Source organism: Megascapheus bottae, chromosome 26 (assembly GCF_031878675.1).
Source record: "Megascapheus bottae isolate mThoBot1 chromosome 26, mThoBot2.hap1, whole genome shotgun sequence".
NCBI classification, from domain to species: domain Eukaryota; kingdom Metazoa; phylum Chordata; class Mammalia; order Rodentia; family Geomyidae; genus Megascapheus; species Megascapheus bottae.
This window is the reverse complement of record NC_143534.1, coordinates 1987265-2125305: the sequence shown is the minus strand read 5'-3', so window position 1 is coordinate 2125305 and position 138041 is coordinate 1987265. Positions and strand designations below refer to the sequence as shown.

At 49.3% G+C, this 138041-nt stretch overlaps 5 protein-coding genes and 1 pseudogene across 9 annotated transcripts in view; 2 read left to right on the top strand and 4 right to left on the bottom strand.

Annotated features, from left to right (window-relative positions):
* Positions 1–25930, top strand: part of Heatr1 (HEAT repeat containing 1) — a 36598-nt gene extending 10668 nt beyond the window's left edge. The window contains exons 12-44 of the mRNA XM_090318778.1: positions 411–506; positions 922–1010; positions 1700–1911; positions 2203–2324; positions 3211–3402; positions 5750–5933; positions 6054–6190; positions 7179–7371; positions 8576–8745; positions 9027–9185; positions 9852–10094; positions 10649–10780; positions 12579–12682; positions 12813–12956; positions 13730–13848; positions 13927–14048; positions 14936–15064; positions 15615–15845; positions 16040–16166; positions 16579–16739; positions 18008–18054; positions 18414–18537; positions 20080–20220; positions 20554–20843; positions 20926–21076; positions 21710–21868; positions 21950–22084; positions 22198–22302; positions 22396–22564; positions 23105–23259; positions 23878–24036; positions 24880–24988; positions 25675–25930. Coding sequence (XP_090174904.1) covers positions 411–506; positions 922–1010; positions 1700–1911; positions 2203–2324; positions 3211–3402; positions 5750–5933; positions 6054–6190; positions 7179–7371; positions 8576–8745; positions 9027–9185; positions 9852–10094; positions 10649–10780; positions 12579–12682; positions 12813–12956; positions 13730–13848; positions 13927–14048; positions 14936–15064; positions 15615–15845; positions 16040–16166; positions 16579–16739; positions 18008–18054; positions 18414–18537; positions 20080–20220; positions 20554–20843; positions 20926–21076; positions 21710–21868; positions 21950–22084; positions 22198–22302; positions 22396–22564; positions 23105–23259; positions 23878–24036; positions 24880–24988; positions 25675–25763 — 4899 coding nt within the window. The 3' untranslated portion in view covers positions 25764–25930. The remainder of the gene's footprint in view (positions 1–410; positions 507–921; positions 1011–1699; positions 1912–2202; positions 2325–3210; positions 3403–5749; positions 5934–6053; positions 6191–7178; positions 7372–8575; positions 8746–9026; positions 9186–9851; positions 10095–10648; positions 10781–12578; positions 12683–12812; positions 12957–13729; positions 13849–13926; positions 14049–14935; positions 15065–15614; positions 15846–16039; positions 16167–16578; positions 16740–18007; positions 18055–18413; positions 18538–20079; positions 20221–20553; positions 20844–20925; positions 21077–21709; positions 21869–21949; positions 22085–22197; positions 22303–22395; positions 22565–23104; positions 23260–23877; positions 24037–24879; positions 24989–25674) is intronic.
* LOC150045837 (large ribosomal subunit protein uL15 pseudogene) lies at positions 11103–11768 on the bottom strand (annotated as a pseudogene).
* Positions 25931–27132: 1202 nt separating the features above from the next.
* Lgals8 (galectin 8) lies at positions 27133–40712 on the bottom strand. The gene is made up of 11 exons (XM_090318779.1): positions 40608–40712; positions 35277–35425; positions 33646–33734; positions 32380–32590; positions 31609–31728; positions 31190–31246; positions 29938–29964; positions 29707–29829; positions 29344–29432; positions 28914–29079; positions 27133–28338 (listed from the first exon to the last, which is right to left on the bottom strand). The coding sequence occupies exons 2-11, from the start codon at positions 35319–35321 to the stop codon at positions 28189–28191; spliced, it is 1077 nt and encodes a 358-aa protein (XP_090174905.1). The 5' UTR covers positions 35322–35425; positions 40608–40712; the 3' UTR covers positions 27133–28188.
* A 2812-nt stretch (positions 40713–43524) lies between these two features.
* Edaradd (EDAR associated via death domain) lies at positions 43525–72536 on the bottom strand. Of its 2 annotated transcripts, none has more exons than XM_090318774.1 (6): positions 72195–72536; positions 51885–51943; positions 50559–50598; positions 48131–48192; positions 44698–44743; positions 43525–44404 (listed from the first exon to the last, which is right to left on the bottom strand). In XM_090318774.1, the coding sequence occupies exons 2-6, from the start codon at positions 51936–51938 to the stop codon at positions 44022–44024; spliced, it is 585 nt and encodes a 194-aa protein (XP_090174900.1). In that variant the 5' UTR covers positions 51939–51943; positions 72195–72536; the 3' UTR covers positions 43525–44021. The 2 variants fall into 2 exon arrangements, with proteins under 2 accessions (XP_090174900.1, XP_090174899.1); XM_090318773.1 differs by lacking the exon at positions 72195–72536 and adding an exon at positions 55202–55342.
* Positions 72537–73380: 844 nt separating this feature from the next.
* Positions 73381–107275, top strand: Ero1b (endoplasmic reticulum oxidoreductase 1 beta). Of its 3 annotated transcripts, XM_090318775.1 has the most exons (16): positions 73381–73631; positions 81204–81323; positions 82844–82927; positions 85030–85071; positions 88112–88194; positions 89580–89653; positions 91080–91200; positions 91299–91345; positions 92962–92973; positions 95958–95984; positions 98513–98605; positions 98908–99154; positions 100192–100261; positions 101753–101839; positions 103276–103409; positions 107000–107275. In XM_090318775.1, the coding sequence occupies exons 1-16, from the start codon at positions 73530–73532 to the stop codon at positions 107058–107060; spliced, it is 1404 nt and encodes a 467-aa protein (XP_090174901.1). In that variant the 5' UTR covers positions 73381–73529; the 3' UTR covers positions 107061–107275. The 3 variants fall into 3 exon arrangements, with proteins under 3 accessions (XP_090174901.1, XP_090174902.1, XP_090174903.1); XM_090318776.1 differs by lacking the exon at positions 92962–92973; XM_090318777.1 differs by lacking the exons at positions 92962–92973; positions 95958–95984.
* Positions 107276–113619: 6344 nt separating this feature from the next.
* Positions 113620–128314, bottom strand: Gpr137b (G protein-coupled receptor 137B). 2 transcript variants are annotated; one of them, XM_090318772.1, is made up of 7 exons: positions 127802–128314; positions 122079–122128; positions 119331–119553; positions 118027–118077; positions 116858–116986; positions 115558–115682; positions 113620–115356 (listed from the first exon to the last, which is right to left on the bottom strand). In XM_090318772.1, exons 1-7 carry the CDS (start codon positions 128168–128170, stop codon positions 115251–115253), a joined length of 1053 nt encoding a protein of 350 aa, XP_090174898.1. In that variant the 5' UTR covers positions 128171–128314; the 3' UTR covers positions 113620–115250. The 2 variants fall into 2 exon arrangements, with proteins under 2 accessions (XP_090174898.1, XP_090174897.1); XM_090318771.1 differs by having other exon boundaries at positions 118027–118176; positions 127802–128312.
* Between the last annotated feature and the right edge of the window lie 9727 nt (positions 128315–138041).

Genomic DNA, 138041 nt, shown 5'->3' with positions numbered 1-138041 from the left:
CTACATGAGCCACGCCTAGCTTGCCAGTTGAGTCTGTGTGATACATGTACTGTATTGCGCTAAGCACTGGTACAGTTTTCAGGCCTCTGCCAGCCTGTGAGGAAGAATTTCAGTGTTTGCCTTGCATTGCCTTACATCTGAGCACAGCAAGGCCCAAAAAGATTGAAGGAACTTGCCAGAGGTTGGGTCCAGCCTGTGCACTTGAGTATCTGGGCACTCTCTTTGAGCAAAATGGACAGAAGTTTGTACCAAGTAATTATCAATTTTAGAAGGCCTATTACGGACATCAGGACAGGATCCATGTTTCTTTACCAGTGTTTTGGCAAGCCATTCACAAGACTTGCTACCTTTCTAGCCTGAGTGGCAGGTCTGTAACCACAGCTGAAGCAACTTGTTTTTCTGTTGCTCAGGAAGGCATTGATGAGTCTTTCATTAAAGACGCTGTCCTGGCCCGCCTCCGTGATGACAATGTAGATGTTGTTTTATCAGCTTTAGGTGCTTTCCAGGTAAGTGAATTTGTTGTTCATGGACATGGATATTTCACTTATAAACATCTTCTTATCCTTCTCATAATGCTCTGCTCAAGGCAAGAATATATTCAGAAATTATTTTACTAGAAATTAGTTCCTTGAGAACAATTTAGGGTTAAAAACAAACAAGTGATTCGAGTATACAATTTGGTATGTAAGGAAGTTCTTTAAAAAAATAAAAAATAGCATTGCTTTTAAGAGATTTTCATTGGTAAAAATATCCTGGACTTCAGAGAATTCTGTCATGAGGGGCGCTTTTGAAAAAATGATCTCATAAACTTCATTGGGATTCTTGGGGGAATTCTTTATAATTGCTTTGTCGAATTCATTGAGAAACACCATATGAATATGAAGCAAGTAAATATTTACTCATGACTTATTTTTCCTCTAGATTTTTCAACAGCACTTCAATGCAGAAGAGACTGTGTCACATCTTCTGACTGTCTTTCAAAGGGCAGAACTCTCTAAGAATAGCAGATGGTATGTATGTGCATTCCTCTTCTCATCTCCTCTTACTCTTCTGAGTCAGTGGAGTTCCAGTCAAGTTCATGTTTGATTTCTTTTCTCTTTTAATTAATAATTGAATTTTGTAACTTTTGGGTCATATATGATCCAGTAGGTCAGATATACTGTCGTACTCTTTTGAAAACTATTTAGTTTGAGTTTACATGTGTTCACATGCTAATTTCTATGCTTGGACTTTTAAAATGAAATGCAGACATATGTAATCTCAGATAAAATACTAAATTGGGAGGTATAGTATGGGGAAAGTGTATTTACTTGGGATAACTATTACAGCTAAAAAAATGGAAATATGCCAGACAACAAGTGCAAAGGTACTTGATACCTTCTGTAGTGTTTGAAGAGGTTATTTCAGTTTTGCACTTAACTTTTTTGCAAGGAAAAAGAACAAAGCATCTTAGAGCACAGGGTATCTGTCAGATCGGCTCCATTGCACGAGTTGAGGTACCCCATGTGTTGTGTCTTACACTGCAGTCAACCTAGTGAGCTCTTAGGAAAAGAAAGAAAAGACAGGACCAAGCTGTTGTCCTGGGTGACTGTGATTGGTCTGGATTTTAAGTGGGTTTTCATCTTTATGTTATTCTTCCCAACTCAGATTCAGAGTGTCTCTAATGTGTCTCTCAACCAAATGTGTATGTGTCTTTTAGGTACAGGGTTCTTGAGATAGCAGCAGACATATTGATTAGAAAAGAGATACTGAGCGAGAACCAGGAGCTCGCTGATCAGGTGGCTGTGCGTTTGCTGCCGTTCATCGTCATTACTGACGAGGACCTGGCCTCCGCTGAGATGAAAATTGCTGTGCATTTGTCCAAATCAGGAATTTGCTCTCTGCACCCTTTACTAAAAGGGTGGAAAGAAGGTAAGAAATCAGCACTTGAAAAAAGAAGCACAGGTAAAATTGAGTCATCTTGGCTACTTGAAATTGTGTTTATTATATACCAGATTCCATACCAGCAAGGTTCTTAAGTTTTGCTAAGATAAAAGGTGTACTATGAAAAAGAAGCCGATTCACAAAGTCAGAGACAGATAAAAAGAAAAATTATAAACCTTTGAAGAGAAACAGTAAAATTGTCATCTACCTCACACTTTAGTGGTCACTTTTGTGATTGTTAGTAATACAAGGCTGCTCTCTGTTCAAAATTTTTTACAGCTCTTGAAAACGTGATTAAAATCACAAAGCCAGGAAATCGGATTGGAGTAGCAAATCAGAAGCTGATTTGGTTGTTGGCTTGCAATATAAACTCTGGCGATCGTTCCTTGATGTTGAAAATGGTATGTGTGCTATCCTAGCTGCTCACTCCCTGGCCAGCCTGCCCCCAGGGCTTCACTTCCACCAGTCTTCTGTTTCCTCAGTTGCTTTTTACATACTTAAAATATGGTGTCTTCTTTAACCATGTTTAGTATAGGCTGCAGAATGTCTAAAGCCCTAAATATTTTTTCATTGTGGTTCTTTAGTGAGACTGATGTATTTTATCCTCATATCTTCCTCTTGTATAAAGTATGAACATGGTTTTTGTTGTTGCTAAAGTAGTGAAGTGTAATCTAAAACAAGGAGAAACTTGAGCTGAGATGAATGCCAGTGGCTCATAACTGTAATCCTGTTACTCAAGTGGCTGAGATCTAAATATCACAGTTCAAAGCCAGCCAGGGCAGAAAAGTCCCTGAGACTCTCATCTCCAGTTAACCATCAGAAAACCAGAAGTGAGCCAGGCACCGGTGGCTCATGCCTATAGTCCTAGCAACTCAGGAGGCTGAGACCTGAGGACTGAGATTCAAAGTGAGTCCAGGCATGAAAGCCCGTGAGACTCTTATCCCCAGTTAACCATCAGAAAACCAGAAATGGCGCTGTGGCTCGAGTGGTAGGGTGGTAGCCTTGAGCTGAACAGCCTCAAGGACAGTGCCGAGGCCCAGAGTTCAGGTCTCACAACCAACAACAACAACAAAAAAGAACTTATTTTAATGTATCTTTGAATTATACAAGCATTTCAATTCAGCATCTCAGTTTATGAGATGCATCTTGATCAGTGGCATTCTCTTACTTTCCCAAATAAGCGGTAAACCGTATTAAATATGTTATGTATGTGATTTAAATGCACTAATCTGTTGGCGAGTGCAAAAAGTCAGGAGCCACCAGTGAAGGAGTGTGTTTGTTTTCAAGGTGGAGGAATTGATAAGTGCTGCTGACAGGGAGTCTGTCACGGGGAAGCAGAAAGTGGCCTTCCACGTGATTATGTCTGTGCTGGTCTCCTGCTGCTCGTTTTTCAAAGAAACTCACTTTCCCTTTGCAATAAGAGTCTTTGGCTTGTTGCAGAAGAGGATAAAGAAGTTGGAAAGCATCATTACTGCTGTGGTAAGGAGCGCAGAGTGGAGTGGCCTACAGTACTGCCTGGGCATGAACCCCAGCCCCAGAGCGCCAGCGGAGCTGAGGCACTCAGTCTGCACCCAGTGCGGTGGAATTGTAGAATTTCAAGGCTGCCCGGCTTTCGAGCTGACGGTTGAGCCTTCCCTGTGTATCTTCTTTGGGTCATTCATTGTCCAGGTCATACTTACCTGCCCCTGAAGGCGGGACGTTCACTTCACGCGTTAGTACTTGAACGGAACGTTTTATTATTTATTTAAATTTGATACTATATATCTCTAAAGTAATCATCTATTGGGTAGGGATCGCTCCAGCCCAGCTAGTGTTGTCTGTGCCAGTATTGGGAAGGGATGTGTTTCACTTGTCTATATTGTGCTTAATACTCATTGTGAGTTTAACAAGATTGTTATAATTTAAGTTCTTATAGCAACTATTAGCTAAAATTATGTAAACTTGAGAAGAGTGAGTTTTGGGGGAGCAGATACTGGGTTTGAACTCAGGTGCTTTAACACTTGAGCTATGCCACCAACCCTAGGTGAGTTCTTCATATCAAGTCCTTCTTTCCCTTCCTCCCTTCCTCCCTCCCTTCTTCCCAACTTTTAGCAACATTTTAGTACTACAGGGTTAAAGTAGGGAGAATAGAAAAGAGAAATATTTTCTGTTTACCATGCAGAAAATGGGAGTTAAAGGCCCTCTGTCTTGAAGTAAAATGTTCTTGGTGGTGACAGTACAGATGGGTTTGTGTTCTGTGTAAGCAGAACAGTTATTTTGTATGGCTTTATTTTCATTTCTTTCTGAAGACCTATTTTAGCTGTAGCAACACATTGAGGAAATCAGACCCCTTCCAAATGCCATTCTTATAAATCTACCTTTTGATTATTTTTCTTTGGTGATTTTTACCATGTTCCTTTAGATTAGCAATAAAAATGTGAAGTGAGAGAAGGAAATTCTTTTTAACCAGTTTTCTTGGGGGCTGAAAGTTTGGTCTAGAGGTAAAGTGCTTGCCTAGCATGCATTTCCTCAGTGTCACGTACATAGAAAAGCCAGAAATAGTGCTGAGGCTCAAGTGGTAGAGCGCTAGCCTTGAGAAAGCCCAAGGACAGTGCTCAGGCCCTGAATCAAGCCCCAAGACTGGCCCAAAGGGAAAAAAAAATAAATAGAGGGTTGTTTTGTCAGATGCAGTGGCTCATGCCTATAATCATAGCTACTCAGGAAACACAACCAGCAACAATGAAAAAATGTTCTAATCTCCGTCCAGTTAATTCCTAGAAAATGGGAAGTGAGGCTGAGGACCTGGGATAGGGCATTAGCCTTAAGCTGAAGAGCTCAGGGACAGCGCCCAGACCCAGAGTTCAAACTCCATGACTCACCCTCCCCCCCCAAAAAAAAGTTCTCTTAGCCAGGTACCGGTGGCTCACACCTGTAATCCTAGCCACTCGAGAGGCTGAGATCTGAGGATCCAGGTTCAAAGCCAGCCCAGGCACAAAAGTCCATGAGACTTATCTCTAATTAACCACCAGAAAACCAGACATGGCACTGTGGCTCAAGGGGTAGAGAGGTAGCCTTGAGCTGAAGAGCTCAGGGACAACGAGCCCAGAGGTCAGGTCCCACGTCTGACCAAAAAAGAAAAAAAATTTCTATTTATTTATGTTTTGGAAAATGCCGGTTACTATTTCTACTTATTTTTCTAGGGTTTGAACTAAGGGCCTCCACTTCCTAGTCAGAAGCCTCCTTAGCAGCACAGCTTTTTGCTGGTTATTGTGGAGAGGTAGTCCAGTGAACTTTTTCTTTGTTTTTGTTTTTTTGCCAGTCCTGGGCTTGGGCACAGGGCCTGAGCACTGTCCTTGGGTTTTCTCAAGGCTGGAGCTCTACCACTTGAGCCTCAGCACCACTTCTGGCTTTTTTCTATGTATGTGGTACCGAGGAATCAAACCCAGGTCTTCATGCATGCTAGGCAAGCACTCTACCACTAGGCCACACTGCTGGCCCCAATCTAGTGACCTTTTCCTGCCCAGGCTAGCTTGGACTGATCCTCTGGGTCTCCGGAGCCTCCTGGAGAGATGGGGTTGTAGGCATGAGCCATTGGCACCCGCCTAGTCCTACCTTTTATTTGCCAGAATTCATACAGATGGTTTGTTTTTTGGGACAGTGTTTTCAGGTGACACATACAGAAAATGAATCCATTTTTAACTTTCTCCGTGATTCTAATTGTGAACAGGGCAGCCAGACCCCCTTCATATAAACATCCTTTTCTTGGCTCAGCTTGCTTAGTGCCATGGGGTCCGTCCACAGACCTGGGCTCCTGGGCCCTTTCCGCACCGTGTCCTTACCATTACAGGAAATCCCCCCGGAGTGGCACCTGGAGCTGATGTTAGACAGAGCCTTGCCAGAGGAGCTGTGGGCCCATTATGTGGAGCAGCTCGGCAGCGCGCGCAACATCGCCGTGGAGGACTCGGTTCTGCTCGTCTTTTCCCTGAAAGTGTTCATTTTTGCCGTGAAGGCTCCGCAGTCCTTCCCCAAAGGTAAGGTGCCAGTCGTGACTCTGCCGCTGTGCTCTCTGAACGTGGACCTTGTGACTTGCGTGAGGCGTCACTGTACGGCGCTGATGGTTCCTGCGTGGTTGCTCCTTACGTGTCCCGCAGGTGCCACGTGGTGGAACCCTGAGCAGCTGGACGAGGACGGGCGGCACTACCTGCACCTGCTGGTGGGGCTCTTTGAGCTGATCCTCCAGGGGGCCGAGGCTCTTCATTTCAGAGTGCTGATGAAGCTGTTCATGCAGGTACTCGCCCGCCGTTCCGGGCCTCTAGCCTGTCTTCGGGGTGGAGGCCGTGGTCAGGAGGGCATCTTCACCAGGCACGCTGCCGTTGGCACAGCCGCATTGCTGCTGATGCGTTGCTGGACTTTACAGCCCAGTCTTTTTTGCTTTGGGCTTTTTTTTTTTTAAATACTGTTGGCCAGGACTTGAGTCTCATACCCAGTCATTTTGATTTTATTCTTTTCCTGTAGCCTCTGGCCCTTTCCTTGCAGGCCGACCTAGAAATGCAATCCTCCTGTCTCCACCTCCCAAGTTATTACAGAGGGCCTGGGCTCTGTCCCTGAGCTTTTGCTCAAGGCTAGTATTCTTTGAGCCACAGCTCTGGTTTTTTTTGGTGGTGAATTGGAGATAAGACTTTCTTGGACTTGGTTGCCCCAGCCGGCATCAAACCATGATTCTCAGCCTTCTGAGGAGCTAGGATGACAGATGTGGGCCACCAGCACCCAGCTGAAGCACTTTTTGGTGGTGGTGGTCATAGGGCTTGAACTCTGAACCTGAGTGCTGTCCCTGGGCTCTTCAGCTCAACGCTGTTGCTCTACCACTTGAGCCACAGCGCCACTTCCAGTTTTCTGGTCGTTAATTGGAGATAAGAGTCTCATGGACTTTTGTGCCCGGAGTGGCTTTGAACCGTGATCCTCAGATCTCAGCCTCCTGAGTAGCTAGGATGACAGGCGTGAGCCACCAGTACCTGGCAGCACTTCCTTAATGAAGCCTCTGAATCACTCTCATCTTGGCTTCTCCTTACTTACCGTTCTTGTCTTTTTGCTCAATGTTTGCAAGGGCAGAGTTAGAGTGAGGCTTTTATCAGCCTTTGTGGACATCCTTCCTAATTGTTTAAGTGATGAGACAGGATGTAACCTTGAATTATTTGTTTCATTGTACGTTCATTTAAAAAAGCACCTGGACCCACCATACCCGAATCAACCCTCCATTTCCATTTCTTCTACATTAGGTCCACCTAGGAGACGTCCTCCAGTCATTCAGGTTCTTCTCCCTTTTGTGGACCTACCCCTCTAGCCTCGCTGACCCCCTGCACTACAGTGTGACGTCAGCGCTGCACACACAGGCCCTCTATGTAGGCTCCACCATGCTCTCCGCTCAGACGGCGCAGTGCAGGCAGCAGCTGGCGTCCGCCTCTTCGCCAGGTAGGGTTGTGGAACAGTGGGTACAGAACATGCGTGCATGTGCGCTCCTCACCCGTAGCTGCTCCCTTTGAGCTCCAGCGGCTGGTTTCTAGAGCCAGATCGCACTGCCTTCCTAGGATTATCTTTTTATCAGGCACAAGGCATTTTCTGGTTCATTGCTTCCTAATGAAATTCCTAAAAAAAATGTTAAATTTGTATCATTTAGTGGTATTATCTTTAAATAGTTACACTAAAAGGTTTCAGGTCAACATGAATGTGTTACTGTTTTATACAGTGTGATGCCAGCTTTGCAGTTTGAAGCTGGTGAATCTGGCAGTTAGACAGCCGGGGGCTGAAGAAAGCAGTGGAGAAATGGTCTGGCTAACGCCTCAGACCTCGTAACTGCTTCTCTGTCACAGGAGTGAGAGGTCTTGGGGAAACTGGAAGATACTCTAGATTTTGTTGTTGTTCCCAATTCTGTGAAAGGGTAGGGGATGGGGGATATTCTTTTTTTTTTTTTTCCCCCCAGTCCTGGGCCTTGAGCTCAGGGCCTGAGCACTGGCTTTGGACTTTCTCAAGGCTAGAGCTCTACCACTTGAGCCAGAAACACTTCTGGCTTTTTTTCTATGTACGTGGTATGGAGGAATGGAACCCGGGTCTTCGTGCATGCTAGGCAAGCACTCCACCGGTAGGCTACACTCCGGGCCCGAAGGGGATGGGGATGTTCTTGAACCAGTGTCCACTGATGCACAAAAGGACATGTCCCTGTGAGGATGTGCAGGGATGGGTTTGTCACTGCATTGTGCTGTAGCCACCTGAACTTTACTTACCAGTTTGGAAATGAGCACTTTCCAACCACCCCCCCCCAAAAAAAAGCATACGTTTTAGGTGTATGTTGGGAAACTTGGATGCTGGTTGGAAAACACTTGGAAAATGTGATGGCAGTTGGTGCCAGCAGGGTGTGAACCAGACTCTTAGTGTGTTTGTGAAAGACTATGCCAGGGAATCGATGGCCTGTGTTCTTCTAGAATAGTAAGTCTGTATGTAGTGGAAGTCTTCAGAAGGGAGTTTGAGTTTGAGTATTTTTGTGATGCTAAGGGTCTTTGAGGGTGGGATTTTGCACAAGTCAGGTAAGTGCTCTACCACTGAGCTGCAGCTTCTCCCTGGAAGGAGAGCTTTGCCATGTGCCTTGGGTGCAACTTGAGTTGTATGATTTTGGTTTCAGTGGTGGTGTCTCTACTTGTAAACCTGGGTAGCCCCATAAAAGAAGTGCGGCGGGCTGCCCTTCAATGTCTCCAGGCCCTCAGCAAGCTGGCGGCGCCGTTTCAGCTGCTCATAGACCACCTGGTTCCCAAAGCAGAGGAGATCACCTCAGACCCCGCCTATGTGGTTCAGGTAAACTCCACAGGGCCCGCAGGCCAGGCCGGGGGTCAGGCCAGGGGTCTGACACACGGTTGCTAAACTTAGGAACTTTTGTCTGTAACTACCTTTACTCCATTTTTAATGGTTGCAGTACCATAGCCAACTTCTAGTAAGCTAGCTCTTGGGGCTTGATAGTCTTTCCCAGTTGGAAGTACATAGAAAATAAAGGCAACACATGGTTTAGGAAGACTGTCCTGTGTCTACTACATTTAGCCTTCACAGTTCATGAACCTTTGTTCTTTCTGGTATTTTAGGATATGGCTACTTTATTTGACGAACTACAGAGAGAAAAGAAACAAAAATCTCATCAGAAGTTGTCAGAAACGTTGAAAACCCTGCTTCGCTGTGTATACGAATGCCCATCGTATATCGCAAAAGACTTGTTGAAAGTAATGGGGGATGTCAGCAGTGAGGTGCGTGTGAGTAGGTGGACGGTCGTGTGCCGGCGGGGTTCCTCAAGAACGACCCTTGCTGCGCATGAGTGGGGAGGCCAGCTGCGGAGTCAGTGTGTGCTCTCACACGGACGACTGTCCGCATCATTTAGGGGAGGAAATGTGAGGGGACAAGTGGATGCTGGGAACCAGAAACATGTGTTTTGAGTTTCTTGGATTTTAAAATGAAGGGCGCTATCCCTGTCTCATCATCAGCTTGATTTTTTTAATTGCTTTAAAAACCTACTGAAAGAACTCAGTTTGCGTCCATTTTCCAAGTACATCATGATTTGCACATACGTGAATGATTCCTTCGAAACTGGAACGCAGAGAAAAGCAGTGTTTTAGCAATTGGTAAACTGTTGTCATATTCTATAGTTCTGTCCCTGAGTGTTGAATGCTCAGACTGGCTCTCAGCTCCTGTCTGAAGTGTTCAGAGCTCTGGGCATCCCTGGTGACCTGTTGGAGAAAGAGAAGGAAGGAGCAGGCCTTGTCATGGGCGTTCCAGCCACCCTCCGCCCACGCATCATCACAGGGCCTTTTCCTCCCAGATAAGTCCCTGTCTTCCAACAGGGTAGCTTTGCAGAGTCCACGAAACATCAGCATCGCCTGGTGCCCTTACTAATAAGAACAACCTCTCCATCGTAGGTGGTGCTTTCCCAGCTGCTGCCCCTGGTGGACCGATTGCTAGAGAAGATTGAGAAGGACCCCACAGCTGTCCTGAAAGACGAGGCCACTGTTCTGCATCTCACGCTGGGAAAATACAACGAACACTCGGTTTCACTTCTACATAAGGACCCCAAGAGCTTAGCCACATTTATAAAAGCTGTGCACACAACGAAGGAACTCCATCCCGGAATGCCAACGGTTCAGATCTCAGCCCTCGAAAAGGTTAATGGCTTTCTTCAGGAACACATCTCCTTCAGGCAGTTAAGGATTTGTAATGGAAGTTGTGCGTGCGTGCGTGCGTGCGTGCGTGCGTGCGTGCGTGTGTGTGTGTGTGTGTGTGTGTGCGCGTGTGCGCGCGCCCATACTGGTACTGAAGCTTGAACTCAGGATCTTTTGCTTTTGCTTGGCTTTTTCATTCAGTGCTGACACTACCACTTGAGCTACATCTCTACTTTAGGTGCTTTGTTGGTTAATTGAAGAGTCTCTTGGGTTAGTCTGTCTAGGCTGGCTTCAAACTGCACTCCTCAGAAAATCTCACCCTTCTAAGTAGCTAGAATTACAAGCATGAGCATGGACTAGACATGTTTTAAAGCCACATGATGCATGTTACCCATTGTGCAGGAAAACTGAATACATGAGTCATAAAAAACAATTGCATTCTCATGAGAAAATGAAATAGGGAATGGTTTTATGTTGTGAGAGAAAATACTGTCCTGTCTTTTGAGTCTTTGGAGCTCAAACTCGTTGAATTAATTTGGTTTTCTTCTACTCTTCAGATTACAAAGCCATTCTTTGCAGCTGTATCAGATGAAAAGGTCCAGCAGAAACTTCTGTGCATGTTGTTTGACCTCCTGGTGAACTGTACAAATACCTCCTGTGCTCAGACTGTGAGCAGCGTGTTTAAAGGGGTGAGTTTGTTAGTTTAGTCTCTTCCTAGTTATTGTATTTAACTATCCTGAAGTGCCCTTTAAAGGGTCACCTTTCACCACTAAAGAGACTTAGGGAAAAGCAGACCATAAGTTTAAAACCAAGCTCTTCCCCACATTGGGTGTGATCTGCCAGGGCTATGGGTGTGAAAGGCCCCATAGTAGCTCTGTGTTAGAGAAGGAGGGATCAGGAAATTGCCATTGATTGAAACCTAGCTAACATCATGACACTGCCTGGCTATTTTGGTTTTGGGATTTTTGAAAATACAGCGTGGTGAAATCCTAGTATCAAGATTCAGTAGCTTTCAAATTTTTATCCCATTTGCTCAGCTTTTTGTTCTTCCTCTTTTTTGCTGAAGATTTTAAATTTCAAGCATCAGTTTACTCTAGTATTCCTCGGTACATCAATATGCATTTTTTTTTTTGAAAGAAAGTGAGCATTTAATGAAATCCAGTGTGGCTTCAAGCCACCAAGACACAGGCACCCCCAACACCCTTAATCTTCTCCTCGGCTCTTGTGAAGAATTTGGCTTTCACAAAGACAGGCTGCTTAGGGAGTTTTCCTTTTTTCCCCAGAACTTTGTAGCAGCCCAATCGAACCACATCAATGATAAGAGCAACTCCAGTCTTATTTTTGGCAGCATTTACCCTTGTGTGCTCGCTGACCAATGTCCACAACTTAATCAAGATTAACAGTTGGACAAAAGCTCTGATTCCTCTTTAAGTGGTAATGCCTCATACCAACTTTCCCAAAGTAACCTGGATGATATAAGTTGATCCTGTTTTGATGATACCATCAGCATTACCGTGTCCTCCTGGGTGCTTCCGGTGTTTGCCGATGCAGCTGTGGCCAGGGCTCACGTGGCCCTGAAGTGTCCGGGTCTTCCTCAGTCTGGATGGCATGTCGGCGGCCGAGTCACACATCCCCCTTTTTTAAGGGTCATTTTCTTATGTCTACAATACCATTATTACATCTGAAAAAAAAAATAATTCCTTGGTATTGTGCAATACTTTAGTCCTCAATCATAGTTTATGGCTTTCTTAAAGTGTATTTTGAGTCAACATGCAAATATTTAGTTGTGATGTGTGAAACATTCTAAAGGAAGAGCTCTCCGGATCCCATTCTGAATCTAGAGACTCCAGTGATGTGCACGAGTGCTCACGTCACTCTTTCCCGGTGACCGTGTGTGTCTGATCTGGACCCTGGAGCTGCCAGGGTGGAGGCTTCTCTGAAGTGATGATTATGGCTGGGTGGTGGTGCTGTGTGACCTCAGAAAAGCACCGGCTACCGCTGCAGATCCAGGATGCCCTAGAGAGCAGATGGGCCGTAGCCAGACAATCCCACTGAAAATGAATCCAGAGTAGAAATCACGGTATGTCTAGTGCAGGGCGGTTTGGAGTCCTCTTACAGTTTTTCTGGAGGTCATATAGTAAGATAATAGGATCAAAATGGTAGGCCTGGGGTTAGACACAGACCCCGAAAATCAAGAAATTTTGGTGAAAATTACAGTGGAAGGTAACACCTGGTTAACAGGCTTTGAGTGCAGTGTGGAGATGATTCAGTGCTGACTGAACTAAGATCAGTCCCAAAGGGACTGTCTGAAAAGGAAACTGTTGGCTGAAATCCCTCCCTTCTCCATGTCAGTGGCCAGCCAAGCTGGAGGACATACCTTGTCACTGACATTTATCTTTGGCTGGTTGTGGAGTGGCAACAGAAGACATATATGCCTCTATCATGTCTCTTGTTTATAACATCAGTCTTTCTTTTTTCATATTTCAGATTTCCGTTAACTCTGAACAAATCAGAATAGAGCTAGAGCCACCAGATAAAGCCAAATCCTTGGGCACTGTCCAGCAAACAAGGCGGCAAAAAATGCAACAGAAGTAAGAGCTGTGACTGCTGTGAGCGCGTGCTTGTCTCATGGGGGCCCATTCTTAATGCGTCAGGTACCATACTTTCCTCATAACACTCATCATGTCTGCATCTCAACCTTTTCTCTCCTCTGTTGCCCAGAAAGTCACAAGATGTTGAATCTGTCCAGGAAGTTGGAGGCTCATACTGGCAGAGAGTAACGCTCATCCTCGAACTACTGCAGCACAAGAAGAAGCTCAAAAGCCCCCAGATACTCATACCAACTCTTTTTAACTTGCTATCGAGGTAACGATGCTTGGTTTGGAGCTGTGACATCATAAGAATTTGATGAGTTGTCTGCTTTGTTTTGTCTCTTCTGCACATTTTATTTATAATTGAATGAAAAAGCAAGGTCCTATAGTTGAAAGTTGTAAGAGTAGCTAGGTGAGGGTGGGAGCTTGGCCTGGTGGTAGAGGGCTTACCTAGCTCGCTTGAAGACCCGGGTTCAGTTCCTCGGCACCACAGACATAGAAAAAGCTAGAAGTGGTGCTGTGGCTCACGTGGTAGAGCGCTAACCTTGAAAGCCCAAGGACAGTGCTCAGGCCCTGAGTTTAAGCCCCAGGACTGCCAAAAATAAAAAAGGAAAAGAATAGCTAGGTGACCACTCACCTTAACTTCCAGTATGGTCCCTGGACTGTGTTTCTTATACTGTAAGACACAGTGTGACACCTGTGAAAGGTTTTTTAGAAGTAAATTATTAGATAGCTATGTGGAGAGTATGCCACTGAATTGAGAGGCACACTGTCATGCAAAAGCACAGTAACTTTCCAAGTTGTCCGGTAAGATTCTAAATAGTATAATTGAAAGGACCATGAAGAAGAGAGAGAATTATCCGGATGAGAAAAAACTGGAATTACAGATCTTACATCTTATCTGGAGACCTTACTATGCTTAAGTTAGTGTTTCATTTCTGTTTAGTTACTGGTATTATTTTAGCTACTCCTTGTTGACTGTGAGCTCTGAATGGTGGTGAGTGTCATGACAGTTTTGTCATCCTTTTTCTTCTGTGCACCCTGAAGGTGTTTAGAGCCCAAGTCACCAGAGCAGGGGAACATGGAATACACCAAGCAGTTAATTCTTAGTTGTCTGCTCAACATCTGCCAGAAGCTATCCCCAGATGGTGGCAGGATACCTAAAGGTGCGTGCTGGTTGGTAGCAGAAGCTGTCTGCTCGTGTGTTTGTGTCTGCTGCTAACACTGCCATTCTCACCCTGCAGATGTTGTGGATGCCGAGAAGTTCAACGTGGAGCTGATTGTCCAGTGCATCCGACTTTCAGAGATGCCACAAACCCACCACCATGCCCTGTTACTTCTGGGTACTGCTGCCGGAATATTCCCGGTGAGTGCTCGTGGTGAGAGGTCTTGCTTGCCTACAAGTGTGTTGGCACATTCTGAGAGCTGTTCTTGAGGCTATGGTGTTGGAGTCTCACTCACTGCTAGAGCACTTTCCAGCCCGTGTGAGACCCTGGTTTCATTGCGAAGAAGCCCAGAAGAATCAGCTCATTATCCTCCAGCAGTGCTGGGATTCTCGGTCTGTCTCTTAATAGCTGGAGGAGTGAGAGCTCCGCCATTTCCCCTGCATCGTGTGTGAGCCATGTCCTGGCCGACCCTCATTACTGTCCTTTTTATTACAGTGATCCTAGCAAATGTGAAGTGGCGTCTTATCATTTTGATTCTATAATTCTTCAACTAAAATGTTGTTGAGTATCTTGTCCTATACATAGATGTTTTACGTGTGTTTGTATGCTTTGGCCATTTGTATGTTTTCCTTTTTTTTTTTTTTTTTTGCCAATCTTGGGGCTTGAACTCAGGGCCTAGGCACTGTTCCTGAGCGTGTTTTGCTCAAGGCTAGTCCACCACTTGAGCCACAGCGCCACTTCCAACTTTTCCTGTTTTTGTGGTACTGAGGATATCAAACCAGGGCTTCACACGTGCTAGGCAACATTCCCAAACCATTTGTATATTTTCTTTGCAGATTGTTTAAATGGTCTAGCCCACTTCCATTGATGGATGGATTGATTTTTGCCAGTGCAGGGAATTGAACCCGACATGTACCCCACCACTGAGTGCTAACCAGGCTTCTGGCCTGTTCTGTTTTCTTTCTGGCCTGTTTTTAAACCAAGATATTCTTCATTTTATTCATGTTTTGTAATTAATTGTTGGTATCTGAAACAAAATTATACCAAAAAATGTCCTTTTTTTTTTTTTTTTTTTTTTTTTTTTAAGGATAAAGTTCTACACAACATCATGTCTATTTTTACTTTCATGGGAGCCAATGTGATGCGCTTAGATGATGCTTACAGTTTTCAAGTTATTAGCAAGACAGTGAAGATGGTCATTCCAGCACTTATTCAGGTAAGGCGTCTGAGTTTATTACTCTTTTGTCACTTCTGCAATGTACCCATTAGTGGCACTTCCTGAAGTGTCCTTGTACTTGTGCCTCCTAAACTGGAGAATAGTGAGACTAACAAGGTTTCTTACAAATACTGTTGTTTCTTCCTGCCGTTGGTGGAGGAGGAGAGGCCTGGGGTGGGCAAGGCTGGGTACGTGTCACCAGGCAATTGGATGGGCAGCAGGAATTGAGAAGTGGAGGGCGGGGATTTTTCATGCGAGCATTGACTCGGTCATTTGCTCTCGCTTTCATTGAGCACGGTACCAGAGTAACATGGATTGAATGCCAAAGCAGCAGGAAACACTTGGCCTCTTCTGTGCTCGGCCTGCTTCGGTCCTTCCCAGGACCCCAGGCACATGCGGTATCCACGCCTCCCTCCGGCATCCGTGCACGGGGTTTTGTGCAGATGAGCCCCGGGGTGTGCCTCTCGGTTCACACTCCTGTCCCCTCAGCCACCTGCCTGCACAGAAGGTGCCATCTGCTCACTCGAGGCTTGTTCCCACTCCTTTGCAGTCTGACCACGGAGACTCCACGGAAGTCACGAGGAACGTGGAAGGGATTGCGGTGAAGATCATCAGCGTGTTCGTGGACGCGCTGCCGCACGTGCCTGAGCACCGGCGCCTGCCCATCCTGGTCGAGCTGGTGGACACGCTCGGGGCAGACAAGTTCCTGTGGGTTCTCCTCGCGCTGCTCTTTGAGCAGTACGTCACCAAGACCGTGCTGGTGGCCGCCTGTGGAGAAAAGGTCAGCAGGGCGGGCGGGCTCGGCAGGACGCTCCAGGCAGAGTCTCTCTGAACATACTGGACACCACCGCAGCGTTCACCATGCAAGCACGCACGGACACAGCGCCAACTCGAGGCTGGGGAGGCTGGGGAGCGGGCCTCGGCGGTGCACATCGGAGGGTGCATTTTGCCATCTTCCCCTCTCTCTGCATGCAGGATGCTGTGTTGGAGGCGGATACGGAATTTTGGATCTCAGTATGTTGTGAGTTCGGGGTCCAGCATCAGCTGCAAAGCCTGATGAATGTTCTCCAGTACTTGGTGAAGTTACCAGAGGAAAAGGAAGGTGAGTGCAAATCGGATGCTGGTCACGGTCCTCCGAGGGCATGAAGAAAAGAGGGGTCCCGGTGTGTCTTTATAGGTATGCTAAGGGTTTCCATTTGTGTAAGCGATTGTATTCTTCCCCGCATCCCACACAAAGTAGTTCTCATACGCTGCTTCACGTTCTGCGCCTTGCACTCATGTTGACAGTGGAGTGTCACGGGAGGTGTCCACTCTGGAGGGGTTGTGGGCAGCGAGCTTCCCATTAGAATACTGGTGGATGCATTTACAAGAAAAGAACGCATGTGTGGGAACCGCAGAGTGCTCTAGCTGAGCAAATTTCTGTGCAGCGTTGCATCTCCTCAGCATCGTTGTTGAAGGCTCGTTGTGCTGAGGAGTCGGGTTGGGGGCAAGTGAGATTTTCATCTGTTTTCCAGAGACCCCCCACAAGGCAGGCTCTGTGAAGAAAGAAATCCAAGAAGATGCACTGCAGGTCTTCAACGTAGACACGCACACCAGCAAGCAGCTGCGGCACTTTAAGTTTCTGTCCGTGTCCTTCATGGCTCAGCTCCTGGCTTCCAATAGTTTCCTTAAAAAGGTGAGGTTTTCCCTAAATGTATCTATGATGAAGGGATCTTATTGCTGTTAAAGGATCTGTTGTAAACTGAAAAAATAGCGTGTCAGATGTTTCATGAAAATAGAAATAGTGTGCCATTGATGCTGATAGAACCGAAAGGCCTGTCACCGTGAAAGTCCACGCCTGATGGTAGAGCACTTGATTTTTTGGCAGTAAATACTCAGCACACATCTATAAATCTGGGCACCCCAGGTCACCTATGAGCTGTCTGTAACAGTATTTATCATTCATGGCACTCAGAACTGGAACACCAAGTGTCTATGTGTCACCTGACACCTCAGCTGGCCACACGTGAACATGAGCAGCCCCCCAGTGCACCTCAAGAAGAGGATGCCGTGGGGCCAGGAGTTTGGCCTAGTGGTAGAGTGCTTGCCTAGCATGCATGAAGACCCGGGTTCAATTCCTCGGTACCACATACATGGAAAAAAAAGCCAGAAGTGGTGCTGAGGCTCAAGTGGTAGAGCTCTAGCCTTGAGAAAGCCCAAGGACAGTGCTCAGGCCCTGAGCTCAAGGCCCAAGACTGGCCAAAAAAGACAGAGAGAGAGAAGAGGATGCCGATCCCAATGCCAGTCATACAAAGCCGAGTAGAAGCAGGATGAGCTGACTTTCAGGACTTAAGACTATTGAGGTGGCAGGCGGGCAGCGAGGACAGGCAAGGAGTCGTCGTCCTGTACAGCAGTGTAGAATGCTGACAGCATCAGATAAGGCTGACGTTGAAGGATTGCTATTTCAAGCAGGCCTGGGCAGGAAGCTCATGAGACTTCTCCAGCTAATCACCAAAAAGCCAAAGACGAGCGGGGGCTCAAGTGGTAGAGCACCAGCCTTAAGCAAAAAAAGTGAAGGCGCATGACCCTGAGTTCAAATACCTAAAGCTTATACTAACACGATAAAGAAACGTCCAAGCTATTCAAGGGCACAGAAGACAACTTGGAAAAAAGAGGATCTTACTCAATTCATGTGGACTAACAAAGGAGCATTTCATAAAACTTAAGTGGGTGCAAGTAAGGGTTGTCTGTCCGTATGCTTATATTTTCCCGAATCTTTGTTGTGCTGTAAAGCACTACAAATAGATATGAGGTAGAGCGGCGTTGGGTTTGGGACGACCCTGAAGGGTGGCGGGCCGCTGACTATGAGCCGTGTCAGAGCCATGGGGAGTGGGGTGGAGCGTGCTGGCTTCCCAGGCGACGGTCACCACTCCTCTTGTGCTAATGGAGCCTTCTTACACTTAGGTGGTTGAGAGCGGGGGTCCTCAGATCTTCAAAGGCCTTGAACAGAGGTACGTTTGCTTGTTTCTACTTCTCATTGGAAGTGATAGCACACTTGGGGCAGGAAGAGCTGCAAGGCCAGTGGGTCTTCCCGCTGTCTCGGAGCCATTTGAAATGCAGTGTGCACAGCTTGCCTTTTTCCTTGAGTACCTCAGAGAACATTTTCCAAGCGTAGGGGACCCTCTTATGAGAGTGTAACAGCTGCTAACTTTCAAGCTGGCTTCATGGCATTTCTCCTATCCTTCTGCACAACTCCTGAAACCATCCAGTACCCAGTTACCCCATGGCCTTTCCGTTGGAGGGCGTCATACACGGGATGAGATGGGTACGCTTTAATGGTGTCTGCTGCTGCCCGTGTCTCCGCTCTTAGGTTGTTAGAAACAGTGCTCGGGTACATCAACACCGTAGCCCAGTCTGCAGAAAAGAACGCCGACAAACTCACTGCCAAGTTCTGGCGCGCGCTCCTCAGCAAAGCATACGACATGCTGGATAAGGCGAGTTCCGCTCCCCCCATGATTGCTGAACCTTGTTTTCCCTTAGGTTTTTTGGTTGTGGTTTTGGGGTTTTTGTGGTTGTTTCCTGTGTTGGAGTTTGAACTGAGGTCTGGGTACTGTTCCTGAGCTTTTGTACTCAGGCTAAGGCGAAGACTCTGCCACCTGAGCACAGTTCTTTCTGCCTTTTGGTGGTTACTTGGTAGGAGTCTCACAGACGTTGCTGCCTGGGCTGGCTTTGAACCGTGATCCTTGGATCTCAGCCTCTGGAGTAGCTAGCTGGGATTACAGAGTGAGCCAACCGTGCCCAGCTCTCATTTTGTAATTCTTGTGTTTCGTCACTGGTTTTCAACATCCGCGCAAAATTATTTAGCCTTATGTTTTACCTTAAAAACAGCAATACTGGGCTGGGAGTTTGGCCTAGTGGTAAAGTGCCTGCCTAGCATGCACAAAGATCCGGGTTCAATTCCTTGGTACCCCACATACATAGGAAAAAGCCGGAAGTGGTGCTGAGGCTCAAGTGGTAGAGCTCTAGCCTTGAGAAAACCCAAGGACAGTGCTCAGGCCCTGAGCTCAAGCCCCAGGACTGGCAAAAATAAATAAATAAATAAAAACAGCAATACGGGGCTGGGAGTTTGGCCTAGTGGTAGAGTGCTTGCCTAGCATGCATGAAGACCTGGGTTCAATTCCTTGGTACCACATACTTAGAAAAAGTCAGAAGTGGTGCTGAGGCTCAAGTGGTAGAGCTCTAGCCTTGAGAAAAATCCAAGGACAGTGCTCAGGCCTTGAGCTTAAGCCCAGGACTGGCAAAAAAAAAAAAAAAACAACAACAACAACAATACCTTGTCTTAAGCAAGGCTCTGGTTTTCTTGAAGAGAATCTCTTGGTGATTAGAAATAAAACTTAACTGGGGGGGAACGGAGGGAGATGTTACCAGGGAAATACATGCTTCATGAGTCTGATGGTCGTAATATTAAGTCATGTAATGTATACAGCTCCACTGCGAAGCAGAGTAACATAAGAATGTTACATAAACGAGATTAGGGTCACTGTTTAACTGAGCAGCTCCCCTGTTCTCCGCATCAGAGTTGATGGTGGTTGGGTTTTACTTCAGAGAGGACTACCTGAAGGTTATGTAACAGTTACACAGGAAAGTGCGGATGAGTATCTGGGTACCAGAGACAGGCAGCAAACTGTCGTCCACGCAGGGCTGTCGGGAGGCTGCAGGCTGACTGCGCTGCATAATAATCTATCACAAAAGTAATCGTGTGAGCCAGGCGTTTGGCCTAGTGGTAGAGTGCCTGCCCAGCATGCCCAAAGACCCAGCCAGGTTCCATTCCTCAGCACCACATACATAGAAAAAGCTGGAAGTGGAGCTGTGGCTCAAGTGGTAGAGCTCTAGCCTTGAGAAAGTCCAAGGACAGAGCTCAGGTCCTGGCTTACAGAGTTTAAGCCAGGACTGGCAATAATAATAACAGTAGTAGTAGTAATAATAATAATGTGACCTCTTTTTCTCCTTTTCTTGTTAAATGTGGAACCCTACAGGTCAATGCCTTGCTACCCACAGAGACGTTCATTACTGTGCTTAAAGGGCTGGTAGGCAACCCTCTGCCCTCTGTCCGCCGAAAGGCCCTGGATCTTTTAAACAACAAACTGCAGCACAGTGCATCCTGGCAGAGGAGAACCGTGAGTAAAGATCCTCTTACCTCCTGCTCTTCCTTGACAAGCTGCATTCGACTCCCCAAGTGTCTGCAGGCTCCCAGCGCAGTGGGTTGTTATCTGAATGTAGTAGAGCTGTGTTGTGGAAGTTCCAGGCTGGACTTCGGCCCAGTACAGTCCTTAGCTGTGGCCATCACTTGGGCCGTTCCTGCCGGAACACAGCTGATGGGGGACAGGACGACAGGGAGGCAAACGCCTCTGCGTGTAGCGCCGTGCCTCAGGCCCCTCAGGCTGACTTGTGCCTTGCTTGTCTCACACGGAGCGCGTGGGAAATGGACTGGCGGACTGGGTCCTCTGCAGGTTCACCGCTTCCTCAAGCTGGTTCCAGTCCTTCTGGCCATGGTGCAGCACAGGAAGGAGGCTGAAGAAGAGCAAGCAATCAACAGGCAGACAGCCCTGTACACCCTGAAGCTGTTATGCAAGAACTTCGGTGCAGAGAACCAGGAGCATTTTGTGCCAGTGCTCACGACTGCGGTGGCGCTGATTGCCCCGGAGCAGGAGGAGGAGAAGAACGTGCTGGGAAGCGCGCTGCTGTGCATCGCAGAGGTCGCGTCCACGCTGGAGGCACTGGCCATCCCGCAGCTTCCCAGGTAGGGCCCGGACGCGGGGCGCAGGAGCCGCGCCAGCCACCGTGGCTTTGAAGTCCCTCTAAGGCGGGCTCTTTCTTGCTAGCCTGATGCCGTCGCTGCTGGCAGCCGTGAAGAGCACCAGCCAGCTGGTCCACAGCGAGGTCTGCCTGCTCAGTGCGCTGGCCGCCCTGCACAAGGTGGTGGAGACTCTCCCGCACTTCATCAGCCCCTACCTGGAAGGGATTCTCTGCCAGGTAAGCGTTGGCAACCCCGCCGTGCCACCCGGATGGCAGCAGGTGCCAAGGACTGCCCATCTGGCCCTTGCCTTGGCTTGCGCCTGCTTCCGCTTCCACTTGCAACCGGCGGAGTCGCTTCTCACTGCAGCTCTTCTCTTCAACTGTGCCCAGGGGCAGGCAGGGCCACCTGTTAGTGTGGAAATGGGAGTGTGAAGGATTCCTGCATCCTCAGGCTCCTGTGTGCTGGAATTCTGGCGCTGCAGCTGGGAGGCTGGTCCACGCACCGTGGGCGGGTGGCATCGCTGGCATCTCTGATGCTCTGCTATTTGAGCTGCGCCCCCAGCCCTTTTGTTTATGTTTTGTTTTTTTGAGATAGGGTCTTGCCAGCTTTGCCCCGGCTGGCCTGGAACTCAACACCTTCTTGCCTCCGTGTAGCTGGGATTGCACACGCGTGCCTCCATGCCAGCTTTGCCCAGTTTTATCTATAGCTATTCAGAGATGGCTTTAGAAGGAGTCCTGTGTGTGGCTGGGGTGCCCTCGCTCGGCTGTGTGCTGCAGTGCACTGGGGGTGGCTCCCCCGACCACCAAGCCTTTCCAGGAGTGTGCTGTCCGTGGACCCGTGACCCCTCCTCCCGTCCTTCTGTCCCCTAGGTGATTCACCTGGAGAAAGTCACTCGTGAAATGGGCTCTGCCTCCCAGGCTAGCATTCGTCTCACGTCTCTTAAAAAGACCCTGGCCACCAGACTCGCACCCCGCGTTCTCCTGCCAGCCATTAACAAAACCTACAAGGAGATAAGGAGGACCTGGAAGGTGAGCTCCCGTGCCGCCCGCCTCCGTGGGGCCGCCCGCGAGGGGCGTGCATTGTGAAGCTGTGTCTCCCGTGTGTGGCAGGATCGCATGGGCCCGTTCATGAGCATCTTGCAAGAGCACGTCGGGGTGATGAAGAAGGAAGAGCTCCTGTCCCACCAGTCTCAGCTGACCACCTTCTTCTTGGAGGCGCTGGACTTCCGGGCGCAGCACTCGGAGGTGAGCTGGTCCTCCGGGCTCCCAGGTTGGGGGCCAGGGCAGGACCTGACCACAGGCCCCTGCTCTGCTCTGCCCGCCTCTGCCCTGGCTCACCCGTGTCCCTGCATTTGCAGAATGACCTGCAGGAAGTGGGGGAGGCGGAGGGCCACATCATCGCCTGCCTCGTGGCCATGGTGGTGAAGCTCTCGGAGGCCACGTTCAGACCCCTCTTCTTCAAGGTGAGCCTTCTCCCTCGGTGCCGCCTGCGGGAGGCCGAGGGGGGTTGTGATGATGGCCTGAGAGGGGACACTGAGCCGGGCTTGTGATTTTAGCTGTTCGACTGGGCCAAAACAGAAAACGCCCCGAGGGACAGGCTGCTGACCTTCTTCAACCTGGCTGACCGCGTTGCCGACAAGCTGAAAGGCCTGTTCACTCTGTTTGCAGGGCACTTAGTCAAGCCCTTTGCAGATACCCTGAACCAGGTGAACATCTCCAAAACAGGTAGGAAGGCCCCGCCATCAGCCGTGCCCTCGCCGGCATCTGACAGCCCACGCGGACGCCCGGACAGGACTCTGAAACAGATGCTAAAGTCTCTGCTAAGGAGAATTCTCCGCTTTACTGTCAGACCTGGAGCTGTGTTTTAGCTTGATGGAAAGGAAGCAGGAACCTTCTGACTCCGTAGAAAGAATAAGTGGGAGTTGGACTTACCCTAGGAAGTAACTTCACACGCTTAAGCTAGGGCTGAGGTATAGCGTTGTTCTGTCGAGCATACAAGGCCAGGGGTTCAGTCCCCAGCACTGGAAGAAAAAGGAAGGTGGGTCTGTGCTGTGCTGGTGAGCAGCGCCAGAGGAGGTAACTTGACGTGCTAGACGGAGCATCAGGACCACAGCGGGCCCCGAGGACACCGCTCCCCTGTGATTTTGTGATCTGCTTTCATCTTAGGATTTCTGGATCGTTTCCGAATCTCAGTAGGGTTTCACATTAGCCGTTGCCGTTAGATGGTGACTGGGTTTGGGTGCTTCTCCCTCTTCCCCTGGACAGATGAGGCGTTTTTTGACTCGGAACATGATCCCGAGAAGTGCTGCCTGCTGCTGCAGTTCATCTTGGACTGTCTGCATAAGATCTTCCTCTACGACACCCAGCACTTCCTCAGCAAGGAGCGCGCCGAAGCCTTGATGATGCCTCTGGTGGACCAGGTGAGCCCCGCCCCCGCCCCCGCCGCCAGGCAGGCTTTTCTTCAGAGACAGGTCTGCTTAATGTTAAGGATGCAGGGCTCTTCCCTGACATTTTCTCTTAAAATGGATTTGTCGTAGACCTGACTGGAGCCCACGGTTTACCTTTTGAATTTTTCAAAAAGAAAACGTAAGGTCTTCTGTTCAAATTACCAATTTAAGATGTTAACCTATCGGCCTCGCCACCCATGTCTCAGGGTGTGGCTGCGCCAGAACCTTCTGGAGAATTGACACTGAGTTCTAGTCCTACAAGGGCCTGATTTCTGAGCCTGCTGCCCTGACCGACAGTAGAATACTATTTATGCATTGGGTATGGTTTTGTTGAGCTCTTTCACTCAAGGTGGACACTCTGGCACTCCACCTCTTGAGCCACGGTGTCACTTGTGGTCTTCTGATGGTTAATTGGAGATAAGAGTTTCATGGGCTTTCCTGCCTGGGCTGGCTTTGAACCTCAGTCCTCAGATCTCACCTCTCCGAGTAGCTAGGATTACAGGCATGGGCTACCACTGCCTGGCCTCAATGTTTTCTAACAGAAGGACACAGTTGAGCCTGTTCTCAGAGTCCTTGGGTCACTCTTCACAGCTGGAAAACAGGCTGGGCGGAGAGGAGCAATTCCAGGAGCGGGTGACCACGCACCTGATACCCTGCATTGCACAGTTCTCCGTGGCCATGGCTGACGACTCTCTGTGGAAACCCCTGAACTATCAGATTCTGCTGAAGACTCGAGACTCCTCACCTAAGGTGAGGCCAGCCCACAGCGAGGGGCCCTCAGGAGGGTCCCAGGCCACTAGCAGGGAAGGTCGCCACCTCTGGCGACTGTATGAGAGGTCTGTCCATGGGTCTCACAGAATCTCAAGCCACGGCGTTTCTTCTTTTTCCTTCCTGGTTAATTTATAAACAATAGCACTCCTAAAAGTGACATAGAGATAGAAGTGTTACTTTCTAGATCCCTTGAGCCTTCGGTAACGCATGCACTCATTGCTTGGGTCTGGTGTCCCTTGAATGCCACTGTGCCCTGAGTTGCGGGGAGGGTGCGGGGCTCTTTGTATGCAGTAGGCACAAGGTGCTAAAACAGACCAAAATACTTGAGTTACAGGATTCACTCGAGTTTGTAACATTGGTTAGCAAGTAGAAACTGTGACACTGATCTGATGCTCTCTCAAATCTGAAACCCTGGTGCCTCTCTCATACATAAATTGCAGTTTTTGAGTGGTTGATGGTCTTATGGGGACTTTTCTCCCTGGGCTGGCTTTGAACAGCAATCCTCAGATCTCAGTCTCCTGGATAACTAGGATTACAGATGTGAGCCACCAACACCTGACCTCATTGTTTCATTGTAAAGGAAAATGCCATGAAATAAGCTTCAGGGGTGGATGTGCATTTTGGGAGAAATTTTTTTTTTTAATGTTAAGCCCATCCCAGATGGTCACAAATGGGTGAGCTGCTGTTCTGTGGTGGAATCACAAGGAGAAACAACTGCAGGAAATGACATCTAGCAGGAAAGGAGCTTGTGTGCAGCCACTTTAGGCCCTAGGCAGGAAACTTAGCGCTCGGAGGTAAAAGCACCCTCTCTTATTCCTCCAGGTGAGGTTTGCAGCCTTGCTTACTGTGTTGGCACTGGCAGAAAAGCTGAAGGAGAATTACATTGTCCTGCTACCAGAATCCATTCCTTTCCTGGCAGAATTGATGGAAGGTAATTAATTCCTAGCCTGTTAATAGTGGGTGTGCTTGCGTGCGTGCGCGTGCGGTGAGACTGCAGCTTGGGGCCTCATGCCCAGGCTCACCTGGCAGGCAGGGAGCAGCAGGGCCCTCTCACAGTCGTCGCTGTCTGCGCACCGTGCGCGCTTGGGTTTGGGTGCACACGGGCTATAGCAGTGTGCTGTTGAATGCACGAGGACTCTGTCCCGGCCCGTCTCTCCCCTGGAGTGTGCAACATCACAGGATGCAGTGGGGGCACAGCACACTTGTTGTTGGGCTTCGCATGGGAGTGGCATCCTCGTGCCACCCCTCCTGTGGGTAAATGACAGTCTGTGCTTCTGTTTTGTTTTGTGGCCAGTCCTGGGGCTTGAACTCAAGACCTGGGCACTGCCCTTGAGCTGCTTTTAGCCCGAGGCTAGCCCCACCACTTGAGCCACAGCTCCAATTTGATAGCAGTACTCGTGAGCCCATCGCGACCTGTCAGTGGCTGAAGCGGCCAGGGTGGTGCCATGCTGGAGGGGACTCTGCACACACCCAGCCTTTCCTAAGGGGGATGGCAGCCAGGGACCCTTGTCTCAGTCTGCTGTGCCCCGGCTCCTGGGGTCGTGTCTGTGCAGGCAGTGAAGACGGTGGTGTCCCCGGGCGGGGTGGCTGGCAGCTCACTTCCCTTTTCCTTTCTAGACGAATGTGAAGAAGTGGAGCGCCAGTGTCAGAAGACCATCCAGCAGCTGGAGGCCACGCTGGGGGAGCCCCTGCAGAGCTACTTCTGAGCCCTGCCTTCAAAGCCTGCTCGTTCCTGGGTGCCAGTGCCATGTGACTTTTGGCACTCTCACCTGCAGATACCTCACGACTTCCGGACAGGACGCCCGCCTGGGATGGACTGCCTTTTGTACAGTTGGTAAAGAGTAAAAAAGACTCGCCATCTTTTTATAAGCCAGCCTGCCATTTGTGTGGTCTCTTGAGTGGTGTGAATCCGGCAGGTCCTGGAGGGGTCCTGGGTTGTGCTGGGCCTGTTGGGGGGAAGGGGTGACCTTTTAGGTGGCCCAAAGGGGGAAAGTTCTAAGACCAGTCTCTCATTTTTCTGGGGAAGGACATCCTGAAACCAACCAGCTTCCTGTGAAAGCTGCCCCTGGCCAAGTCATGTGGTGGTTGGGGAAGGTGTGGGGAGGAATCTGTATCATGTTCAGGTTTTTTTGTGGTTGTTGGTTTGGGGTTTTTTGGTTTGGTTTTGTCAGTCCTAAGGCTTGAACTCAGGGCCTGAGCACTGTCCTTGGGCTTTCTCAAGGCTAGAGCTCTACCACTTGGACCACACTTCTGGCTTTTTTTCTGTGTATGTGGGGTACCAAGGAATCGAAACCAGGTCTTTGTGCATGCTAAGCAAGCATTCTACCACTAGGCCAAACTCCAGGCCCTGTCATGTTTAGTCACTGGTGGGGCTTGGCCTCTGTGCCTGGGGGCACTGTCCGTGAGTCTCATGGTCTTTAGTGCCTGGGCTCTGAACCGTGATCCTCAGATCTTAACCTCCTGAGTAGCTAGGAGGGAGCCACCTTGCCCAGCTCATGTTCAACTTTCAAGCTCTCTTACCTTGAGTACTATGCTACAAAGTGAAGGCTGAACTTGAAAGAAACATGGAAAAATTGCCCCTCTAGTGTCAGCATGGAGTTGAAAGTCGTCTGAGCAGAAACTTCCTGTGGAATCCCTCCACATCTTAGTGCTTCCTAGAAACTCCTCCTCTCTAACAATGTCTCAGTGCAGTTCCTCAGTAGGAACTGGAATCTTTGCGTGGGGCCCAATCTTGGGGTCCGGGGACTATCCCTGAGTTACGGACATGAGCCACGGTGCCCAGCTCTTTCCCTTTGTGCTTATTCTTAAACAATTACACTTGCTCCACATGCAGCAGATGAAAGAACCCTCAGCCGGGCAGGGAGCCGTGAGTGCACGTGTGTACTGCCCTGAGGAGGCGCCTTTGCTCTCCAGCATCCCAGTTTGCCCTGATGTTTTTCTGACGAGGCTCTGTGCTCCTACAAACTTCCCATTCTCACCACCCCTGGATCTTGAGGTTGGCACAACATCATAATAAGTCAGCATGCAGAAAGTTAAATGACAGCATTTTTAACAAAGGAATTTTGAAAAGTAGGATTGATTATAGTATTTTTTAATGTATGGGTGCAAATAATATCCAAATCTGTTATGAAAATATTCCTAAACCCCAGCAGAATTTGGTTCAGTAGCTTGATGAATCAAACAACTACTGGTTTATTTAGACTGTTCTGCCCCACATCCAAACCTCTGAAATCTCCTATAACAGGATGTGACCTGTAAAGATTCTATGTAGGAGGTCTGCCAGGTCCCTTCAAATAATAGAAAAATTAGAGAAATGCAACTGTTACACTTGCCGATACAGGCCTAATCGTAATCATGTGAACAGAGCAAGCGCCAGTTTGCATGAGAGCAAGACATTGCCTCCGCCACCCGGCTGCACAAAGCGGCACCTGCCCTAGGCGTCCACCTGTCTGTGGGACTGCAGGGTTCCCCACAGCTTCTACACACTGCGTTCATCTGGCCTGTGCCCCAAACTAGCAGCGACGTATGCACCCCACATTGGCTGCCATAACCACATGGTCTGTTTGGGGTTCCCTTGTTGGGGCGGGAGTTTTTTGCCTTCTTTTGCTATGTTCTGATGTTGCACTATTCATTATTTGGTAAAGCTTATAGAGAGAAGTTACACCGCTAAATGCTAAAGACTGCCAGTGAAAGCTGGTATGGGATCCCTGGCCACAGGATCTGGTGAGGCAGGCAGGGAACGGGTGGTGTGTAGGGTAACGTTTCATCCATCGGCCCTTAACCTCACCTGCCTAAACTGGAAGGATACAGTGAGTGCGCATGCGCCTGCCCAAGGAAAGAGGGCCCAGCTCCACCACTGGTGTCCCAGCACCAGCACAGACGCTGCCAGTTGCAGAGCACTGCCGCAGAGCAGGCGCTTGGCTGCTTGTTGCATGTGGCTTTGACCGGAGCAGAGCCTCGGTCACCCAGTTTGCTTCTGAGCGCCAAGGGAAGCACACTGGCTGGCCGGCATGGGGACAGCAGGGGGCAGCAGGAGGACCTGACACTCCCAGAGCTCAACAACAAACAGGTCGCGACGGAGATGCAGGTGGACAGTGTCACAGAGGCCAAGTGTATTAGGGCTGGCGGCGACTACCAACTCCGCACCTCCAGCAGGTGGACATCGCCATCCACCTCGAGCATGTCGACGCTGCCCAGGTCCTGAAGCCTGTGCCGGAACTCCACGCTGTGCACCCCGTTCACTGCCACCTTGAACTCCTTGGCATCGCAGTACACGATCATCTGCGAGGGAAGGGGACACCGGCTGGGCTCTGCCATTCAGGCCTCTTAGACCCATGTCGCCCTGCTTCCCCTGGGAATAGGAAGGAGGGCAGCTAGCTGGGGGGGGGGGCACATGGGAGTTCCCATAGCATGTCCTTTGGGGACGTCCTGACTGCACCCTGCTCAGCCTACTTCCCAGAGCATCCTTGTGCACCATATAGCCAGCTGAAGCCCCTCCATGGCGCAGGCTTCAGAAGCATGCGGAGACATCACTCCTGACAGGAGCAGCGGCCATGAAGGGTGGGGAGGGAGTCACCCAGCTGGTTCATCCCAGGAGACCACTCTCTAGAAATGGGTGCAGGGCCCACAGTTCAGGCTCAGTCAGTTCTTAGGTCTAACACACTGGCCTTTGAACATGAGCAGGACCAACCCCTGGAAGAGGGCTTCCTGCACTGCACCCCGACCCACTCCAGTCTGAGACCAGCTTCCTGCCAAAGCCTCCAGTACCACGAGGCGACACCCTGCAGCCAAACTCTTCTCCACAGAAATGGAAGGCGGTCCACGGCGCACACCACCCCATTTTCAAACCACCTTACCTCAAAGTACATCCCAGGACTAAATGGGAAGCAGGTGATGTTTCTTTCCTCTTCACCCCAGGCTCCCTGAAGAAAGGAATTCCTGACAAATGCTTTCATGTTCAGGCGCGGGTTCAAGTGGAGAGCGATATCCTTTGATTTTCCTGCCACTAGATCAATATTAAAGCTTCCAAGAGAAGGGAAAGAAATAATTAGTCAAGCAGAAGGGAAATGCAGCGAGTCACTGGTGCTCAGGTGGTGACTACATAGGGAGGGTCTAGCTGAGTGCATTCACGGGGACGCCACGGGCAGAATCAACCCAGCCCCCCTCCTCAAGCTACAACAGCCTACAAGGCCCCTTTCACACAGGGGCCAGACCCAGCTCCACGTCCACGGAAGCCCGTGAGCAGGCCCTCCCCATGGCCGGGCCTCTCCTGGGTAATGGACTCACCCTTTTGCATTTGTATTTACTTCTCCTTTAACGACCACGGTCCGTCCAAAGCCCATGGGGGAGTTGAGCCTCGCTTTGAAGGGCAGGCTCTGTAAAGAAGCCACAGTCAGTGCAGGCAGCCATGAAAGAGACCTCCCCAGAGGACTGTCGCTGCCCTGGGGAGCACTGCGGCTAGGGGCTGTAGTGAGCCCCAGTGCCCCACGTGCCCCACTCCAGCAGGACACACCCGGTGGGCCCGGCTCGGGGACGCGCACACACGGGGGGGGGGGGGGGCTGCTCTGGCTCCTCGAGGGGGCGGGGTCTACACACCACTAATCGCTGAAGGTTTAGTTCTAGTTTTAGTACATTGCTGGCTCTTCAAACCTTTGACAAAGAGTTGGTAGGAAGGATTTTGGTGCAAGTCCCAGGGTGGTTCACGGTCGAGTCTCTGCTCTTGGAGTAGACAGCTGTGGGGACGATTTTGGAAATATCTCCTCTATTACTAGGCTGCAGAGAAACAGTCCATACGGGGGAAGAATGGAGCTACTTCTACGGCTAACCTGCCCACTCTAGACCACTGACAGACCACATGGAATAATTGGCAAAAACACTTACAAACTGTGAAACACCAGACTTTTGTACCTATTAGAAGAGAAAGAAAAAAGCATGTTTAAAAGAGGTGTACTGGGCCAAGAGCTTGGCCTAGTGGTAGAGTGCTTGCCTAGCATGCACGAAGCCCTGGGTTCCATTCTTTGGTACCACAAAAAGCAAGTGGTACTGTGTCTCAAGTGGTAGAGCACTAACTTTGAGAAAGCCCAAGGACAGTGCCCAGGCCCTGCATTCAAGCCCCAGGACTGACCAAAAAAAAAGAAAAAAAAAACAGGAGGTGTGACTCATAGACAAACAGACAAACACCACCATACCTCCAGGTATGGGTTGTAGTGGAATACTGCAAACCTTTCTGCCTGGGTTAGCCTCAAACCACAATGCTCCCATTCTCGACCTCCCAGGTAGCTAGGTCTGAGTCACCAGCACGTGCTTGAAAGATTGCTTCTATCTTGGCCTCCTATTAAAACCATAATTTAAGAGAAAAGCACCCCTGGGCAAGGTGGCTCATGTGGGGCACTAAAGACTTTGAGACTCATCTCCAAGTAACCATGAGAAAACCCGAAGTGGCACTGTGGCTCAAGGGGTAGGGCGGTAGCCTTGAGCTGAAGAGCTTAGGGATGGCACCCAGGCCCAGAGTTCAAGCCCCATGACAGACAAAAAAGAAGAAAAGAAACACCTAAGAACATTTTTTGTCAGTTCTGGGGTTTAAACTCGGAGCCTGGGCACTGTCCCTGAGCTGCTTCTGCTCAAGGCTAGCACTCTGCCACGTGAGCCACAATGCCACTTCTGGCTTTTTTTTATGTATGTGGTGCTAAGGAATCAAACCCAGGGCTTCATGGGAGAGGCAAGCACTCTACCAGTAAGCCACATTCCCAGCCCAGTTTTTTTTTTTTTTTTGCCAGTCCTGGGCTTGAGCTCAGGGCCTGAGCACTGTCTTTGGACTTTCTCAAGGCTTAGCACTCTACCCCTTGAGCCTCAGCACCACTTCCAGCTTTTTTCAATGTATGTGGTACCGAGGAATCGAACCCGGGTCTTCGTGCATGCTAGGCAAACACTTTAACCACTAGGCCAAACTCCCAGCCCCCAGAACATTTTTTAATCATTAAGATATTTTTTAAGTTTTAGCAAGGATTCGTTTTAACGTAACAAGGAAGAGTGCAGCGAAATCCAAAGATCCTACTTCCTATGCAGGAAATGAGAGTAACAGCAGCTATTGCTCACTGACTTTATTCTCTGTACTAGGAGATTTAATACTTACATTTTCTGTATTTATCTCTGATAGTCCCAGAATTGATGCTTGCGTATTTTGTAAATCCTACAGAAAGCAATACAGATTAATGTTCTACATCATAAAACATCTTTTAAAAATAAAATTGTTTAACACACCAAGTGGTCAGTGGTACTGAACATGCAGAACTGCAGGGACCAAGCAGTGGAGAAAGATCTGTGGACAGAGGCCTGAGCAGCTGGCAGCTGCTGAGGTTGCAGACTGCACACAGAAGCAAGTTAGTCGATGCCAAGAAGCCTGAAAGGCCACCTCCATGACACAGCCTGCAGGCTTCATTTCATTAGGAACAGCTGTGCCCACAAAGCCTGGTAAGAGGCAGCAAGAGACAACCAATCGGGCCCTCAGAAACTCAAGTAAAGATGCCAAGGTAGACATGGCAGGGAACTTACCGTGCTGAAGCTGAAGCCAACTGAGTGGACGTTCACTTTGCCACGAATGCCCAGCGTGTCTATGCTCTCTGGGCTGATCCTGTGGGCATAGAGCACAGTGTGGTTCCCATTCACAGCCACCTGGATGGACACAGTTAACAAATGAACTTACTAGGGGGCAGGCGCTGGTGGCTGGTGCCTGTAATCTTAACTACTCAAGAGGCTGACCTCTGAGAATCATGGTTCAAAGCCAGCCCAGGCACGCAAGTCCATGAGACTCTCATCTCCACCAACCATCAACACGCCAGTAGTAGAGGTAGAGCTCAAGTGAGAAAGTGCCAGCCTTGAGCAAAAAGGCCAAGGGAGGGCTGGAGGATGAGTTCAAGTCCCAGTACTGGCACTGCTAAGCGGTCTCCCTCAGGAACGATATACAGGAGGCCGGGGAGGGGGATGGGGGTGTGGAGGGGAGCTGGGGGAGCAGCTGTGTGATGCCAGGCGCCCACGTCAGCAGGGAGTCCCCACTGGGATCTGTGGGGCAGCACAGCTGTAATCCCCTCAGCACCATCTAGTGGGGAACTTAACAAAGCACTGTGGACCTCCTCTGCCCCCTCCCACCACGCTCCCCCTCTCCCGTGATGAACAGGACACCCTATGTTGCCCAGCATGCTACATCCGGCAGGGCAGAGGGGGCTCCTGCCTTGGTGGGACCCAGGGCCAAGCTCGGGCGTGATGCAAGCGAGGTGAGCCCAGCACTGTAAGGCGTACGCGCCAGTGGGGTCCCCTGGGACCCACCTGGAACTTGTCCTTCAGCACCAGGATGACGATCTCGAAGGACTTCTCCCTGGTGAAGGGGCTGTCGTGGGTGACCTCCTCCCACCCCCACTTCTCCTGGGTCAGAGTGTTGCACACGATACAGCCGGATCTTTTGAAGCGAGGGTTGAAGTGAAAGGCCACGTCGGCTCGGGGCTTCACACTGCTGCCGATCTGCAAGTCCACCTGGAATCTGAGGGGAGGAAGGGGCCGTGGGCCACGGCCAGGCAGCAGCTGGACCCGCGTGGCTCCGAGGGCGGCTGCCCTGTCTCCCTTCCCCTCCTCATTGGTGGCTAGGCCTTCTCAGGAGAGGCTCTGCTAATGAGTGGATCAAAGCGCCAGTACAGGACACAGCCAGCACCTGCCCTCGTCCCCCCACATGCACCCCACCCCAGCCATGCACAACTCAGGAATGGAGCGGGAGAGTGCTGAGAAGAGGACAGGCCCCTCAGGACAGTGGGCCTGACCAGGAGCCGAGCCAATGCCAAGTCTTCGGAAGTCACGCCACATCTCCCTCCCGCCACTTGCGTCCAGGCCCAGCCCGGAGCTCGGAAAACCCAGAAAAGCCACCAGACTCATGAAGAGACCAGATGGGAATGTTAGACTGACTTGAAGCCCCCTTGTCCTTTGACAACACGGCTTTTATTTTGTGCCCGTCCTGGGACTTGAACTCAGGTGCAGCCCCTGAGCTTTTGTGCTCCAGGCTAGCATTCACTTCCGGCTTTTGGGTGATTAACTGGATAAAAGAGGCTCAGACTTGGGGCTGGGAGTCTGGCCTAGTGGTTGAGTGCTTGCCTAGCATGCACAAAGACCCGGGTTTGACTCCCCGGTACCACATACACAGAAAAAGCCAGAAGTGGTGCTGAGGCTCAAGTGGTAGAGCTCTAGCCTTGAGGAAACCCAAGGACAGTGCTCAGACCCTGAGCTCAAGCCCCAGGACTGGGGGGGGGAGGGGGGGAAGAGGCTCAGATTTTCCTGCCCGAGCTGACTTTTCAACTGAGATCCTCAGACCTTAAGAGCCACTGTACCAGCTCTACTTAATTCTTTACATCAGAACCACATTTGCTGCCGTAGGATGAAAAACCCCAGTGATGCCAGCGTCTTGGCCCCCTGTCCTCCACCCTGGCAGGGCCGCTGTGTACTCATGGCAGACCTCAGTGCAGCACAGCAGCCTCTCCACCGTGGGGGCTGTCGTTACCCTGCAGTCACTAAGACTGAGTGTCTCTCCACTCCGCAGAAGGACTTCACCTGTCAGCATCGCTGGGAACATGCCCTCGGATCACAATCAAAGACCCAGGCTTCAACTGCTCAGAAATGGTGCCAACATAGGGGATGGTCTAAAAGGAACAAAAGAAAAGTTTGACAAACGTAGGTTGACATAAACAAAATTAATTCTGAAGCAATTACAATGGACCTCAGTGACTGATGAAGACCCTGCTTGTGTGTGCGTGTTGTACTGGGCATGAGCTCGGAGCCTGGCGCTGTCCCTTAGCCTTTTCAATCAAGGCTAGTGCTTTACTACTTGAACCACACCTCCACTTCTGGCTTTCTGTTGGTCAGTTGGGGAAAAGCGTCTTGCAAACTCCCCTGCTGTCAGACTTACGCAGATGTCAACCCCCTGAGTAGTTAGGGTTACAGCTAATGACTGCTTGTTACACGCCTGCTATATGCAGGCGCACTGCTGGCAGCCTCTACTCTAAAGGGGAAAAGGTCAGACGCCAGGGAAGAAATGACGAGAACAATGTAAAACAGGGTGCTGCCTGGCTGTCAAAAAGAGGACTCTCTTCCCACCCGCAACTCCCTCATCAACACAAGGCCTCCCTGAGAGCAGGAGATGCACAACCCTGTCCACCAGAGCCCTCAGCTCACACGTGAAGTCAGAACTGCAAACAAGAAGATGCTACCTCGCAGAAGCCCCATCGCACCCCGTCAGGGCCACAGACAGCCCTATCATCTGACCGTTGTAGATTTGTTCCAACGTATCCTCCCGTGCTACAGGTCACAGGGTCAGCAAGCTCTCCACTGAGGAGTTACTGAAGCCCATGTGGTCTTGGGAACCCAGCACAGGGTGAAAGGGGAAAAGGAGGAAGGGACCCATCACAGCTCCAGGAGGGATAGATGTGAACACATGGTTTACTACACAAACACCTAATTCTATTTAATTTCAGTCACAGTACTAGCTGGCAGTAGGAAGGCCGAGGTTGGAGGATCAGGGTTGGAAGCCAGCCAGCCTGGCTTCAGAAAATCAGAAGTGACGGTATTTACTTCTCATGTCAGCTACTGTCGGAAGTAAAAACTAGGAAGTTGTCATGAGCCCAGCATAGGCCAAGATGGGAAGCAAGGCCCTAGTAAATAAGCAGGACTGAAAAGGGCTGGAGGCATGGATCCGCGGTAGAGACCCTGCCTAGCATACAGTACAAGACCCTGAGTTCAAACTCTAATAGTGAAGGAAAACAGCACTACAAACGGAGCCTATCTTCAGTGCAGTGTGGCACTCCGTAGTTGGAATGTTTAACTACAGAGCAAGAATACCAAAGGAAAGAGGAGGAAAGGGAAAGAGGAGACGGGAAGTTCAGAGAGTAAGAAAGCCATATTCCTCTACGACTGTGTTTTGTGGCCTGAGCCCCTCAGAGGCCTGCCATGCCTTCTGGGGCTTCCGTGGCTGTTTCTGCCGTCGTTCCCATCACCCGGCTGCACCATGATCTCTCTTCTTCCGCCACAGGAGAAGAGCTGGATCTTTCCTTCAGCCAGCATCACAGCAGGGACCCGTGGTTCACTAAAGGCATTCCGTTCTTGCCCTGCTCCCAATGAACCATTTCCCTTCCAATGGATTCTCTTAGTCCTGCCATGTGGAAAGAGAGTTTACAGAACTTGCTCACCGGGTTGTAGATGGTATTTTGTAAGTTCTTTAAGGACAGCATCATTCCGTTCCAACTAATGTTGGTTTTGTTGTCTGGAGTCTTCTGTGTATACAATTTTAACCTCGTCTCACTTAAAGGGGACCCAGAGTGACACTGAGGTACTTGTCCTATGTAAAAGTCAAAGTGGGGGAAAGAAAAACAAGCATGGGTTAGTTTTCTTTATGTGCGTAGCTTGAACTCAGCGCTTTATATTCTTGCTTAGTTTTTTCCTCTGCCCACACAGCTGGCGCTCTACCACTTAAGCCACAGCTCTACTCCTGTTTTTTTCTTTGATTAGCAAGAGTCTCAGACTTTCCTGCCCCAGCTGGCTTCAAACTGTGATCCTCAAATCTCAGCTTCCTGAGCAGCTAGGATTACAGGTGTGTGCTATCAGCATCTGACTACATAATGTTTGAGAGGTTTTTTTTTTTTTCTTTTTTTGTCAGTCCTGGGGCTTGAAGTCTGTGTATTTTTTTTTTTTTTTTGCCAGTCCTGGGCTTGAGCTCAGGGCCTGAGCACTGTCCTTGGACTTTTCTCAAGGCTAGAGCTCTACCACTTGAGCCTCAGCACCACTTCTGGCTTTTTTCTATGTATGTGGTACCGAGGAATCGAACCCAGGTCTTCATGCATGCTAGGCAAGCACTTTAACCACTAGGCCAAACTCCCGGCCCCAAGTCTGTGTATTTTTATATTTAAATTATAAGTTACTTTACTCATAGTTATCAAACAATGCAAGGTTATTACAAAGACCCAGCATCCGTTCTTACCGTATTCATACATATTAGTTTTGAATTATGAAGAAAAGAAATACATCAATAGAAAATTTCTAAAGTAGAATTTATTATTAGTAATAATGAAATGGCTGGATGCCTGTAATGTACAATGGTGGTTCAGGCCTGTAATCCTGGCTACTTGAGAGTCTAAGGTAAGAGGATTGATTACAAGTTCAAGACCAGGCTGGGCAACTTGGTCAAACCATGCCTAAAATTTAAAAAAAAAAAAAAAAAAAAAAAAAAAAGGGGGACTAGCAGGCACAAAGACCTGGATTGGATTCCTCTTGGTACCACATACATAGAAAAAAGCCAAGAGTGGTGCTGAGGCTCAAATGGTAGAGATGTAGCTTTGAGAAAGTCCAAGGACAGTGCTCAGGCCCTGAGCTCAAGCCCAGGACTGACCAAAAAAAAAAAAAAGAGGAATGTAGCTCAGTGGCACACCTAAGCAAACAAAAACTTAAATGAAAATAACATTAAATACAGGTTGAAAAGTCCTATAAAACCATCAAAAGGGCTGGGAGCGTGGCCTAGTGGTAGAGTGTGCCTAGCATGCATGAAGACCTGGGTTCCATTCCTTAGTGCCACATGATTCACTGCTGTGTGGCTCAAGTGACAGAGTCCATGCCTAGCATGCCCAGTGCCCAGGGTTCAAACCTTTGTACTACAGAAAAAAAAAGAAAAAAAATTATGTTTTCATTGGGCTTTTCCTGTTTGTTAAGTAAGAATAACAAGAGTGAGTACTCCCAAACAGGCTTATTCTGAGGGCTCGGTGAGTTAAAACATTTGGCAGTACTCACTGTGTTTATACGTTACTCCTCCAAGTTAACCAGGTGAGAGGAGGGAGGAGCCCGGTCGTGAGGACTGCACTCAGGGCCTGAGCACCTCTAGCTCTCCTCAAGGCAGGTGCCCTGCCACCCGAGCCACAGCACCCCCTCTGGCTCGTGTGTGTGTGTGTGTGTGTGTGTGCGCCACGCTCCGGCCGGGCCCTGCATCCTCTCACGACACGGGCTTGCGTGTTGCTAAGGGATGTGTGTGTGTGTGTGTGGAGTGTCCAGTCTGGGCCTGAGCTCCCGGCCTGGGAGCTGTCCCTCTAGACAGCTCCATTCCAGCTTCTGCGTGGCTTCCTCCTCCTCCTCCCCTCGCAGTCCCAGAGAGCGGCTCTAGGAAACCCTGCTTCCCTCCAGGCAGAGCTGAGCCAGACACGACACCGGGCGGCCTGGGTTCCCTTCCAGAAAATCCTGCCCTGCTGTCGCCACAGACTTTGTCCTCACTCAGGGAGGGAAAACAGGCTGGGAGTGGGGCTCTCGGCAGAGCCTGGGCTGGGCGAGGGGAGGGGGGGCAGGGCGAGCCCGGGAGGGGGAAGGGGGGAGGAGGGCGAACCGGGGAGGGGGGAGGGGGGAGGAGGGCGAGCCCGGGGTGGGGAGCGGGAGGGGGGAGCAGGGCGAGCCCAGGAGGAGGAAGGGGGGGAGGAGGGGGAGGGCGAGTCCGGGGTGGGGAGGGGGCAGGAGGAGGAGGGCGAGCCCGGGGTGGGGAGGGAGCAGGAGGGGGAGGGCGAGCCCGGGGTGGGGAGGGGGCAGGAGGGGGAGGGCGAGCCCGAGGTGGGGACAGGAGAGGGAGGGCGAGCCCGGGGTGGGGGCAGGAGGGGGAGGGCGAGCCGGGGGGGGGCAGGAGGGGGAGGGCGAGCCCGGGGTGGGAGAGGAGGGAGCAGGAGGGGGGAGGGCGAGCCGAGGGGGGGGGCAGGAGGGGGAGGGCGAGCCGGGGGGAAGGGGGTTGGCCCCGGCCCGCAGTGGCCTCGGCAGCGCCCGGCCGCCGCGCCCGCGTCCCCGTCACGAGGTCCGCGGCGGTGTCCCACGCTCCCCGCCGGGCCCTGCGGGGTCCTGGGGAGGCCGAGCCCACGCCGGTGCGGGGCCGCCCGCCCTCCGTCCCTCCCGCCCTCGCAGGTCGGAGCGCCGGCGTCTGGAGAGGCCGAGCGGCCGCGCCCCGCAGCCCCGGGCGCCGTCCCGGGGGCGAGGTGGGCGAGGTGGCCCGCGGCCCCGCCCGTCCCAGGCTCACCGGCGGCCCGGCCCGCACCTGGCCCCGCCGGGCACCGCTGGCGGACGCGGCCCGGCGCCCTCGGCCCTGGGCGGCGACCCCGACTCACCCCGGCCGGCCGAGCCGCAGGCGCCCTCGCAGCCGCCGCCGGTCCGCCGCCCGCCAGGCCACGCCCACTTCCGGCGCGCGTGCGCGGACGCCGCGGGGGGCCGGGGGGCCGGGAGCCGGGGGGCCGGGGTCGGAGCCGGGGGGCGGGGGGCCGGGGGGCGGAGCCGGGGGGCGCCGAGGGGCGGGCGAGGCGGGGGTCCGGGGGAGCCGGGGAGCCGGGGGGCCGGGGTCGGAGCCGGGGGTGGACGGGAGCCGGGGGCTGGGGGGCGGGGGACCGGGGGGCGCAGCCGGGGGTCCGGGGGCCGGGGGGTGGAGCCGGGGAACCGGGAGGGCGGAGCCGGGGGGGCCGAGGGGCGGGGGAGCCGGGGGTCCGGGGGAGCCGGGGAGCCGGGGTTGGAGCCGGAGGGGGGGGGGGACGGGAGCCCGGGGCTGGGGGGCGGGGGGCCGGGGTCGGAGCCTGGGGGCCGGGGGGGCGGGGGTGCGGGGAAGCGGGGTCCGCAGACTGCCGGTGTCCGAGCCCCCAGCCCGGCGCCTGAGCGGCTCCCCCGGCCCAGGAAAGCCGAGCTCCGTGCGCACCCCCACCCCTTCTCCCCTGGCCCTGCCCTTCCCCTCCGCCCTCCTCCTCCCCTGGCCCTGCCCTTCCCCTCCTCCCTCCTCCTCCCCTGGCCCTGTCCTTCCCCTCCTCCCTCCTCCTCCCCTGGCCCTGCCCTTCCCCTCCACCCTCCTCCTCCCCTGGCCCTGCCCTTCCCCTCCACCCTCCTCCTCCCCTGGCCCTGCCTTCCCCTCCGCCCTCCTCCTCCCCTGGCCCTGTCCTTCCCCTCCTCCCTCCTCCTCCCCTGGCCCTGCCCTTCCCCTCCACCCTCCTCCTCCCCTGGCCCTGTCCTTCCCCTCCACCCTCCTCCTCCCCTGGCCCTGCCCTTCCCCTCCTCCCTCCTCCTCCCCTGGCCCTGCCCTTCCCCTCCACCCTCCTCCTCCCCTGGCCCTGTCCTTCCCCTCCACCCTCCTCCTCCCCTGGCCCTGCCCTTCCCCTCCTCCCTCCTCCTCCCCTGGCCCTGCCCTTCCCCTCCGCTCTCCTCTGTTGACGCCCCTCACCCCGTGGTCGTGGAAGGCGCGTGCTGGCGTCGGCTCTCCTGTGCACTCAGTGGTGGTTTTCTCCTTACCACCCATGGCATCAGTTATTGCCGTCGCCCCAGAAGCAGTAAAATGGAAAGCAGAAGGAAGACAGGAGCAGAGGGCTCCTTAGCAAGTTCTGAACTATGAATTCTGCTCAGTCTGCCAGCCCTGACGAACACGGGGGTCGAGGGAGCTGCAGGAACTGACGGATGGCCTGCTGCCCCGCAGGGGGGCGAAGACCAGGGCCTGCAGGGGACCAGGGCCTGCAGGGGCTCCCGCCAGAATCCAAGCCTGAGTCACTCAAGATCCGGTTGAACAGATGAATCTAAGCCTTTGACACGCACTGCTTTAAAAGTATAGTTGTCTTTCTCTGTCCTGTGTGTGAGCTACACACTTCCAGTGTAAGTTGAGAAAAAGGAGCTTGTCTTACACACTCCTAGGTGCCTAGTGTACTGCTTTGTGAAAAATAGATACCTAACTACCATATTGAATATTCGGTTACTGGTGCCATGAAGACAATTGAGTTCTTCACCGGCTGGTGAACTCTCCTGCCCCTGGCTAGCTTTCAACTGCAATCCTCGGATCTCTGGATCTCCGAGTCCCGAGCGGTTGGGGTTACAGGCATGAGCCACCCGGGGGTGCCCTGCGTGTTCTGGCCTTTTAAATATTCATTGAGTGGGCCAGGAGTGTGGCTTAGTGGTAGAGTGCTTGCCTAGCATGCACGAAGACCTGGGCTCTATGCCTCAGTAGCACATAAGCAGAAAAAGTCGGAAATGGTGCTGAGGCTCAAGTGGTAGAGCTCTGGCCTTGAGAAAGCCCAAGGACAGTGCTCAGGCCCTGAGCTCAAGCCCAGGACTGGCTAAATCAACATATAACCATTTACTGGATAGTGGTGCCGATCTAGCACCTAAATTAGTCATTTTGGGGTGCAAATTGGTGTAATAAAACATCAGAGGGCCTTAAACAGTGATATTATGCTGTGAAGCCACAGGTATGGAGCCTACAATGACAAAACTGAAGCCATTTTACCACTAGTTACAAGCACTTCTCACTTCTTGTTTATTCCCATGAGGAAAACCAGGCTCAAATCATGTAGGTCTTAACTCAGGCAATGTTCAGAGACGCTTGACCAAGCCATAATACTCACGCTGCTCCTACAAGAGGCCTGCGTGCCTGACGGAGCCCCAGTCCTCACAGATGCCACCTGCTTACCCACCGGTCCCAGTGGGCTCACCCGAGTCCTCTGGCTTTTTCCTAACCTCTCTAGCACCCAGGAAGCACTCACCTTTTTCCCCCTCCAGCCCCGCTGTGTTCACATTTACCAGGCTCACCTCAGCTTCTGCAGACTCGGGTCCCAAGTCTGGTTTCTTCAGGTATAAGAAACAATGTTCTAGAACTGTCTTTGTCATAAAAGAAAGGAACCTGAATGGTGGGAAAGCTCTTTAGTATGTACATTATCTCAAAGGTGGAGACGCTGTCCTGTGTTTAAAACACTTGTGAACTGCTTCCAAACAGCCCTGTGGTTTGGACTTTTCACTGCTGAGGAATCTGGTGGGCCATGGATTCTCCAGGGGGCACCAAGGTCCTCAGAGTGAGCTCCTGTGTCCCCCCCGCGACCCACCCCGCCACAGCATTTCCATCAGAGGCTGTCCTTGAAAAATGAGCTCCCTAAAAGGCAAGGAAAACGTTGCACTTCAGACTCAACCCTGGGGGTGCAGGGCGCGGCCAGATGCAATGTAGACTGATAGCCTCTTCAAGTCCACACACCAGCCAACCGTCTCCTCTCTCCACCCCCAACTCCCGAATCACCCGGCTCAGCACACAGCCTGCACTCTGATCCAGTCCAGGCAGGCGATTCTGATGATAGCCACTTCCTGCAGACTCTGGGAGGCTCAGCTTTTAGGGTCCCCTGGCATGATAACTGGCACTTAAACATCATAGTATGCAGGGTTCACATATGTAGTTGCTGACTTCTGCGATCAGCAGACACGTTAGCATACATTGTCAAAGCTGCCTCTTTATTAGCTGTGATGGAGTAAAGGCAGGCCAGGCAGGCCAGAGCAGCTTGCTACAGCATGTCTGGGAAGACAGGAGCCTGGGCCCTGCCACAGTGGCACAGGGGCCCCGGAGGGCCACGCTGGCCAGAGGCCAGGGCTGTGCTGGGCCAGGTCCTCTCAAGCTGGCCAGGTGCTGGCTCTCTGGCATCACAGTTGAGGGAATGAAGCTTCTGGAAATTTCCCAGTGGATCTATCACCACACACACACACATGCACACACCTGCAACCTTTTTTTTTTTTTTTTGCCAGTCCCAGGGCTTGAACTCAGGGCTTGGGCATTGTCTTTGAGCTTTCTCAAGGCTGGAACTCTACCACCTGAGTGAGTCACAACACTACTTCTGACTCTTTGTGTATGTGGTACCAAGGAATGGAACCCAGGTCTTAGTGTATGCTAGGCAAGCACTCTACCACTAGGCTAAACTCCTGGTCCCCCGAAACCTTTCTAATCAAATATTTAAGTATTAACTTGGAAAGCAACCTCATCTCCATACTTTCTAGCTTCTGAACAAAGTTGTCTTTGCCAGAAACAGGTAAAACAAGATCTGTTAGATGTTTTCTGTGGAATGCTTTGTAAAGGGACTTTTTGTTTTCATGAATGGAAGTGAAAAATAAAGTCATCTGAAACCTGAACAGAATTTGGCTGCTAGCTACAAAGACGACATCTAACTTGGGGTGGGGATGGGGGAAAGTTATAGTTTACTTTTCTTGTGCCAGTATCGGGGCTTGAACTCAGAGCCTGGGTACTGTCCCTTAGCTTTTCCCCTCATGGCTGATGCTCTTACTATTTAAGCTGAGTAGAGATGAGAATCTCACAGACTTGTCTGCGGGCTGAGAACCTTGATCCTCAGATCTCAGCCTCCCAAATAGTTAAGATTACAGGTGTAAGCCACCAGCGCTCGGTCCTTTCTACAGTTTATTTGAAATTCTAGCACAATGGGAGCTCTAACTATTCAAAACCATATTTTAAAATCCACACATCAGGGTGGGGGGAGGGAAATGGGGACAAAAACATGAGAATGGATATCAACGTGTGTGAAGTAATGAGCCTTCTATCTGGCGAATATAACTGTAACCCTTCTATTAATTACAATAAAAAATAAATGTTTTTAATCAAAAACCTCCACACATCTTACTTTTGTCTCTCATCTCCCATCTGGGTCCCCTGGGTGTGTGTGTGTGTGTGTGTGTGTGTGTGTGTGTGTGTGTGTGTATAAGTTTCAGAGTGTCTTTGTTTCTCCTTTGTATCTTTGAGGATCTTGGCTATTGCAATCAAATAATATGTGTATTATGTAGAAGCTGGCCACAGAGAATTATGTTTGGGAGATGATTTAAAGAGATTATTTCTTGGTCCTAACAGCAGGACCAGCTCACCTCAAGCTGCTAAAAGTTGACTGTGTGGTCAGCTTCATGTGGCTCTCTAGGATGCAATAACTCAAGCACTAATAACTACCAACAGTTATTCAAGCTATTAGTCATAACTTCCTTTCCACTCTTGGCAAAGTATGTGTGTGCAAGCGACAGCAGTTATAAGTTAATAACATTTTAAGCAACTGTTTGAGGTTACCATCTGATTTATACTTGTAGTTCCGTGGAGAATTACTGCTTAGTCTTTCAAAATGTAACACAGATCAAAGCCAACCTACACTTCACCAAAGGCAGAGTCTGAGTGAACTGTAAGCTTGTCGAGACTCCATCTCAACAGAAGAGGTTGGGTATGGTGGCACAAATATGGAGAAGCTGATAACAGGAGGACTGAGGTCTGGGCACAGGCCCAGGGAAAACGAAAACATCCTATCAAAAATAATCAAAGGCTGGAAGTGTGGCAGTAGAGCGTCAGCCTAGCCAACATGATACCTTAAAATAACACACACACACACACACACATACACACAGAGCTTTCAAGGCCATGTCCTCGAGGATGATAGATCCTGGGCTAGAAATTATTCACAGTCAGCTGGAGAGGAGATGGTGCTGTATTGCAGTGGAATTCCCTGCTGTTCCTGAATTTGAAGACAAAGGTTCTAGTTGGGAGGCTGAGATCTGAGGACCACAGTTAGAAGCCAAACCAGGAACAACAGAAAATCCATGAGACTCCTCTCCAATAAGACACGCACATGCACGCACACACACACATACATACAGGGTCACACGTGGCACTGTGATTCCAGTGGTAGAGTGCTAGCCTTGAGCAACACAGATCAGACCCTGAGTTCAAACCCCAGGACTAGCACCAAACGAAGGGCTGGAGGTATGACTCAAGCAGAATCGCCCTTGACTAGCAAACAAGAAGCCTCCAGTTCAAACTCCACCCAGTACATTCACACAAAGGTATGACATCTGCATTCCGTGTGGCTCAGCCAGATCACGCCCAGTTGCTCATTACTGAACAAGACTCATAACAGAAGCAGGAGGGATGGGATGGAGCTGTAACATGTCCTGCGTGGATGTCGGCGGTGGCCGAAACTCCTCCAGAGCATGTCACCCACCCGCCAGAGCCACCCAGGGCCCAGGCCCTGGAGATCCTCAGCAGCGGGGAGCGGGGTTCGTTTTATTTCTCTCACAGCCTGATCCACTCCAGTCTGAACTCCTGGGATCAGCTTCACACCCCCGGCTCATGGGAGAGGCCCGGGCGGCGTGGAGGTCTAGAAGGGTGTGCGGCGGTCTGGGCGGCCCCTCCGGGGCCACTCCTCGTCCACCCACCTGCGCAACACCTTCTCCACGTCGGCCCTGTGGTAGAGCCGGCACAGCTCCATGAGCTGGGCCACCGTCCTCTGGCTGTGGCGGAACAGGAACTCCAAGGTGGGGCTCTGCGGCCTCTGCTCCAGGAAGCAGAGCTCGTCGTAGGACATGCCCCACCTGCTGGCGAAGTTCCTCCAGTTCTTCACCGTGGGGTGACGCGGGTCCAGCTTCATCCTGATCACGTCCAGTACGTCCTGGTCATCCAGCAGGTCGCTTATGGTGGGGGCCCGCAGGGAACAGGAGGGGCAGGAACAGCCTTCCTGGCACAGCGCGTCCTGGCTGACTCCTTCGGGAAGAAAGGGGACGCCAGGTCATCGCTGCTTTCTAGAACACACCACACACCACACACACACACACACACACCACACACACACCACACACACCACACACACCACACACACACACACCACACACACACACACACACACACACACACACACCACACACACCACACACACCACACACACACACACACACACACACACACACACACACACACACACAGAAGTGCATTAGGGATAAACACATTCTCAACTCTGCTTCCAGCGCTAGCCATCCCTGAGGCCCCGATATCTTTACCTGAGAGAGGTACTCCAGTACTGTCCGGGAAGCCATTTTCCTCTCCCTAGAAACAAGAATGAAACCATCATTAAAATCACAGCGACAGGGAGAGAGTGCCAGGGAGGGAAGAGTGCCATATCCATGAGGAAATGTGCTCCTGACTTGATTTAGGTACCTGTACATCACCTTTTTAATAACAATAAAAACAAAAATTCAAACCACAACCACAGGTGAGTGTTCTCTATTGGGTGGGGGCAGGCCTTAAGAATAGGACCAAGGGGAGAATCAGCTGTGTGCATGCCCAGAACGCAGCCTGCCACAGGGCACACCTGGTACGTATTTGTGGACCCCGTTAGTGTCTGGTTTGTGCTGTTTAAAACAGAGGACCAAGCCAGACACTAGTGGCTTCTCCCTGTCATTCTAGCTACTCAGGAGGCTGAGATCTGAGAATCGCAGTTCAAAGCCAACCTGGGCAGAAAATTCCATGAGGCTCTTATCTCCAAGTAACCAGCAAAAAGCCAGAAGTAGAGCTGTGGCTCAAGTGGTAGAGGACCAGCCTTGAGATAGAGAGGAAAAAAAAACCCAAGTGAGAACACAGTGTTGAGTTCAGGCCCAGTGGCTAGCCACACATGAAAGTGCTAACTCCACAGTGATGGTGTGTTCTACACCCTGTTAAGCAGTCGTCCTTGACTCTGTGAAGCCTTTCTCCTTGCTGGAAGCTCACAGCCCCAGGTCTCAGTCGTCTGTAGTAGTGTGTCCTCCATCCAAGCCCACTCTAATCTCCTGTGAACCCTCCCTGAAGACTCAAAGCAATCCTTGCTTTGAGTCCTCTTCCTTGACTCACTGTCTTTATTAGAACAACCAAACCAGCTTGCTGAACTCACTTCAATCCTTCTTATTTGCTTGAACCAGGCGTGTGTGTGTGTGTGTGTGTGTGTGTGTGTGTGTGTGTGTGTGTGTGTGAGCTACAAGCCACAGGTAGCCTATGAAGGACAGGAATGACTTCATGTAGCCCACGTGTAGAAACCCAGAGTCAGGACCTCCATTCATAGCTCACAGCTGGCCTCTGAACATCTGCGTGTTTCTAGCAAGACCAGGCAGGTCTGTGTGTGCTTTTATCAGCGCAGTTCTGCTTGGTGAATCAGAAACTTGGCTCTTCAAAACAGAACAGGAACTGCAGGTCGTATCAAAATGCATGGATGCTAGAAGTTGACAGGTATTGTGGTATTTGTGGTCCCTGCTAAAACATGAGGTTTTTCCCTAAGTAAAAACTGTTTTATAGTTTCACCTCATAGCAGCGGCTCCTCATTCTATAAACTTCACAGCAAGGGTGAGGTGAGGACTCATAAAGCAACCAGTGCTGTTGGATTCTCCCTCAGAGGAAGAAACAATTGAAGGGCTCCTGGCTGTGTGAAGTGGGTCTTGTCAGAGCTTGACAAGACCGCTGTGCGGCCAGAGGGGCAGGCAGGGACCTGTCGGGCTGCTGTCTGACTTCCCACCAGGAGCAGATCTCCCTGTGCACACCGTGGCTTCGGCTCTCTTCCAGCAGAGAGCCCCTTACTCTCTACCAAAGCCACCAGTCTGTTGCATGGGATTCTGCCTCTCAAAGAGCAACCCAACTTTGTTCCAGTAGCATTCGCTCCTATTCTGCCTTCTAGCTTCTAAGGGCCCCTTCAGTGCTTAGTCTGTTTTCTAATGTCTGGATAATTTAGAAAGAAACAAAGCTGGGCTCTGGTGGCTCACACCTACAATCCTACCTATCCAGGAGGCTGAGACCTGAGGATCACAGTTCAAAGTCAACCAGGGCAAACAAATCTGTGAGACTCTTTAAATGCAATTAACAAGCAAAAGGCTGGAACTGGAGGCATGGCTCAAGTGGTAGAATGCCACTCGTGAGCAACCAGAGTGCAAAGCGCGCGCACCCCAGAAAGAAAGGAAGGGAGGGAGAGAGAGGAGGAAAGGAAGGGAAGGAGAGAGAGGAGGGAAGGAAGGAAGGAAGGAAGGAAGGAAGGAAGGAAGGAAGGAAGGAAGGAAGGAAGGAAGGAAGGGAGGGAGGGAGGGAGGAAGGAAGGAAGGAAGGGAGGAAGGTCTGGCTCAGAGCTCTAGAGTCTGGGAAACCCTTGGAGGTCTCATTGCCTCGCTTTGGCCCACCATTACTGAACAGTGACACACAAAGTCTAACTTTCCGGGCCATGAAGAGCAGGAGACACAGTCCCAGCCACTCAGCTCGGGTGCAGTCAGTGCCTGGAGCCACCAGGCACGGCTGGGGGGGGGAGTCTGCAGGAGGGGAGCTGGCTCTGCAAGCATCACCTGCTGTGCTGCAGGGCCAGAATGCTGGAACACGCTCTAGCACAGACTCGTGATTCCAGGGGGCTCCACACCTTCCAGTGCTTTCTTTATGGCATTTTCTGCCCTCTGGTTCTCTGAGAGAGACGGCTGTCCTCAGCCAGGTGCCTGTTGCTCAGGGCTGTCATCCTCTACTCAGGAGGCTGAGATGTAGGATCAGAGTTCACAGCCAGCCTGGGCTAAAATGTCCCTTTACCACTCACGGTGCCACTTTCAGTTTTCAGGGGGTTAATTGGAGAAAAGAGAGATAAGAGTCTCACAGGCTTATTTTCCTAGGCTGGCTTTGAATCAAGATCCTCAGATCTCAGCTTCCTAAGGAGCTAGGATTACAGGTGTGAGCCACCAGCGCATTATCCAGTTCTGTTGGCTCATAATTTTCCCTCCTGTGTATCAATGACATGTGAAAGAGAGCGACTCTCCTGTCCAGCTAACACTCACATTCTGTTCTCAATCATAATTCATATTTATGCTACAGAACGGACTGAAGAGACCAGTAGTTCAAGTGACAAAACAGTGGTAGATATGCTACCTTACCGAGATAATTCAAAGTTATTTTGTTACCTCAACGTTCTGCTATTTGTTCTTTACTATTTGTTTACCTTGAGATAGAGTCTCCCTATACACAGCCTAAGCTGGCCTTGAACTCAAGATCCTTCAGCTGCAACCTCCCAACCTCCCAAATGTCGGGATTACAGGTGCGTGCCCCTTGTCTGACCATTCTTTACTTTTAAAGCACTGTATGAGATCGTTCAAAAAAGCGGGGCTGTGCTTCAAGGGTAGAGCAGTAGTCTTGAGCTGAAGAGCTCGGGGACAGCGCCCAGGCCCAGAGTCCAAGCCCCAGAAGCAATCTGGGCTGGGAATGTGGTAGAGTGCTTGCCTACCAAGCACAAAGCCCTGGAATCCATTCCTCGGTATCACATACACAGAGTGAGCCAGAGTGGCACTGTGACTTAAGTGGTAGTGTACTAGCCTTATGCAAAAGAGGTTCAGGGACAGTGCCCAGCTGAGTTCATGCTCCAGAACTGGCAAAATAACGACAACAACGAGAGGAAGGTGGGTTAGTGAGTACCGAAGGGAGGTGACGAGGCACTGAAACGATCCTTACCTCCTGATCTGGATCGGCAGAACTTGGTGGGCAGTTTGATGTTATTGTGTCACACTCCTCAGCTAGGGAAAAACACACACAACTTGACTGGAAAGGACACCCTCTGCTGTTCACACTAAGATGAAGGCTCTGTATCACAAGCTTGCCTTGACCTCTGGTAAAAACTGGTAGGGCTTAAATTGCCTAATGGCAAGTTCTCTTCTCATTGCCTCTCCTGAGACCAAGTCTGTTCCACCGTCTGCCTTGCAGGGACCAGGCCTGCCTCCCTGTTCCGCAAGTTCCAGGCCTTGATGGCCCGTGGAATAATTAAAGCCAGTCTCCTCCTCATGGGGACCTCAGGCATGCTGCCTGTTTAATCACATAGCCGCTGGCTTTCTGCTCTGTTCCCCAGTAGAGCCCAGCGTGGTCCTGCAAGGTGGAGTGCCCTTGTGCGCCTTCGGGACACACGACACCTCAACTGCGGTTTGTTTCAACTGTCCTTGCCTGGTGTCTTATCATCCTGCAGCGGGAGCTTTTCTCATCCTCAGAGCCAAGGTCATCAAAACCACTGGCATAAGGAACAGGATGGCCCCACCACGGTCAAGGACAGAATTTGTGAACTGCTGTTACTAAGTAACTCCCTGGGGACGGAGGGGCTGCTGGGATCCACTGGCAGCTGTCCCCAGATGGGGGCTGTGCTCTCTTTGTCAGGAGTCTCCCCGCCTCGCTCACCTACAATGATCTTGTGCCAGGGTGAAAGCTGCTCAGATGGGCTAGACTACTCGGTGTGGACTGGCGGTCCATGCAGGCCCAGGCCTGCAGTCAGAGCCGAGCTCTCTACCTGGACGGTGCCCAGGGTCAGGCAAAAGCCCTCAACAAGCCAGGAGTCTGCTGATCCTCCCTGGCCACCTGGGCCAGCTACCGCCATCCTGAGCAGCGCTTGACTGGCGTGTCAGCCTGCGCCTAGGATGGCTGCTGTGAGGTGGGCAGAAGGCACTCGCCTCCCCTTCTGGAAGAATTCCACGGTGGCCTGGACAGAGGCAGTGGCTCCCCCCACCTCTGCTCCCCCAGGTGGGCTGAGACCCAGGAAAGGAAAAGTGTCTGTGGGCCAGCACACCAGACATGCCCGGCTCTTCTGCTCTCCGGAGCCCAAAGGTGACTCTCAAAACCAGTGGCTTGATGTCCTCACCGTGGGAGGTCCCAGACAAAATCACCAACTGAACGTGGACCCCATGTCAAAGTCCCATCCAAGGCCTACCAAACTATCAGCAGTAAAATAAACGGTATTTATAAATCTTTTGAAGCAACAGAGAAAAAGAAAACAACATTGGGATGACCAACTCTTCATGTGTTTTGCCAAGCACCATTTTTCCCCCTCTCAAAATGTGTCTTCCGAGCATGGAAGCCAGTGTTTCCCCACGGCATCGGGAGCTACATGACGGGAACTCTGACATCACGGGAGTCAAGAGCCTGCAGACCTGCGGCAGAACTGCCAGAAAAGAGGTGCCACAGAAGGCACCCCAAAACCTGATGTTTATTCCAGATGAGAATGAAAGCATAATAATGCATCAGATTCAAACTCCAGAACTGCACTCCATTTCCACATCATTAGAAAACACTCCACTTTGGCCTTCGTTTAAAAATGAGCAGCATAAAACTCACGCTGCTTATGTTTTTATGCTTGGTAAAAAACAGCAGAGACACAATCTATAACTGATGACAAGATAATTTGTGTATCAGGTGCTGGTGGCTCACATCTGTAATCCGAGCTACTCAGGAGGCTGAGATTTGAGGAACATAGTTCAGAGCCAGCCAGAAATGGAACTAGGGCTCAAAGTGGTAGAGCACCAGCAAAACAGCTCGGGAACACACACGGGTTCCTCAGTTCAAGCCCCAATAACCTACAAAAATAATAATAAAATTTTGGGGTACAAAACTGGGACTCAAATTCAGTATCTGATTCTTTCCCTCACTGTCTGGCTCTCTACCACCTCAGCCACAGTTTATATTCTTTCTTTATTTTGCCTATGATGTGGCTTGAACTTGGGGCCTAGGTACTGTCCCAGAGCTTCTTTTTGCTCAAGGCTAGCACTCTACCACTTGAGCCACAGCTTGACTTCTGGCTTTTTGGGTGGTTAATTGGAGATAAGAGTCTTACAGACTTTCCTGCCTAGGGTGGCTTCCAATCATGATCTTCAAATCTCAGCTTTTCAGTATCTGGGATTACAGGTGTGAGCCGCCTAGCTCCCAATTATACATTTAACAAAATCATTCGCTAAAATTAAACATTTTAACAAAATTACATTCTGAGACACATTGTATATCATGCCATGAGCTAAGCGCTAGCATGTTTCTGCTTTACACTTTTAAACAGTGAAAAATTACTTTCATTAATGCGTGGTTCAAAACATTAATCAGAAATCCAAGTAGTTATGTTATTTGTACATACCTTTTGGGAGTCCAGTGTCTTGAATGGGGTATTTGTCTGACTGTAGAAACAAACAAAAGAGAAGGGTTAGTTTTAAATGTCAGGCAGAAGATCCAAATGTAATGAAAACTTGGTGCAGGATAAGTCCTAACTTCTGATTAAAGTCTTGGAAGGTTTTCGTGGAGTTAGCAATGGGCCTGACCTATTGGTTGTTTTCATTCTCCTTCTGTAGAAATGAAATCAACGTGTCCAAGAAGCAAATGCTGGAACCTAGCACAGAGAAAGGCTTCTTCTCTGTCCTTGAGCTCTGACCACTCAACCATACCTCCACTCTATTGGACAGGCTCCATCTTCCTGTCTATTTCCTGCAGCCAGCATGGAGGGGCTCTGGTCTGTGTGCATTATGGGTGGCGCCATTTCTTCTCTGTATTTTGGTGAGAGTCAATGGGCATGTGTTCTGGGCATTGTTCACAACTGGGTACATGTACACATGTACACACACACACACACACACACACAGAGTGTGTGTCACGTAGTTTTAATTTGGTGATAGCAGGTTCAGGTATCTAATGTTCTGTAAACTTGTTTCAGATTAAACTGGACAGCCTCGTCTGAACACTTCCATGAGGACTGAGAATGTGCCCACCTTCCCTGTCCTGACCCCCCCACTGCCATCTACTCCCCATGTCTCCTGCTCTGCAGCCTGAACAAAGTGACACTTTCCAAGTTGGCTGTAGGTGTCACGTATGCTTTCCTCTGAAGGAGGAGAGAAGCAAATAAATGTAGAACCAGAGTGCTGTTATGATGTTAGAAAAATTCTAATATGTACAAAACAAGACCAGGATCTAACACTATTTTTTGGCTCAGAGAAATCTAAAATTTATTGCTCCATATGCCATACTTGGATAAGAAGTTTAATGTCAAAAAAATCCCAACTTTGGTGTGTTGGATCCTCCTGCAAATCATATTGAGAAATGTCAAGTCACAGGCATGGGAGTGGAGCTGGCTGCCACTAGCTCACACCTTCAATCCTAGCTACTCAGGAAGCTAAGATCTGAGGATTGAGGTTCAAAGCCACACTGGGTAGGAAAAGTCTGTGAGACGCTTGTCCCCAATTAAGCTCAAAAAGCTGGAAGTGGAGCTGGGTTCAAGGGGAAGAGTGCTAGCCTTGAACACAAAAGCCCATGACAAAAAGCAAGGAAGGAAGGAAGGAAGGAGGGAGGAAGGAGGGAGGGAGGGAAGAGGAAAGGGGGCAGGGAGAGATGGAGGGAGGGTGGGGGGGATGGGGTGGGGGATACGGAGAGCTGAACACCAAGTGTGGCCACAACAGTTCAATCTGGAACCCACCGTGTTGAAAGATAAAGTGCTGGGGTCTGTGTCTTCCACTGGCTCCTTGGCCATCTGATCTGGAAAGAAAAAAGAAGGGAGAGAATTTCTACCAATGGAAAGAACCTTTGCCAGTGGTGCCAAGAATGGTGACTGGGCTGTGTTCTAGTAGAGCACAGAGACACGGGACCATACGTCAGGAAGTGCAGAACAGCTTGAATCCCAGGAACCACCGTCCATTCCCAGAATGGACAATGCAGCTGGGCATCTGCATGGAGACAGCCAGAGTGTCAAGGTGATGGCTCTGAAAGGCAGACTCACCAAGGCCACAGTGCAGAGCAAGGAAGGAGCTCTGGGTGCCCGTGGAGGAGGCGGGGGGGGGGGGGTCCTCACCTGTACGAGTCTGCAGGACTCACCTAGGAGTACCTGTAGGCGTTTACGCTAGGACCCTAGGCAGGCCTGCAAAAATGGCCCTGGAGATGTCCATGCTGTCATTTCAGAGAATTCCAGCTGCGTGCCACCCCCTTGGACCAGAGTAGTGTGGACATATCAAAAGACAGGCAGAAGACAACAGGGCTAGAAGCCACATGTCTGTGGTTTTGGTAATGGAACTTAAGCAGGAAGGGATGGAGGGGTTTTATTATTTTCTGCAGCACAGCATTGAGCTGAGGTGGGCCTCACAAAGGGGTTGTGCTTACAGCTGGGACAGAGGCATGTTCAGGTCTTTTCTTTTTGTTTGCAAAGGTCTTGACTTCACCAGCCTTTGCTGTGCAGCAGGCTGTGAACTTGTCAAGGATATCTCAAACATGCTCACACAGCCCGCCCACTGTGGTATCCACATGTGTCCCTAGCACCTTCAGCAGCTGGCTGAGGCTAAGACAGAGGAACTCAGCTCTCACAGGCCCAAAGTTGTTCTTGCAAGGCAGTTTGGGGGGGGGGGGCACTCCTAGTTATTTGAAACAGATTCCTAAGCAGAAAGTTTCCCCAAATCCTTACCTAGATGTCTTGGGGTTGCTGAAATACAATGATTAGGTACCAAGTAAATTTTTATTTAAAGTTCTAAAAACATACTTTTTACTGGCTTCAGGTGACAGTGGTCTGAACCCCCAGACAAGGAACTGGCATCAAATGGGGGCCACTGAGGAGCTTGAGGCAGAAGGAGACACATCAAGCTCAGGGAGGGCAAGGCCTACTGCTCTGCTAGGGCTGGTGGGGGGCTGTCACACCCCATCTGGCCTTAGGTTCCTTTTCAAAGCTACCTGGTTCCCTCAGCTCACTCCCCATCAGCTGGGAAGAGGCCGAGGAGCCTCTCTGATGCAGTGTTGTTCAGACTGTAGAGTCTGTTCAGGCAGCAGAGTCATTTGGTTGTGGTGATCATATATCCTTAACCTGGAACAGTAGGGCTGAGAGGGATGGGTCCTCGGGGTAGTCTGCTCCTGTCATAGCACATGCGTGGTGACTGTGGGGGTCACACAGTAAGAGCCTGTCCACCTGAGCTCACAGTGGAGGGGCTGCACTGCCAGTCTTGGTGACACCACATGTTTTGGTCTGAGTCTACAGTCCCTGACTCACAGTTACCTCCCCAAGGGACACCAGAGGGACACTAGCTTGCCCTGCCTGACCCCCTTGACATTTCTAACCTGCTTCATCTGACTGTAGGTCAAAAATGTATCTACCAGAAGGGCCTGCCCCATCCTGGCAGGAAGAACTGCGGCGCTGGGGTAGGGAGGCAGGCAGGAAGAGTCCCAGTTGCCAGCCTTGTCCCCTCCGTCTACAGAACTGAGCCAGACTCTCTTTGTCCAATCAATCACACCGCTCCTTCACATGCTCCAATCACATCTCCACATCAAACCTTCGTTGTCCAATCATGCTTTATACGGTTGTCCAGGCTTCAACCCTCGCCCTGCCAGACTGGTGTTTTAGGAGCGTCTGGATATCTGGGGGGGAGAGAACGCTTCCCTCCTGGATACCTTGCCTCATCTCGGCACCTATGAGGACATCCACATCTGCAGCGTCATCGAGTGGGGAGGCTGGGGGCATAGGCCAGCCTGGTGCCATCTCCCTTTCCTTGCCCCATTCCAGAGGAGTCCACCGTTCCTAGAGGACGTTTGCACGGGCAGTTCTCACAGAGGTCCTATCCGAGAAAACCGAGGGAGCTTCTCCCCAGCCTCCTGAGCTGGGAGAGTGGGGCTCTTTGTGCTTCCCAGACAAGAATTCGAGGCAACTCTTTGAACTTGGATTTCAGAGCTCTCCCCCTCCCCCTCCCACACACACCCCGCTGTTTTCATACTGGTTCTTAAAACAGTATGGAGTCCCCAGCCTGGGGCAGGAGGGCGGGACGGGGGACAGAACCGCACATCCCCACGCACCCGGCCGCTTAGGCGGGCCAGGCTGGTCCCGCTGGGCACGCGGGCGAGGCCCCGCCTGGTGCAGGGCGCAGGAGGGCAGGGAAGGCTTGTGACCCGCGGGGACACCGCCCGAGGACAGGCCGTCCACGCACGGGTCCTCCTGCTGGAGCCACCCGAGGGCCCCGCGCCCCTGCTCCCCAGGGGCCTGCGGAGGCCTTGGTTGGGTGGGGTGGTTCTGTGCGGGCCTGGGGGGGGCGGCCGGGGCCGGCCACCGCGGGGGTTCCGCCGGCACTCCTGGCCATTTCTGTCGCCCCCCAGTCTCCTCCAGGCTGTCAGCCCTCCTTCCCTGGAGCCGCGGTTCGGGGACCCCCCCACGGCAGCCCCGGCGGGTGGGCTGCCCCCCTTCAATCCTCTCCCCAGCAGCTTCGGCCGGGCACCCCGGCTCCCCATCCGCAGAGGCTCTGTCTTCAGCGGGTTTGGGGAGGAGGCGCGGGGGAAACCCGGCCTGTTCCTTCTGCAGGCAGCGAGCGTGTCCGCTCCCCGGTGAAGTCCCGGGGACGCCGGTTCCACGCGGCCCTCCGCTGCGCCCGCGGCAGAGCGCACGCGGCCCGGGCGCGCAGGCCAGGGCGGGGACGAGGCCGGGGCCAGCCTCGGGGGCCAGGCCCGGGGCCCGCGGGGCCAAGAAACCCACGGCGGGGCCTCCACGCGGGCCGGGGCACGGAGCCGTCCCGGGAAGGGCGAGGGGGCAGACGGGGGAGCAGGGCCCGGAGGCCACCCCGAGCCCAGCCCGCTCGGGTGCCAGGACTTGTTGTAACCTGGCACCGCGGGGGCCCGGAACAAAAGCGCCTGGCCCGGGCCGCGGCGTGGGCCGGGGACGCCTCCGCCCCTCCCGCCCTGGGCCGGCGCGGGGCCCAGGCACAGCGGCCCTGGCCGGGCGAGCCCCGGGGCCGCGACCGCGCTCCGGGCGAGGGCCGGGCGCTCGCCCCTTACCTGCGCGCAGGGGGTCGACCGGAGAAGCCATGCGGGCGGCCGAGGGCGCCGGGCCGGACTGGACGGCCGCGGGGACGGGAGGAGAGCGGAACCCCACGGGCCCGACGTCCGGCGGCTCACGCGCGGGGCACCAAACCTGGGCGCTCGGTGCGCCCCGCGGCGGCGGCGGCGGCGGAGGCTCCGCTCCTCCCACTCCCCCCCTCCGCTCCCCCATCCGCTCCCCCCCTCCATCCTCCTCCCCTCACTCCCTCCCTTTCCCTCTCCCCGGTCTCCTCGCTCCTCGTAGCCCTCGATTCCTGCCCAGACACTCGGCCGAGCCGTCGGTGGGGCCAAGCCTTCTCCCATGGAGGGCGCAGGGCAGAAGCCACGGGGCAGCCCGGGGCGCAGGGACTGGAGGGCGCCTGTGCTCTCCCCGGTCGCCCCTCGGTCCGGGTCTTGGGCAACGCTGGGGAGGTCGCGGGCCAGGATCAAGAGCGGGGTTCGGGAGGTCTTGGCGGGGTCTGGGGTCCGGGGTTGGGTTGGGGAGGTCTTGGCGGGGTCTGGGGTCCGGGGTTGGGTTGGGGAGGTCTTGGCGGGGTCTGGGGTTGGGTTGGGGAGGTCTTGGTGGGGTCTGAGGTCTGGGGTTGGGTTGGGGAGGTCTTGGTGGAGTCTGGGGTCTGGGGTTGGGTTGAGGAGGTCTTGGTGGGGTCTGGGGTTGGGTTGGGGAGGTCTTGGCAGGGTCTGGGGTCTGAGGTTGGGTTGAGGAGGTCTTGGTGGGGTCTGGGGTCTGGGGTTGGGTTGAGGAGGTCTTGGTGGGGTCTGGGGTCTGGGGTTGGGTTGAGGAGGTCTTGGCGGGGTCTGGGGTCTGAGGTTGAGTTGGGGAGGTCTTGGTGGGGTCTGGGGTCTGGGGTTGGGTTGGGGAGGTCTTGGTGGGGTCTGAGGTCTGGGGTTGGGTTGGGGAGGTCTTGGTGGGGTCTGGGGTCTGGGGTTGGGTTGAGGAGGTCTTGGGGGGGTCTGGGGTTGGGTTGGGGAGGTCTTGGTGGGGTCTGAGGTCTGGGGTTGGGTTGGGGAGGTCTTGGTGGGGTCTGAGGTCTGGGGTTGGGTTGGGGAGGCTTGGTGGGGTCTGGGGTCTGGGGTTGGGTTGAGGAGGTCTTGGTGGGGTCTGGGGTTGGGTTGGGGAAGTCTTGGTGGGGTCTGGGGTCTGGGGTTGGGTTGAGGAGGTCTTGGCGGGGTCTGGGGTCTGAGGTTGGGTTGGGGAGGTCTTGGTGGGGTCTGGGGTCTGGGGTTGGGTTGAGGAGGTCTTGGTGGGGTCTGGGGTTGGGTTGGGGAGGTCTTGGCGGGGTCTGGGGTTGGGTTGGGGAGCTCTTGGTGGGGTCTGGGGTCTGGGGTTGGGTTGAGGAGGTCTTGGCGGGGTCTGGGGTCTGAGGTTGGGTTGGGGAGGTCTTGGTGGGGTCTGGGGTCTGGGGTTGGGTTGAGGAGGTCTTGGCGCGGTCTGGGGTTGGGTTGGGGAGGTCTTGGCGGGGTCTGGGGTCTGAGGTTGGGTTGGGGAGGTCTTGGCGGGGTCTGGGGTCTGGGGTTGGGTTGAGGAGGTCTTGGCGGGGTCTGGGGTTGGGTTGGGGAGGTCTTGGCGGGGTCTGGGGTCTGAGGTTGGGTTGGGGAGGTCTTGGTGGAGTCTGGGGTCTGGGGTTGGGGAGGTCTTGGTGCGGTCTGGAGTCTGAGGTTGGGTTGGGGAGGTCTTGGCGGGGTCTGGGGTTGGGTTGGGGAGGTCTTGGCGGGGTCTGGGGTCTGGGGTTGGGTTGAGGAGGTCTTGGTGGGGTCTGGAGTCTGAGGTTGAGGAGGTCTTGGCGGGGTCTGGGGTTGGGTTGGGGAGATCTTGGTGGGGTCTGGGGTCTGGGGTTGGGTTGAGGAGGTCTTGGCGGGGTCTGGGGTCTGAGGTTGGGTTGGGAGGTCTTGGTGGGGTCTGGGGTCTGGGGTTGGGTTGGGGAGGTCTTGGTGGGGTCTGAAGTCTGGGGTTGGGTTGGGGAGGTCTTGGTGGGGTCTGAGGTCTGGGGTTGGGTTGGGGAGGTCTTGGTGGGGTCTGGGGTCTGGGGTTGGGTTGAGGAGGTCTTGGTGGGGTCTGGGGTTGGGTTGGGGAGGTCTTGGCGGGGTCTGGGGTCTGGGGTTGGGTTGGGGAGGTCTTGGCGGGGTCTGGGGTCTGGGGTTGGGTTGGGGAGGTCTTGGTGGGGTCTGGGGTCTGGGGTTGGGTTGGGGAGGTCTTGGTGGGGTCTGGGGTCTGGGGTTGGGTTGAGGAGGTCTTGGCGGGGTCTGGGGTTGGGTTGGGGAGGTCTTGGTGGGGTCTGAGGTCTGGGGTTGGGTTGGGGAGGTCTTGGTGGGGTCTGAGGTCTGGGGTTGGGTTGGGGAGGTCTTAGTGGGGTCTGGGGTCTGGGGTTGGGTTGAGGAGGTCTTGGTGGGGTCTGGGGTTGGGTTGGGGAGGTCTTGGTGGGGTCTGGGGTCTGGGGTTGGGTTGGGGAGGTCTTGGCGGGGTCTGGGGGTCTGAGGTTGGGTTGGGGAGGTCTTGGTGGGGTCTGGGGGTCTGAGGTTGGGTTGGGGAGGTCTTGGTGGGGTCTGGGGTCTGGGGTTGGGTTGAGGAGGTCTTGGCGGGGTCTGGGGTTGGGTTGGGGAGGTCTTGGAGGGGTCTGGGGTTGGGTTGGGGAGGTCTTGGTGGGGTCTGGGGTCTGGGGTTGGGTTGAGGAGGTCTTGGCGGGGTCTGGGGTCTGAGGTTGGGTTGGGGAGGTCTTGGTGGGGTCTGGGGTCTGGGGTTGGGTTGAGGAGGTCTTGGCGGGGTCTGGGGTTGGGTTGGGGAGGTCTTGGTGGGGTCTGGGGTTGGGTTGGGGAGGTCTTGGCGGGGTCTGGGGTCTGGGGTTGGGTTGAGGAGGTCTTGGCGGGGTCTGGGGTTGGGTTGGGGAGGTCTTGGAGGGGTCTGGGGTTGGGTTGGGGAGGTCTTGGCGGGGTCTGGGGTCTGGGGTTGGGTTGAGGAGGTCTTGGCGGGGTCTGGGGTTGGGTTGGGGAGGTCTTGGTGGGGTCTGGGGTTGGGTTGGGGAGGTCTTGGCGGGGTCTGGGGTCTGAGGTTGGGTTGGGGAGGTCTTGGTGGAGTCTGGGGTCTGGGGTTGGGGAGGTCTTGGTGGGGTCTAGAGTCTGAGGTTGGGTTGGGGAGGTCTTGGCGGGGTCTGGGGTTGGGTTGAGGAGGTCTTGGCGGGGTCTGGGGTTGGGTTGAGGAGGTTTGGCGGGGTCTGGGGTCTGAGGTTGGGTTGGGGAGGTCTTGGTGGAGTCTGGGGTCTGGGGTTGGGGAGGTCTTGGTGGGGTCTAGAGTCTGAGGTTGGGTTGGGGAGGTCTTGGCGGGGTCTGGGGTTGGGTTGGGGAGGTCTTGGCGGGGTCTGGGGTCTGGGGTTGGGTTGAGGAGGTCTTGGCGGGGTCTGGGGTTGGGTTGAGGAGGTCTTGGCGGGGTCTGGGGTTGGGTTGGGGAGGTCTGGTGGGGTCTGGGGTCTGGGGTTGGGTTGGGGAGGTCTTGGCGGGGTCTGGGGTCTGGGGTTGGGTTGGGGAGGTCTTGGCGGGGTCTGGGGTCTGGGGTTGGGTTGAGGAGGTCTTGGCGCGGTCTGGGGTTGGGTTGGGGAGGTCTTGGCGGGGTCTGGGGTCTGGGGTTGGGTTGAGGAGGTCTTGGCGGGGTCTGGGGTTGGGTTGAGGAGGTCTTGGCGGGGTCTGGGGTTGGGTTGGGGAGGTCTTGGTGGGGTCTGGGGTCTGGGGTTGGGTTGGGGAGGTCTTGGCGGGGTCTGGGGTCTGGGGTTGGGTTGGGGAGGTCTTGGCGGGGTCTGGGGTCTGGGGTTGGGTTGAGGAGGTCTTGGCGGGGTCTGGGGTTGGGTTGGGGAGGTCTTGGCGGGGTCTGGGGTTGGGTTGAGGAGGTCTTGGCGGGGTCTGGGGTTGGGTTGAGGAGGTTTGGCGGGGTCTGGGGTCTGAGGTTGGGTTGGGGAGGTCTTGGTGGAGTCTGGGGTCTGGGGTTGGGGAGGTCTTGGTGGGGTCTAGAGTCTGAGGTTGGGTTGGGGAGGTCTTGGCGGGGTCTGGGGTTGGGTTGGGGAGGTCTTGGCGGGGTCTGGGGTCTGGGGTTGGGTTGAGGAGGTCTTGGCGGGGTCTGGGGTTGGGTTGAGGAGGTCTTGGCGGGGTCTGGGGTTGGGTTGGGGAGGTCTGGTGGGGTCTGGGGTCTGGGGTTGGGTTGGGGAGGTCTTGGCGGGGTCTGGGGTCTGGGGTTGGGTTGGGGAGGTCTTGGCGGGGTCTGGGGTCTGGGGTTGGGTTGAGGAGGTCTTGGCGGGGTCTGGGGTTGGGTTGAGGAGGTCTTGGCGGGGTCTGGGGTTGGGTTGGGGAGGTCTTGGTGGGGTCTGGGGTCTGGGGTTGGGTTGGGGAGGTCTTGGCGGGGTCTGGGGTCTGGGGTTGGGTTGGGGAGGTCTTGGCGGGGTCTGGGGTCTGGGGTTGGGTTGAGGAGGTCTTGGCGGGGTCTGGGGTTGGGTTGGGGAGGTCTTGGCGGGGTCTGGGGTTGGGTTGAGGAGGTCTTGGCGGGGTCTGGGGTTGGGTTGAGGAGGTTTGGCGGGGTCTGGGGTCTGGGGTGAGGTTGTGGAGGTCCCGGACGGGGGTCTCGGGTCATCGAGGTCTCCGCCGCCCCCACCGTCTCCTGGAGGAGAAGGGGCCCGCCCTGCCTCTCTGGGTGAAATCGCCCGGGTTCTTTCGGAACCCACGGGTCCTTTAACAACCTGCGGTTTAATCTACAGGGAGTTTTATGACCGGAGAGGGTGGTCGTCGAGACGGTGGTGTCTCAGCTTCGGAATCATTCGTCTATGTTGGGGCTACAGGCCATTTAAGTTCCCAAGTAGGAATTATTCCAACGGAAATGGAAGGAGGGATTGGCTCCCTTCCCTCCTGCCGCTTCACAGAAGCAATTCCGATGAGCAGATTTGGAGTGATTAGAGAATTTTCTCTAAGATAAACGTACACCTTTAAACATGGAATTTCTTTCTGTCACAATATTTTTGGCTCCTTTAACATGCGAATAGACTGAGGCTCCTACTAACGGTTTTTACCAGTAATTTATATATATATATATATGTGTGTATATATATATGAAGTGTTTTATTGCATGCTCAGTCTACAAAGAAGCTCGAATCTGGGAGGGAATATTCAGATCTACACCCCCCACCCCTCCACCCCTCGTCAGTCGGGAGCAGAGAAATCACGGGAAGTGTGTGTGTGAGACTCATGAGAAATGGGTATTTTAGGGCTCCGCTGCACAGGCCTGTACAGTGTGGGTCTCCTCATCTGCCACACGTATCTTCTGAGGGAGTATGAGGTCCTGCTCAGAGGATTTTGAGTTTATGGCATCCTAAGGTCATTGCCTCAATGTCGAGAACCAAGCTAACTCTTGTATACATGTCCAGAGGTGGTTTCAGACCACCTCTGAGTGGATTCTGGAGGCTGTTCCTGAAAAAATGGCCCCAGAACTTTGTCACTGAAGAAATTTATGTCTGTGTCCTGACCTTAAGCAATTTAGTAACAGCTACCCATCAGATACACCTCTCTATTTAGATACACTCAACGAGTATCATGTTGCATGGTTGCATGGTTGTTTCCTGAAACAATTCCATGAAATATTTCTGTCATTTTACAGCTGGGGAAACTGAGGTTCAGATAGATTGATTGGCCAAAAGGTCATACCTCCAAATAGAGTATGGGACTCAAACCCTGGTGTTTCTGACTTCCTGTGTTCTAGGCTTTAATGTGTGTGTGTCATTTGTACCTAATCCAAGGTTTGTTTCCTGCACTGGCGATGCAAAAGCCATTTGGCATTTGAGAAGTGCATGTGATTAGGCAGAATGACACTTAGTATGGGAATCCAGAAGCCATCATCGCCATCCAGCAAAGTAATCATGTTTGCAGTTCTGTGTGCAAGCATGGTCACATGTCCATGTATGTATGCATTCTCTTTCTGCCTCACAGCAGAAGGTGTGCAGTTGGTACTTGATGAGATCCCACTCAATTCCTGGTGTCTGTGACTGACCTGATAAGGGACAAGGGACCATTATGGGAAGACCACTCTTGGCCACAGCATGAGACTCTCCTGTCTGAAAGAGGCTTTCTTCATGTAGTAGTTCCCTCAGGCTGCTGTAACAAAGCACCAGGGACTGGATATCTTGAGCAACAGAAATGCCCTGCCCCAGCCAGGAATGTGGCCTAGTGCTAGAGTGCTTGCCTAGCATGCCCAAAGATCTAGGTTTGATTCCCCGATACCACATACACAGAAAAAGCCAGAAGTGGTGCTGTGTGTGGCTCAAGTGGTAGAGTGCTAGCCTTGAGAAAGCCCAAGGACAGTGCCCAGGCCCTGAGTTCAATCCCTAGGACTGGCCAAAGACAAAACAAACCAAAACATGATGTGTCTGAAAAGGTTAGCCTTTGCCAGGTACCAGTGGCTCAGACCTGTAATCACCCCCTAATCTCTGGAGGCTAAGATCTGAAGCTCATTCATGAGAGCCAGCCCAGGCAGGCAGATCGCCCAAACTCTTATTTCTGATTAACCAGCACCCCCCTAAAATAAGCATAGATGTGGCTCAAGTGGTAGAGCACTAGCTTAAGTAAACAATCCAAGAAAGAGTGAGAGGCCTTGAGTTCAAATCCCAGTATTGGGGGTAAGAAAGATAAGCTCTGAAGTCCAGGCTGGATGTAAGTGCTGGAGACCAGAGAGAAAGCACCTGAACAACTTTGAGTTTGAGACTGGAGCCACATTTCCAGGGGCAGGGGTGGAATGGGATTCAGTGAAATCATCATCTTTGGAGACAAGGGGAGAAGACAGAACAACTTTTTCCAGCCATGGACTTGACTGTCTTTCTCATGCTAAGAGTGGACTCAGTCACCTCCAGCCTGCACATTCAGTCAGTTACACAAAAGAGCTTTTCACAAATGGTCACTCATTCTTATGTAGTATCTTACAGGCATGCCTGTCATCTTAACTTTTTCCCAGATTGATACTTCTTAGATATCTAGTAAAGAAAGCTCAAGTTTTATAGCTCTATAAATATATCAGGAAAGCAACAGGCTCGTTCTAGTTATTTTCCATCTTGCGAACTTGCCAAAGGCAGGAGAAAGTAAACATAAGAAATCTTATCACAAACAAAAATTGCAATTTGTGCCTAAATCAAGATATAATTCAGAACATAAGTCTTCTACCTCCTTGGAAAGTCTTTAACCCAGTGTGAGATATCTTTATTATGCCACACAAATAAAAGTAGTTTCCAGACCCTAGATGCCTTATTAATCAAAATTTAGCACCCCCCCCACAAGTACAAATAAACTCTCTCTTGCCTCTGAGTCCCATTCTCGTGATACTCTTAGAGAATTACATGATGCCTAAAGTGGGAACTCACAAAACTTTAGTAGCCACAGTGCTCTGTTGCCTGGTGCCATTTTCTTCGATAGCCACACACTTAACCATTATAGTAGCAAATAACCACAGGTAATGGAGCCTATTAAATAGTCATTAAAGCAGGAATTTCCCTTTGCTCTGGTGAAAGCCCCTGGGCTGATAGGTTACACACTCCATTGGCTGCATATATTTGAAGCCTGGCAGGATTTTTTTTTGGGGGGGAGGGAGGAGGGAGGGCAGTCCTGGGGCTTGAACTCAGGGCTTAGGTGCTATTCCTGAGCTTCTTTTTGTTTAAGGCTAGCACTCCACCGCTGAGCCACAGCCTTACTTCTGATGTTTCTGGTAGTTACTTGGAAATCAGAGTCTCACAGAGTTTCTTGCCTGGGCTGGATTCAAACTATAATCCTCAGATCTCAGCCTCAGGCCTAGTGGACTTGGTGACAGCTAGATGGCACACCTGGCCTACAGGCTTTGAATCCTTTTTCTGAGTTTACTTTGGTCACCTCACCTCTCATGTGGTTGCTTTCTTTAAGGAAGCTCCCAATTTACAGGCTATCCTCAGAGGACATAATTATAATAATTTTAAGGCATTAATTGGTTTTCTTTTTTTTTTTTGCAATTAGGTAACTATTTTTTCCATGAAATAAAATGAGTGTTCTAATGAGCCAAACAGAGAAGGTTGACTAGATAGACAGAGAAGGACCTAAGAAAATAAAAACAAAAAGCAAAACCCTTCTTCCTTGGAGGCCGTTTGAGGATCATGGTTTTATAAATTCTGTGCTTCATAAATTTTGAGCTAGAGAAAAAGTATCAGCCTCAAGGGATTTGAGCTGGGTTTTTTTGTTTGTTTGTTGCCAGTCTTGGGGCTTAGAACCTGGGTACTGTTCTTGAGCTTCTTTTGCTTGAGCCACAGGGCCACTTCTGGCCTTTTCTGTTTCTGTGGTGCTGAAGAATCAAACCCAGGGCCTCATGTACGCTAGGCAAGCACTCTACCACTACACCACCATCCCAGCCCTTAGATTTGAGTTTTACATATGTTAAATCTTGTCAGGAGCCAGACACCAGTGGCTCATGGCTGTAATCTTAGATACTCAGGAGACTGAGATCTGGAGATCATGATTTGAAGCTAGCCCAGGCAGGAAAAGTCTGTGAGACTCTTATATAATCACACACACACACACACACACACACACACACACACACACACAGGTTGGAAGTGGAGCTGTGGCTCAAGTAGTGGAGCACTAACCTTGAGCAAAAGAAGCGCAGGGACAGTGCCCAGGCCTGACTTCAAGCCCCAGGACCATACACACACACAGCACCAGAACTTGGCAGAGGAGAAATGTCCTCTGACTTGGAGATAAGCCATCAGTGCACTTTGAACCCAGTATAGGCTGGTTCTCTTGTGGACAGCTCACTGAAGCAGAATTGTCACATGGGAAAGTGAGCCAAAGGCTGAATGTCATGGGAACCCAGCACCTGGGGCCCAGCTGTGCAGGGAGCCTAAGAGGTGGGTCCCAGCTGGGTATTGTAGTTACAAGGTAGCAAAGCCTGCTTCAGACCAGGTGCTGTATAATTTGAGCCATGCCACTAGTCCTTCTTCTCTTGGTTATTTTTGAGAGTGTCTCCATTTTTTCCTGAGCTGGTGAACATGGTTAAGTCTTTCATTTGTGCTTCCCGCCACTAGCTTTTTCTGTTGAAAACCCTTTGCCCAAGCTGGTCTCAAACCATGAGCCTCTCCATCTCAGAATCCTGTAGCTAGGATTACAGACATGGGTCACCATACCTGGTGTGTGTGTGTGTGAATCCCCAACCTGATCCCACAGTGAGATCACCAACATGCTCACTGGCAGAGAATAAGCAAGCCTCTTCCTTCGGCTGCTCTCGGGATTCCCGTGTTGTCTTTGGTCTTTGACATCTGGTTGGTTAGTGTCTTTGTGAAGTCCTCTTTGGATTTGCCATTCTTGGCATTTACTAGATTTCTGTGATTTGTGTATTCATGCCTTTAATCAAAGTTGGAAAGTTTTCAGCCATTGGTGTTACAAATAAACTATATTTCTTACAAACTTCTTTCCTTTTCTTCTTAGATTTCTATACCAACTATATTGGTCTGCTTCATGGTATGCTATAATTATTCTCTGTTCACTTTTTCTTTTTGTTCCTTAGACTTGATAAGTTAACATGGCCCATCTTCATTCAGTTTTATATATGTTGATTAAACCCTCTACTATTCAAATTATTTACTGTTACAAAATTTTTGTTTGGCTATTCAAAAATAACTTAAAAATAATTCCCATATCTGTTGACATTCTCACTTTATTCCTAGGTAGGTTTCCTTTCATCTTTGTTTTTCTTTAGCTGCTGGAGCACATTTACAACAATTGGACTAAAGGTTTATTTTTTGCCAATGCTGGGTCTTGAACTCAAGGCCTAGGCACTGTCCTTGAGCTTCTCAAGGCTAGAGCTCTACCACTTGAGCCTCAGCAGCACTTCCAGATTTTTCTATGTATGTGGTTCCAAGGAATCGAACCTGGGTCTTCATGCATGCTAGGCAAGCACTCTACCATTAGGCCACACTCCCGGCCCTGGATTAAAGTTTCAATCAAGTAATCTCAATGCTTATGCTTCTTAGAAGTGATTTTTTGGTTATCTTGGTACTTAAAATAGGCTGTGTGCTTTGTGAGTATGTATATATGCACATGCAGCGGGGTGTGTGTGTGTGTGTGTGTGTGTGTGTGTGTGTGTGTGTACATGTCCATGCATGCCAATGTTAGGTATTGAATTTAGGGCCTGGGCTCTGTCCCTAAGCTTTTTTGCTCTAGGTTGGTGTTCTCTCATTTGAGCACTTGCTCAAAGAATCCATCTACTGCATTTGTCTGTCTGAGATGACTTTAAATTGTGTGCCTCAGATCTCAGCCTCCTGAGTATTAGAATTACAGGTGCGAACCATGAACATCCAGCACCTTAGATTTATTTTTTGTTGTTGTTGTTTAACCAGTCCCAAGGTTTGAACTCAGGGCCTGGGCACTGTCCCTGAGCTCTTACTCAAGGCTAGCCATCTACCACTTGAGCCACACGACCACTTCCAACTTTTTCTCTGATTTAATTGGAGATAAAAGTGTCATAGACTTTTTTGCCTAGGCTGGCTTCGATCCTCAGATTTCAGCCTCCTGAACAGCTAGGATTATAGGCATGAGCCACTGCTACCCTGCTACTTTGGAGTTTTTAATGACCAAAACATTTCATGTTTTTCTATGTTGTACACTCAAGAAATATTTTTGAGAAGGAAAGGATCTCTTTCACTTTGGTAACTTTTTATTATAATTTTTCAAAAGAAAAAGACATGTTCTCAAAAGAGATCAGAAGGGCTGGGGATGTGGCCTAGTGGTAGAGTGCTTGCTTACCATGCATGAAGCCCTGGGTTTGATTCCTCAGTACCACATACACAGAAAAATATAGAAGATGGTGCAGCGGCTCAAGTGGTAGAGAACCAGCCTTGAGCAAAAGAAGCTCAGGGAAAGTGCCCAGGCCCTGAGTTCAGGCCTCAGGACTGACCAAATAAAAAAGAAAGAGAGAGAGATCAGAAAACTTACTGGAGAGAATGATGGAAGTACTGATGTTGTCCAAGGACTGACATTGTTCTTAACCTAATTTATAGAACTATAACTCCTCTATACGTTACCTTTGTAATAACAACTAAAAATTAATTAAAATATGTTACTTTCCCCCTCCCCCAAAAGAAGATTGGAAAAGTTGATTTCAAGCACAAACTCGGTCATTTAAGTCACTGACAGATATTTAATCTTTGTAATCCAGAATATCTGCATATCAAGAATCTGCTAGTTCTTTTATACAGCTCATCTTGCTCTTAGATACCAATTATTTTCACAGTGTTTTCCATCTAATACCTTTATGCCAAAATAGAACTGTTCATCAACTCTTTCTGTGTTCATTACTATAGCAAGTCAACCGAGACGCAGTCCCGGGGAAGGGGCAATACATTTAATGATAGTCAGTGCAAATGCAAATTCTCAGTGGGGGTGAATAACAAACAACCCTGAAACCTTTGTCATAGAATAAGAAAGAATTCCCGTCTAACATAGTGCTTCAGAGAGAAGCTTGAGCTGGGCCAACATACAGGATCAGGGTTAAGATTTACTCTCCGGGTGTCACTGGCTGGATGGAGACGAGGGTCCCTCAGCCTTCCAGTTGCCATGCTGAATCACAGGGGCTTGGAATCCACATGGGAAAAGCATTTTTAAGATGCCTCACAAGAAAGGGGCATGCCTTACCGAGGACTTACTCTAGTAAAACAGAACAGAGTAGGGTACGTATAAGAGAGAGAAAAGCACTTCTGCTGGAGGTGCATGGTGGGACTCAAACTCAAAAATAGTGGGCCTTTTGTGGCTCTGTGTGCTGTGAGCTGGAGGACTGCGCATCACCAAGTGACAGTGCAGCAAGCTCTCATGCTTAGTCCATAGTGCTGGGTGATTTCTCGTTCTAAAACCTGGAGATGTGCTCCAGGCCTCTCCAACGTAGGGTACCAGGTGAGTTTCCCAACGAGTCTTGTCTTTTCCTCTTTGTCTCTATCTATCAAGGAGCCTGGCAGCTGGAGTCTTGTAGACACAAATGAGATCCCATGTCAACCAATTTAAAGCTGGGCAGTATTACACGCCTGTCTTCTTAGGTACACTGCAGAGATCAATAGAAGGATCGTGATCCAGGTCAGACCATCCTGGAGTCTTCAAACAATAACTGAAGCAGAAAGAGCTGGGGATGTGGTCAAGTGATAAAGTACCAGCCGACCAAGCAAGAGTCAAACCCAGCATCAAAAACAAGAAACAATAACAACAAAAAAGAAAATACAGAAAATGGATTATTGCCAGCAATACTTCATCCTTCACAAGAACAAGACAGTTACTCCAAAAATCAACTCCACGATGCTAAGAACCTGCCTGGATGAGAACTTTATCTCATTGGGCAAGTCTTCTTTTCTTTTTGTGTTGCCATGGTGACTGATAAGTAAATATTTTTCAGTTTCTCCTTCTCTGCCCAGGGGGTAAAGACAAGCTATGCTGAGTTCTTAAGAACTCTAGCATGGTTGTTCTGAACCCTCACAAGAAAACAACACCCAGACTTCCTGAGCCTCCAACTTACTAATAGCTAAGGCAAAAATACCTAGGATTTTATCTTCTCTTTCTTCAAAAGATACCAGTTCATGCATGCTCATTCATCTAACAGGCATTCTAAACAGAATTTGATTCCTTCAGAAAATGTTTTTTGGCAGTGGTGGGTGGGAGTTTTGATAGGGAGCTAAAACAGGTTCTGATAACACAGACACACAGACACAGACACACACACACACACACACACAAAACTACAAACAGCAGAGCAGCTCATGTGGGTGGCAAGAGAATACTGTGGATTGTTTTCCATCACTGTTGGACTTCAGAGGACTGTGGGCAGCGAGGTGCCTGCACCTCCGGACAAAGAGTATAGGATGAGAGGGAAATAAAATGCAAGCATCTGTAATGACACGCAGTAGCTTTACGTGGGTGGACTAGACTATGTCACATCTACCGATCTCCCTTTGAAAGAGGGAAGGAAATCTGATCGCTGGCAGTTCATACTTTAATCCTAGCTATTCAAAAGGCTGAGATCTGAGGATCAAGGCTCAAAGCCAGCCCCAAAAGAAATGTCTGTGAAACTCTTATCTTCAGTTAACCAAAAGAAATAGAACTGGAGCTGTGGCTCACGTGGTAGACCACCAGCCTAGAGGGGGGAAAAAAAGCCAATAGAGAGCTAGAGGCCCTGAGTTCAAGTTATGGGAAAGCTCAGAAATACAGACCTTCTGAGTCTCTGGTCCACCAGAAGTACATGCCAACAAAGCCAGGCATGCAGGAAGCACTCAGGTGTTAGCTCTTCATGTGACCTAATATCCACTCTGGGCTAATTGGGTTCGTGTTACCACATTTTGCTTCTGACCCAAGGGAGACACAGCTGTCTGGGGAGCACTTTCCACAGGAGTCCCCTAAAGGAGTCTAGCTTCACTCCCCATGCAGTTGCACTGGCTCAGCTGTGCATGCTGTCCCTGTTCCAGGCAGGGACAGGCTTGCTGCCCTCAGCACCTAGGAGGTTAAATTCATAACTGAGGATGACATGGCATTTATGCATCAGGGGGTGGGGAAGTGTTTGGCAGAAAGTCCATGCTGCTATTTGTTCATTCAACAAATAGTTATTGAGTTACTTTCAGGTGTCAGGTGCTGAGGAGAGCAGGACAAATCAGATATATGCCCCCAACCCCCACGGGGCTCTTCTTCGTGTGCAGCAGAAAGGTAACAGATGTCTGAAACCGTCTGGTGAGGCCTTCCTGATCCCAGCCGCTGTCTTCCTATGGTGAACTCATCCTTTTGATGGTGGAACCCCCCCCCCCCCCGTCCCTTTTCTCTGTCAGCCAAGGGGCTTGACCTCAGGGTCTGAGTGCTACCCCTGCCATCTTTTTGTTCAAGGACAGAGCTTGACCACTGTGAGCCACAGTGCCACTTTCTGGTTTTCTGGTAGTTGATTGGACATGAATCGCATGGGACTTGAACTCTGGTCCTGGGCATTGAAAAGATCAGTTTTGTTATAAAAGAAATCTCAGAGCAAAAGCAGTCATGGCATTCAATAGACACTAGATGGAAAATTAGCTGTGTAACTTGTGGGATGTACTTATATCCCTGTTATGTAACAGGGATGGGAGGGAGAAGCTGGGGGACAGCAATAAAAGGGGTGACATTCTCCAAAAAGAATTGTGCTCACTATCTAACTTAGGAAATGGTAACCCATCTGTACAAGGCCCTAATCATAACAATAAAATCATATTTAAAATATGTTAGGGCCATTTTTAATAAATTACTAAATCTATGTCCATGGAGATTAAAAAGGCAGTTAGCATTTGATAAATGTCTTTTGTGGGGAACTATTTGATATAGTGAAGAGTATTCTAATCAATCTGATGTTTTATCTTCATCTACATGATCATACACCAAACTCTCGGATAAATCTAGGGATGCTTCAGAAAGCTCCACAGACAAGGAACATCTGATTTGAAGAGAGCTCTAAAACAGAAGCTGAGGCTTGATGCTGGAGATTGAGGATCATAGTTTGAAGCCAGACTGCTCAGGAAAATAACTGTGACTGTTACCTCCAATTAACCAGCAAAAAGCTGGAAATGGAGCTGTGACTCAAGAGGTACAATGCTAATCTTGAGCAAAATAAAAAGCGGGGCTGGGAGTTTGGTCTAGTGGTAGAGTGCTTGCCTAGCATGCACGAAGATCTGGGTTCGATTCCTTGATACCACATACATAGAAAATGCCGGAAGTGGTGGTGTGGTTTAAGTAGTAGAGTTCTAGCCTTGAGAAAGCCCAAGGACAGTGCTCAGGCCCTGAGTTCAAGCTCCAGGACAGGCAAAAAAAAAAAAAAAAAAAAAAAAAAGCTCAGAGACAGCCCCCAGACACACACACACACACACACACACACAGGCTTTTGTGTTATAGAAGTTAAATGAGGGTGGGGGTGGGCAGAAATGGGCAGAACAACAATTCTAGTTTTCCTAATTTCTTTGCTTCTTCATCAAATCATCAATTACCTTTTAGCATAGCCTCATAATATATTATTTAGATAAAAGAAATTTTTATTCAAATTGCACGCATCACCTTGCAAACACTTTGAAAATGGCAATAATTTTAACCAATTCAAACTTATCAGCTTTAATGCTATTAAGTAAAAATAGTGTGTGTCACAGCTGAGTAAATATTGAAGACAAACAAGGAATAACTGATAGAAAGCCATAAGCCAGCCAGGTTCTTTGATTTAATTACTTTTAATGCTTGCTACTTGTCAAAAGGAAGAAAAATCCCCTCAGAAAATTTCAGAAAGGTGATCTGTAAGCAAAAATTCCCTTCTAACCGTCACAGAGAGAAATACAGTTTTAAGAAAACTGCATGTGGTTGTGGACCCAAGGTGACAGTCCACAAATACGGTTGTTTAAACACGACCAGGACTGCCATGCTAACAGGTTCATCAATCACAATTCAGCTTGCTAGCAGAAGAGAAAATTACTGGTGTTATTAAATTTCCACCCCATTACCTTGACTTTTATTTAGAGCAATTCATCAATGATGTCCTTCTTCATTAGAAGTCACAAGTTAACCAAGTCAGAAAGTCATAGAGAAAAACACACCATGTGTTTGATGATTACTTGGAAATGTAAACGCTTAAGGGCATTTCATTAATTCACTAAGTTTCTTAAGTAGCCTGGCAATCTAGTTTTTAACACTTTGCTTCAAAATCCATGGGCTGTAAGACATTTCAAGCCATTCTTGGGGGAAACTCTTAAAGTAATGGCTTCCAGTGATTGGCCTGCACTGGAACGAGAATGCCTCGTCTAAATTTCATTTTTACTGCATTCTCCAGGAGAATGCCTTCCCAACAGAGCCTCTTCCCAGCCCTCCTCAGAAAGTGTTCAGATGTCTTAGAATCAGGACTGATTTGGAGATGGACATCTTCTGAGGTAAACCAATACCAACCAGCCAACTGACATTTATCCACTAACTACTATTCATAGAACTGACATAGCCTAAAGGAGAACGTAGGATCAGAAGAAAGGGTCTCCTAAAACTGTACGTTCTAGGTGGGCTATAATACGCTGACATGGGAAAGGCTGACTCCAATCCAGAGTGGCAGAATGTTAGAGCTGAATGAAAGGTTGGGTTGATCCTCTCAGAGAAAAAGGGGACATGAGATGGAAAGGAGAGGAGACAAGTAAAGCCACAAGAAGGATGGGGAGAGCTGGGAATGTGGCTTGGTAGTAGAGTGCTTGCTTAGCATGCATGAAGCCCCAGGTTTGATTCCTTAGTACCATATACACAGAAAAAGCCAGAAATGGTGGAGTGCTAGCCTTGAGCATATGAAGCTCAGGGACAGTGCCCAGGCCCTGAGTTCAAGTCCCAGAACTGGCAAAAAAATGTAGTTTTTCTGTACCTTAGCTCCAGATTATTAAATTCAAGAGGTGTGAGTATATCAGAGATTATATTCTCTGCAAGAGCATATTATTGCCATTTCCTCTCAGCCAGTGTCCTGGTGCCTGCTTTCTGGTGTTCCACAAGCAGGACTTCTGTGATCATTTAATGCATGTGTAAATTAAAGTTAAGGTAAAACTAAAGTGAATGGAATGCTCAGTAAAATCATGACTGCCTGAGAGAGACATCTGTTGCTTTTGTCTGGCTCACAGGCTTTCCTTCTATGAAGGACAGAAGGCAGCCTTTGCTGTTTTTTTTTTTTTTTTTTTTTTTTTTTCCAGTTCCAGGCTTGAGCACAGGGCCTGAGCGCTGTCCTTGGATTTTCTCAAGGCTAGAGCTCTACCACTGGAGCCACAGCACCATTTCTGGCTTGTCTGTGTATGTGGCACTGAGGAATCGAACCCAAGGACAGCGCTCAGGCCCTGTGCTCAAGCCTGGAACTTGCAAAATATGGGGGAGAGATTAAGGGACAGATGTGGCTTTGTGGAAGAGGGCCTGTGCTGTCACGGAGGCCTACCTGCTTTGCTGGCACTGTCCTTCTTGGAGTTCTTCTTTTTTTAGACCAGGGGCCTGCGTTTTCTTTTTGCTGTGGGCTCAGCTCTAGTCTCTGGAGCCTGACTGTCCCCTCCATGACAAAGGAGACTGCAGATGCGATTAAGTGAAGAATGGTGGGGCAGAGTGAGTCCCTGGATTGTCTGGGTGGACTTCGTGTAATGTAGGGAAGGCAGGAGAGTTAGGGTAGGGAAAGGAAGCCTGTGCGCAGGCCACGCAGTCCTCAAGATGCACCCTGGGATTCGGACGGCCGGGGTGTAACCTAGCCGCGTTCTGGTCACTAAACGTGTGCTACTTGGTGACGGCCACTACAGAGCCGCAAGGTGACGCAGGTGGGGGAACCAAGGCAGTCACGGACGCGGGCGGCGGGCCCAGAGGTGAGGGGTCCGGAGAGACCGGGGACAGTGAGCGATGCCCAGCGCTCTCCGGTCAAAGACCCGGCCCGGCCGGGGCGAGTGGGCGACGCCGGGCTCCCGACGGCGGCGGTGCGGGCGGTGCGGGCGGGGCCGGGCTCCCGACGGCGGTGCAGGCGGTGCAGGCGGTGCGGGCGGGGCCCGGCTCCCGACGGCTGTGCAGGTGCAGGCGGTGCGGGCGGTGCGGGCGGTGCAGGCGGTGCAGGCGGGGCCCAGCTCCCGACGGCGGTGCAGGCGGTGCGGACGGTGCGGGCGGTGCAGGCGGGGCCGGGCTCCCGACGGCGGTGCAGGTGCGGGCGGGGCCTGGCTCCCGACGGCGGTGCAGGCGGTGCGGGCGGTGCCGGCGGGGCCCGGCTCCCGACGGCCGGCCGGCACCAGCGCTTCGCACCGCCCGCGGCGGGGGCGCGGCCTCTGCCGGGCCGCCCCCCTGCAAGGGCGCTCTGCTTCCCGCCGCCCCCCCTACCCGCTCCCCGGTGTTTTGGAGCCCGCGTGGTCCCGCCTCATTGGTCGCCGCGGAGCCCGACCCCGGGAAGGCGGAGCGCGCCTCTTCACTGTAGTTCTCCATTTGTGGGGCCGCGGCGCCGCAGGGGCAGCCGGGACTACAACTCCCAGAAGGCCGCGCGCAAGGGGGCGGGGCTCGTGCCCAGGACGCCGGGGGCGGGGCCGCTGAGATGAAGCGGGGGCGCGCGGCGCTGCCGCCTCAGTCGCGGCTGCCGGGCGCGGGAGAGCGTCCTCGTCCTCTGGCCGGCGCGCCGACGGACCTCCGCTGCCGGAGGCGCTCCGCCGCGGAGCCCTGCCCCCTGGGGTCGTCCCCCGGGTCGCCCCCCGGGTCGCCCGCCGCTCCCCGGCCCCGACGGGCCAGGCCGGCCGCGGCTGGGGCGGGCAGCATGAGCCGCGGGCTCCCGAGGGCCGGCGCCGGGCGGGGGGCGGCGTCCGCAGTGCAGCTGCTGCTCGCCCTGAGCTTCCTTCCGAGCGTCGTCGAGGCCCAGGTGAGCCCGGGGCTCGGCCGGGCGCCCGCGGGGCGGCGGCGACGCCAGCGGCGGGGGGGGGCGGGGGAGGCGGCCGCGCGGGCGGGTGCGGGAAACGTCCGCGCCCCCGGCGTGCGCGGGTCCCCGAGCCTCAGTCCCCGGGCTGCGTGGGGGAGCCGAGGGCGACGTGCGGGGCGCGGGCACCCGGCGGACCCCTCCCCACGCCGGTCCGGAGGGGGTGCGCCGGAGGGGGCCGGGGCTTGGCTTCCCGGAGCTCGGGCTCAGCCCGGCCGGTGCTGCCTGCTCTCTGCCCACCTGTCTGTGCCGGGCGAGCCGGGCGCGGGACTCCAGGCCGCGGGACCGAGCGCTCCCGCCGTCGGAGGGGCGGCAGGGCAGACCCAGCCTCGGGTCGCCCAGACTCGTGTTGACTGCTGCTGCTGCTGCTGCTGTGTCCTGGGGAATCCGAGGAGGCTGCCAGGTGCCGCGCCGGCTTCCTCCTGTGCACCTGCTGCACACAGGAGGTGCAGCCAAGAGCCCAGGGCGAGAAACGGGGTCCCCGGTGGCCTGATGGTGCGGGAGACGCACCGTTGAAGCAATGAACGCTCCTGGTGAAGGAAAAACGGATGGGTAACTGTACGTGTTAGCCTGTAACATGCTTTCTTTTTCCTTCCTTCCTTTCTGACTTGGCTCATTTTTTTCCCTCATGCTTTTTATAGTGCATAGCACGAAATCCCAGAATGCCCAAGCTTGAGTACTTAGTAAGTGAACTATTTGATATATCTAACAGAGGTAAACTTTGAGTACTGACAGCATGTTGGTATTAAGTGAAGTAAGCCAGACTCAAAGGAACATAGGCTCAATGGTTTCCCTCATTTGTCATAACCAGTAGAAACCTCGGGCTCTCCTAGCAGAGATTTGCCATAGAACAAAACCTAGTTACATAAGGCCATATAGTATGATGCTAAATGAAAGGACCTCCAGGATATTGAAACAAAAGCCATATAATGAGTGATTGTTGTCCTTAATGTACTAAGTTATCTCTCATCTCTTTTGCTGTCCCTTGGTTATCTCATATTGTTACAGTATTTCACCTTGTTATCTGATATATTGTATATATGCGTATTTGGTTATTTGAAATAGGATAGGGAAGGGGGGGGAGGGAAATGGGGACCAAGACATGAGAAAGGGTATCAATGCACTTCTATCTGGTGAGTATAATGTAACCCTTCTATTAATTACAATAAAAAAATATATGGAGGAAAAAAAGCTGTGAAAACTGAAGAAAAATAAAGAAAATTTCTGAAAAGCAAAGAAAAAAATGGAGATTTTTCTGACCAGGTTTTCCAAGACTTGCAGATGTACTGGTGGCCTGGCCTTGAACCCTACCCAGGTATCAGCATTTTTTTCTGGCCAGTCCTGGGGCTTGAACTCAGGGCCTGAGCACTGTCCTTGGGCTTTCTCAAGGCTAGCACTCTACCAATTGAGCCACCTCACCACTTCCTGCTTTTTCTTTGTATGTGGTACCGAGGAATGGAACCAGGGTCTTACTGCTGGGCAAGCACTTAACCACTAGGCCAAACTCCTGGCCACAATCAGCATTTTTTTTAGGTGAACTTTGCAAATGGCTGCAAATGCTCTTACTTATGGAGTACACTCACTGATCAGCCATGAAATTATGAGCATACACCTAAGACTTAGGAAAAAGAAATTTCCCAAGTTGTCTTTGGCAAAATTATTTTGTAGTTACAAGGCTGAGTGCTTGTTTATGCATGTTTACATTTAGATACTTTTCTAAAATGGGATTTCTCATTTTCTCTTTGTGCAAAGTTTGTATTTATTGTATATGCATTACCATCAATCTAGAAACTTTGCTTTTGGTTTCTTCCTGTACCACTAATTATGTATAATTAATGTTTTATAATTGCACATGTCCATCTGATTTCTATATATCAAGTGAATATATAGACATAGTTCAAAGATTCATGCATATTCAAAGTAGCACTGTGCCAGATAGTCTTCAAAACCACATGTGTCTATTTTTATTTCAGTTGTACTGTGTAGTATGGTCATATTTACAACAGCACTCAAACCTGTAACAAACTTGATTATACATTACCTCATTTATTTGATACTTCTCTTAGAAGTGAGGCCTATCGTAACTGAAGTTCAGAGAGCTGAAATGACAAGCAACATTGAACTGGAGCCCTGACCCGGGGTTTATGCAGTATACTAACATACTGACTTCTCTGCATAGAAAAGCACAGAGAGACCGGAAACTCAAACTGAAGAACTAAGTTCTTTCACTTCTGAAGAATGTTTTTGAAAAACATCCTTATTCATAAGAAATCAGTCATTTAACATTGCTAATTTGCTTTTCTTGTCATGAAAGTACAAAAACATTTTTGGACACATAAAAAGACATCTTGTTTGCATATCTGTGCCTCATTTTCTTACTAATGAAACATAGGTATCTTTGTAGTGTGGTGAAACACCAGCAACGACAGGCACAGAATATACAGCAGCCTTCATTTTAAAAGGAATCTCAGTCCAGTTTATTTAAAGTCCTCCTGACTGCCTTTCTGAGATGGCATGGAATCAAGAAATACACAGAACTCCCACCAAATGAAATCCAAAACTTGGGGCTTAATCTTTGAGCTTCTGCCTTAAAGGCTGCATGTTAGTGATAGGAAATGACACTTGTGTCTGCTTGGAGAAGAAACTGGAAGAGACAAGTCCATGAAGCCTAAACTCCAAAGTCAGACATTCTTCTTTAAAGAAGAGTGAATGAAAAATAAATTCCCTATGAGTAAGAGCAAAGTATAGAACTTACCTGGAACAGGGTCAAGAAAAGTCCTCTTAAGAGTTTATAGTCTGGAGCTAGCCCTTACCCAGGTTTGCATGTTGACTTTGTGTGATTTATAGCAGTCTTGGGTTGTGTTCTCTGACATGTATCCCTTGGCTTACCAAGAAAAGCAACTGTCCATTCTCTCCAGAAAAATTATTTTCAGTTCAAGCCCTAAAGATTTGACAAAAAAAAGAATAAGCAGGTAATAGTAAAATAATACAAATTTTAAAAATCACAAAACCACAAAGCTCCATAAATCAGATGTTGATAATCTTTGGCTTACTGTGGTTTGGTCCATGCTTTACTTTGTGTGTGTGGGTTGGTTCTGGAGCTTGAACTCAGGGCCTGAGTGCTATCTCTGAGTTTGTTTTGATCAAGGGTGATACTCTATCACTTGAGCCACAGTTCTGCTTCTGGGGTTTTTTTAGTGGTTAAATGGAGATTAGAATCTCATGGACTTTCTTGTCTGAGTTGACTTCAAACCTCCCTCCTCAGATTATAGTTTCCTGAGTGGCACGGATCACAGACGTGAGCCATTGGTGGTGGCCAGGCTTCAGTTTACAAGTTTTCCACATTACATTAATGAGAAAACTACATTCCCACAGAAAACAACTTGACAATTTGAATTTTGATCTTTTCTACTACATGCTTAGGATACTGGGTGGTGGCAGTAAACTGCATCTCCTTGTGAGCCATGCCAGCCTAAGGTTCAGTGGCTGGCATTTTACTGTGGGCTACATGCTTCCAAGCTGTGATCTCCATCTTAGTCTAATGCCTTGGCTTCAAATGCTGTCCACACACCTGACTCTTCCATTAAACTCTCCAGACTATGATCCTCAGCACTAGAGCTGTATTATCCAACTATTTTTTATCTCCAGTCAAATGGCTAGTGAATAACCCCAGCTTCAATCCAGGAACCGAATTCTTGATCATTTCCCCAAATCTCTTCCCAAGGTCTCTCCTTTATACATAGGCTCCAGCTGTACTGGCTGCCTCCTTGTGCTTGCCCTGAGGCCTTCACACTAGCAGTTTCCTCTGTGCATGGCAGCAGTCTCTTCTCTTGTTGCTGGCAAAAGTGTCACTTTTTATGACTTATCTATAATGTTTCTGTTCCTAACAATACATACAATATAAAGAGAACCTCCCCTTTTTTTGTCTGGCATTCCATCATATTCCTTTCATCTTTTGCCTGGAACTTTCTAGTGATTTTCTGTCTCTGGAGTATTTTGTAGAAAAATAAAGGTGTTCTTTGATTCCTGGCCTAAGCTTTTTAAGTGCTAATGGTGAAAAGTGTTATAAGTGATAAATCTTTTGTTTTTCATAATGACCCTCTTTAAAGTCACACTTGAGTTTACAAATGGCATAATATAGAAGGACACTCCTATAAAGATGAGGCTTATCACCTAGACCACCAAAAGATGTAACTCTTTTGTGGTTGGTGGGGCTTGAAGTCAACCTGGGAGCTGTCTCTGAGTTTTTCAGCTCAAGGCTACTGCCCTACCCCTGGACTTGGGTGCTGTCCCTGAGCTCTACAGCTCTAGGCTACCACCCTACCCTGGAGCCAAGCCCTACTTCCGTTTTTTCTAGAGGTTAATTGGAGATAAGAGTCTCAGGTCCTTTTGTGCTTGGGCTAACTTTGTACCTTAATCCTCAGATGTCAGCCTCCTGGAGTAGCTAGGATTACAGGCGCAATACCACCATGCCCCTGCTGGATTTAACTCTTCAGAGAACCACCAACCCTATTTGATGAGCAGCTGGGTTTGTGAGCACACTGAGAGTAACTTGCCGGGAGAGTGTGAATGCTCCAGGTATCCCGTCCACCCTATATTTTGCTTTATGCAGCCCTCCGCTGGTTCCTGAGCCCTTTGTAATACATTGGTAAAATGTTTTTCTGAGTTTTGTAAGTGATTCTAACAAATGACTCAACTTGGAAAGGGGAGTCTAGGGAACCTCCAATTGATTGCCCGTCAAAGAGAAAAATGTCTGAAGTGGGCTGTCTTGTGGGGTTTGTCTTTTACCTAGTTGGGTAATGTACTAATTCTGGATGGTGAGTATCAGAACTGAAATGTAGATTTCCCAGTTGGTGTCTGAGAGTTGGAGAATTGATTTGTGTGAGAAAATAACTAGACTCTGTAAAAGGTAAAATCTTGCAGTGGTTTAATTCTCTAATTATGGCCCATTGCATAGTTGTCCTGGTTCCTTTTAAAAACAAAATATTAGCTGGGTGTGGTGGCTCATGGCTGTAATTGTAGCTACTCAGGAGGCTGAGACCTGAGGATCATTGTTCAAACCAGACCAGGCACTAAGAGACCACTAGGGCCCGGAGTTTGGCCTAGTGGTTAAAGTGCTTGCCTAGCATGCATGAAGACCCGGGTTCAATTCCTTGGTACCACATACATAGAAAAAAGCCGGAAGTGGTGCTGAGGCTCAAGTGGTAGAGCTCTAGCCTTGAGAAAGTCCAAGGACAGTGCTCTGGCCCTGAGCTCAAGCCCAGGACTGGCAAAAAAAAAAAAAAAAAAAAAAAAGAAGAGACCACTAGAAAACCGGAAGTGGCTCCATGGCTCTGGGAGTAGGGAGGCACCCTTGAGCTAAAGAGCTCAGGGACAGTGTCCAGGCCCAGAGTCTAAACTCCTTGACCAAAAGAGAACAAAACAAAATAAAACAAAAAAGATCTTGTTGGGACAAGCTTACTGCTCAGGGCTTTTGCATTTCCTTCTTAATTACAATATATTTTTCCTGATAATCTGCTTTCTTGCTCTTTTCTCTCCAAGATCTGACAGTGAGTCCTTTCAGATCCCCATTTGAAACGATATTCCCTCCCCCAGTTCTGCAATCTCTAGTTCCATTCTTTAGCTTTTCTTCCAGCTCCTTACTTTACCATCTGCCAGACTCTGTTCTGTCCATTCATTCCTCACCAATACTAAGGGAAGCTTCTTGAAGAGAGATTTTTGTGTTTCTCTTCTGATCCTACAGCCCCTACAGGTAAAACAGTGCTAATGTGCTAATGTTAGACCTCAACAAGTATGTTGAATTAATGAGAAATAAATAAATAGACGATAGATGCAAATAAATTATTCAGAAGGAAATTCAGAAGACAACAGAATAATAAATATTAAAGAGAACTTGAGAGACATGTAGCATGCAATGAGAAGATCGGAGTCCAGAAGAACATAATAGGGAAGATCAGTATGGAAAAGATAACCCAATAGAAAAATTTTCCACTCCATCAAAGCTCCTGTCCCTGCCACAGTTCCTAAACGCTGCAGCTCAGAACCTTGTCTCCATTTCTAAGATTTTTTTTATGTAAAAAATGTCCCATAGAGGCCAGGAGTTTTGCTTAGTGGTAGAGTGCTTGCCTAGCATGCACGAAGACCCCGGTTTGATTCCTTTGTACCACATAGATAGAAAAAAGCCAGAAGTGGTGCTGAGGCTCAAGTGGTAGAGCTCTAGCCTTGAGAAAGTCCAAGGACAGTGCTCAAGTCCAGGACTGGCCAAAAAAGTCCCATGGATGATTTTTTTCATTCATGATTATTCCCAAAAGAGTAGTTCAAGTTGTACATATTAAGTCCTTTTTATTGTATGTATGTGTGTGCACACGCTTGTGTGAGAGTGGCTGGGATTTGAATTCAGGGCCTTGTGTTTTTTTTATATACTTTTTTTTTGGTTAGTTATAGGGCTTGAACTTGTGATTTTTTTTAGACTGGAGCTCTACCACTTGAGCCACAAATCCAGCTTTTTTTGTGGTAGTGGGACTTGAACTCTGGGTGGGCCTGGGCGTTGTCCATGAGCTCTTCAGCTCAAAACTATCACCCTGCCCCTTGGGCCAGAGTGTGCTGCTTTGGTTTTCTGGTGATTAATTGGAGATGAAAGTCTCACAGGCTTTTTAGTTCCCCAGGCTGGCTTTGAACCGAGGTCCTCAGATCTCAGCCTCCTGAGTAGTCAGGATTACAGGCGTGAGCCACCTGTGCCTGGCCTGATAGATTTGGAAATAAGTTCCATTTTTACTGTAGAAATATTACTTTACCTTTGTTAAACTTAAACCTTAGTGTTATTATACATACAATGAGGATAATAAAGCTTATACTCTTATTTCAAAGAGTAAATGAAATGATGAAAGCACATAGCCCTGTGCCTGTCCTGGGATTTCTGAAAAAAATAAAAAGGTATGGGTTGCCATAAGTATTATTCCAGTCTGACTCTTCAATTAGTTGGGGTAGAGGCTAATGGCACATTCCAATACCTCCTGTATTTTCTGTGTTTAGGAAGGGAAAGGAGAATTTGGTACCTTTCATTCTGAGAACTTACCAAGATGTTTTGTATTTCATAACGGATATATAATCTTCCTTTCTTTTATTTTTATCATTGCAAAAGTGTTCACAGGGTGCTGGTGGCTCGCACCATCATCCTAGCTATTCAGAAGGCTAAGATCTGAGGATCACAGTTCAAAGCCAGCTCAGGCAAGGAAGTCTATGAGACTCTTAACTCCAATTAGTTATCCCCCCCTCAACCCCCAAATTGTAGCTCAAGTGGTAGTGCACTAGACTTAAACAAAAAAGCTCAGGGACAATGCCCAGTCCCTGAGTTCAGGCCAAAACAAGTGGTCAAAAACAAGTGTCTGCTTTAATGTTATAAATCTTAATTATCAAATATTCCCTAACTTGAATGAGTTATTAGCTTCTTATAAAATACAGATTTATTCATGTTAAAGCATAAGGACTATTCATACTTTATATACATGTAAATTCTAGGTGGCTGGCGTTCTGGATGATTGCTTGTGTGATATTGACAGCATTGATAACTTCAACACCTACAAAATCTTCCCCAAAATAAAAAAATTACAAGAGAGAGATTATTTTCGTTATTACAAGGTAAGATTAAAATGTTTAAATTCTGTTGCTAGCAAAGATTCTTATATAGTTGTCTGCAGATGTTACTTTTATATAACTTGAAGTAGTAAAGTATCACAGTGAAATACTGTCAGTTTTGTAAACATTGAGATGCTGAACCCCCTTCCTGTGTTTGGGGACTTCCTCATCTTTCAGTTTTGGTTTTGAGCTGAGACTTAAGAGTCTTTACCATAGGTTAAACATTTCTTTAACATAGTGTTCTGCCATTCTGGACATACCCACCCAGGTTTAGAGGTGGCTCCATGCTGGCCTTGGTGGCACAGCAGAGGGTCCCAGCAGCAGCCCTGTGCTGGGAGCTTTTTAGGAGGGCTGGCTCACAGGCTAAGGATGCAGTAAATACCCATCCCAATAATATTGCAGAATTACTGCCTAATCCAGCAGTGGTCTTACTGCACACCTCACAAAATAACCAGCAATAATTAAAGGCAGCACCAATCTTTAAATGTGGCTATAAGCCAGGCATGGTTGCTCATACCTGTAATCCTAGCTACACATGCGCACACACACACTCACACTCTACCAATACATTTTTTGTAAATCTTTTCCTGGAGCCAGACAAGTTGTCTAGGTTAGGTTCCTTGGAAGCAGATAAAATAATAATTGGTGTGCAAATAGCTAATCACAGGTTACTCTTGGGACAGACAATTTAGAGAAGGGAAAGGAAGCAGTGGAATTGGGATTGAGCAAAAGGGAAATTCAAGTCTCAGTAGAAATGTCAGCTGTAATACCTACCTTCTTGTACAAGTCTCTAAGATTCACCCTCTTAACTGTCTGTTGAATTTCCTACATGTGGATTTGTTTTCTGTCATATCTGTTTTCCTTGACTCTGTTACTAGATGTCAGGGAGGAACCTCTCTCCAGCTTTGTTACACTGTGGATGTTCCTAGTCAGTGGGCCAGATAATTCAAATGCTTTCTAAACTCTGTTTGCCCAGTCTGTTTCAATGGCACCCAAGAAATTAGCATCAGGTCATACTGCTGCCCGGAGAGAATGTAATGGGAGCCAGGGTTGCCGAAGTTGGAGTACTAGAGGCATATCCTAGTTCCTTCTTTTCTTGCAGAGAAACTAAGTTAAGAGTTACTTTCCACAAAACAAGAGGGGCCATAGCCCTACACACATTCAGCAGCTATCTCCCCAGGTTCAGAGAGAGCAGTCTGATCAAGGCATCTGCCTCAGAGCCCTCCCGTGGAGCAAAGGAGGGGACTGGGAACATTAAGACATCCTCAGGTTGTCTAGCGACTGTAATGCATCAGGTGAGCAGTGAATATAACTTCTTTTTTCAAGTGTCAGAGGACTAATACTATCTACTTTAAAAATTAATATTTCCTTCAGGTATATGAAGAACCACAGTCACTTATATCTAAACTATGTAGGTACCACAAGGATAAGAAGGTTTTCCTTCCTATCTCATCACCAGTGACATCTGCAAATATTTTGTAATTATAATCTATTTTCCTAACAATAATTTGTTCTTTCTCAAGGTTAATCTGAAGCGACCATGTCCTTTCTGGGCAGAAGATGGCCATTGTTCAATAAAAGACTGCCATGTGGAACCATGTCCAGAGGTATAAAAAAATAACACGGGAAAATTTGCATTCTCTTGGACTTTTTTTGTTTTTAATAATACTGATAATGAACTCAGGGTCTTGTGCTTTATCACTTGAGCCAGGTACTCAGTTCTTTTGCTTTTAGTTGTCTTTTTTTTCATATATTTTTTATTGTAATTAATAGAAGGGTTACATTATATTCACCAGATAGAAGGTGCATTACTTCACAAACACTATTACCCTTTCTCATGTCTTGGTCTCCATTTCCCTCCCCCCCACACCCATCTGTTTTTTTTTTTTTTTTTTTTTTGCCAGTCCTGGGTCTTGAACCTGATCGGGGCCTCAGCCACTGTCCTTGGGCTTTTTGAAGGCTAAAGCTCTAACACTTGAGCCACAGCACCATTTCTGCTTGTTTTCTATGTATGTGGTACCAAGGGATCGAACCTAGGTCTTTGTGCATGCTAGGCAAGCACTCTGCCACCAGGCTAAACTCCCAGCCCTTAGTTGTCTTTTTTTTTTTTTTTTTTTTTTTTTTTTGCCAGTCCTGGGCTTGAGCTCAGGGCCTGAGCACTGTCCTTGGACTTTCTCAAGGCTAGAGCACTACCACTTGAGCCTCAGCACCACTTCTGGCTTTTTTTTTTTTCTATGTATGTGGTGCCGAGGAATCGAACCCGGGTCTTCGTGCATGCTAGGCAAGCACTCTACCACTAGGCCAAACTACTGTCCCCCCCTTAGTTGTCTTTTAGAGAGGGTCTCACATAAGTGTTCAGGCTGGTTTCAAACTGAAATCCTCCTGTCTCTTTTTCCTTGAGTATCTAGGGTTATAAAGCACATGCCACTGCCTCCAGCATCACTTGGACTTTACAATAGACATTTTCTGTACATTAATATCAACTGATTCCGACTTGTCAGCATATTTGTATGCTGTCTTTCTGTAATGACCAGATCATTGAAGGTTTGCACTAAACTTACCATCAGAGTGGTCTCGTTGCTGTTTATTAAAGAGTAGACTGCCAAAAGGATGCTTTATTTTAGACTCTTCTTTATGTAAATTAAACAGGCTTATACTGAGCTGTACCTCTAGCTCTTAAACTTTGACTTTTTTTGTTGGTCGTGGGCTTGAACTCTGGGCCTGGGCGCTATCCCTGAGCTCTTTAGCTCAAGGCCACTGCCCTACTCTTGAGCCACAGAGCCACTTCTGGTTTTCTGGTGGTTAATTGTAGATAAGAGTGTCTCACAGACTTTGGTGCCTGGGATGGCTTTAAATCACGATCCTCAGATGTCAGCCTCCTGAGTAGCTAGGATTACAGGCGTGAGCTACTGTGCTTAGCTTTAAACTTTGACTTTTGACATGTAGCATAATTTTATGCTTTCCCCTCAACAGTTAGTTGTGATTTTTTTATTATTTTATTTTTTAACTTAGTCATGTTTGTTATCATTAACAGTAGTAAAAATCAAAAAACAAAAACATTAGCTGGGAAATCTGTGGCCTGGTTGGGCATGATGCCCTTGGTACTTTTTATTTCCAGATAATCAGCAAAACGCTGAGAGTGGAGACATGGCCCAAGTGGTACAGCACCACTAATGAGTGAAAAAGGCCAAGCAACAAGAATGCAAGGCCTAGTTGGGTGCCAGTGGCTGGCACCTGTAATCCTAGCTACCCAGGAGGCTGAGATCATGAGGATCATGGTTCAAATCCAGCCCAGGGAAGAAAGACTCTTAGTCCAGTTAACCACTAGAAAACCAGAAGTGGTGCTGTAGCTCAAAGTGGTAGAGTGATAGACTTGAACTCAAGGACAGCACCCAGTCCTTGAGTTCAAGACCTACAATCCACAAAAAAGGAAGAGATAGAGTGAGAGAGAGAGAGAGAGAGAGAGAGAGAGAGAGAGAGAGAGAGAGAGAGAGAAGAAATAGCCATTTGATACTTCTTAAGAGTTGATTTTGATTCTGTATCTATCATCCCGTTTTCTATGCTTTGACTTACAAGTCTGTAAATTGAAATACCTTTGTTTTTAACCTGTAGAAACACTGTGAAAACACAATTTAAATGAATTTATGTCCCCTGGCCCTTCACTAAAATACTCTGGATCACTTCAAATTCTTGTTGTTATCCTTTTTAGAGTAAAATTCCAGTTGGAATTAAAGCCGGACATTCTAATAAGGTGAGTCTCTTTTTTTTCCTTGAGTGCTTCTGCTTTATGTATCCATACTTGTTCTTTATGTAAGGTCTGCCGAAAGGAAACTCCACGCAGTTCAGAAGAGGGTTTATTGCGTAAGGAAAGAGCAGACTCCTGCCACCCAATATGGAGTCAGGCGAGCAAGAGAGCTCAGGGCAGGAAGTGAGAAATTATATTGGGGGAGGTGTAAAGACAAAGTGGAAGTGGATGTGATCTCAGAGGATGGAGAAATACCTCAGTGGGGACCTCCCACTGCCCCCAGGCATGCCTGCTGCCAGGGTTACAGGTGCTGGGCAGGGATTTCCAGGGTGCAGGGGGAGAGAGCCAAGGGAAGAAGTCATTGCTAACACTTTATAATGCCTGACAGTGCTTGCAGTAGATAATCAAACATGGTTTTGGGGGATAGTAGACATTTGACCTCAGAATTTCAAATCCCTCAGTTTTGAAGTAAGCAAAGGTTGTACATTCCGAATTTCTTGTGGAACCCCTAGAATAGTTGTAAATGTAACTATAAAAGTATCAGATTGTCTGCTATTTCAGCACAAATGTATTTTTAGTCTTCTGTTTGAACTTGCCTCCATGTTAGATTCAGAATTCTATTGTGTAAAGAAACTAATTATCACAATTATTTTTTTCCAGTCTTGGGGCTTGAACCCAGGGCCTGAGCACTGATTGTCCTTGAGCTTTCTCAAGGCTAGTATTCTTCCACTTAAGCCACAGCACCACTTCCTGCTTTTTCTGTGAATGTGGTATGGAGAAATTGAACCCAGGGCTTTGTGCATGCTAGGCAAGCAGTCTACCACTAGGCCACACTCCTGCCCCTCAATAATGTTTTAAGCAAAATGCTTTGAAGTGGTGTTAAACTGTTTCTGTATTAAAGATAACACTTTTATTCATATAAGCAACTACTCATACCTTTAATAGTTTACTGCTAATCTTTCACAATTGTTCTTTCATGATACATGTCTTCATACACTCTTTCTGTCTTCCTCTGTATGTTCTTCTAGTTCTTGCTGTGGCATATATTTCCATTTACTTTCTTGTATTATTTCATACTATAATCAATATAGAGAGTTGAATATCCTCCACCAAAAACCTTCCAAATTCTCCCATCACCCATGTTTATAGTGTCTTTGCATAGTTTCATTCTTACTGCATGTGTATTTGTCAATAAGTAGTGTAATGTACTTTTATTGCACGTGTACCTATAATAAAGCAGTGTATGATTATCTTGTGTAAAACTTTAGTTTTTCTTATTTTTTTTTTGAGTGGGGGGGTGGGTCATGGGGCTTGAACTCTGGGACTGGTTACTGTCCCTGAGCTCTTCAGCTCAAGGCTACTGCCCTACGCTTGAGCCAGGGCCCCAGGCCCCACTTCTGTTTTCTAGAGATTAATTGGAGATAAGAGTCTCATGGCTTTGGCTTTATAGTGCTGGGGCTGGCTTTAAACCTTGATCCTTAGATCTGAGCCCCCCTGAGTAGCTAGTGTTATAGGCATCAGCCACCACGCCCAGCTTTGTATACGTGTATGTGTGTGTGTGTGTGTGTGTCTGTGTCTGTGTCTGTCTGTCTGTCTGTCTGTCTATGTCTGTCGGTCGGTTGTGGGGCTTGAACTCTGGGCCTTGGTAATATCCCTGAGCTCTTTAGTTCAAGGCTAGCACTCTAGCACTTGAGCCACAGCACCACTTCCAGTGAATTGTTTTGTCTAGCTGTATAGTCAGTTGTATGATTCAACAGCCAGAGCTGTTCAGGACTTGTTTCCCTCTTTTCACTGTTACACAATAATGATGTACTGGAAGTTGTATCTTTTTCTCAATGTGGACATGCATAAGTTTTTGTGTACATTTACAAGTAGGATTGCTGAACCATAGGGTTCCCTTTTCTCAGCATTAATGTACCAAGTACTTTTCTAAAGTGGTTGTAACATATATTTTTAAAAAAACAGTTTTTGCCTTGGGATATGTCTTTTGTTTAAGGATTTTGCATTCTCATAACTCCAGATATATGTTTGTCAAATTTCTTTCCCAAGTGAGTTCTCAGTTTATTACCAACATTTTTAACTTCAAATTTTAATGTATGCTTATTTTATTTTATTTTATTTTTTGTGAGTTGTGGGGCTTGAACTCTGGGCCTGGGTGTTGTCCCTTGGCTCTTCAGCTCAAAGCTACCACCTTACCCCTGGAGCCACAGGGATACTTCCTGTTTTCTTGTGGTTAATTGGAAGAGTCTCATGGACTTTAGTTCCCAGGCTGGCTTTGAACTGCGATCCTCAGATCTCAGCCTCCTGAGTAGCTAGGATTACAGGTGTGAGCCACCTCACCTGGCTATTGTCTGCTTATTTATGCCTCATTTGTATTAAACTTTCTTACATGTGCAATGTTTTTGCATTCTGCAACTTTTTTTACTTTCCGAATTTGCTTTCTAGATCTATTTGTACTGAAATAAATTTGTACCATTTTTAAAATTGTTAGATGTTTGTCATCATGTAAAAACATATTAAGGGGGCTGGGAGTTTGTCCTAATGGTAGAGTGCTTGCCTAGCATGCATGAAGATCCGGGTTTGATTCCTTAATACCACATACATAGAACAAAAGCCAGAAGTGGTGCTGTGGCTCAAGTGGCAGAGTTCTAGCCTTGAGAAAACCCAAGAACAGTGCTCAGGCCCTGAGCTCAAGGCCCAAGACTGGCCAAAAAATCCCAACCAAACTGGGGCTGGGAGTTTAGCCTAGTGGTAGAGTGGTTGCCTAGCATGCACGAAAATCCAGGTTTGAGTCCTCGGTACCCCACATACATAGAAAAAAGCCGGAAGTGGTGCTGAGGCTCAAGTGGTAGAGTGCTAGCCTTGAGAAAGTCCAAGGACAGTGCCCAGGACTGGCAAAAAAAAAACCAACCAAACAAACAACATATTAAGGTTTATTTTTTAAATAATAGATGTGTCATCTGATGTTATTACTGACATATTTTCTGCTAGTAGAAGCTGGAAAAGAAAGATCATACTATTAAATTTGTTATGAACTTCTTTGCAGTACTTGAAAGTGGTAAATAATACCAAAGAATTAGAAGATTGTGAGCAAGCAACTAAACTGGGAGCAATTAACAGCACATTAAGGCAAGTTTTATTTTAGTAGTAGTAAGAAAATATTTCTTAGTTTGTATAAAAAATGTTTTTCTTAAGCCGGGAGGGGTGCCTCACTTCTGTAGTCCCAGCTACTCAAGAGGCTGAGATCTGAGGATTGTGGTTCAAAGCCAGCCCAGGCACTAAAGAACAAAACATGTGACTTTTATCTCCAGTTAATCACTAGAAAATAGGAAGTGGGGCTGTGGCTCAGGGGTAGGGAGGTAGCCTTGAGCTGTATAGCTGAGGGACAGTGCCCAGGCCCAGAGTCTAAGCCCCACGTTTTTCATGTGATTTGGGTAACTATTACTTTTAACCAATCAGCTTTTAAGTTATTTATCCAGAATTTTGAATTTCGTAATAGTTTGGCCTCTTTGCCTGATTTGCCCTTTAATTTGTAGCACATATCATCAGTTGTAAATATGTTCAAAAAGAAATTTATAAGATTGCTCAGATGACAGGGTTTATGGCTCCATTCCTACTAACTTTTATTGTTTTAAAAAGAAAAAAAGACACATGAAGTTGGTGGTGGTGACTCACACTTGTAGTCCTAGCTACTCAGGAGGCTGAGATCTGAGGATGTGGTTCAAAGCCAGCAGAAAAGGCCTTAGACTCTCATCTTTACTAAATTACAAAATAGTATCAGAAATGGAGCTGTAGCTCAAATAGTAGCTTGCTAGCTAGCCTTAGACACAAAAGCCCAGGGATAGCATCCAGGCCCAGAGTTCAAACCCTAGGACCTGCAAAAAAAAAAAAAAAAGTTAAGTGTGGTGCTGGTGGCTGACACCTAGTAATCCTACCTACGCAGGAGGCTGAGATCTGAGGGTCATGATTCAAAGCCAGCCCTGGGAAGCAAGTCTGTGAGACCCTTACTTTCAATTAACTGCCTAAAAACTGGAAGTAGAGCAGTGGCTCAAAGTTGTAGAGTACTAGCCTTGAGCAAAAAAGCTTAAGGACAGTGCCCAGATCCTTGAGCCATAGCACCCCTCCTTTTTTTTTATTGTAGAGCTTGAACTCAAGGCCTAGGGTGCTATCTCTGGGCTCTTTTGCTCTACCACTTTGAGCCACAGTGCCACTTCTGGTTTTCTGGTGGTTAATTGGAGAAAAAGAGTCTCATGGCCTTTCCTGCCCTAGCTGGCCTTGAACTATGATCCTCAGATCTTAGCATCCTGAGTAGCTAGGATTACAGATGTGACCCATCAGCACCTGACTGGAAATTATCTTTTTATAGTTCCTTCATGTAACCACTAATAATAGAACTTGGGCCATTATCTAATAAGTATGTGACCTCAGATTATCTATTTTAGTACACTAGAATGCACTGTTGACAGTCTCAACCCCAAATTTAATAATTTCTTTTTTATTCCTCTTTCCCATAGTAACCAAAGCAAAGAAGCTTTCATTGACTGGGCACGATATGATGATTCACAGGATCACTTTTGTGAACTTGATGGTAATAAACTTAGAATTATTTTAACCTTAACACTTTTGTAAGACACTTAAATCTATCAAATTATCATCTGAGTTTCAGCTTTAGCACTGGATTTCGTGATGTAGACCTTATGCATAATAGCATTTAATGAAAGCCTGCATTTGAGATCCTCTGTAAGTGCTAAAAAGGCTAAATAACTTACCCAAGATCACATGATAACGGGAGGCTGAGGCAGGCGTCAGTCCTGGAGCAGTGTCCACATGTGTGTTCTTCCCACAGTTATCTGCTGTCTCCTGCAGACCTTCCATGGAGGGAAAATCCTGCATCTAGGGCAATAATTCTCAGAATGAGGGATGACAAAGTCTAGGTCTTTAGATAAAGGAACACGGTCAGATAGAAAGGACAACTTTGTAGAGGGAGGAGGAAGAGAAAACTCTGGCAGGAGGCATAGTAGGGGTGTGAATAGGATGATTGGAGTGAATAGTACAGCCGTAGCTGTGTAGAGAAGCTATATAGTTAGCAACTGCTGTGTCCAGCAATTAGGATGTGAAAGCTGCAGGTGTAGTTAGCAACTGCTTTGGTCCACTTCTAGGCGTGAAAGCTGTAGGTAAACAAATGAAGCTCCTGTGCACCAAGAACATTTCTGTATCACAATTGGCAGTGGGCCAGATTTGGCTAACAAAACCTATCCTTTTTATGATTCGTAAAATTATTAGAGGATTTTAAAAATTTAAAAAGCCATTAGCCAGGCGCAGTGGCTCACACCTATAATCCTAGCTACTCAGGAGGCTGAGATGTGAGGATCTCGGTTCAAAGCCAGCTTGCGCACTAATGAACATGAGACTCTTATCTCCAATTAACCACTAGAAAACTGGAAGTGGTGCTGTGGTGAATGGGTGGGGCAGTAGCCTTGAGCTGTAGAGCTCAGGGACAGCACCCAGGCCCAGAGTCCAAGCCCCATGACAGGGCCGGGGGAGGGGGGCGGGGAGGGGAGAGAGAGAGAGAACGAGAACCTATTTGAAAAATAAAGGAAAGAGAGGTGGGGGTCTGGGTCAAGTGGTAGAGTTCCTGCCTAGCATGTGTGAGACCCTGTGTTCAAACCTCAGTATTAGGGAAACAAGAACGAAAAAAACTATCAAAATACACCAAAAAACACATGCAACCCAAAACAGCTAATCAAAATTAAACAAGTATGGTAGTACACATCTGTCATTTATAATTGGGAGGTGAACAAATGACTCAATGTGAAAAATGAGAGGAAGAGGGGCGGGAAGAGAGCATCCAAGCTGCTGTGTAGAGACACACAGATACACTAAATCTCTCTGGGTGGGGAGCCCCAGGTGCTAAGAATCCAGTCCCACCTGAGTTCAGCAACCTGCCCTTTCCAGTGGAGGGTGCATCTCTAGCGCCATAAGCTGTGTTAGGTTCATGGGTGTCTCCTGTGCAGATGAGCGGTCCCCTGCAGCCCAGTATGTGGACCTGCTGCTGAACCCGGAACGCTACACTGGCTACAAGGGCCCTTCAGCATGGAGAGTGTGGAACAGCATCTATGAGGAGAACTGTTTCAAGTAACAGGGAGGAGGTGGAGGAGGGGAATGCTTGCTTCCAGTGGAAAAGAGGACATAGAAGTTGAACCATCTCATGTTTGGATTTTATGCTCTTTCAGGCCTCGATCTGTGTATCGTCCTTTAAACCCTCTGGCACCCACCCGAGGTGAGGTTTGTTTTTAAATATATTCATGCATTTTCATGCTTTTAGAGACTTCTTAATCTTTGTAATTAAATGTTATAATGAAAAAGTTTCAAATTTATTTTGTCTAATTTGAATCACACAGAGCATAAGATTGGCTCAATTGGGCTTCTGGATTTTCATACTTATTTTCTGTAATTACTGCCATGTATTAAATTGCTGCTATGCTGGTCCATAAACCTAGGAACTTGACATTTTTGTGCTGGTACCAGGACTTGAATTCAGGGCCTTGAGATTTCACAGCTGGTACTCTACTGTTTGGGCCACTATATGGGCCACCAGCACCCAGCTTAAATTAGGAACTATAAAATTTGGTAGACCATGTGAGCAGTCCACATATACCAGCTTGAAGTTGCATGTGTGGCTGCTGTACAGTTTGAATGGCAGAGCATTGCTGTGGTTGTCTGGGATTTCCTAGGATTACAGGTGTGAGCCACTGGTGCCTGGCCTGAATTATTGTTTTCTTGTTTTGTTATTATTTATTTGTTCAGGAGTCTCATGGACTTTTCTATTTGGATAACTTTGGACCTTGATCCTCCTAATCTCAGCTCCCTGAGTAGCTAGAATTACAAATGTAAGCAATTGGCATGAAACTTTTTTTTTTGTGAGTCATGGGGCTTGAACTAGGCCTGGGCGCTGTCCCTGAGCTCTTCAGCTCAAGGCTACCACCCTACCCTTGAGTCAAGCCCCACTTCCCATATTCTAGAGATTAATCGGAGATAAGAGTCTCAGGTCCTTTTGTGCCTGGGCTGGCTTCGAACCTTGATCCTCAGATCTCAGCCTCTTGAGTAGCTAGGATTACAGGCTTGAGCCACTGTGCGGCTTTGGCATGAGACTTTAAAAATATACAATATTTTTTAATGAAAATTGAAGTAGTGTAGAAGTTCTGTAAGTAAAGTGGAATGGCAGTGCTACCCCACAGTGTCTCTCTTTCACAGGACAGCGTTTAGGAAGAGTTCTGCTCTGAGTCAGAGCAGCTAGGCTTTGGCACTGTTTTCCCAATGGTGTTTTAAGTTAGCAGAACCTTTTTTTTTTCAAAGCATGAAATGTTCTGTCGGAATCCGTCAGACAACACTGAAAGAAACAGCTGCTGCTGTGGGGGCCAGAGCCCAGCCTCTGGTGGTCGTGGTTTCTGGGTGCTCTCTTTCAGGCTGTGGGCGAAAGAGGGATGTGTTCCTACATGAGGAAGCTGTGTTCTGAGACGCGTCGTGCACCTGGCTCAAGGAGTGACTTCCTACACATGTTACCTATTGAAACCAGTGGTCTTTAGAATTATTTTACCTGCTTCCTGAGATTTAGCGCTTTGTATAAAGGGTGCAAATCTTGTGGTCTTTGGTTTATATTCTTGTTAAGAAACCTTTTTTGTAAGATCACTACGTACCAACCAGGGTCCAGGATGTAATGAATAGTTCAACGAGCAGTAAGATCTTGAATAAGATGAAAATCTGAACTGTATAAAAATTTCCTAGGGGCTGGGAGGGATGTAGCTCAGTGACAAATCACTTGCCTACTAAGTGTCCTGAGTTCGATCTCCCCCCCCAAAAAAAGTTTCCTAAATCTTGCCTTATTTTTTCTTTTAGGTGCAGATGATGGTGAGTTGATTTTGAGTTTGCTTCAGAAACATTTTTAACTGTGACCATTTAATTTTTCCTTTTTGAATCAGAAGAAAATGCTTAGCCTGTAGGGTTTTTCCTAAAAAAAAAAAACAAAACAGCAACCAGTGAATGGTGACCAAAAATAAAATTATTTTTTGCAGTATGAAGTTATTCTATGTAAAAAGCATAAAGAGCATTTAGAGATTATTTTCAAATGGTTGCACAGAGGGTTGCAATTTGACATATTAGTCTATGAATAGGATGCATCTTGGTCAGAGTCACCCCTTCCATCACTCTCCTCTTTCGGTCTACCCTAACTCCACCCATGCCCTCACATATGCACCTTGAGTATCACCACTGTATTTGCCCACCATTTCTCCCTCCAATCATCTGCCTTAATTCAGATCCTCTCGCACATGTTTCCGCTTTCCTAGTATTTCTTTTGTCTTAATTGTTTCTTAACTGTCCAAATTTTATCATAATCTACTTGAATATTGTATGGAAATGGATGGAGCAAAGTGAAGGTAATTTGTGACCATTTTCTTAGTAACTTTGAAAGTTGCAGTATCAGTTCAATATGATACTTAATCTGATGAACAACTTAGGAACTGCTGATTACTTCAGGTGGCTGAATGAGTATGTCAGAGATACTGCAAACCAGTGTTATTTCAGTGGGATGCTTAATTATTTGTGTTCAAGGGCCCCAGGATGTGCATTGTTCAGGTGAAAAAGATGCACGAAACAGGCCTTCCCTTTTGAGCTGACAGTATGAAGTAGGAAAGGTAACAGTGAATGTGACATATAGACGGGAGGTAGTCCTGCTCAGTAGGGGCAGAATGAATCAGGCTCGCTGGAGTGACTGGGAGAGCTTCCTGGAGGAGATGGCCTTCAAGATGAATTTTGAATAAAGGAGCAGGTGTAGGCCAGTAGAACTGGAGAGTGCATACTTGCTGGAGGAAATAACATGAGCCTCCAATCTGAGGAAGGAGAAGTCACCCATGTTGAGAGATATTCAGGAACCCCTGTCAGTCATGGGAAAAACAACGATCATTTAAAGGGAAGGGGAAAACCAAATTATTGGAAGAGTGACTAGCTGGCAGTTGAGGAAATTTAAGTTAAAGAGTGAAGGAGTAAGAATCCTTAGTAAGGATACATTGGATGAATGACTGTAGAAAGATGTTTCTGTTGTTTGCAAAATGTGACGGGTCAAGGAAGCAAAGGAATTCACACCTGGAATCCAGCTCTAGACTCTGTACAGCCTTTCTGTGGGTCTGGCCAGATGATGCATAATACTCAAAAATTGATGTGTTGAAACCCCTTTGTGCAACTGCTTGAAATATAAAGAAAAAGGTAGATAAGTATAGGAACTGGGAAAGGACAGTAACAGTTTTATTCTCTTTTTTTTTCCCCCACTCAATCTGAGGTCAGTAATAGGTCTTTTTTGTTTTTTAATCAAATAAAAATTCTGTGTATTTATCATACCCATCATGGTGTTTTGAGTATGTGTACATTGGGAAGGGCTAAATGAAGTTGTGTGCTGTGTGTGTGTATATATATATATAATACATATATATACTGTATACATATATAATATATAGTATATACTGTATACATTATATATATACAGTATATATATATATACATACGCACACACACATACATATATACACACACACACATATATATATACACACACACACACATACACACATCCTCAGCCTTCAACTGCAGGATTAATTCTTTTTTCTTCTTGTTTTTGTCAGTCGTGGTACTTGAACTCTGGGCTTGGGCACTATCCCTGAGCTCTTCAGCTAAAGGCTACAGCCCTACCTCGTGAGCCACAGTACCATTTCCTGTTCAAAGGTTTTTAAATTTAATTCTTAAAATTTAGTTTTATATATTTATAATTAAGAAAATACACCTAGTTTTATTGGCTTAGGAAAAAAAGAATTTATTTTTTTGTTTTTGTTTTTGCTTGAACTAAGGGTCTGGGTACTGTCCTTGGGCTTTCCTCACAGATAGCACTCTTATCAGTTGAGCCACAGCACCACTTCCGCCTTTTTTTCCCCATGTATGTGGTACAGAGGAATCGAACCTGGGTCTTTGTGCATGCTAAGCAAGCACTCTACCACTAGGCCAGACCCAAGAATTTTTATTTTTAGGATTGATTATTAGAAACAGTTATGAGGTGTGTGCTCCCTTGCTTTTACATATTAACCTTCAATACATAAGCCATGATGTTTTTTGTTTTTTGTTTTTTTTTCCAGTCGTGGGCTTGAGCTCAGGGCCTGAGCACTGTCCTTGGACTTTCTCAAGGTTAGACCTCTACCACTTGAGCCTCAGCAACATTTCTGGCATTTTTCTATGTATGTGGTACCGAGGAATTGAACCCGGGTCTTCCTGCATGCTAGGCAAGCACTCTACCACTAGGCCAAACTCCCGGCCGCCATGATGTTTAGACTAAAGATTTTCCTACATATTTTAAGTCAAAACACTATCTGTAGCTGGGCATGGTGTCTCACGCCTGTAATCCTACCTACTCAGGAGGCTGAGATCTGAGGATTGTAGTTCAAAGCTGGGCACTAAAGACCTCTTACCTCCAATAAACCACCAGAAAACTGGAAGTGGCACTGTGGCTCAAGGGGTAGGATAGTAGCCTTGAACTGAAGAGTTCAGGGACAACACCCAGGCCCAGAGTTCAAGCCCCATGACTGACAAAAATAAAAACAAAAAACCATGTGTGAGAACATTTTCTATAGGTATTTATATTGCCTATGAGCTTTATTTTTTATAGCTATATACCTATTTGATCATTTTACCTGAGGCAGAAGGCATTTTTTAAAGATTCCTCAATTTGTCATGATAAATAATATGCCTAGCTCATTCTCATTTATAAATGAACATTTAAAATATTTTCTCTCTCTCTCTCTCTCTCTCTCTCTCTCCTTCTCCCTCTCTTCCCCCCCCCTCCTCTCTCTCAGGAGAATCATTCTATACATGGTTAGAAGGTAAATTTAATGTCTTTTAAATTTATTGGCTTTGTGTTTTAAAAACTCAATTTTAGTGTATTTTTGTAAATTTTTATGGCTAGACAACTAATTTGGCAGTGTTTGAAAGAAAACATACTTTGGATTGTCCTATTTTGGGGCACAGTTGTTTGAAAATATTGGGACCAATGGTCAGCCATCCACCACTGCTCTTAAGTCTGTAGAGAAAGAAAACAGACTTGTGGCAGAGGGTGGACAGGGAATGGCGGTGATTTCTAACAGCTGTTGGAACATTTGAAAATACTACATACAGGGGGACCAGGAGTTTGGCCTAGTGGTAGAGTGCTTGCCTAGCATGCACGAAGACCCGGGTTCGATTCCTCGGTACCCCACATACATAGAAAAAAGCCAGAAGTGGTGCTGAGGCTCAAGTGGTAGAGCTCTGGCCTTGAGAAAGTCCAAGGACAGTGCTCAGGCCCTGAGCTCAAGCCCAGGACTGGCAAAAAAAGAAAATACTACATACAGATCGATTGTGGTGATGGGTTTGGAGAACATAGAGAACATATTAGAATGTTTGAGTTATATACTTTATTACATGGCATGTATCATATGGCATTTATATATCAATAAAGTTGTTAGGAAGAAATAAACAACAATGCTATCCAAATACATGGCCAGCTACTGCTGTTAGGTTTCTTAACAATTCCCAGTCTTTTATTGTGAACGTGGTATTCATCCAAACAACTTTTTTGGCAATCTGTAAAATAAATACATCCCTTTGGAAGAATATACTTTTTATATAAGAAATGGGGGATAATGAATAAATTCAAATGATTCTAAACATTTTGCTCATGTTAATGTAGTCTTAAGTTTATCTAATTAAAGGATACAGCAATATAGATAGATACTAATGTATTAAGTACTTAGATATTTCTGTATTTCCAGCATTAAATATATAAAGTATTATTGATAGAAAGTTGAAATGTGTGTTCTGCTCTTGGGGTTGACCTCAGGACTTCTACACTGTTCCTGAGGTTTTGTGCTCAGTGTAGTGCTCTACCATTTGAACCATAGCTCTATTTTTTGCTGGTAATGTGGATATAGAGTTTCATGGATATTCCTGCTTGAGTTGGCTTCAAACTGAGATCCTTAGGTCTCAGCCTCTTGAGTTAGGATTACAGATGTGAGCTACTGTACCTGCCTTTGAAATGGAGTTTTAACAATTCACGTTAATAATTAGATGTAGGATTCTTTTGAAATTTTACCATATTGTGTTAGAAGGTCCTTGAGCAGTATAACCAAGGAAGCTGCTGTTTCATGGTCACAACCATGGAGACAGTTGTGATTTGATTAATAGGAATTGATCTCTGTGCTTTTTGTCATTATGAAGGTGAACCTGTTTGTGGTTGCATATACCATTAGGCCACTTTTCAGAATAGCATCTAGGTAGAAGATACATAGCTTTGGCCAGGGATTTGGCCTTGTGGTAGAGTCCTTGCCTAGCATGTATGAAGACCCGGGTTCAGTTCCTCAGTACTACATATATAGAAAAAGCTGGAAATGGGGCTGTGGCTCAAGTGGTAGAGCTTTACCCTTGAGAAAGCCCAAGGACACAGTGCTGAGGCCCTGAGCTCATGCCCCAGGACCGGCCAAAAAAAAAAAAAATGCATAGCTTTTAACTATTATAGATATAAATGGTATTTATACTCAAATGTTTACATACATTTTATTTCCAAATAAAATACTAAAAATCATAATGATGCAGAATATAATCACAAAATTCAAAATCATCTCTAACAATTCATTTATTAAAAACTTTAGCCTGAAATATGGAAGTTTTTTAAATAAGTAGTTAACAGTCCTGTTGTATTTATTACATTTTTGTTGTACTAGGTTTTGACCATCTTTATTGAAGTTCTTAGTGTTTGTGTTCCAAATTTTATATCCTCTTAAGGAGAACATACAGATAGAGCTAGAGAATAGTGAAACAAAAGGTTTATAACAGCCTCTTTTCTCTACTGCTAGTGTATCTAAAAGAAAATGTGGATCTGGAATTTGGCCTAGTGGCAGAGTGCTTGCCTAGCATGTATGAAGACCCAGGTTTGATTCCTTGGTACCACATAACAGAGAAAGCCAGAAGTGATACTGTGGCTCACATGGTAGCAAGCCCAAGGACAGTGCTCAGACCCTTATTTCAAGCCCCAGGACTGGCAAAAGAAAAAGAAAATGTGCAGAAGGAAGAGACAGGGAGCATACTCTCATGACATGACAGAGCAGTGACTGTAGCTCTGTTTGCTTCCCTCCTCTGCACATGGAAAGCTGTGCTGGTGCTTATGGGTAGCAGAGGAGCTTGCCACCACATCCGTAGTGTTTAGGCATTTAGGTCATTAGATCTAGTAGTTAGAATCTTTCTCTTCTAGTGAATCTTCAGCTAAATGTTCACAAATTATTTCTGTGTTTGCTTATAAACCTGTGTGTTGAATCTCCTTGATTGAAAATTTGATATCTTTGGGCATAATTTTTCTCTTTCAATATTTCTTTCTGAATAGGTTTGTGTCTGGAGAAGAGAGTCTTCTATAAGCTTATATCAGGACTCCATGCCAGTATCAATTTACATTTGTGTGCAAATTACCTTTTGGAAGGTAACCAGATATTTTTGTTGTTGTTATTTTAAAAAGTCATAAGTCAAGTAAAGAAAATATTTGTTTTTGGACAACGTCACCTCTTCCCAAATGCTCTCCCAGTTTTTCCCTCCCAGCTTCACATACAAGTTGTATAGTTCATTTTCAACATGGTGTCTAGTGTTTCCATTGCTCCGTTTGGATAACCAGATCTTTAAGTGGAGATTGGCCTTTTATTATGGCATCAGAATTGTTGGGAGGAAATACATATTCTGAAGAGCAAAAAAATCGTCTTGACTAAAAGATTTATTTCTTTCCATTAGAAACCTGGGGTAAACCTAGTTGGGGACCCAATATAAAAGAATTTAAACGCCGCTTTGACCCTGTGGAAACCAAGGGGGAAGGCCCCAGAAGACTGAAGAACCTTTACTTTTTGTACCTGATTGAGCTTCGAGCTTTGTCAAAGGTGGCTCCCTATTTTGAGCGTGCAATTGTTGATCTTTACACTGGAAACACAGAAGAAGATGCAGACACCAAGACCCTTCTGCTGAGCGTCTTTCAAGATACCAAGTAAGAGCAGGCCATCAGTGATCTGCGATCCTCCACTCTGCTTAGATGAAATGGTACTAGATACGCAGCATGACTGGAACTTCTAAAAGCCAGGAGAGGCAGGAGCAGACCTGAGAAGGCTCAGTGTCAATAGAGCAATTAAAAATAGTCCTGAAGGTCGGGTGCCAGTGTTCACATCTGTAATCCTTGCTACTTAGGAGGCTGAGATGTGAGGATCATGTTTTGAGGCCAGCTGGGACAGAAAAGTCTCTGTGAGACTTTTATTTTCAATTAACCACCCAAAAACCAGAAGTAGAACTATGGCTCAAAGTGGTAGAGTACTAGCTTTGAGCAAAAGAGGCCAGGGGCCGTGACCGGGACCTGAGTTCAAGCCCTACAACTGACAATATATATGTCTGATTAAGCAGATTGCAATCACACCCTATTTGTTGAATTGACGGTGTCCTAAGTGTTAGCATTAGGGTACATGGGTGAGGGAGCATTAGCCTTATCAACCAGAACACAGCTTCTAGAAAGGCCTACTCTAAAACTTAGTTTTACTGTTTGCTCATGGGAACATGGAGGAAAAGTTGGGTCAAGAAGTATTCATTCGGGCTGGGAGTGTGGCCTAATGGTACAGGGCTCCCCTAGTATGCGTGAAGCCCTGGAGTCAGTTTTTCAGCATAAACATACACAGAAAAAGCCAGAAGTGGTGCTGTAGCTCAAGTGGCAGACTATTAGCTTTGAGCAAAAAGTGTCCAAGCCCCAGGACTGGGGGAAAAAAGTTATGTATTAAGTATTAAAAGAATGTTAAGGTTGTTGTATATTTTTGACAGATTATTTTAGATTTTTAGATTATCTTTAAAATATATTGCCATCTTTGGAAATATGAAGCCATACTTAGCTTGATCTAATCATTTATATGTGAACTATTTGCCACCTTCTTACATTATCAATAAATAATGAATTTTAAATATTTGTGGGATAGAAAGTTCTATCAAGACTGTAATGACAGTGCTTGGCTTTTCCACTGTAACTCTTACTGTGTCATTTCCTAGGTCCTTTCCTATGCACTTTGACGAGAAGTCCATGTTTGCAGGTGACAAAAAGGGGGCCAAATCATTAAAGGTAAGCAGTTTGTGATGGAGCTAGGTGTGGCCACTAATGATCATGTTTTTTTTTGTTGTTGTTTGTTTGTTATGTTGGTCTTGGGGCTTGAACTCTGGGTCTGGGTGTTGTACCTGAGCTCTTCAGCTCAAGGTTACTCCCCTACCCCTTGAGCCACAGTGCCATCTTGGGTTTTCTGGTAGTTAATTGGGGATAAGAGTCTCTGGGTCTTCAGTGCCTGGGCTGGCTTTGAACTGGGATCCTCAGATCTCAGCCTTCTGGGTAGCTAGGTTTACAGGTGTGAGCCACCGTGCCCCTGCCTCCTATTCTTTTTAAATGAATGCAGTTGGATTATATGAAGATAGTAATCAGCAGTGTTGACTGAGCATCTGTGACAAGCAGATGTGGCACTTAGGAGTGCTGAAGGAGTTCATTAGTGTTCTAGGGCTCATGAAGAGCAAACCAGCAGAGGTACATGGCACAGGAGACAGATTTCCATTGCTGGTTGTAGATACAAGATGGGAGCAGCAGTTAAGTTCCTTGAAAGTAGTCCACAGTGCTCCAGAGTGTGGTGGATTGTGCTTCTAACCCCAATTACTTGAAGGCAGAGGTGGGAGCCTGGCTAGAGACTAGCTAGTGAGACCCCTTTTCAAAAGCAAACCCCCCCCCAAAAAAAAGGGCTATGGTGGCCTATGCCTATAGCTACCCAGGAAGCTGAGAATCACAGTTCAAAGCCAGCCTGGCCAGGAAAGCCAGTAAGACTCCTCTCTCCAATTAGCTACCAGAAAACCAGAAGTAGTGCTGTGACTTAATGTGCTAGAGCACTAGCCTTGAGTTAAAAGATGCTCAAGGGGGGGGGGAGGGAAACGGGTACCAAAACATGTGAAAGGGTATCAATGTATGTGAATTAATGCACCTTCTATCTGGCAAATATCATGTAACCCTTTTACTAATTACAATAATTAAAAAAAAAAAAAGATGCTCAAGGTCAGTCTGCAGGTCCTGAGTTCAATCCCTATGACTGACAGGAAAAAAAAAATCTTAAAAAAAAAGACTGGATGTGGCTTATACTGAGTAGACAAGAAAGTAGCTTCCCCATGGTGCATTTTTTTTTTTTTTTTGCTTTTTGGTGCATTGCATAAAGTAGACCTTCAATCAAAAGTTCATTAATATGCAGTATAGATTTTACAAGTTTCCATTAATACCACTTGTTTTAATTTTTTATTTTTACAGTCACATTAGGTAGTTCATGCTATCCTCAAACTTGTGACTCTCCTGCCTCAGCCTCCCTCCTGCTGGGATTACAGGCAGCTTTACCTTGTTTGTCTCTAGTGTTAACTTGTCTTAGGTACACCATTTTGTGGTCCACAAATTTAGGTATCTTTCTCAGTTGTTGAAAAGCACAGCTTACTCATTCATTTATGAATTTCAAAACTTGTATTCTTATAGTTGAGCAAAATGCAGCTTAATTTGCAAAGTCTTCACTAAATTTAAGGTATTTTTGCCTGCCAGGAGGAATTCCGGTTACATTTCAAGAATATCTCTCGCATTATGGACTGTGTGGGGTGTGACAAGTGCAGGCTTTGGGGGAAACTACAGGTATGTGCGCTTTCCAGCTGCTAACCATGTCTTTCTGCTGCGTTCAAAGTTTTTGCAAAAGTCCTCATTGTTTATTGAGAGTTTAGAAATGGGAAGATCTATAGTTTTTTCTGTTTTATTGATGAAGAGGTTAGCATTGTTAAGCTATGTTACAGATGCATGGGTGAGGGATTTGTTTGGATTTTTGCTAAATTTAGTCTTATTGTATCTATATTAGTACAACCTCAGATTGTATAAGCTTCATTTCTGAAATCAATAGTGATGAGTAGAAAATGTTATATAAGTCTATAAAAGTTATTAGGGTATAAGATTGGTTGGGTTGTACCGGAAATGTAGAAATGGAAGAGTGAAATCCCCTTCTATAGTAAGAAAAAAATGGCAAAAGATAAAATATTATACAAATCAGTATGAAATGTTGGCTGCTGAGCTTGTCTGTAAGTGTCAAAGGCCACTTAGTCACCAGACATAGCAGCCCTGCAGTTATCCTGAGTGTTTGTGTAAGGATTATTGGATATTTCAGGTTTCACTTTCTTACAGGATTATAATAAATTATGGAAAAGTCGAGGCACAAAATTATCACTTTTTATTTACCTTTGAGACAGTTTCAATATATAGTCCAAACTGGCCTGGAACTCGAGGTCTTCCTGCTTCCCCTCCACAGTTCAGGGATCACATGTGCCACCACACACAGCAGACAGAATTACTTCAATAGAGCTTACACTAGCTAGACACCAGTGATTCCCACCTGTAATCTCGTTACTCAGGAGACGAAGAACAGTGGATTGCAATTTGAAGGCAGCCTAAGCAGTCAAGGCCATGAGACTCTTAAGCCCCAATTAACCAGAAATAAGCCATAGTGGAGATGTGGCTCAAGTAGTAGAGCTCCAGCCTTGAGCAAAAGAGTTCAAGGACAGTGTCCAGGCCCTGAGTTTCAGGCCCTAGGACCAGTAACTGTCCCCCTTCAAATATACCAAATCAAAATGTTCTTTTCCGTTGATGCTACTAATTGAGAAAGCAATCTCTATCTGGAATTGCCAGGGTCTGTAAGCAGTGTCTTGGGTGGGTATGGCTGCAGCTTAGTAGTACAACACTTACTTAGTGTGCATGTGGTCTGGGGGTTGATCTGAGCACTGTCAAAGCAAAGCTTCCAGATTACAAATGTTACGGTGTTGGTGTGATATTTTCAATGTGTTTAAAACCAGGCATATTAGTAATTTGGAACAGTACGTGCTCAACAGGTGTGTTAGAGCATTGAGGTTTCCTTAAGAGCTTTGCCAGCAAGGAAGAATGCACTACTGCATGGCAGTTATCACTGGGGGAGGGCAAGGAACATTTGCTCAGGTGAATTTCCTGTCTATCATCATATGGCTAAGTATTCCTTTAAGTCTTTACAGTACTATTTTATCAAGTGCATTATTGTTCTTGTTTTTCTTTAGACTCAGGGTTTAGGAACTGCCTTGAAGATACTATTCTCCGAAAAAGAAATTCAAAAGCTTCCAGAGAATAGTCCATCGAAAGGCTTCCAACTTACTCGGCAGGAAATAGTTGCTCTCTTAAATGCTTTTGGAAGGTAAGAACCATTTCCACAGCAAAGGATAGACTCCTGAGGTTTCAATGGATGCAGAGGCCATCTTCCCTGCTAAAGCAGTTTGTTTCAGGTTGTTGATAAAGCTATACAATGTCATGGAACACACCTGTAAAGCCGAGACCAGGAGACCTCCAGTTCAAGGCCAGCCTGGGTTACAAAGAACGACCTTGTCAAGGTTTTAAAAATCTGGGCACTAGTGGCTCATAGCTGTGATCCTAGCTATTTTAGGAGGCTGAGATCCTGGCAGAAAAGTCCCTGTGAGACTCTTTTTTTTTATTGTGATTAATAGAAGGGTTGCATTATATTCACCAGATAGAAGGTGCAAAACTTCACAAACATTGATACCCTTTCTCATGACATGGCCCCCATTTCCCTCCCACCCTTCCCCTGCTTATCTTGATTTTCCCCCTTCCCTATCCAATTTCAAATAACCAATTAAGCACATATAAAATATATCAGATAACAAGGTTAAATATTGTAACAATATGAGATAACCAAGGGATGGCAAAAGAGATGAGAGATAACATAGTACATTAAAGACAACAGTCACTCGTTTTATGGCTTTTGTTTCGTTATCCTGGAGGTCCTTACATTTAGTGTCATACTATTTGGCCTTATGTCTATAGATTTTGTTCTATTGTAAATCTCTGCTAGGAGAGCCCAACGTTTCTACTGATTATGACGTATGAGGGAAACCATTGAGCCTAAGTTCCTTTGAGTCTGGCTTGCTACACTTAATATGATTTTTTCTAAGTCTTTCCATTTCCTAACAAATGGGGCGATGTCATTCTTTCTGACAGCAGCATAGAATTCCATTGTGTACAAATACCACAACTCGTTGATCCACTCATCAACTGAGGGGCATCTAGGTTGGTTCCATATCTTTGCTATGGTGAATAGTGCTGCAATGAACATTGTTGTGCTAGTGGATTTAGTATGTCCTTGTTTCTGGACGATTGGGTAAATGCCAATCTTATCTCCGATTAACCACTCAAAACCCAGAAGTGGTGTTATGGCTTAAAGTGGTAGAGTGCTAACCTTGAGCACAGTCTCAGTGACAGTGCCTAGGCCCTGAGTTCAAGCCCTAGGACTAGAAGAAAAAAAAAGTTAGAAAAATTAGGTTCCACAGTATTCACTTGGCTTAGAGTAACCTCCAGGCTGACAGGTCTGCTCCTCCCAGGTCACAGGGGTAGTAATTCTCAGTGTGTGCTTCTATTTTGTGGGGAAATATGGGAGTGTTTTCACTTTAGCAAACCATAACTATTGGAAGGAGTAACAAGGAAGGAGTAGGAACATGTAGAAAGGAGATGAGCCTGAGCTCTGTGGGCCCCTAAGAAGTCCTTTTCTCTCCATTTCTCTCTTTACAAGCATGGTTCGTGTATCCCACTAATGATTTTTTTTTAATAATTTGAATTATCCTGTGAGGTACTTACAGTACCAACTAACTGAAGAATACAAAACTAAAAGAAAAGTACTGCATAGGAAAAGTAAGGGAAAAGAGCTAAATCAAGGAAGAGTTCCTGTAAAAATAAGGGGCCAAGTATATTATGTTTTATTATACATCTTAAGTGAAAAGAATTAACCTACTTAGGAGTAAGTTAACTATACATTCCATCTTACTAGCTAAGATTACACTTGTTTCTTTCCTATATTTAAAAGATGACTGTGTAGGTCAAAATCTGAAACACCAAATAAGAAACACCAAATAAGTACAATGCCCATTGTTAATTTGTATTTTATGAAATATTCAGTCCATACACTTGAAGCCTATAGGAAGATAACACAGGAGAAATTGGATGAAATGTAAATTATTTGAAATGGAATTGAAATGGGAAAAAGTTGTGAAATTATTTAAATATGTTTAAGCTTAAATAAAACTAAGTTGAGAAAGAAAAAAATGGAATTAAACATTCCATCACAATTTCCCTGTGTCTATGAAGTGCCACTCTATAGCTTCAGTCCCCTCTTTAGAGCAGTATCTAGAACCCTAGAGAGAGCTGCATCCACAGCGGGCCCTGGGCCACCCATCACCAGTGGTGCAGCACAGACAAAGCCCTGCACTGCTAGCAGGGAGACCATTTTGCTGCTTAGACGCCACTAACCAGCTGGGTAGTCCTGGAAAAATATTTGATTTATGTCAGCCTTCATTTCCTAAAATGTAAACTGAATACCTGCTTAGCAAATACAAGGCTGTGAGTTCAAATCCAGTACTAGAAAAACTATCCAAACTGAAGAGAAAGACTCAAAGAAAGCAATTATAGTTTACCTATAATGTAAAACAAGCTTAATTATATCTAATTTGTCCCCTGCCTCTTTTTTGTGTATTCTTGGATGTGAACTCAGGGCCTTGAGCTTGCTCAGCTACCATTCTACCCCTTGAGCTATGCCACCTCCAGCCCTGCTCTTTGCATATTATTTTAAAAATAGAGCCTTGCCAACTTTTCTGCCCAGGCTAGCCATCCTCAGCCTCCTAAGTAGCTAGGATTCAGATGTGAGCCATTGGTCTCTGTCTCTGGCTTGTCCCATTTATCTTTTAGAGCTTGAACTTAGGGCCTGGGTGTTTTCCCTGAGCCTCTTTGTGCTCATGGCTAGCACTCTACCACTTAAACCACAACACAACTTCTGGCTTTTTCTGAGTACTTTATTGGAAATAAGAATCTCGTGGACTTTTCCAGCCCAGGCTGGCTTTGAACCGGAATCCTCAGATCTCAGCCTCCTGAATACTAGGAATACAATTATGAGCCACCAAAGCCCGGCTTGACCTGTCGCATTTTTAAAGGTTTCTTGAGATCATGCATGTGTTGGCCTCAGACCACTGGTCTGACCAATGGTCTTTTTAAATAAGAAACTAGCCTGGGAGTTTGGCCTAGTGGTAGAGTGCTTGCCTTGCATGCATGAAAACCCAGGTTTGATTCCTCGGTACCACATACATAGTGGTGTTGTGGCTCAAGTGGTAGAGCTCTAGCCCTGAGAAAAGTCCAAGGACAGTGCTTAGGCCCTGAGTTCAAGCCCCACAACTGGCAAAAAATTAAAAAAAAAAATAAAAAACAAGAGGCTGGTAGAGTGGCTGAAATGTTAAGTTGCCTGCCTAGCAAGTGCATGGCCCTGAGTTCTAACAGTAGCCCTTAAAAACAAAAATAGTGGCTTCTTTTGCCCCTTCTAAACCAAGGCCAGAGATCCAGACTTTGGGGTTTTTTTGTGAGCCTGGGCACTGTCCCTGAGCTCTTCAGCTCAAGGCTACCACCCTGCTCATTGAACCACACAGCTCCATTTCCCATTTTCTAGTGGTTAGTCTTTAGTGCCCAGTCTGGCTGACTTGGAACAGTGATCCTCAGATCTCGGCCTCCTGAGTAGAATTTACAGGTATGAGTCACTGACACCTATCCTGTTTCGTTGGTCTTTATTAAGAAATTACAGCATACTCGTTTAAAAATGGAATATTCAGTGTCTGGTATTGCTTAAAGTTTTTAATTTTAGATTTTAGTTGCAAAATATAGCCCATATAATATCAGTAAGTTAAAGTATGTTCACGTATTAGATATTTACAAATATATATTTTTTTCCTCCTCTAGGCTTTCTACAAGTATAAGAGAGTTACAGAATTTTAAAGTCTTACTGCAACACAGTAGGTAATACAGGCTTTTGTATGTCTAACTGGAGACAGGAAGGACTGCAAAGCCTTTTGGTCTTCTTGGACATGCTGAAAGACTGATTCAAGACATCAGGACCTCTGAACTCCCGAGAGAAAATTCCAGTGCTCACTTGAATATTTATGAACCATAATGGATTACCAATTAGAGATATTTATAAATGAAGTATATGGTTTTAAAACTTATAAGTTATACTAATTCTGTGTTTATTTCCATATGTTTCTCTCTGTTGTGTACTTGCCATGTTGAGTTGGGTGTGATCTTGGTGTGTATTCCGTTATCTGTGGTTGTCTCTCCTGACACCACTGTTGGTGTGTGGAGGGAAAGGTTGCCTGGCGAACATGATCACTGCTTCCCTGCGCCCCCCTCCCGTCCTGTGGTGAGCAGCGGCCAGCTCCCTGAGACTTCCCAGGACTGCAGCTTCACCTCAGTGGTTTTCCTTTGTGATTTTTAGTTGCTGTTGCTGTTTGAGTTTGGCCCAAAGACCTTCGTTAGGTAGGTTGATAAGTGTCTCCCATGCTAGTGCCCACTCAGGCCACTCGTGTGTGTCATGCACATTATAGTGTGCTCAGCAGTTCTCTACCTAAAACTCACCTCTGTCATCACTGTGCCCTCCCCACTCCCCCCCCCCCCGCCACACACCTTCCTCTCCTACTGTGGACATTGTCAGGTCCTTTAAGAGAAAAAACTGCATCATTTAAGAATTGCTAGAGCAGGGAGTTTGGCCTAGTGGTAATGTGCTTGCCTAGCATTCATGAAAACCCAGGTTCAATTCCTTGGTACCACATATATAGAAAAAGCCGGAAGTGGTGCTGCGGTTCAAGTGGTAGAGCTCTAGCCTTGAGAAAGCCCAAGAACAGTGCTCAGACCCTGAACTCAAGCCCAGGACTGGGGGGGGAAAAAAAAAAAGAATTGCTTTGTAATTTTATTACAAATTAAAAGCATATGCAGGGCTGGGGATGTGGCCTAGTGATAAGAGTGTTTGCCTGGCATGCATGAAGCCCTCGGTTCGATTTTTCAGCACCACATACACAGAAAAAATGGGAAGTATCGCTGTGGCTCAAGTGGTAGAGAACTAGCCTTGAGCAAAAGTAGCTCAGGGACAGTGCCCAGGACCTGAATTCAAGCCCCTGGACTGGCAAAAAAAAAAATTCCACAAAATTTTCTGTTTTAAAGTAAGTATTTTTAAAGGATTTCCTTGAAAGGATGTAGTCTATGCAGTCTTCTACCTCTCCATGCGATTTCTTTTCCTGGGGTGGAGCCCCGTGTAAGCTTCCAGTCTCCTCTGGTATCTCATGTATCCCGTCCAGTGGCACTTCCTGTGCCTCTGACTGGCGGAGGCCTGGAGTCCAGGTCCTACATTGTCATTTCCTAAGCCTAAGGTTTAGGGCTGGGAGTGTGGCCTAGTGGTAGAGTGCTTGCCTAGCATGCGTGAAGACCCGGGTTCCATTCCTTGGTACCACATACATAGAAAAAAGCTGAAAGTGGTGCTGTAACTCAAGTGGTAGAGCTCTACCCTTGAAAAAGTCCAAGGACAGTGCTCAGGCCCTGAGCTCAAGCCCAGAACTGGCAATAAATAAATAAATAAACAAACCTGAGGTATAAACAGTATTTAAAATCTTGATGTTTAGAAAGGATGTCAGTGAATCTAACTTAACTTGAAGGTTAATCCCATTAGCTGCCCAGTCTAGTTTCTTCTTAGACTTCCATCTTTTCCCAAGTAAATAAATGCTCTTAAACCACATCTTCATTGTGCCAGAGCCTACAGTGCATCTCTGCTGGCTTTTTGGCATAGTGGAGGCTGGGTTTGGTTGGTTCCCCACTTTGTGCAAGGATGTGACTGGGCGAAGAAGGTCTCAGTGGAACTCTTCATTTCCTCTCCTCATCCCTAACCTTTCTAAACTTGGCACTTGTTGGTTGTTGGCAAGGATGTTTTTGTGGCTTGAGTAGAAAAGGCTCTGGGTGGGCTGGGAGTGTGGCGTAGTAGTAGAGTGTTTGCCTAGCATTCATGAAGATCTGGGTTCGATTCCTCGGTACCACATACATAGAAAAAAGCTGGAAGTGGTGCTGTGACTCAAGTGGTAGAGCTCTAGTCTTGAGAAAGCCCAAGGACAGTGCTCAGGCCCTGAGTTCAAGGCCTAGGACTGGGAAGGGAAGGGAAGGAAGGAAGGAAGGAAGGAAGGAAGGTAAGGAAGGAAAAGAAAAGGCTCTGGCTGCCTGCAGCTTCCTGCATTTCTGTGTCTTCTTAGGCTGAAAATGACCCTATGGTAAGTAGTTGAGAGAGCAAGTGTCCACCAGTGCTGCTGGTCCATCAGGTTATTAGGGGAGTATTCATCCAGTTTTTTAATGTTAACAGTTTGCACTTTATTTGTGCTGTAAAGTTAAATCTTTTAGTAGTTTCAATTGATCATGCCTACAGTTCAAGATTATTATTGAAACACTATTTGCTAGAAGACAGCAAATTGGTCAGTTCCATATATTGCTTTCTTACTGTAATTTGAAGGGGGAAAAAAAAGGTTGAAAAATCTACTTAAAGTACTTTTGAAGATATGGATTTTTTTTCTCTAAGAAAATAAAAGTATTCTCAAGCTGAAATTCATCTGATTAACTTTTTTTTCCCTATAAAACTGGTTGAGAGGGAGCTGAGCACAGTTGAGTTTCTCACGCCTGTAATTCTAGCTACTCAGGAGGCCGAGATCTGAGGACTGAGGCTCAAGGAGCCAGCCTGCACACAAAAGTCCTTGACATTCTTATCTTCAATTAACCACCAGAAAGCGGGAAGTGGCAGTGGCGCTGTGGCTCTAAGTGGTAGAGCTCTAGCCTTGAGCTGAAGAGCTCAGGACAGTGCCAGGCCCAGAGTTCAGGCCCCAGGACTGACAAAACAAAAAACAAAAATTGGTTGGGGGGGGGTGGTGGCCTAAACTTTTGTGTATCAGTATTCCTAACACCATCAAATGCTCATGATGAGTGTCCTTGAGATTATTCTGCAGTTCACTCACTAGGGAGCAGGATGGTGAGGGAGGGTTGTGAATTCGGACGCTGTCCCTGAGCTTTTAAGCTCAAGGCTACCACCCTACCCTTGAGCCAAACCCCACTTCCCATTCTCTAGAGGTTAACTGGAGATAAGAGTCTGGGATTCTTTTGTGCTCGGGCTGGCTTTGAACCGAGATCCTCAGATCTCAGCCTCTTAAGTAGCTAGGGTTACAGGCATGAGCCACCACACCCTGCTAAGACAGCTCTTCTATCGGCATTGCCTTCAGCTGGACACATGACAGAAGTTCACAGGAAACCTCCCAGCAGTTTGCAAAATAGGAGCAGCTAAGAATCACTGTTCTTCACTCCAGAGATGCACATTAGTGCATGAGATTGTGGGAATTCCTTGTATAAAATGCCACATGAAAACACATGCCATCTATTCTAAGTGACACCTACAGGTGCAGCTTTGATTCTGAACAGAATTCCGAATCATTTACCATTGTACCCACCAGATTCTAGAGATTATGAATGAAAATACATGTCTGTACCGTCTTTCCCGGTGTGTTTTCCTGTTTCTGGTGTTGGGTTGAGATGAGGATTGTGGTGCAGTTCTGTGGTGGTTCCTTCTCTGCCCAGGGGCAGGCAGACCCCCCAGGAGGACTGTACATGCCTCACTTCCCTGCTCACGAGCACCAGTGGGTAGGGGCTGGGGCCCCAATCTGAGGTGGGAAAAGTAGACTTAAGAGCCACTTCACCTAATGCTGTCTGTGGCATCTCCTAGTTCTGGTATGTTTTTTATTTGAATCAAGACATGAGCCTTTTAAATGTGCTTGTTTTTATTTTTGAGCAGATAATACATTCCACATGGTTAAAAAGATGAAAGAAATGAAAATTTCTACAGTCTCTTTTGTATGTTTTTTCCCACCCCGCACACACACACACACACACACACACACACACACACTCTACATATAATTGCTCAGTTTGTTTCTGTCCATACTTTTAGCATAGAAAATGGTGTTCAAATTGCAAAGCCTTTTTCTCTCATTTTAACTAAAAATGACATCATATACCAATGTTTGCTTTTTGACATCTTTTTTTCCATATATTTTTATTGTTATTAATAGGAGGGTTACATTATATTCACCAGATGCTGCTTTTTTTTTTTTTTTTTGCCAATCCTGGGCTTTAGCTCAGGGCCTGAGCACTGTCCTTGGACTTTCTCAAGGTTAAAGCTCTACCACTTGAGCCTCAGCACCATTTCTGGCTTTTTTCTATATATGTGGTACTGAGGAATCGAACCCGGGTCTTTGTGCATGCTAGGCAAGCACTCTACCACTAGGCCAAACTCCCAGCCCCACCAGATGCTTTTTGACATCTTATTCTTGGTGGCCTTCACATGTCACCAGATAGCCTTATCCCTTCTTTAGTGGCTTCTTGATGTTCCTTCCTGTTGAAAAGCCATCACTTAACATCTGGGTTGTTTCCAGGTTGCACTTTTGTGTATATGTACCTATAGATTATATACCATCACACCCAGAATTTGGGGGTCAAAAGCCATGTACATTTGTAATATTAAAAGGCACTGACTGGTCTCTTGCACAGGGACCAATTCATAAGCCATCTGAAATTTGTGACAGTATCGCCATAACTGACATTAGAAAATGTTGGATTTGGGCCATTTTGGTAAATGAAAAATTGTCAACATGCTTTTAGTTTACATGATTATTACATAAGTAAGGTTGGTCAACTTTTAATGTTTAAGAGCCATTTGTATTTGCTTTTGTTCATATCTGCCCATTTTTCTACTTTAAAAACTGATTTCTAGGTGTAATTTATTAGATGCTAATACTTCAATTGTAATGAGCTGAAAACTTTTACCAATTTGTTGTCATTGGGTCTTGCTTATGATGGTATTACTATGCAATTTTCATTTTCTATTTTTAGTTTTTTTTCCCCTAAATTTCAAGTCTTAGAATGGCTTCCTCAATCCCGAAGACTACTTTGATTTTTTTACAGGTAGATTTTGTAAAAAATGTAACTCATAGTTTTAACACTTTTCTCAGATGACTTCCCAGTTGTTACAGTGCCATTACCTGAACAGTTCATCTTTTCCTCATTATCCAAGAGTACATTTATCATTTTTTTAATCTCCTACATATTTTTCTATTTCTCTGGTTGACTTTCACACACATGGTACTCCGGCTTTGATTATACAGGCTGTATCTGGTAACATATGGGCCCTGTGCAGCTTTCTTAGCCGTTCACATTTGTCTCTGTATAGAGGAATGCAGTGTGCTGAAACTGGCTTGTTCCAGTGTGCTCTTGAGGACGGCACTCAAGCCGAAATATGTATGCCGTTATTCGAGCTGACTGTCTGGCAAAGCCAGTATGTTTTTTGGTCAAGCAGATGCAAACGTATGCCTGACCCTGCCCGTGTGGTCAAAATTTCATCACAGTGCTTCTGTTCTGACTCAGTGGAGGCTTAACTTCATGTAAAACACTTCCCTTCCATTGTGACTTGTTTGCCCAAAGTGGCATGTCTGTCAAAGACTGATGAGGTGAGGAGCCCTTCCGTGAGCACAGAACTTGTAAAGCCATAGGCAGAGAGCAAGTGCGGGGAAAGGACGCCCTCCAAAGAGCCTCTGCATCTTCTGACACTACACGAAGGCATCAGAAATACAGCAGTGAGTCAGTTACCTGCCACCATGCAGCTTTTCCTGGTGTCGCCTAGCCAGACACTCAGGGCCCTGTGCTTGCCAGGCTGGCACCACACTGTAGAGCCACACTTGCAGACCCAAAGACCTGCTTGCTTCTGGTTTTTGAATAAGGTCTCACACTTCTACTTCCCACACACCTCGGGTGACAGCCACTAAGTCCAGCTTTAGGTTAACATGGGACCCTCCTCACTCTTTGCTCTGACTAGCCGCAAACTAACAGTCCTTATGATCTCTATCCTCCGAAAGCAGCTGGTATTACAGGCATGAGCCACCACGCCCAGCTGTTTATACTTCATGAAAACCTTCAAGGAGCACTGTACATTCTAGCATGGCAAGGGTTATGGATGTAACTCCATGATAGAACACTTGCCTAGTACGCATACAGCCCTGGTGCCATCCACAGCATGAGAAAGAAGAGTTGGCACGTGGGATTGCAGTGAATACTGTCCTAGAACTTCTGACAGCTCACAGCTCCTGTGTAACACTTTTGAAGTGCAGTGGGTGGTCTGCACAGGTCGTTGGAATGCTTAACTGCGTGGACAAATGTCTCTTCTGGTAGTTAGAGAAACTCCATACCAAGAGTGACACTGTGCTTCCCATGCACTGCAAAGTTCAGGTTATGCGAGTGGGAATTTCATGATGCTTTAATTCAAGGACCATTGGGTTCCTGCAGCAGTTTTGTTTGCCTGCCAAAGCAGGTGTGGGAGGCAGCACGTCCTGCAGCACTTTGCGTGTGACACTGGTCCCTGGCCTCTGGAGTGCATGGACAACTTTTTATAAAGGAGGGCAGAGAAGCACTTAGAACAGTTTATCCTTTCTGGCAAAAAAATGAGAGCTGACAAATACTGGCTGGCAATTTCAATATTTAATGTTGGCCATTTGTTTTCCTGCTAGGAACAACAGAATTAGAAACTTAGGTACTACACGATGAGTACAGTAATTGGTGTGACTTAAGTGACATTGCTCTCAGCTGCTGCAGTATGCTGGCACAGGTTACAGGGGCTGAAGTCCTTAGAGCAAGCGATGGTGTGATCTCAGTAGGCTTCCTTCGTAGTTTAGAGTAACAGGTTGTCGTACTTGACTTGGGCCACCTGAATAACCAATGTAGAATTATCCTTGACAGGCAACTGCTTCAAATGGCTGGGCAATCCAGACACTTGTACATTCTGAAAGCAAGGCATGGCAAGGGATCGTGCAGGGTCGAGGTTTCTACATAGGTGACTCATTTGAAAAGTGATTCAGCCAGGCACCACTGCAACCCTATCTACTGAAGAGGCTGACGTCTAAGGACCAAGGTTCAAAGCCAGCCCAGGCAAGAAATTAACCACCGAAAAGCTGGGGCTGGGGCTCAAGTGGTAGAGCACTAGCTTTGAGCAAAAACCTTGAGAGAGAACACCCAGACCCTGAGTTCACTGCGCTTTTTGTCTCAGAGCGGAAGCCAGTGCCTCGAAGTCTATAGTGAGGAGTGGGCAGAGAAACGAGGGCTGCAGCGTGGCGGTGCTCCCCAGCAGCTGGAATCGCCCTCTGCCTCCTCACAGCTAACCACCTTCTCCAGGCCTGGCGGATCTGCTTTGTGAAAACCAGGGCTTTCTGCCTCCTGGCAGGCGAATGCCCAGGGGAGGGTTCAGAATGGTGCTGCGGTCAGAGGCGTGGCTCACGGAGATGGGGTGGGCGGCCGTGTGGAGCATGCCCCTGCCTGAAGACCAGTGCTGTGCAGAGCCATTTTAGAGTATGCCTGCAGAAAAAAGGATCCCAGGGCTACTGAAGCCTCTCGGAGCCTCTCAGTGTCTTGAGCACTTGGGGACAGGTGGCTGAGTGGGGCCGGCGGGGTGCTCCCCAGACTGCTGTAACAGTACAGGAGGTCTAGTAGTGTGAGTCAGCTATGCTTTTAAGAGGACCGCTGGTTATCACTGCGGTGCAGACGTTACTCCTCACACGGAAAACTCGAAAAAGCTAGCCGCCGTAGGGACTGTTTCAAGTTAACGTTCAACAGTGGAGCTCATCCAGCCTTCTAGATGTCCACCAAAGTGGAACTCGGGGTCTGACCTTCAGTAACCTCCAGAGGCAAAAATTTGAGGAACACTTGTGTCCAAAAGCCGTAAAAATCTATTAGACCGTATATTCTATACTTTTAAAGTGAACTATGCATAAGTCTGTGCAAACTACCTTACATAATATTCTGAAGAAAAAAAATCCCTATTACACTTTAGCATTATTACTTGTTATATAAAATACATCTTTATAAAAGTACAGATTCTGTTTTAAAAGTTTAAATTATACCCATAGAAATATGCTTATTAGTACTAAAATAAAGGCTTTTTGATTTAAAGTACGGCTTAGTCCTATAAAGCCATTAGAAAACTGTAACAAGTAAAAACCAAGTCCTATTTCTCAAAAGGAGTGCCCTAGAGACGCAGCTGTCCCTCCAACTTTCTGTGCTTCTTCCCAGGAATGTCCTGAGCCACCGTCAGCTGCCGCTACCCGAGGCCATCTTTGTCAGGATCTGCACCAGGCTGCAGAGCCCCTGTTGGTGCCAGGAAGCTGTGGGCTTGCTGTCCCCAATCGTAGTAGTCTGGAGCAAAACTTGGAAAGAGAAAAAAATTCAGTACGTGGAGCAGTCCCCTAGGACAAGGGCAGATCGTGAACCACAGGCGGGCCTCCGGGTTAAACCATCATTTGCCTGGCCCAGCTTTGGGAGGTGCCCTGGGTACTGCTCTGCCTCTCGTTCTGAGTGGTTCACTGGGCATGGCACGCTTCCCAGCGCCACAGCGGGGCCCCGCCTACCTTCCCTGAAGTCCCTGAGGTGCGATGTTCCAGGCAAGGTCGTCATCACTGTCGTATCTTCGGGGGTTGTCAAAGAAATAAGACCTGGGGCTGAATCCGTGGCTGGGGACCATCCCTGGGCTGTTCTACAAAGACAGGCGGTGGGTGAGTGTTCGGCAGGGCTGTGGGGTGGCCTCCACAGAGAGCAGTCACCCTCCCCCCACCAGGAGACAGCTGTTGGCTCCCTCTGGTCATCTTTGTGTTGGAGAGGGGCTAGATTTCCTTTCATCTCCATGGACGCCATCTGTCAGGCTTCTTTTTTTATGTGTGTGGGTCATAGGACTTGGACTGGGCGATGTCCCTGAGCTCTTCAGCTCAAGGGTACTGCCCTACCCCTGGAACTAAGTGTCACTTTTTGTTTTCTAGAGGTTAATTGGAGATAAGAGTCTCAGGCGCTTTTGTGCCCGGGCTGGCATTGAACCTTGATCCTCAGATCTCAGCCTCCTGAGTAGCTAGGATTACAGGCGGGAGCCACCACACACGACTCAAGCTTCTTTTAATCTCTGAGAATGCCCAATTTGCCAAACGAGAGAGAGGTTCTATTGGGTGTATGTACAAGAGTGGGCATTCATAAGGAAAGAAAACAACGACAGGGTGGCTTGGTTGGGGGAGTTTCTACTCCCTTCCCACCCTCGCCCCTCTGTGAACCCTCCCTCCTGCTTCTGACCCCAGTTTGAGCTCACCTCAGAATGTTCAAGCGCACACCTCTGGTTCCTCCCCAGGGCCTAACCCCAGCCAGCCAGGCCAGAGGCCAGCCAGGCCCCACCACCCTCCCCAGCCACCTGCCTGCTATTCCCGGCTCCCAAGTGACCATCCGGAGGTTTCTATCTGGGTCCAGAGCAAGGGCAAGGACGGTATGCTTCGCACCCCGCCCAGCTCCACCAGCCTTCCTGCCTTTCAAGATCACTGTCACGGCCCCACGGGCTCCTGTGGGAGGCTCATCTGTGGAGTTGTGTCCATAGAGGCCTGCTCACTCTGCCGGGAGTCTGCATTCTCTACCCTGTCCCTACCCCGCTGCAAAATACTTAGGCAAAGCCAGGTGAGCAAAAATATCACGCGATGGGGCGGTGCCTCTCAGGTCCCTGCTTTAGTCACACCCAAGCACTACGGGCGATGGCCCTGTAAAGGATCTCCTCCCGCCCGTCCCTTACAAACACGGAGACGAGGGGACAGAACGTGTCAGCCCTGACTGAGATGTCGCCTACACCGCGCAGTACTCACAACCAGGAGCTAGTGTCTGCTCTGGGAGATGGGTACTTACAAGATCCTTTGCAGGGTTTCTAACTCGGAAGAAGTAAACTACCAAGGTGGTGGGTAAGAGTTCCCACACAAACAGCACCACTCCAAACACCACGTAGCCAGCGTCACCCAGCTGATTCTTCAGGTCCGCCTGTTGGCAAGAGGGAGACAGAGGAAGTGCGCTTGAGTAACCCAGACACAGTTCTAACCTAACCTGGCACAGCTCCTTTCCCTCAACACACATGCTGAAATCTAACAAGCTTTCCAGGCTTTGGTGGGTTAAAACCATGCAGGAGCTGGGCACAACTGCTCACACCTGTAATCCCAGCTACTCAGGTGGGTGAGATCTGAAGACCAAGGTTCAAAGCCAGCTCAAACAGGAAAGTCCACGAGACTCCTCTCTAACCACAAAAAAAAAAAGCCAGAAGTGGAGCTAGAATGATAGCCTTAAGCACAAAAGCGCAGGAACCAAAATAATAATAATAAATAATAATAATAATAATAATAATAATAAGCTGGGCATGGTGGCTCACACCCGTAATCCTAGGTACTGGAAGGCTGAGATTTGAAGATTGTGGTTCAAATCCAGGTCAGGGCACTAAAATCCGTGAGACTGTTATCACCAATTAACCATCAGAAAACTAGAAGTGGTGCTGTGGCTCAAGGTGGTGGCAGCCTGGAGCTGAAGAGCTCAGGGACAGTGCCCAGACCCAGAGTTCAAGTCTACCAACTGACCAAAAAAAACCCAAAAAACAAAAAACATCTAAAGACAGAGATTCTCATCTCTGATCTTCTGTTACTTTGCCCCACCTCTGACTTTTTCCCTTGTTTCCAAATTAAGGTGATCTGATCTTCACCCATTAGAGATGAACATGTCTTCCTCCAATCTCAGCCTTCTAGCGGCTGGGATAACAGACATGAGCCGCTGCACTGGGCCAAGTGACATAAGGACTTCGCAACAAGACCTTCCCCGAGGGGATGGGAAAGTGACGGATATGCACATACACAGCGCGTATACACACACGCACCACGAGCTGCCATGGCCCCAGCTGCCTGGCGAAGAAGGAGCTAGCACAGGGGAAGTGCTTCTTGAGTTTCCGAGCTCCTCAGTAGAGAAGTAAGGAGCTTTCACCTCTGCCACGGACAGTGCTCAGCGCAAACGGCCTCTCCAGACCCCCACGCCCCACTCACCTGGTCCGATACATTGTACCAGTCGTAATCGAAGGAGTGGGCATTCTTGATCTGAGAGAACGACAAGATGACCAGGTTGTAGCAGGCTCTAGAGGTGTACAGCAGGATGACAGTGACCCCGACGGCCGTCACCTGACACACGGAGGAGCCCTGGAAGAGATGCGGCAGCGGTGGGCCAGGCCAGGTCACCCGTCCCCTTCCTGTCCCTGCCCTCAGGCTGTCCAGTGAGGGTCTCCGCATGCCTGTCCTTTCTCAGGGGTCAGCTGTTTTCATACTGGCACTGCGCTACAGAAGACCCTTTACGACAGGTAAAGATGGGCCCTTTGCCTAAAACTGCGATTTTCATCCAGGAGGTGAAAGGACTTGTTCTAGTGAGCTCTGCTGCCCTCTGGTGCCTGTGTTCTGACCTGTGGCTCTGGGCACATTCGCAGAACTGTGGGCAGGACGCCCCTGGGCATGGGCCTGTCTCATAGCCCAGAGCTGTGTCTTGGGATCTGAGTGCTTGGAAATCAGTGACTCATGTCCCCCAGGAAGCAAACAATTCAGCTAAAAGCCCCATGGGCTAGAAATGGATAGTTACGCCGACCAGAGGACTTGGGAGTTTTGCCAAGTCCAGGGACCTTCTCTGCCCCCTTCCTGCTGCCACGGACATCGGACTGTCGAGGACTTAGCTCTCCTGCTCACAAGGCCCCCTGCGGGCCCTGGATTCCAAAGTTCCTGCAGATTTTTTTTCTTGTGGACAAATACTGAGCAGAGCTCCCTGAAATCTCACCAAAGCCACAGTGGCCCGATGGATAAGGAGAGAAGGTGACAGCAGACCCACCCAAGCCAAATTGAGGTCACCAACCTCCTTGCATGTGAGGCTGGACCAGCAGGGGCAAGAGGGGTGACCACCCAGCCACACAGTGCCTATGGATGAGGGACAGCAGGGACTGGCCAAGCTGGGCAGGCTGTGGCCTGGCTCAACAAGAGGGAGGGATGGCCCCCGGCTCAGGGGAGACTGCCGAGGGGCAAGCCATTGGCCATGAGCTTGAACCTACATATCGATGACCACAGACACTGATTTACATGGCAGTGTGACCGCTCCGTGCCTCAGTTTCCCCACCTGCCCCCCTGGGGCTGTGAGGACTACCTGGGTTTATCAAGGGGCGGGGCCAGAGCCTGTACTAGATGCACTGAGTGACAGCCACTACAACCCCAGAGACCAGCGCCTAATCAAGACAAAGCCCCGCCAGGGCTTGTACACAACACTGAGCCGTCCCATGAAGCTCAGGGGGCGGGGACCTCGCCTCGTGCCCACCCACCTTGGACTCCAAGTAGATGTTGGCCAAGGACATCTTGGAGATCTTGTAGAGGCAGACGGAGAGCGAGACAGCACACAGCACGAAGAGCGAGTCGTTGATAGCCACGCGCACCGAGACGATGGCCTTGCTCTCCCAGTGTCCCGTCCTCACCAGCCACGCACAGGCCAGGTTCACCAGCAGGAAAATGAGGCTGGTGAGGAGCGAGGCCAGGTAGAGGGGCAGCCTGGCACGGGGGAGAAGGGGAGGGCGTGCGCTCCTGTATGTCGTCTGCAGGGAAGCTGTGACTTCAGAGGTGGACAGTCACAGATCCGAGCTCCTGGACTCAAGTCTTTCCCTGGGAGGTCCTCCGGTGAGGTCCACCCGCCATGAGGGCTGGCTCCAGGAACACACACTGAGCACCTCTCCCCCACACCTAGCTCACCCCCGTGCACCACGACCACGACAGCATCACAATCGGTGCATGCTAAGTGGTAAAACACTTTTCAGTGAGACTTCAGGACAGACTTACCTGACAGGTTCTGAGATTGAGTGAGGTCACGCAGCTACCCACTTCCTGCCATATCACCCCCAGAATAAGGCTCTGCACCCCATATCCAACTAGCCAAGGACCAGAACACTTTATTCCCCTGGTGCTGGTACTGGAGGTCTTACTTGGTCTTTTTATGCAAAGCTGTCATTCTACCACTTGAGCCATATCTCTACTTCTGGTCATGGGACTTGAACTCTGGGCCTGGGTGCTGTCCCTGGGCTCTTCAGCTCAAGGCTACCGCCCTACCTCCGGAGCCACAGCTCCACTTCCAGTTTTCTAGTGCTTAATTGAAGGTAAGAGTCTCTCTGTCTTTAGTGCCCGGGCTGGCTTTGAACCTTGATGCTCAGATGTCAACTTCCTGAGTAGCTAGGATTACTGGCATAAGCCAAAATGCCTGGCCCACTTCTGGCTTTTTGGTGGTTAAACAAACAGACTTTTCTGCCCTGGCTTGCTTCAAACCCTGATCCTCAGATCTCAGTCTCCTGAGTAGCTAGGATTATAGGCGTGAGCCCCTGGTGCCTGGTTACAAAACTGATTTCTAATTGTATCTGTCCTGAACAAGTAGACTCCTTTCTTGCCATTATTTTCTAAGCCAGACAGGGTAGCAGTTGTTTCCACAGCATGTGCGCTGTATCAGGTACTGCCACTAATCCAGGAGATGCGGGCATCGTATGCAAATCTAGGAGCCTCTGTGGATGGGGAGCTTAGGGGCCCCGAGAACTAGCCCACTGCAGACACAGAAGGGCGGCTGCCCCCATCTTGCAGGTGTGTGCAGAATGCCTTTCACCCCAGCAAAAAGTCACCACGGAAGAGTGTAGACTGTTCACTACAGAGACCACTTCAACCAGTGCACACAGCAGCCTGTGTGCATGGTTGTTTTCTGCCGGCACTGCTGAGACTGAGCTGTCAGCCAGACTCCTCAGACTTCCAACATGAACACCCCTCCTCGTCAGGTCTCCTGTTACACCTAACTCCAGACAGACCTCACTCACAGCCAGCAAGGAAGAGCCCCTTAAGCTTACTGCTGGCCCTGTGTGGCTGAATTTGATTATGTTTGTAACTCAAATCAGAGAGCAGGAAGCCATGGACTAAAAGAATCTTTTTGTTGTTGTTTTAATGCCAGCCCTGGAGCTTGACCTCAGGGCCTGGGTGCTGTTTACCAGCTTCTCTGCTCAGGGCTAGCATTCTACTACTTGAACCACAGCTTCACTTCAGCTTTTTGGTGGTTCACTGGCAATCAGAGTCTACAGACTTTCCTGCCCAGACTGGCTTCATAAAGAAGATCCCCGGATCTCAGTCCTCCCTTCTCCTGAGCCAAACAGAATCAAGGATCCAGCAGGAGATGAAGAAAATGGAAGCAATGCTGTATGGCTCAGGCCAAGCTGAGGGCGGGCTGATGCGTTAGGGAAAGGAAGACTTAGTAAAGGAAGAGGTGCTTTGGGATGGATGGACGTGAACTTATCTCGCAAAACACAGAGTGGCTAAAGGAGCCTGAGGATGAGAAGCTCCAGCTAGCTCTAGACTAATGGCGTCTGTTTCACTTCAAGAGTCGCGATAGAATTCCAGAAGCCGGCCTACTACACATACCAGAGACTCCTCGGGGACATATCGTGGCTCGTGGCACGCAGAGAACCAGGGGGACAAAGAGAACCATTCCTTGCAGGCAGCAAGGAAATGATTCAGTCTGCAGTAACCAAGCCCTCTGCTTCAAGAGAGGGGTGCCCTGTGTACACAGCGCTCCAGCCAAACCCCTTCCTTCGCCGGGACCCTCGGCACACAGGGTGACACCCTTTTATCCCCACCTTCTTCCTCCCTAGGGAGGCTGAGCCTTCACCCCATGGTGGGGTTGTGAACCAGGCAGCTGCTTGTTGTGGTGGTAACTTATCCCTGTCCCTTTGTGTCCCTTTCACCACTTCCAGTCTATCATGATAGACTGAAGCCACGAGCCAGAATAAACCCTTCTGCTCCACATCCGTGACATGGGCCACAGGGAGAAGAAAAGCAACTGAGGCGGCGTGGGAGCTCTGCTCTCTAAAGAGAACCCTTCGGATTCCCGTGTGCTTCCATGAGCTGAGCTGACTCTCCCAGGCAATGGGGACAAGGTGCAGGACCACAGGGGCACACAGCGGAGTGACGGGGACATGCCCTGCTGGAGAAGGCGGATTCCTGCGGGAACACCGCTGTCCCCTTCTGTCAGGGACAAGGGCCCGGGCACTCACCGGTACTTCAGTAACTCTGGAGAATACTTCGACTTGGCTTTGAAAATCACCTGCAACGAGAAAAGCATGGCAGGTTGGGGTTCCTGGCGTCGTCCGGATCCCCTGCTCACCCTTCAGGCCCGAGCGTGAGGGCCCGACACTTCCTCTCACTGAGATGCGAGGCTGTGCAAACTTGTGTGTGTGTGTGTGTGTGTGTGTGTGTGTGTGTGTGTGGTATTTTTGTTGTATTTTAAAAGCTGCGTGTTTAATTCTAAAAGTAAATGTATTGAAAAATGGTTTAAACGGAAAACAAAACCCAGTAGAATAACCTCACTGTTACTGGCACCCAGTCCACCTCAGTTCCCTTGTCACGGGCACCAAACCCACTGGGCTGGAATGCTAAGTGGCACCCACTCCAGCTATTTAAAACAATACAAAGCCTTTGAAGCCAGATGCTAGGACTCTCTCCTGTAACCCTAGCCACTCCGGAGATCCGAGGATCCAGACTCAAAGCCAGCCCAGTCCACAGACTCTTATCTCCAATTAACCAGCAGAAAGCTGCAAGGGGAGCTGTGGCCCAAGTGGGAGAGCAATAGTCTGAAGCAAAAAAGCAGAGGGACAGCACCCAGGGCCAGAGTTCAAGCCCTATGATTGGCACACAAGAAAAGAATGGAGATGGAAATTTCTCAAGGGCCTCAGAAACAGCACAACTGCCAAAATGCCTGGGTGTGGTGGGTGGGTGTGGCGGCCACTGGAGCCTGGGAGAAGGAGACCAGGAGACAGCAAGTTCCCACCAGAGCTGCTGGCGGGTGGGGCTCCCATTCAGCCCCTGTGAGGAGATTCGAGGAGGGGACCAGGAGGAGCAGAAGCCCAGGAGCTGTGCATCTGTGGGGCCGGGAGACAGGGAGAGGGAGAGAGGCAGAGAGACGGACATTTCTCCCGAGGTGAGCCACATTCCGGCATGGCGGTGCCGGGGCTGGCATCTCCCACCCCTCCCAGTCAGTACCCGCTTCCTCGCTGGGCCTGGGCTTTTGTTCTTAATACACCTGTACTGTTATGAATGAAGTCTGGTGCAGAGCGATTACCACTTCTTAAGTCAGGTCATGAGGACCAGTCTTTTGGGACCGGATTCTTTTAAGAGTCTATATATTAGCTGCCCTCTGGGGCCTCACACCTATAATCAAAGTACCCAGGAGGCTGAGATCTGGACACAGTGCTTTGCACTGGGACTCTTATCCCCAATGAACACCATAAATAGCCAGAAGGACAGCACCCAGGCCTTGAGTTTAAGTCCAAAGACTTGTACACACACATATACAAATAGAATCTACATAATAGGACCTGTCTCTCCTGGCTTATTTTTCTTAGTTTAAGATCCTCCAGATCCATGAGAATGAATACTGTTTCCAGCTCTTGCAATCTGATGAGTGGGTCTTAAGGTCACCTGCACCCGAAGGGGTGTGGCGTGGCCGGTGGTAGGACCATGCTTGCAGGACACCAGGATCACTTTGGGCCTACATAACCCTTGTCAACCATGTCCAACAGAGCTAGAAAGAACTTGCTTCAACATCTAAAGCTGCCCTTGGGCCTGTCCTCCTGTGGCCCTGGGTCCAGGTCTCCCCAGAACCTCACAGTCCCCCACCCTTCCCTCACAGTCCACCCCACCTCTGTGCCTCTCCACCCACCCTTTCAGTGACGCAGGAGGCCCCCCACTGACGCCAGCTTGGCTGAACTCTGCCTCCACCTCCATAAATCACTGCCCGCCCTTGAACTCCAAGGCCTAGGTCTATTCCCAGCACACCCTCCAGCTGGATTCCCAAGGCTTGCTCTGGTTTTTCCCAAAGCCACCCTGGCCACTGGTGGCAGAAACATCCCATGCTCCTCTGTGGAGTCACAATATTCCTCTCACACTCAGTGATATTCAGCACAAGAAACCCCTGCAGTCCCCAGGTGTAGCTCAGTGACTACAAGAAGTGACTCCACTACCCCACTTAGACTTCTTCTATGCAGTATCCTGTTTCCTAAATTCCTGCAAAATGCAACCTGTTCAGGGGCTCCACAGCTGTGCCAGCCTCACAGAAGATGGACTGGGGGACACTGCACTGCCTACAACCCCAACAGCCTCTCACTATATATGTGGTCCTGGCGGCTAGCTGAGACAACTGGTAGACCTTCGCAGTAACTGAGGAGTCCAGAACTGCAAACACCAAGCTCAGACTCAAAACTAAACAACTTCAAGTGGTACAGTGCCAGCCTGGAGCAGAGGTGTGAGGGAGAATGGCGAGGCCCCTGAGTCAAGCCCAGATATGAGCACCAAAAAAAAAAAAAAAAAGAAGTGTGGAGTCTGAAGTTGCCCCACGGGGGGCTTAACTCTTGCCTCTCCCAATAGTCAGCTGTGTGACTGTGGGGTGGTCCCGACTTCTGTGCCCACCAATAAAACCAGACAGTGGCTACCTCAGCATCTATGGCTCAGGCAAACACTGCCACCTGGTACGGGCTGGGTCAGCATTCGCTGGGGCTCTGTGCAAACCTCAGTTCTAGACACGCAAGCACTACCAGGGCCCAGGGATATCTCTTGACCATATATGGAATTCAGACAGCACAAAGGTGAGAAGCTACCCAGTGCTCGCGGGCTCTGGGCTGTGCACTGTCCCCCGCTGCCCACTTCCTTTTACCCTGGGGAAGTAATCACACCTCCTGACGTGGGAACCACTGACCCTGACCACAGTCTACAGCAAGACAAAGAAACACAGCTGTCCACAGCTCCAGTGCTGCTCCTGACTCCCAACCCCACCCCACCCCCAGCCCCACAGAACACCCAGCATGAAGCCCACTCCCCAGTGTGGTCTCAGGGCCCCCCTCGCTGGAGCACAAGAGATAGGGCCTTGCTACCTGTCCACACTTGTGCCCGGAATGAAATCCTCCTACCTGTGGTTTCCTGCTGAAGAAACTAGGATAACAGGCATGAGCCCCACACCCTGTTCCTTCCATGGAGGACTTTTCTACTGAGGCTGGCCAAGAACCACGATCCTCCAAACCTCAGTTGCCCAAATAGCCAGGATTACAGGCGTGAGTCACTGCCCTGGCTACCCCCTCACATGCTGACACTGCAGCTTTGACACCACTACACCCCAGCAGCTGGGCCTGAGCGCCTGCAGTGGGTGAGTGTGTCAGCAGGACACATCCTTGTGATCTGCGAGTTAATATTAATTAGTAACTAGGACTGGAACCTAAGAACCTATTGGTTCTTGGCTGGTGGCTGTCAGTGAAAAGCAGTAATGCCTGGCATATTAATGCCAACAGAATTGAAGTTGCTTTGTAAATGTGTTGTCATTCAGTAAGCTCTGACAATGTGGGAAGACACAATGTGTTTCTGACAGATCGATCACAAGGGAGAGAGACATAAATATTATACTAATATTTATAGTCAATTAAATCCTGACAGAAGCATTTTGCAGGAAATACTGGGTTGTAAGAGGGCCAGAGAGTCCATCCACGCCTCCGAGGGTGGCTCGGGCCACAGAGCAGTCGGGGTGAGAGACCTCACTCTGAGCCCGGGAGAGGGCTCGAGGAAGTGTGCCAGGCATAAGGGACTAAGGGACGTGACGGCAGAGAAAAGCGTCCTGCACCTCTCACACCCCCAAACTCCTGCCCTTCTCCCCTGCGTCCAGCCTCAGGACCCACTGCCCGATGTCTCATGGCTTCAACATGGCCGAGTTCAGGCCCAGCCATGGGGCACTCCTATCCCATGTCCTTGCTCTCTGTCTGTGGATACTTTGTATCAGCCGGAGGGAATCTGAGTCACACTTCTCCTTGTGCTCTCTAGTTCCCCAATTGAATCCCAATTCCCGCCAGGCCTTTTATTCTGTTTTACAGATAAGATCTTACTGTTACTTTTACTCTGTTTTCCAGAGAAGGCCTCCAACTAGCTCCCAGCAAAGATCTACCGACCTCTGCTCCAAGCAGCTGGAATTACAGGCCGGTATCACCTAACCCACCTTGCGCTCAGACGCTTGACCTATGACCGCTACCTGTTACTTTGTTTCTGAAACAAAGGCTGACTTCCTTTGCTCAAGCTGGTTTTGGACTCAGGCTTGAACTGATGCTGCCCTAAAGCTGTTGTGCTCAAGGAGAGCACTCTGCCACTCCAGCCACAGCTTCACTTCTGGATTTTTGTTATTAACTGAAAGTAAGCTTCGCACAGACTTTTCCTGCCCAAGCTGGTTTCGATCCACCGTCTTCAGATCTCAGCCTCCCCAATAGCTGAGACGCAGACCACTTGCTCAATGGTGAGTGCTACCTGGCCCTCAACTCCCCTTCACTAAGGCTGAGAAGCAGCTCTGCCGGCTCCCCCTTCTGGGAGTGCCAGGCTGTGCGTCCTGGGCAGGCAGGTCAGGGCTGAATGGATGGACACCCCTTTCTCATGCCCCTGAGGGGCCAGCGTTCTTGTAGGAAAGCCAGAGCGGCTGTTCTGTGTCAGCGTCTCCTCCCAGGGACAGGCCCTGGTCTGGGGAATGCATTCGGCCCGGGACGAGTTCAGAAGGCCCGGGCAGCGCATGGAGCGAGCCCCAGGGCCTGTCTGCCTGCTCTGCATTTACCCACCAACGGGCAGAGGGTGCAGAAGCCCTGCACCAGGCTTTATCCCGCTCTGAGGTCTGGATTTACAGGGGATTAACTGGAAAGCCATGCCAGTCCCTGAACTGGGCCTTTTAGTCCTCAACATGGGGACAGAAGGAGAGCCGTGTCATGTGACCGCCGCCAGCGCTGCAGGTAATTTCTACATGGCGCTCGGTCAGCCACTGCAGCCCCATTTCAAGGCCGTGGGTCTGCAAGGCCTGCCTAGGCCAGCGTGCAAGGTTTCAAGGCTTCCCTGGGCCAGGCCCGGGTGGCTCACACTCCAGACCCGAGCTGCGAGCGCGGCGGCGCCAAGCCCGAGTCTCCCGCCAGCCACCAGGAAGCTGAAGCGGCGCTGCGGCTCCAGTGGAAGACGGGGCAGCACCCAGGCCCTGAGTTCGAGTCCCGGCCTGGCCCGCCATGCGCGCAAGCGCAGTAGCACTGGAGAGACAAAACTCGTGACTTCCTCATCGCCTCGCCGCCGTGTCACCTGCCGGTTTCCCCCGGTTCCGGGGAGGGGCTCCCCTGCGCTCCCGGGGAACGGGTGGGGTCGGAGGGGCCGCCAAGCCCAGGTCGATGGCAGGGCGGCGGCACCCCTGCCACACGCGGATTCGGTGCCTGGCTTTCGTTCCGTCCACAGGAGAAGGGCAGCGGCTCATGAGCGCCGGTGCCGCCAGTAGCCGACGAGCCGACGGCCTGGCCCACGGAGGAGCCCGGCCCGCGCGGGCCGGGAGGCGGGAGTGCCCAGCGCGCGCGCCCGTGTCCGCGCGCCCGGCACACGCGCGCAGCCCAGGCCGACCCCCGACCCTCGCCGGGCGGCCGGGCCGGACGTGGGGAACACCTCGTGGAAACCAACCCGGCCGCGGGCGCAGGGGCAGCGGCCGGGGAGACGACGGGGAGGCGACCGGCAGCTCGGCCACCCGGCGCCCCGGCCCGGGCCGGACGAGGCTGCAGCGCTCCCCTCACCCGAGCATCGCCGGACGCCCCGGTCCCCCGTGGGGTCCCCCGCCCCGTGAGGACGCCCCGGCCCCCGTGCGGTCCCCCCGCCCCGTGAGGACGCCCCGGTCCCCCGTGCGGTCCCCCCCCGGCCCCGTCGGGCCCCCCGTCCCCCCGCCCCCCCTCCCGCTCACCTGCGCGAAGTAGAGGTTCATGAGCGTGAGCGTGAAGAACTGCAGGCACACGGGCAGGCAGTAGAGCAGCCAGAAGACGAAGGGGCCGAGCGCGTTGGCCGCCACGAAGTCCCTGAAGTAGAAGGAGAAGAGCACGGTGCGCAGCGAGGCCCAGAGCAGGCAGAGGAAGAGGAAGACGCTCTGGTAGCTCAGCCGCTTGTGGCCGTAGCGCAGCACCAGCCAGAGCTGCGCGTACACGAAGGCGAAGAGCAGCGCGTAGAAGGCGGTGTAGACGGCCGTGAGGCCCAGCTTCACGTCGGGGGGCACGGCCGGCGTCAGCGTCGGCGGCTGCGAGCCGTTGCGCGCCGGCTCCCAGGGCGGCGCCGCCATCGGGCCGGGGGCGCCCGGGCCTCATCGGGGCTCGCCGCCGCCGCCGCCGCGGGGGTCCCCGCGCCTCGCCATCCGCCCGCAGCCCCGGAGCCCAGGGAAGAAAACAAGCCGCACTTCCTCCCGCCGCACCACATGATGCACGGGGCGGCCTTTGTCTGCGATTGGCAGCGCCGCGCCCCCGGCCCCCGCGCCCGCGCGCGCCCCGGCCCGCCCCGCCCCGCGCCGCGCCGCGCAGCGCGCCCGCCCCGCGGGCCCGCGCAGCCGGCTCCGGAGCCGCGCAGCACGGCCCGCCCCGAGCTCCCGCCCGCCCCGCGCGCCCGCGCACAGCCTGAGCCGCCCCGCCCCAAGCCGCGCGCCCGCGCAGCCCCGCCCCACCCCGTGCAGCCCCGCCCCCGCGTGCCCGCGCACAGCCTGAGCGGCCCCGCCCCAAGCCGCGCAGCCCGCTCCCCGCGCCCGCGCACAGCCTGAGCGGCCCCGCCCCGCCCCAAGCCGCGCACCCGCGCAGCCCCGCCCCACCACGCGCAGCCCCGCCCCCGCGCGCAGCCCCGCCCGCCCCGCGCAGCCCCGCCCCCCGCCTGCCTGCGCACAGCCTGAGCGGCCCCGCCCCGCGCAGCCCCGCCCCCCGCGCCCGAGCAGCCCCGCCCACCCCGCGCAGCCCCGCCCCCGCGTGCCCGCGCACTGCCTGAGCGGCCCCGCCCCGCGCAGCCCCGCCCACCCCGCGCAGCCCCGCCCCCGTGCCCGCGCACAGCCTGAGCGGCCCCGCCCCGCGCAGCCCCGCCCCCCGCGCCCGCGCACAGCCTGAGCGGCCCCGCCCCGCCCCAAGGCGCGCGCCCGTGGCACGCGCGCGCCCGCGGCCGGGCCCGGAGCTTCCCAGCTCCGGAGCGGGCGTTCTCGAGCTCCTTTCGCTTTGCGAGCTGTCGCGCCCGCCCCGCGCGCGCCCGGGGGAGGCCGCGCCGCTCCCGCGGGGACGGCGGCCGCTGTGCGGAGCTGCGCGGCCTCCTGACGGAGAGCTGGACTCGGAGCACCTCTGCTGCCGCGCGCCCGCGGGGCCGGGACCTGTCCGGACCCTGGGTAAGCAGAGGCCGCGGCTCCCGCCGGCCGGGCCGGCTTCGCCCCCGCGCCGGCTCGAGGCAGGACCTGCCTGGGCCCCAGGGTCAGGTCCGCCCGCCCCCGCCCCGGGCCGCCCCGGCCTCCCTCCTTCCCGCCTCCTCTTCCCTCTCGCTTGCTGGGTCAGGAGCCCAGCTCTCCAGTGCGGGCTGCCCGGGCCGCGCATCGCGGGACCCACGGCGGCTGCCGGCGCTCCAGCCGTCGTGCCGCGTGCCGGGCCAGCGTTTGGAAGAGCAGGGCAGAGCTGGGCGGCTCCTGCCCCGCCGCTTGAGCGGCGCCATCCCAGAAGCGGCGCGGTCGAGCCTCACGTCTAGGCTCTGACCAGTCTTGCTCGGGTGGGAACCGCGGTCGATTCTGCGGGGCGCCGGGCACAGCTCCGTCTTGCGTCTGTCTCTTGTGGGCAAGGGGACTGTGGGTGTTCGGGGGACGGGGCAGGCGGCGCCACACCTGGAAAGCCCCGGATGAGAAGGAGAAGCCCGCCGCTGGAAGGCCGGGAGGGAGGCGGGAGGCTCCCCTGACAGCTCGCCACCGCAGCCCCCAGCCTACCTCCTCGGCTAACCAGCATCAAAGGCCGGCCTCGCCATCCCTGCAGTGGTGGAATGGAAGATGGCCCCGGGTGTGGGCGCACTCAACCCAGCACCCCTTGACCGGTGTGAGCCCCCACCCCCCCTGCCCACGTGGAAAAGCAGAGGAACGGGGACAGGGGCAGGCACTTGAGATGCCACCAGGACAGGGTGACACCGGGGGCGGGGGTATGAGCAGAAGCCCAAGTTCTCGTTTGCAATGGGTCATAAGGCTGTAATTGCTATGTGTGCTGTTTCTCCTTAATCCCTAATGACCGGGCCCACGGCCCACCGCCCTTCTCGCTGGGCTCCACCTCCAGGCTTGCTCATTCTAGGCAGGTGCTCCGGCTCTGAGCACCCCACCTCACTCCTCCTCCCTCTCTCAGGCATCTCAGTCGGTTAGCCAGCCCTCTTTTCCCTGCAACCACTGGGTGTGCCCGGAGCCAGAGGCAGGTGTTTGGTGATGAGTCCACTGGCGTCTCCACATTCCTGTCCGTGGAAGTGTTCTGCAATGCCTGCCCGCCTGCCCGCCCGCCCGCCCGCCCTGGGGAGCAGCAGAGCCACAGGTGAAAGAACAGAAACCACAGAGCAGTGTCATTCCCCTTTCCTGGAGCACGGGTCCTGAGTGACCTATGGCACTGTATCGGGGCTTCAGGTCCAGAGGAGATTGTGAACAACCAAAAAGGGGGAAGGATTTATTGGGCTGGTTTTGGGGGCTCTGTAGGTGGTAGCCTGGTCTAGTGGGCATGGGCAGATTAGTATGGTGGTGGGAGCACGTGATGGGAGTTTGTGTGTGTGTGTGCGCGCATGTGTACACAGCCAGCACCCTATAAGGGCTTTGCCCCAATGTGACAAAGGTTGCTTCCATAAAGGTGACCCTACCCCAGCACAGTGCCTCTCCTTGAAGGAGGTGGCACAGGTGTGAGTCTTCAACACTGGGATTTGAACTCAGCACCTCTTACTTGCTAACATGTGCTCTTCCACTTGAGGTACGCCTCCAGCCCTAAATTACTTTAGGTTCTTTTTCAGATAGGATCTCGCCTTTCTGCCTGAGCCAGCCCTGGACAGTACACCTCCTGTCTACACAGCTGGAACTGGAGACTCATCACCACAACCAGCTTATTGGTAGACACTGGGCCTTGTGCCTTTGTGCTAACTTTTTGCCCAGGCTGGCTTCACTCAAAGGGCAGTCATACCAAACACGGCCTCCCGAGGACTTGGAATTCCGGGGTGCTTTCTGGGACAAGGGGAGCCTTGTTCACATTGAGTTCTCTGTCCCTTCTGCCTTGCCCCCAGTCTCCCACTCCCCACTGTTGGCCACTGGTCCCTCAACTGTCACATAAGTGACAAGAGGAAGTTGTGCATTTAGCAGAGGCAGGACAACCCTTGCAGGTCCCCAGAGGATTTTATGATGGCTATTTTAAAAATCAATCCGTTGTTTTAGCCCAGGCAATGAAAGCCCTTGCTTTCAGACTGGCATTAAATCAGAATTTAAGACTGCTGTTCACTTGCCAAGAATCCACCACTGCTTCCACATTGCCCTTTGTGGGAACTCTTTGTTCCTCTTCATTCAATTAACCCAGTTTTCAAAGTTTTCCTTTCAGTGGAAGCCCTGGGCAAACCTCGTTACAGGTGACCACAAGTGACTGTCACACGCACAGTCTAATCACTACTGGAATTTTCATTGTCTAAAGACACGCACAGGGCCTGGAGTTTGGCCTAGTGGTTAAAGTGCTTGCCTAGCATGCACAATAGACCCGGGTTCGATTCCTCGGTACCACATACATAGAAAAAAGCCAGAAGTGGTGCTGAGGCTCAAGTGGTAGAGCTCTAGCCTTGAGAAAGTCCAAGGACAGCGCTCAGGCCCTGAGCTCAAGCCCAGGACTGGCAAAAAAATAAATAAATAAAGCTTTAAAAAAAAAAAAAAAGACACACACACATACACCCCAGAGAAGCAAGCTGGTGTGTGGAGGGAAAGGTTGCCTGGTGAACATGATCACTGCTTCCCTGCGTCCCGTCCTGTGGTGAGCAGCGGCCAGCTCCTCTAGGCTTTCTACAAGCTCTTCAGCTCAAGGCTACTGCCCTAACCTTGAGCTAGGCCCCACTTTCCTATTTTCTAGAAGTTAATTAGCGATAAGCCTATCAGGTCTGGGCTGGCTTTGAACCTTGATCCTCAGATGTCACCCTCCTCAGTAGCTAGGATTACAGGCGTGAGCCACCACGCCTGTCCTGGTACAGATTTTTTTTAACAAGTAGCACAAGGGGTTAACTTCTTTAACATAAAATTTCCATTTCTCACATGGCTGCAGGTTGTAAGCAGTACAGATAGTAGTTGAAATTGCAGTTAAGGAATAAATAAATTTTTGTGGGGGGGCTTGAACTTGGCCTGGGCACTATCCCTGAGCTCTTCAGCTCAAGGCTACCACCCTACCCTTGAGCCAAGCCCCACTTCCCATTTTTTTTTTCTAGAGGCTAATTGGAGATAAAAGTTTCCTATTGTGCCCAGGCTGGCTTTGACCCTTGATCCTCAGATCTCAGCCTCCTGAGTAGCTAGGATTACAGGCGTGAACCACCACACCTGGCTAGGAACAAATAATTTTAGGAAATATTAGTACCAAAAATATTAATGTCTAAGGTAGAAATATGTTAGTTTTGGTAGAAAAAAAACCTCTATCTTTTTATACCATGATGACAGATTTTACATATTAAAGTGGGATTATTTAACATATTTATACATACACACTCATTTGTGCACAGTTTTAAGACTCACTTAGCTTGAAAAAAAAATGAAAATCAGTGGTACATTTGTGGAATTCCAGTGGGTGGCAAAAGACATTTACCCTATTTTATGATAGAGACATATGATCAAGGTTTGGAAAGCAAGCAACACCAAATAAAATACAAGGCAGAACCCAAGATATAAAACAAGGTGAGGCACATTAGCATATGAATTAACCTTTGGACACTGGGAGGAGTGAAGGCACAGTAAGCTTGGTGAAAGAGGAGGGGGTCCAATGAAAACCCACTAAGTGGCCTTTGTCTCCTTTTAGGTGTCAGTCTCCAGGACCTTGCAGAGAAATTTTGAGGAGAGGCCAGAGGGGTGATGGGTGTTGAATGTCCAGCTGGTGGCATGGTGGAGGATAGACAAAAGGCTTCAGCTTAGGAATTTGGGCCCGCTCATTGTAATAGGGACGGCACGAGGTGGGAGGGTAAGTTTGGAGGTCAAGTGGTCAGCCCTGGCCTGGGGGGGGAGCCTCAGGACACTCCCATTTCCAGTGCCCCCCCCTCCCGCTGTCCACAGATCGGGCAGGGCTTGGTGGGAGGTCTGGGGTTCGAATACTCCCTGGCCCAATGTCCCATCTGATTGCACCTGAAACAAGGGCCCTGGGACTGACCCCGCCTCTTCGTGAGTGGACGTAAGGGGTTGGTTTTGGCAGACTTGGGCATGGTTTTGTCATCTTTTTGTTTCTTTTCCCATTTTCCCTTCCTTTCTTCTTCCCTGACATACAAAACCTTACAAATCAAGTCTGGAATTTCACTTTGGGGGGGTCATTGGCCCCCTTTTTAGGCGCTGCAATTCTTTTCTAATATGAAGTGCAGACTGGCCCAGAAGGTGGACATGAAGGAGCAGGGCCCCCTCACTGGAACTGAAGTCCAGGAGGCTGAGTGAGGGCTGGGTCTCAGAGGAAGAGGATTTAGATTTTAGAGGCATTTGGTGACAAAGAGGGGCGAGAGTTGTAGAGCAGGAGGGGTAAGGAGACAGTTTTGAACAAAGTTCGAAAAAGGCTTGGACATATGGGGCCTCAGACTCTCTGCTGTTTCGTTGAAGAAAATTGTGTAAATCAGTAAGAATATTCAAATCGAAGGTTCCGAATTCAGGCCAACGGTGACCATTGTCTAAAGGATAATGAGGCCAGATTTTGGTAGATAAGTGAGTTAATTTTTTTTGATTGTAAATCAGTCAGCCCAGAGTCTTGTAAGCTAATGGGGTGTCTCTGGGAACAGACAATTTGGAGCCCATTTTGGAAAATTTGGTAGGACTACAGAGTGACCTGTCCCACTGCTTCAGGCGTCCCCTTTGCTCTGGGAAGACAAATGGACAGATTCTAAAAATTAGGAGAGGGCATCCCCAAGTTCCTGATTAAATGGGATCAGGAAGTCTGCAAAATGTGAGAGACTCTTGGAGTCTCTTGGGACCAAGCAGGAAAGGAGGGACTCCTGGAGTCCCCAGGCCTGTGCTGGGGGACCCACAGCTGGTTACCTTGTCCTGAAGGCTTTTGAGTGGTGGATGGAGTCAATCAAACAGCAGAGGGCCTTCTGCCTGGAGATCAAGAGTCCAGGGATGGAAGAGAAGGAATAGAGGAAGATGGAGGAGAAAGAGGCACGGGGGTCTCTGTTCCCCTGGTGGAAGGAGGTCAAAGGCTGATGAGAGATGGCCAGGAGGAGGGTGGAGGGAACCCAGTTACTCCTGGCACTTTTCCTCTCCCGGGATTCAGCACCGTATGTTAGGAAAGTGGAAGAAAAAGGGAAAGGAAAAGGCTGCTGGACTCGTTCTCAACAGGCTAGGATTGTTTATTGAGCCACAAGCAGCAGCGAGGAACCCAGCCTTCCTGAGAGTTTGGAGGCTGAATTAAGGAGAGGGGGATTTGAGTAAGGGGTTTTATAGAGTCTGAGTGAGGAGATGGCTTACTTGAGTGTGGTGGGGGAGGGGAAGTGACTGCAGTGCGGGTAGAGAATTGGTAAGTATTCCAGTATCCAAGGTCTCAAGCTCTTTAATGTTCAAACAACTCTGCGTCTGTCTTGTCTAGATGGTTTGACCTTCACAGGGTCCAGTTCTGTCTTCCAACCTCTTAACCCTTGCCTGGCCTCACAGCCTGGCCTCAGAGCCCAGGAGGAACTGTTCACAGCCAGGTTTAGGTCAGATTACCCTGCCTGTGTCAGGCACATGTGTGCACATCTGGGGTTTTGCCTGATCTGTGCGTGCACCTGAGATAGTAGGGTGTGGGTCAATCCTTCAATAAACAGAGCCCAGACATGTGCAGCATCTTAGCAGCAAGACGGGCTGGGGGCTGGGGGATCCTGTGGGGGATCATGGAGTAGAAAATTCCCCCAAAGCGGGGAGGGATTTCCATAGGAGACCAGGATGATGCAGTGTGGCTGTAACACTTCATTGATGGTCACACATCGTCTCATGCCTGTTGTTAAGTGTGGAGAATTAACTTGAGGATGCATACTCAGTTTATATACACTCGTAAGATTTCTGTCCAGAATTTGTGTTCCTGTGGGCGCGTGCCCATGTGTACAGATACACACACACCAGTAGTGTGAACTCAGGCCTCATATATTTGCTTAGCTTTTTCTACTCAAAGCTGTCGCTCTACCACTTGAGCCACATCTTCACTTCCAGTTTTTTGTCAATTAATTGGAGATAAATGTCTCATAGACTTCAAACCAGGACCCTCAAATCTCATCCTCCTGAGTAGACAGGCCCTGAGTTCAGGCCCTAGTATGAGCGCACGCTCACAAACACACACACGCATGCGCGCACGTGAAAAGAAAGAAGAAAAGGAAGAGGAGGAGGAGAAGCTGAGCTAACATCAGTTTTGATAAGGCCTAAAATCTATTCAACATCAGAGATCCCTTTAAAGAAAGAAAAAGAATCATAAATGCTAAATGAGGTGCTCAAATGTAGAGCAACAAGAGATTTATTTACAATATCAAATTCCCCCTTTTTTTTTTTGGTCAGTGTTAGGAATCAAATTGAGGGCCTTGCACATATTAGGAAAAACTGTACCATAAGCTACATCCCCAGCCTACATTAAAGTCTCCAATCCTGGATACTTTCCCAAGTCTCAAAGAACTATACTGTATTTTTACCTCCACAGCCCAAAGCCTTTGTAAATCACCCTCCCTATGATTTTTTTTTTGCCAGCCCTGGGCCTTGAACTCAGAGCCTGGACACTCCTTGGGTTTTCTCAAGGCTAGAGCTCTACTCTTTGAGCCACAGCACCACTTCTGGCTTTTTCTGTGTATGTGGTATGGAGGAATTGAACACAGAGCTTCGTGAATACTAGGCGAGCACTCCACCCCTGGGCCACGCTCGGATCCTGAGATACACGGTGCTTCCTGTTTCCTGGTTCAGCGACTCATCTCCAGTCGTCCTTGGACCAAGCACAATGCTCGCCAGGTTGTGGCCACGGTTCTCCCATGGCATCCTCAGTGTTAAGTTAGCTTGGAGAGCAAGGACAGCCCAAGGACAAACACTAGCCAGCACCGGGGCCCTAGGTCTTGGTCACACCCAGGGCACCATTTGCATTTGCTGCTGCTCCCAAACCACAGTGGCTGCTTTGTGCTTGAAAGGAAAGAACGAGCTGCTCGCAGAGGACACTGTGACTGGACCTGGGGAGCTAGGCCGTGGGAGTCAGCCCTCCGTGCCCTACTGGGGTCCTCATTGTGACAAAACTGCATCTCTGCATGCTCTAAGGTGGGCAAGCATTTGGAATACATCTAATCCCCAACCCCAGGACCGAGACCCAGGATGCAGGGCTGGGGGCATAGTTAGGGAGCGCAAAGGTCAGGTGGAAGCAGGAGTGTGGTGGTATGGTGGAAGGGGAGAGGGGCCAGCAGAGGGGCCAGGAGGTAGGTGGACCTGGGGACCGGCACCCTGATGATCCCCAGGGAAGGCCAGGCCTCAGAAGATGAGGGTTGGAGGTTAAACAGTTTCCAGGAAAGCCAAGCAAGCAGGCAAGCGAGCGAGCAAATGAACCAGAGCCAAGGGTTTAAAGGTGCTAGAAGGAATCACTTATGCACACTCCACTGCGCGCCTGGCTCTCAGCTCAGGGGTCAAGAACGTTCTGAGAGGTTAAAGGCCTTTCTCTAATGTGCACAGCGCACACAGGCCTAGGACACCATGTCCTGTGCTGAGACACTGGGCAACGCTTCCGTAAAAGCTGACCACAGAGTCTACTGAGCTGGGTTGAGGTGACAGCCCTTCCCTTAGGTGACAGCCCCAGTGGGGACTCTGGAGCTGCCGACTCTATAGGTGCCATACCCACAGCCACAGCAGCCTTTACTGTGTAACCAGGACCGTGGTCCCTGGGCAGCTGGCTGGCCTCAGTCTGGCCTCAGTGCTGTGAGGACTTCCTGTGACCTCTGAACCACCCCCTAGGTCACGGGTTGGTCCCATGCCTCGTGACGCTGTCACTGCAGGTCTCAGAGGAGCTGGGGATGGGCCAGCACGTCCATCTCTGAGCACAAGGGGTTCTGGGGGGCCTAGGGGAGCAGCACTAAATGTCACACACACGCAGAGGCACACATGTACAAGGCAGGAAAGCGCAGGGGGTCCCTGGGTGACACTGGGTTGATTTTCTAGTGAGACTCCATACTTTCTATCCTCGGTGCCCTGAATAGGTCACAGGGATGAGAGCCTGCCGGGAATTCCACTGTGGGCTGTCGCCACCAGTCCTCTGGCCAGCCACTGGCCAGCGGAGGTCTCTGCCCCCTAATTAACATCTCCACAGAATGATCTGTGGGTTTGAGGGGAACCACAAGCCCCTCCCTCAAGGGGCCCCATGGTGACAGCTTGGCTCTGAGGCCCGGGCTTCGTCCCAGCCAAGGATCCTGGCACCCTCCCCACTGGCCACACAGACATTGAGGCTGGCTGGGGATGGCACTGCTGCCAGGGATGGGAAATGACACATCCAGTCCAAGCTGTGATGTGAGTGAGTGTGGAGAGCCTCAGAGCCCCTGCTGTGCTCTGGTCCTGGTGACACTTGTGATTCACATTTGCAAAGGAAATGTACAGATGTGCAAATGAGCCATCACTGAGGGGGGCAGGTGTGGGGTGCACCCCCCAGTCCACCCTAACCCCATAGCCACCTGGACAGCAAATCCCTCCCGCCCCCAACCCACTCCGTATTGTGCACTCTGTGTCCCCAGAGATGGCCCTGGGCACCAGCTGCAGCTGCGATGCCTCATCTGTGTCACTGCCACCACCTGGGTCCAGGTGACAACCTACTGGACTCCCAGCCCCACCTTGGCAGGGAAGTCTTGGGCCCTGGCACCGGACCCGTTTTCTTGTCTTGCCCCTCGCCAGCCGGCCGCACTCTCTGGGTGTCCTGTACTCTTCCTTCTGATCACTCACTGGCAGTGGGGACTTGGCCTTAGGTACCTGTAAGACTGGAGGCTGCAGGGGGCTTCCC

Bases quoted from the DNA above. Each gene is read 5' to 3' on its own strand.
- Edaradd (XM_090318773.1), bottom strand. From the start codon at position 55,232: ATGGCTTCTCCGGTCGACCCCCTGCGCGCAG. The intron at 48,193-50,558 runs GTATGTACAAAT...GTTTTTCCCTAG, and splicing joins AGACACTGGACTCCCAAAAG to CTGAGGAGTGTGACACAATA. The intron at 44,744-48,130 runs GTAAGGATCGTT...TCTTGTTTCTAG, and splicing joins CTGCCGATCCAGATCAGGAG to GGAGAGGAAAATGGCTTCCC.
- Ero1b (XM_090318775.1), top strand. From the start codon at position 73,530: ATGAGCCGCGGGCTCCCGAGGGCCGGCGCCGGGCGGGGGGCGGCGTCC. The intron at 89,654-91,079 runs GTAATAAACTTA...TCTCCTGTGCAG, and splicing joins TCACTTTTGTGAACTTGATG to ATGAGCGGTCCCCTGCAGCC. The intron at 100,262-101,752 runs GTAAGCAGTTTG...TTTGCCTGCCAG, and splicing joins AGGGGGCCAAATCATTAAAG to GAGGAATTCCGGTTACATTT.
- Lgals8 (XM_090318779.1), bottom strand. From the start codon at position 35,321: ATGATGCTGTCCTTAAAGAACTTACAAAATACCATCTACAACCCG. The intron at 29,080-29,343 runs GTGAGTCCATTA...TTCTCTTGGAAG, and splicing joins GTAAATACAAATGCAAAAGG to CTTTAATATTGATCTAGTGG. The intron at 28,339-28,913 runs GTAAGGTGGTTT...CTTCCCTCGCAG, and splicing joins GTCCTGGGATGTACTTTGAG to ATGATCGTGTACTGCGATGC.
- Gpr137b (XM_090318771.1), bottom strand. From the start codon at position 128,170: ATGGCGGCGCCGCCCTGGGAGCCGGCGCGCAACGGCTCGCAGCCGCCG. The intron at 122,129-127,801 runs GTGAGCGGGAGG...TTCTCGTTGCAG, and splicing joins TGAACCTCTACTTCGCGCAG to GTGATTTTCAAAGCCAAGTC. The intron at 118,177-119,330 runs GTGGGTGGGCAC...CATCTCTTCCAG, and splicing joins ACATCTACTTGGAGTCCAAG to GGCTCCTCCGTGTGTCAGGT.